General features: G+C 44.0%; 2 protein-coding genes across 3 annotated transcripts; both read left to right on the forward strand.

The window, feature by feature from the left end:
* The first annotated feature begins 6184 nt into the window (after window positions 1-6184).
* Window positions 6185-84388, forward strand: LOC147443465 (uncharacterized). Of its 2 annotated transcripts, none has more exons than XM_086529301.1 (4): window positions 6185-6618; window positions 74503-83798; window positions 83888-84079; window positions 84164-84388. In XM_086529301.1, the coding sequence occupies exon 2, from the start codon at window positions 74529-74531 to the stop codon at window positions 75120-75122; it is 594 nt and encodes a 197-aa protein (XP_086385427.1). In that variant the 5' UTR covers window positions 6185-6618; window positions 74503-74528; the 3' UTR covers window positions 75123-83798; window positions 83888-84079; window positions 84164-84388. The 2 variants fall into 2 exon arrangements, with proteins under 2 accessions (XP_086385427.1, XP_086385428.1); XM_086529302.1 differs by lacking the exon at window positions 6185-6618 and having other exon boundaries at window positions 75134-82715; window positions 82801-83798.
* LOC147443466 (secreted RxLR effector protein 78-like) lies at window positions 9691-10197 on the forward strand. The gene has a single exon (XM_086529507.1). The coding sequence runs from the start codon at window positions 9691-9693 to the stop codon at window positions 10195-10197; it is 507 nt and encodes a 168-aa protein (XP_086385633.1).
* Window positions 84389-144179: the final 59791 nt, after the last annotated feature.

Here is a 144179-nt window from a genome sequence, read left to right on the forward strand (position 1 = left end):
GTCAAGCTCAAGTATGCCTTACTCTGTCTGCACACGGAATGGTCGTCAAGTCCTTTACCTCAAGTTCTAGTAGCAGAACCAACTCAAAAGATATGGAGATACTTCATCAATTGTCCAAAGAAGTCAACTGGAAGCCAGCCATGTAATCTTATTGAATGCATAACCAAAAACTATGCTGACTTAACATAATCTAGAAACCAAAACCTTGTACCATGCAACCTGCTACAACAAATAAATGGTACTTTTCAAATCTGTAATTGGCACTTTAGTAGCCCCCGGGGATCAAACGGGAAAACTAATCATTTGCCCCATTGTGAGCATTCCTTTAGTAATTTGAACCATCCTCCAGAATCATGGGGAAAATACAATAATTTCCAATCATTACAGCATAAACATACATTAGCCCACAATTCTTCATACAAACCGCCTGGATCATATGGCTCATAAGTCAATTTCCCAGGACCATGCTTATATATGTCACCTCCTGGCTCAAAAGCTAGCTCAAAATCCCCTACATCATAGGGTAACATCAGATCCCATATAGCATCAGGTAGCACTAGATACATCCATATCCCCTGTGCAACTGGCTCATCCAATTGTCGATCATCAATCACAACTAAAAGAATTTGCAGTGCACCTTCACTCTCACTAGTATTTGAATCCCAATCATGCATATCTGGATACATCAAGTATCTGAACACAATCCTTTATCTTGTAGAGGCTCAAAATCAAGTAAAGCATCACCCAGCAACCGCATAAGCTCATCATCAGCTGCATCTAAACAAACTTGCTCATGCATGACTCTCGATTGATTGGTATCCTTAGCATCTGTATTTGAGAACCCTTCCAAAGCTTCGTCCAATAAGCACATAAGGTCAAGATCCACCGCTACATAAGATTCCTCCATCTTGCACATCTCAGACTGCTCTAAACTAAGATTTCCACATGTGACATGCATACTAAATACGTCTGTTGTAAAATGCTCTATATGTCTTTCACCCTCATCCAAATATCTTTGCAGATCGGTAGCACAAAGTTCAACATGCACATTGAAAATTTCATCTACTGCCCTGTGTGTATCATCGGCACAATGAAACCAATCATATTCAACATCAAGAGATTGCACTTCAATATGCACCCCCTCTGAATCAGCATCATCAAGTTCATGATCGTTCTGCCATATCGGTAGCTCTAGGTCACAGAGACTTGTCATAGAAGGAGTATGGACCCCTTCTGAATCATCATCATCACATTCAAGTTCAGTTTCCCACTTTGGTAGCTCGGCTTCGCAACAACTTGTCAATGAAGGAGTCTGCACCCCCTCTGAATCAACACTTTGCAGATCTTCAAGCACATAATCTTGCTTAACCAAGTCTTCAAAATCTGGTACATCCAAGTTCGATAAATCTGGTATACCAAAATCCATGGTCGTGCTGCTCTCAACAGCATCCCTACTTTGACCTATAACAACTGTATCTTTGGAAAAATCTGTACCCTTATTATCAATCAACTCTATGGTAGAATCTGTACCCAAAACATTTTGCTCTAATTCCGAGTCAGTAGCAAAAATTTCAGCTCAAACTAAATCTTCATGCATATCTACTTGCGTATGGCTGCACTCATTCACCTGCACAATTTCTTCTTGAGCTTTAGCCACTTCATTGTTTTGATTCCCTGATCTCTTTTTCTCATGTACTACATGTGTAGGTTCTTTGAAAAATTCACCCTCCGTATCCTGAAGTTGTAAAGCCTCACCCGGAAAGATATCTACTTCATACACAACATCTGCTAAACCCAGCTTTTCATACACAGCTTTAACTATGTCGTCATCATTAGCCTGTAATAAGGTAGCATCCTGTACAATAAACTCATCATCATAGCTTCTAACTTTGATCGTACTTGTCCTCGAACATCTGTGTAGTCTGGTAGACTTGAACTCTATTCTTGATAGCTTTCATATTTCTCATAACTTACTTGCACAATAGCTTCTTTGAAATACTCCCAGTCGTCGTTGCAGGCTTTGGTAGCCTCTTGAATCTGCTCCTTCAAATCTGAACTCACTAAATGCTCATCATCAACTCTTCTGGTATCCCTCTTACCTTGTTCTCCAGCTCATAGCACTCTAGGTAGCCCTCTAGATCGTATCCATCAAAGAGTCGTCTCTTGTCATATATTGCATCCAAAGCTTCATCCATTTGATTTTTCTTCTTTACGATCTCCATTTCAAGCAGAGATCCTTGAACCAATAGAAGCATCTTCAAAAAATCTGGAATCGTTGCCTTATCATCAAGACCGTTTGCACTTAACTTTGCAATCATCTTCATCATCTCCTCTAAATTCTCCATCTTTACCTCCCACCCCGACTCGTTTCGCGTCAGGTTTACCTAAGATGTCGGGGGAAATGTGTTCGAAACGTGAGCTGGCTTTGAGAGGTGTGAAAGAGAGAGAACAAGAGACACTGACAGCTCTGGCAATCATCGCAATCATCAATCAATTGAATAATACCTTAAGTAGAACTTAACCCTTAGCCAAGGCGAGTTGTTGGCAACACCGTCACTCAGATCATCTGATAACTAGGAGTTTAAGCTCCCGTTTTACAAGATTAACCGGGTCGTTAACGACATAGCACTCAACAGAATATTAAATCAATTTCTAGCTGATAACGGTGATGGAAATTTTCTATCGCTTTATCTGCTTCAAATACCTCGCGGATTCTGCAAGCTTCCATTCTCCTCACCACCTCAATCATCAAGCTTCTGTAGTCATCAATTATCCTGCTTTGTGCGCTTTGCGCTGCCTTATCTACCGTTTATGAATTTTTACGTCTCCTCTAATCCACTTGCTCTGATCGCCTTTGGTGCTCCGGATCTCTTTTTCTTGAGTACCTTATCTTGCCACGCTCTGTTACCTTCTTCCCCTCTTTCCTCGCTTCACCTCATGTGCCGACAAAGAGAGTGGAAGAGAATTCCTCTTGCTTTTCTAACACGAGAGAGAGAGCCGTGCCTTGCCTAGCGAAGGAAGAGAGCGAGAAAGAGAGAAAACTTTCTCTTTGTTTCCCTTGCTTCATGCCCAGGCTCTTCCCCCTCGTTCCCTTTTGTTAGTCGAGCTTCCTTACCGTGGATGAGAGAGAGCAAGCAAGAACCTCCGAGCTTTTCTCCTTCGAGCCCTCCTTGCCTTTGCTTCTCGTTAGCTCGAGAACGAAAGAGAGAGTGCTCCTTGTCCAAGCTCGGGAGACACACAGCGAGCACCTTCTCCAAGCTGAGAGAGAGAGAGAGAGAGAGAGAGAGAGAGAGAGAGAGAGAGAGAGAGAGAGAGAGAGAGAGAGAGAGAGAGAGAGAGAGAGAGAGAGAGAGAGAGAGAGAGAGAGAGAGAGAGAGAGAGAGAGAGAGAGAGAGAGAGAGAGCTTCCCCGTTCCTCCCCAAGCTTTAAGCTACTTAGCGAAGGAAGAGAGCGAGAAAGAGAGAAAGCTTTCTCTTTGTTTCCGTTGCTTCATGCCCAGGCTCTTCCCCCTCGTTCCCTTTTGTTAGTCGAGCTTCCTTATCGTCGATGAGAGAGAGCAAGCAAGAGCCTCCAAGTTTTTCTCCTTCGAGCCCTCCTTGCCTTTGCTTCTCTTTAGCTCGAGAACGAAAGAGAGAGAGCTCCTTGTCCAAGCTCGGGAGACAGACAGCGAGCACCTTCTCCAAGATGAGAGAGAGAGAGAGAAAGAGAGAGAGAGAGAGAGAGATTCCCCGTTCCTCCCCAAGCTTTAAGCTCCCTTCTTCTCACGTTCTTCTCCAAAATCCCCTTGCTCACATGCAAACACCTCCCCTATTTTAAGCTTGCCCCCTCCCTTAGCAACGACGGCGCTGTCGTTGCTAGGGAGCATAAAACACTGCCCCTGCTGATGTGGCACCCGGATTTTCGACCAGTACCTAATGCGCCGCGAGTGGCAACAAAAGGGAGCGCACAGGCATTCTGGTCCTTTCTCGTTCCTTGGTCGGCGGCGTCCGAGCCTCACCTGGTTCGCTGCAAGCTCGTCTCTTCTCCTTGCGCTGCGCTGTTCACAGCCCGTTGCCCGCCATGCATTTTTTCCCGTTGGCTTCACACCCCATTTAAACTTAGCCCTTTAGTTTACAAAGTGGGCGGCCAACGTAAGCCTCATAGTGGCGGGCGGCCCCTTTCATTGGTTGCCCTTGGGGATTGGGCGGCCTCACCTTATGATGTTAAGGGGCGCGGCCCCTTTGCCTTGGGCGGCCATAGCTTCATAATGGAGGGCACCACATTTGACATGCATATCATGCTTTCGTAAAGGCGCCACAGTCGGTACACATATTGGGCAAAACATCACCTAGCTCAACAACTTTCTCCACAGTAGCCACCAACTAACATTATCATCGTGAGTTTTTGTTGCCCATTTCAGTGTTGCGGACATTGCCACAGCCATTTAGATGCAAGTATAAGTGATTGCTTTTGCATCTTCTCAAAATAGCTAATTTCTTGGCCCTGCCTCTGTTGGGTTTATCCCGCAATCATTGCATTCCATGAGATGACATTCCAAACACAATGCTCCTTGAGCACTTATTGGTATTTTAATAGCATTGTATTCCAAAGCAGCCTGGTTGATCCCAAAAAATCCCAAATGGCACTCCGAGTGGACTGGATTGGTATGGAACCGGCCCCGATGAATCTTTAACGGCCCATATCTTGGCAATCGTAACTCCGATCATTGATCTGAAAAGACCAACGCGCTCCACAAAGTGAGCACTTTAGGCCCGTGCATCCACTTCATCTCTGTCACCTCAGTTGCAATTGCCCAATCCGGTACGGGTCTGCAATCGACTTAAACTTCAAACTGCCTTAACTTTTGCACCGTAGCTCCAATCGACAAGCCGTAAAGACAAGCCGATAAAGCACTTCAAGCACTACAGTTTTAGATCATAATATCTCATTTATGCTCACTTCAAGCATAGTCCTTTTTAGCATCATTAAGGCATGTTTTAGCCCTTTTAGCCGCATTTGACATACATTCAACATTAAACTTGGCCTGTTATTAAGTCTTAGTCATCACTAACCATTGATCAAGTAAGCTTCAAATAAGCTTCATGTGCATTTTTCTGGCATCTTTCTTAGCATGGGAGCGAAGCTGCACGACAATGGTCTCCTCTATTTGATCGATGATTTTGGGAAGGTTCGATCTTATTGCTTATGACTGTGTATGTTTTGATGATACTCAGGCATGGTTTGTGCGTAGGGCTTACCATGTAAATTTTTTGATTAATTCAATTCTACTCACTATGGTGAGTTTTGCAAAAAAATAAAAATAGAAAATAAATTCTATAAGTATTATGCTTGATTTCTTTATTAAAGCAATTTTCAAACTCACGTGCACTATCTTTTGAAATAAGAATATCAATTTTATGTGTGCAACAACCACATTAAAAATTAATCACGTGATTTATATTTGCAACACTTCTAAGGAATTGTTTAAGCTTTTACATGTGCACAAAAAACAATTAATTTGTGCTAGTGCAAACACAAAGCTTTATTGTATATTATTAACTTAAAATGTGTGTATCAATTAGGTGGCCATAGTGATGCCTACGTGTGGCTCTTGCCAGATGGTACATGGCCCTTGCTCGACCATGTTTCATGGCTAATATTTGGAAGAGATAAGCACCTTCCCTTGTGGGCCCTCTGGTGCGTTGAAGAAAAAATAAAATAAAATGTGTGCATGCATTTTAATTTAAAAAATAAATGTATATTTAATTTTTATGGTTGTAATTTGATATTTCTTTTGTTTACAAACGTAAAACTTCTACATTCACATTGTTGTGAGAGTCCTTGAAGAAGTGACATTTCTTATGGTGAGAAATTGTTCATCCATAGAAAGTGAAAATTCTTATGTTGAAAGTGTATGTTAAAAAGCACACATTCTCATAATTCAAAAATATTTTCGCCTCGTGACAAAGGTTTATTATCATCTTCATGTTTCTCAAGTAAAGTGCAACTTGTAAATGTGTCACTTATTGTTATGCAAAATGAAAATGTTTCACAACTTGTTAAATCCGTAATTCTAATATGCAAAATTTTCATGGATGTTTTTAATCATGATAACACGTCTAAAAAAGCATAAAACCTTACCTTAGTTGCTTATAAGAGCAAGAAAGCATGAGGAGACACAACCACACGAGAAAATGGAGTAGGAGAAGCAAATTGTGTAACACAAGCACACGTATCTAGGCATTCCTATTTCTTTTGTGTGTGTATGTGTGTGTGTGTGTGTGTGAGAGAGAGAGAGAGAGAGAGAGAGAGAGAGAGGGTGTGTGTGTGGTCTCGGGGTGTCCGCGCGTGCTCCTCTGTCGCGTAGTTCTCCTACGCATTGTACGCAGCAGCAACCATCTGCAGTTTCACCAACAAGGGTGTGTGCGTGTGTTGGGATACGTGTTGTTCTGCCCCTGCGTGACTGCTCCTACGTGGACTTTTTACCCAGTGCGCCCACCTGCTCGACGCTGCTGAGGAGTGCAGTTTTGCCCAGCACGTGTGTCAATGACAGTGCGGCAAGTTTTGCACGCCAAGTTGTGGCCAATGCTATTCTGTTTGGTCCCGCTGTGCAGGACTGGCAGGGCAGAGTGTACACAGGTTAGATACTGAGTCAAGCTCCAATTCTCTGGGTAGAGTTCACCTGATGTATATTGTTGTGGGTTTTGGATGCTTCTTTCTCTGAAGTATGTAGAGAGCTTTGGTCATCTGTTATTTGCAAAGTTTTCTCCACAGTAGATTGCATAATTTTCTCGCCAGTCGGTTTTGTTTGAAGAAGGGGTTTTTTAATTTATGTTTGACTCACTGTGCATCTTTAAGCGTCGGAAAGCGATGGAACCCACGTCGGAGGCAGCTTCTGAGATCAAGGCATGCTTGTATGAGGACTTTGAGGAGGCTCGACAAGCATGGAATGGTCAGGCGCTTGCTCTTGAGGTGCGCATTCCGGTACAGGACCTCATGGACCCAGTTGTGCAGTACGCTATGAATGCAGTTATTCTGTTTTTCCCGGGGAAAATGCCTATTGCGCAAGATGTCGGCCAATGGGTCGATTTTCTCCTTAACCAACAAGCTGTCCGCGGTGTCTACTTTGGGACGCGTGGATTTTATGAAGTTTTGCTTGCAGATATGAAAGCTCGATTTTGCTTGAGATGTCTCCCCTCTTTTTTTATACGTAGATGACACATGTTTTCCTGTGGGCACTCACTAAAGACTACCATAGTCTTATTCGTCACAAATGCCCGGTGTGGGTGGAAATTGTTGATTTTTCCCGCACGTGGAGACATTTCTTGCCACTGTTGGCTGCGCAGCTTGGAAAGGTTATCTGTCCTCCAAAATTGGATGCGAATACCAATAGGTTTTGCATTCTTTGGGACACGGACAAGATTACCCCTCATGGTATTATGGTTGACTCAGGTGATCCATGGGTAGGCAATTGCCCCTTTAAACTTAAATGGGGCAAATTTGCAAATTCATGTTTTTGATGCGGCAAATTTGGTCATATGCAATCCGAATGTCCAGAGCCGGCGGTCTTGCAACCCCCTCCCTCTGCAGTTCCTTTGTCCACCTCCATCCCTACTGGAAAACCCACAAGTGAAGTCAAGCAAAGTGAAGTCTCTACTGCTAAAGTGGCTTCGAATGTGGACAAAGGAAAAGGCAAGGTACAACAATTCATTGATCTTGAGAATGGGACTACTGCTAAAAGCAAAAATGTTGGGCCTGCTGATGTCAATACATGGGTGGTGCCGAAAAAAGCACTAAAGATTCGCACGCCAATTTCTTCTCGTAATTACGTTCCTTCTATTAATGCTAACAAGAATGCATCGTTTAAGCAACTTCCATGCAATGACAATCGCACACTGATTGATGCATGGGACAAAGTGATGCACTCTTACAAAGATATACTCCTTGGTGAGGCTTCCACATCGCATGTGAACACTGTGGATATGTTTCCTGCCCTGACTCAGAGGATGAGTCCTCGTATGGATGTAGTGGATGGAGACGTGTCTATGGGCACCTACACTTGATTATGATACTTGTTGCTTTTTGTACATATGTTTTCAATGCAAAGTCATATTAAATGCATCTCATACAATGTGCGTGGGTTATGCAACCTTGACAAATGGCAGTTGACCTGGCACTATGTACATACATGTAGGCCAGACATAGTTGTATTGCAAGAGCATAATTAGCACGAGTTTGTTGGTCATTGTTCCTATTTTGCCGGATATTGGATTGTGTATGCTGGCTCGCAAGATTTCTCGGGTTTATGATGCTAGTTCGACATGAGCTTGAGCCTGTTCTGCCATACAATGATCCGCATGGTCGGTGGATGGTTGTACAGTCTTTGTTGAATGGTCGAGTTCATGAATTTGGAGGTACCTATGCATATACGGCCTCTGGGCAAAGAGCTGCTTTATGGTGAGAAATCTCGTCTCACCCATGGACCTCGAATGCATTTCTGTGTGGAGATTTCAATAATACCCCTGATTTGCTTGACAGCACCACAAGAAATTCGCATATGTTGCTTGCGGAGAAACACAAATGGGATCTTCTTGTTGCCTCTGCTTAAATGATTGATATATGGCGTTCTTTGCATCCTGATGCCTCTGGTTTTACCTTTCAGCATGCTGCTCATTCCTCTTATAGAGCACGATTGGATCGTTGGTATTTGCTGTGACATGAGGATAGATTATGCTCTGTAGCTATCGAATCATTATCCTCTTTTGCTGTCGTTGTATTTTCGACAGTCTCTTTGTGATCGGCCTCTTCACAGGAAACGTTTGTTGCATGTTAATAATGCCTATCTTACTCATGAAGCTTTTTGTCACATGATTGCAGATATTATTCCTCCGTTGCTGGCTCAAATACATATTGATTTGGATGTTGCCTAGTATCGTTTTGTCATGAGAGTACAAAGTGTGATTTCTGACTATGGTATGCAGCATATGCAGTGTATTCAAGAGAATGTCGTTGATGCGAAACAGGCTAGTCAACGATTACAACAGTTGGCTGATTGCCGCCTCTTGTCTGACTCTGAAATGACGGAGTTATGTAAAGCTAAAGTGTGTATTCAACAAAATGATAAGAGGAAGCTTGCTAAGTGGCAGACGCGTGCACGTCAAACAGGCTTTTATGGATAAAGGTTGTGCTTTGAAGAAATTTTTTAAGCATCTGCATCATTCAAGAGTCTCACAATTGATTAAAAGGGTTATGGTTCCCTCGGGTGCTTGGACCTCTTCGAAGCGGAAACTTGCTGAGGTTATGGTTTCACATTATCGTAAGGTGTTTGCTGCTCCATCTCAGCCTTCTTCGGCAGCTTGTCGAGCGTGTAAATTGTTTCTTTCTTATGTTCGTCCGATCCTGTCTTTGCAGGAGGCACAATGTCTTGAGGATTCTTTCTCTATCTCCAAATTGCATGGTGCCTTGCTTGCATTGGGCCGGTGGAGATCCCCTGGTTGGGACGGACTTACTGTGGAATTTTTCCTCTCATTTTGGGATGCTCTTAAACAACCCCTGATTTTCATGATAAATGTGGCATAGGAAAAAAAGGATCTACCAATTTCATGGAAAGAGGGCTTACTTAAGTTGTTGCCCAAGCAAGCGCTTTGCGAGCAGTTCTCTCATTGGCAGCCCATAACTTTGATGCCGGTGATATACAAGATTTTGGCTAAAATGTTGGTCCACCGCATCAAGGATTATTTGTTTACAGGACTTCATCAGGCTCAATATGGTTTCATTCCTCGTCGTCAAATCATGGACAATTTGGCCAATATTATGATTGGCATGGAGTATGCTAAGTATACGCAACAAGATGTGTTGGTCATGCAAGTTGATATTGAAAAGGCCTTTAACACTGTGCACCGGGACTTCATTGCTGCCACAATGAGATGCCTAGGATTTGGTCCTAAGTTGGCCAATGTGGTTTATTTCTTATATGATTGTAGTACGTCTTCGGGAATCCTAGACGGGGAATTGACAGAATCGTGGCCGCTTGGTTGTTCGGTTAGGCAAGGTTTCCCTATTAGTGCTTTGCTGTATGCAATTGCCTCTCATCCTTTGTTGATGTATCTTGATTACTTGACCTGTGCGCAGCGTCTTCATGGTTTACAGCTACCATCGGGTCATACTTTTATTGGGCAGGCTTATGCAGATGACTCGCTGTTTATGCCCCGCATTTAGCACAACGATGTTCAAGAGATTATGAACGCTTTGGAATTGTTTGCAATTGCGGCTGGTCTTAAAGTCAATTTCCATAAATCAAAGCTTCTGCCGCTTCGTTCTTGTGATTGGCATGCTCTGTTGTGACCGGGAGAGATTGTTCTTCCAAATGTAATTAGTAGGCATTTGGGTTATCCAATTGGATGGAATGTTACTCACACGCAGAAAGTGGATTTGGTTATGAATCGCTTGAATGTTAAATTGCATTACTCGAAGCTTTCTACTTGGCCGCTACATGTTCGCCTGCAAATTGTTTAGAGTATCCTCATGACATATGTTCAGTTCTTTTAGCCATTGTTGCATTGACCCCGTCATTGTCTTGACTCTCTCATGTCGGCCATTTTGTCTCATTTGTGGGGAACGCATGCTCACAAAAAAGGTTTGCGCATGATGTCAATGGCAAAACTTTGTACACCAAAGCGCTTGTGGGATTGCTGTGTCACTGGAGACTTCCTTCGTTGGGTATCTGCGTGTATGCGGCTACGTTTTTCCACGATGGTATTCCATAAGGGGTTTTGGGTTTTTGGTATCTTCTCGCCGGCGTTGCAGTGCTTTGCAGCCTTCTTCATGTGGGTCAGGTTTTGGGCGTACTGGAGCCTGTGGCGACAGTGTAATGGCTATATGTTCCATCGCATTCATACATATCCCCTACCTTTCTTCAAGATTTCCCTTCGGCAGTCTTTGCGGTTCGCCTTGGAAGTTGGCGATATCACGGCAGAGATACATCAGCTTTTTTATGAATACTTTTAGTTATTTTGTACAGCCGAACACTGTTGTGTTCCTTTCCTTGTACATCTTTTTGGTGGGTTTTCCTCTCTTTGAGGTTTCCCACAGATAGATAAATCAAATTGATTTACAAAAAAAAAAGGTGTGTGTGTGTGTGTGTGTGTGTGTGTGAGAGAGAGAGAGAGAGAGAGAGAGAGAGAGAGAGATTGGACCTGATAGAGCATTCCCATAGAGGTCCAAAGAGACCAGCTTTATGAGCTTCCCCATATTACCATGTACCATGACAAAGGAAGTTAGACTTTCAAGGCTCCTTTTCTCAACAAGCACATCCCCTTCTCGGCAGCCATACATGAGTAAGGCTAGGTGTCTAAATAAGTTTAAGCAGTAGAATATGTTCTTGGTGGTTAGCTTCTTGGCCTAGCAAAGCTCTGAAGTGATGCCAAGAGAGAGGTTGTTGTTGCCAATGTTAAGCTCTTGTAGAAAAGTACAATTGCCAAGCTTTGTAGGAAGCCCAGCAGCCTGCTGATTGTAAGATGGGACCAAAGTCAACATCAAGATCACAAAAGAGATCGTTGCCCAATCTTTGAGGGTGCCACCCATGGGGGATCCAGTGCACAAACAAACATCAACAGCGGAAAAAGCCCTCACATACAACACAAAGGACAAGTGCAAAAAGAATTTTGATAAGATGAGAGTTATGAGTGCAAAGCTTGCAGCAAGGCACTACATACAACATTTCAACTACATGCACCCGGAGAGATACACCAATGTCAGCAAGCTACTTGGAGTAATCTTCACATGGAAGATGAGGCAAAAATTCTTGGAACTACATCCATAAATAGCTTATCAAGGAAGCCAAATGTGCCCAAGATAAGAAGCCATCTTTATACGGCGGGGAGGTCCTCACCAAGATTGCCTATGCCGCATTAGGCATCGAACACCTGCCGCCACCACATCCAATGGAATGGTTGAAGACAATAGACAAGACAATACTTCCAAAAGAGATACAAACAAGAGAGCAAGGAAGGGCACCATCCTCTGCTGCTTCACATGCCACATCCCAAGCAGCAGCAACGTCAAAGACTTTAAGAGGACCACAAGGAAGAAGAAGTCCCTCCTACATGCCAACCCTCACAAGAGATTGATGAACAAATGGCCAGAAGACTGGCAAGAGAAGAGGCCCAACAAGCAACAAGAAAGAAGACAAGGAGGCCAGGAAGCTCTCCCACTATCCAAGGGCAAACAAAAAAGCAGAAAGCAGCTACAGAAAGGCACAAGGAGAAGCCCGGACAAGGAGGAGAATGGCATATAGCCAAAGGGAGAGGTTCTGCCAGCATCTCCATCTCTATTTGGAGTGGTGCAAGAGCTCAAGATGAAGGCTAGACAGGTAGCCAAGATTCAAAGTGTCCAGCTGTACCAGCTGCCCGAGGTTATGAAGCTCTTCTGGTATAGCTTCCCAAGGGCCCACGAGATTTTTAAAAGAACTGGAGCTTGGAACACTTTCCAACCTCGTTGGAAATTTGTCTTGTTAGCCCCATAGTTACCCGAGACGGGAACGGGAAACGGGAACGGGAGGGTCCCGAATGGGACGGGAACGGGGAGAAGGAGGGGGGGGCAGAACGGGAACGGGGCCGGAACGGTCCACCTAAAGTAAGGCTTGAATTACCTCCATTCAACTTAGTCCCAAATAAACTCCTAAACAACCCCAAAGCTGCCCGGAAATCTGCCCCCTAACTTGCCCTCGAACTGCACCAAATATGTTCCCCAAACAACCCCAAATCTGCCCCCAAAAGCCCACTTTTTTTCCCCCAAATGCCTACTTTGGCCCGTTCCGCCCCATGTTTTGCCGTTCTGGCTCGTTCCCCCCCTTCCAGAACACCGTTCTGGTTACACACCATTTTGGAACGGCGTTTCGTTCCCATCTCCGTTTCTGGAACGGGACTCGTTCGGAACGCCATTTCGGAACGTTTGGGTTGTGTTCCCCCCGTTCCCTGTTACACTGGTTAGCCCATTCTTGTCAAAAATTACCAAGCTCTTCTGGGAGAGGGCCCACGAGATTTTAAAAAGAATTGGAGCTTGGAACACTTTCCAACCTTGTTGGAAATTTGTCTTGTTAGCGCATTCTTGTCAAAGACCTAGTCTAGGAAGGAAGGAAGGCCATAGCCAAGTTGCAAGGGGATGGTCCTAGACAAGGCGTTCGGACTAATAAGGTCCAAGTTGGTGAGGCACCACAAGTGAGTCAAGGCATTGGAGAGGTAATAACCTACCTTGTTGGGAACGGGGCCCACCGGCAAGTTCTGCCCCAAGTGGAAGACGAGTGAGGAGAGAATGAAAGCGATCTACATAAAAGAAAATGTTATGTAAAAGGACACATAAAGAAGACTGCTCAAGGGCCACATACAAGATGCCATTGGAGTCGACAGGGATGCCACAAGAACGGGGTTTTTAAAAAAATTCCCGACATTTCGTGCAGTTTCTCCAAAACATTTCGGCTATTTCAGGGTTTTCGGGTTTCAGAGTGACAAAATGCGTTTTTATGTCACACTGATCTAGCCCTCTCAACACCAAATGTCGAGCAAACAAAAGGCCAAAGGTGAGATTCTATTGCTTGAGTGACCACCTTGGTAAAGATCGACGACGACGATCGAAGTACTACGAGAGTCGATGTCGACGACAAGGTACTGATGGGGTCTATGTCGACGATGACAAGGTACTAATGGGGTCTATGTCGGCGACGATGATGTCGACAACGATGAGGTACTGATGGGGTCTATGTCGACGACTAGTTCTGTGGATCTATGTTGACAACGATGACGACGACGACGAGGTATTGATGGGGTCTATGTCGACGACGAGGTACTGATGGGGTCTATGTCGACAATGAGGAGGGTCTGGCACAAGGGGTACTAGGTGTTGGGTTACTATGTCGACGACGATAATGTCCACGACGATGACACTATGGCTGCATGCCGCAATCTGCTAGCGCTGTCAATGGTAAGGGGTTTGCATGTTAGGTGCAGCGGAATGAATGTTTGCGCTTTGCTCAAGATGAGTGCTCCATAATGTGCTCAAGGTTCCTTTTTTGTTCTTATGGAAGGGAGAGCCTTCCGTTCTTAATGAGAGAGTGCTATGATCACAAACAAAGTGAATGGACATTGTGCGTGCAAGTGTATGAGTTTGAGAGATAGAGAGAGAAGAGAGATAGTACACCAGATACGTTGTAAAACCCTCCTCCGAAGGCCCCACTCTCGTCAGCGAGAGTGGTCTACTTATGATTGCACAATGTGGTACAAATGGTATGCATGAGACTGATGCAAGTCTAGGCTATGTCGGCGATGACGACGGGGACGACGACGACGACCTAAGGGCTGAAATCTACAATCTTTCTACTGCTGTCCAAAAACGCTATGGGCTGAAATCTATGACTGAGCCAAAAACGCTGATTTTGGGGCTGTTTTCTGTTGGTCTTTGCCGCTAAAAATCTGTAGGTGTAGGGCTGAAAACTGAGGTTCTTAAAGGCTGAAAATTGATGGTCTTTCGGGGCCGAATCTGCTACTTCTTTATGGCTGATCTTGCTGCGTCTTTAGGGGGCTGAATCCTCATGAAAACGCCAAGTTGCATCTGTCAAAAATCCTAGGTTGTTGGAACTCAAAAACGCTAGCTTGTCTGCTTTCTGGCGATGGATGATGATGCTGATGCAAGCGCTAGTGGCTTGGAGTTATGGCGACGACTGCTGATGCAAAATCGCCAAGGTTGAGGCTTACTTTCAAAAAACGCTGGGGTGAGGGGGAATCTGCTGCTTGGAGGGAATCCACCAAGGCTTGGTCTTGCTGAGAAGTTGCCTACTGAGCTTGGCTCCTGTTGCCTCTTCTACCATTTAGTGCTAACTTGGGTTTGCTTATATATTAACTTACCCAATTTGCCCTACTCAGTTCCCAATAATAAGGTACGTAGTATTCGGTACGTGTTCGGTAAGTATTGTACGTTGTACCGTATGGATTGGGCCATAAGGTACGTAAAATTTGTAGTATATTTTTTAAAATCCAAAAATACAAAGAATTTCAAATTTATATACAACCTATCTAGTTTAAAAACACTGCACAATACTTAAACATAGCCACAACTTTCAAAAAACACTTAAAATCACCCCACAAGTTAAGTAACCGCTAGATAACTCTGCAACACAATTAACGTACACTTCAAAGTTGAATACAAAACTTACAATCTTTCGCGAGGTAAGGACTCTAGAGTGCCTCCTTGCAGACTCCAAACACAAAGGGAGGGAGGGAGAAAGAACCTTATCGGTGGCGGCAAATCCTTCCTTGGTCTCTGTGCAGACACTGTGCAGAGACTCTATTCTACTCTCTGGTTCTCTGTTGTGATAATAACCAGTATAGGATAGGTGGACTTATTAAAGGCCTTGCCCAACCAGTCCCCGACCACGGGGAATAGGCACTGTCGGCGATTTTTATTTTTATTTTCTCGAGGTTTTTTTTTTCACTGGGTACGTACGGATACGATACGGATGTACCATACAGTATGGAACCAGACCGTACGTACGAACGGAAACAACCTTGTAATAAATAAGTGAAAAATGTCAAAAATAGGAAAAATAAGCTAAAGTCACTAGAAAATTCCCCTAACTGATTCTGATGGATCTTGATGGGAATACTTATGATCATGTTGTGTGCAACCAGAAGATATGCATCTACACTAAGTGACTGGGCATGCACGGTCTACAAATAGACTCACAAAAGTGCCAAATCACTTCTAATCTGGACTGACTGGACTGACGGAACCCTTGTTATCGAAGTAGCTTTGTCCACGGACACATAGGGTTGGATGTGTCACGTGACATCCCCTCCTTTTCAAAGTGAGGTACTGGTACCGAACTGTATGGCGTCGAGGGAGATCGCCAATAGCATCCGGAATCCTGAAAGGGACTTTTCGCCGGCCCACTCTGATGTGTGGGTCGTGCGGTACTTGAACTTCATAAATGTCTGCAAAGCTTGCTTCTTTGGGCCGCGCCGAAAGCGACACAAAGTCTGTTGTGGCTCTTTCGATGCTTCAACTTCGTCTAGTGTCCTGCTTCTTTTGTCTTCAAGAATCTCCCATGGCTGAAAATTCCTGAAACCATTTCCAACACCAACCAAGAACATACCTATTCCATGTAAAGTGAGTGGAAAAAATCTTGTCTTCCTAAAAAATTGTGCATGCAATGTAGATGAACAAATAGACGGAGTGCTAAACCGTTCATCACATACACGTAAACAATGAGATCGAATCTTTCTCTTTTGATCTAAAGCAATCAACGGTGGCAATTCACAACGGAAATGCCCATGCTTGGTGCTTATGCTTTCATGTGCTGTTTCTACGACTGTGTCATGCCAAGGAAGAGACATGGAATGTGACTTCCTTACATACATACTTTTCAGCTTGTCATGAACAATCCGCATACATTCGTGCTCATTCATGAGTGAAACGTGCTTAACGTACAATATGTTATGCCTAAGAAAAGGGATCACATAAAGACGCTGACTAAAATACAAGAAACGATCACGAATGAAACACTCGAACAATGCGTGCGTATCAATCATGCGAACACATAATACTTCCTGTGAGGGTTCTTTTGACTTAGGCTCGAGAGCCAAGATCGGTTCTTCGTGATTGATCGAATCTGCAACTAGGTTAGCTTCGCTAGAAAAAGCATCAACTAACACATCATCCTTGTGAACAATCACATCTTGATCATGCAAATCATCATGCTTGTCATTATCATCCAAATCATTATGCAAATCATTGGCATCCAAATCATCATGCTTATCATTGTCATTTAAATCATCATGCAAATCATTATCATTGAATTTATCATGCTTCTCATAATCATGCAAATCCTGTGTGTCATGCTTTGGAGAAGAAGAGACTGAGAGAGTCGTCTTTTCCCGTATCTCTTGCATCTGTGCCTGCATTTGAGAAAAGAGTCGCAACATCTCTTGCATTCTTACTTTGGTCTCGCGATCAAATCTTGCTTGATTTTCTTTTGCTTCCAAGTCGTACTGACGCTCTATGGCTGTCATTTCTTCTTCGTAGTCACGATCTATGGCTGCCATTTCTTCTTCGTAGGCCTTTCTTTCTGCTTCTCTTTCTTGGTCCAACTCCTCCATAGGAGTTAGCGCAATCCATTCCGCTTCGAGTGATGACCATCCACTAAGGTCTTGGGTTCTTGTGGGTTCTTGTGGTCTTGGGTTCTTAAGTTCACGAGGAACTTGGGTTCTTGGGGGTCTTGGTTCTTGGGGTTCTTGAGTTCTTGAGGTTCTTGCGGGTCTTGAGGTTCTTCTTTCGCTTGCAATTTGTGTTAGAGAAGGATCTTCTCTTCACCCTAGTTCTACTCCTTTCCGCGGGCGCACCCCTTGGCGGCCTTGCGCTCACACCAAGGTTGCTTTTTCCCACCTCACGTCGATTGGCCGGCCGCTAAGTGCACTGTTCACTCTCAATGAGTGAAAAGAGGCACAAGGGGAAGCTGGACAAGCCCTTCTTTACAGGGATTCCTGTCACTCTTCAAAAACACGATTAGGAATCGACACGCCCAAGTGAACTTGGGTTCGTGCGACCTCAACAAGCAAAAAAATTTCTTGTGATTCTTGTGGTTCTTTCCTTCAGTGATACAGAACACTGCCAAAGCTCTGATACCAATGTTAGGTGCAGCGGAATGAATGTTTGCGCTTTGCTCAAGATGAGTGCTCCATAATGTGCTCAAGGTTTAGGGTTTGTTCTTATGGAAGGGAGAGCCTTCCATTCTTAATGAGAGAGTGCTATGATCACCAACAAAGTGAATGGACACTGTGCGTGCAAGTGTATGAGACTGAGAGATAGAGAGAGAAGAGAGATAGTACACCAGAGACGTTGTAAAACCTTCCTCCAAAGGCCCCATTCTCGTCGACGAGAGTGGTCTACTTATGATTGCACAATGTGGTACAAATGGTATGCATGAGACTGATGCAAGTCTAGGCTATGTCGGCGATGATGACGGGGACGACAACGACGACCTAAGGGCTGAAATCTGCAATCTTTCTACTGCTGTCCAAAAACGCTATGGGCTGAAATCTATGACTGAGCCAAAAACGCTGATTTTGGGGCTGTTTTCTGTTGGTCTTTGCCGCTAAAAATCTGTAGGTGTAGGGCTGAAAACTGAGGTTCTTAAAGGCTGAAAATTGATGGTCTTTCGGGGCCGAATCTGCTACTTCTTTATGGCTGATCTTGCTGCGTCTTTAGGGGGCTGAATCCTCATGAAAACGCCAAGTTGCATCTGTCAAAAATCCTAGGTTGTTGGAACTCAAAAACGCTAGCTTGTCTGCTTTCTGGCGATGGATGATGATGCTGATGCAAGCGCTAGTGGCTTGGAGTTATGGCGACGACTGCTGATGCAAAATCGCCAAGGTTGAGGCTTACTTTCAAAAAACGCTGGGATGAGGGGGAATCTGCTGCGTGGAGGGAATCCACCAAGGCTTGGTCTTGCTGAGAAGTTGCCTACTGAGCTTGGCTCCTGTTGCCTCTTCTACCATTTAGTGCTAACTTGGGTTTGCTTATATATTAACTTACCCAATTTTCCCTACTCAGTTCCCAACAAAAGTCACTTAATAAATAAGTGAAAAATGTCAAAAATAGGGAAAATAGGCTAAAGTCTCTGAAAAATTCCCCTAACTGATTCTGATGGATCTTGATGGGAATGCTTATGATCATGCTGTGTGCAACCAGAGGATATGCATCTACACTAAGTGATTGGGCATGCACGGTCTACGAATAGACTCACAAAATTGTCAAATCACTTATAATCTAGACTGACTCGACTGACGGAACCCTTGTTATCGAAGTAGCTTGTCCACGGACACATAGGGTTGGATGTGTCACGTGACAATGCAACCACGACGAGGCTAGGTTGAGGTCTGTTGGCGCTTCACAATTGAAAACGCTGGCTGTCTAGGCTGAAAAAGTAGTTCATTGTAAGGTGCAGCGGAATGAATGTTGTTTTTTCCCAAGATTAGTGATCTATATTTGCTCAAGGTTCCTTTTAGTTCTTAGGGAAGGAGAGAGCCTTCCGTCTTTATGGAGAGTGCTATGATCACGAACAAAGTGAGTGTATATTGTGCGTACAAGTGTATGACACTAAGAGAAGGAGAGAAAAGAGATACGACACCCGAGAGGTTGTAAAACCCTCCTCCGAAGGCCCCACTCTCTCGGCGAGAGTGGTCTACTTTTGATTTCACAAAGGTGTACAATGATGATGCATGGACTGATGCAAACGGGTACTATGCCGATGACGACGAAGATGAATTTAAGGCCGAATTCGATGCTCTTCTATCTGCTGTCCACAAAGGGGTAATGGTTGAGAATCTGGACCACTTTGGGAGGATGAAAATGATTGTCTTATTGTTGATTCTATGGCTGAAAATCCCTGATTTGTCGAGGCTCATATGGATGATAAAAACACTGAGGTCTTTGCACCATCAGGCTGCATTTTTGGGGCTGATGTCGAAGGCTGAAAACGCTGTTTTGTGCAGGTGCTGACTGCGTTTTTCTTGCTGATTTCAATGCTGAAAATGCTGGAGTTCTGCTGTGCTAGAGGGCTGAATACGTTGTCCACAATGCTGAAAACTGCAAGCTTTGTTGGTGATTTCAAACGCTAGGGATTTGGAGTAGAAGATGATAGCAAAAACGCTAAGGGCTGCTTCTCTGTGGCGATAGGCTACTTGTGGAAACGCCAAGTAGAAGGGAAGATGGCGCCACAAAACGCTAGGGGCTGATGGGGGCTCACCAAGGAAGGCTTGGAGAGGATCTTGTTGAGAGAGGGAGGGAGTACCTGTTGCTTGAAATCGTGTTGTGCTCCTTGCTCATCTGCCAAAGAGTGTTAGCTTTGGGTTGCTTATATATTAACTTACCCAATTTGCCCTACTCAGTTCCCAACAAAAGTCACTTAATAAATAAGTGAAAATTGTCAAAAATAGGGAAAATAGGCTAAAGTCTCTGAAAAATTCCCCTAACTGATTCTGATGGAATCTGATGTAAATGATTATGCTTATGCTATGTGCAACCAGAGGATATGCATCTACACCAAGTGATTGGGCATGCACGGTCTACTAATAGACTCACAAAAGTATCAGATCGCTTCTAATCTAGATTGAGTGGACTTGACGGAAACCCTGTTATGGTTTTTTCCTTACCTTTTCCACGGCCACGCTTAATACCATTTTCTTCCATGTCAACCTCATTTGAATTTTTCACCTCTAACTGTGGATGAAAAGCCGATGAAAGATTCAACTTTGTGCCAAAATTTTCAAAGAGTGCGCGCCAAAAATTGGACGTGAACTTAACATCCCTATCTGAAACAATTGACTTTGGCAAACCACAGAGGGGGTACCAATGCTTAATGAACAACCATGCTACATCTTGTGCAGTAACTGTGGCCTTACAAGGTATCAACATGCAAAATTTGCTGAAACGATCAACAATTGTCAGACACTGAGTGTTCCTTGAATGCAAACTTGGCGGCAGGTTAGTCACAAAATCCATAGAAATATCTTGAAAAGGTCCATCGGGAATAGGCAGCGGAAGCAAGAGACCTTGTTGCTTACCCCAAGGAGCTTTTACTTTTTGACATATAGTGCACTGTGATACATAACGAAACACATCTTTTCGCATTTTAGGCCAATAAAAGAATCGTTCAATTTTTTCCAATGTGGTGTTCATTCCCCTGTGCCCACCCATGAGAGAGTCATCTGCATCATGCAATATGGTTGGCCTGAGAGAGGGCAACACACATAAACGTTGACGAAAATACAACAAACCATCACGAATGAGATAGTTGCTCGGCCCTTGGGAAACAAGAGCCTGCAACCAATGCTTACCAAACTCAGAATCTGCATACTGATTCTTCATGTTGTCAAAAGACTCACCCTGAATAGAAAATGTGGTTCTTGACTCAAGAGCCAAGATCTGTCCTTGGCGACTCCATGCATCTGTAACAACAGGGTTAGCTTTTCCAGGCACATACTCAATCAAACCTCCAAATTGCTCAAAAAATTGTGACCACCACGCTTGGCGATCACTCCAATGTGCACTAGGCATAGACTGGAGCCATTTGAGGGTTTGGTGATCTGTGCGAACTGTAAACTCTCTACCATACAAAAAATGCTTCCAATGCTTAAGAGAGTGAATGACACACAAAAGTTCTTTATCATAACTGAATAATTCTTTTCCGCACTATTGAGCTTCCGGCTAAGGAAAGCTACTGGGCGACCGTGCTATTGAAGCACAGCGCCTATGGCAACATTGCTCGCATCCGTCCATACCTCAAAGGGGTCATCCCAAGAGGCAAGGATGAGATACAGTGCTTCTGCCACCGCAACCTTGAGAGCTGCGAAAGTCTCAACGACTGCTTCGGGCAAGTCTACGTGCTGACGGCGAGTCTTTACCCCTCTCAACACATTAGTCATAGGTGCAACAATGCGTGTAAAATTCTCTATGTGCGAACTATATGCTTGACATAAACTAAGAAAAGAACGCACATTATAGGCAGTTTTGGGCAAATCCCAATTATGAACCTGTTCCACCTACGCGGTGTCTAGCCTCACGCCTTCTGCAGAAATAATATAACTCAGATAAGTGACAGTAGTAAGAAAAAATTTCAACTTCTTAGTTGCAATATACAACTGACACTCATCCAAACGAATTTCTACATCCTTTTCATGTTGTTCCCACAATGTAGAAAAAACGAGAATATCATCCAAAAAGATGAACACACAGACACCGACCATATCGCCGAAACGACCTACCATGAGACGATTAAATGTACCCACGACACCTGTCAATCCAAAAGGAATAACAACATACTCCCACTGCCCTCGCTCGGTGTGAAAGGTTGTCTTGAAGATGTCGCCTTTAAATACTCGTACCTGATGGTATCCGCTCTTGAGATCGACCTTGCTGAAAACCTTTGCCCCATTGAGTCGATCTACTCAATGCGAGGCATCGGAAACTTGTTCTTGATGGTCATCTTGTTTAAGGCCCTGTAATCAACACACAACCGAGATGAACCATCCTTCTTGCGAACAAACAAAATAGGAGCAGCGAAAGGACTTTCACTAGGATGTATGAATCCTCGAGCCACCAATTCCGTAAGTTGTCACTCTAACTCCTCCTCCTGCGTCTTGTTCAAACGATAGGGAGCCTTGCTGATAGGCTGTGCCCCCTCTATAAGCTCGATGCGATGGTCCTCCGGCCGCTCGGGTGGGAGACGAGGTGGAAGATCATCCTGCAAAAAGAGATGTTTAAACTTCGAAAACAACTCTGAATACTTAGCTGGAGCTTGAATGTCCTGGGAAACTGGTGCAGCATAAATGAATGCCGCTTGTGCCCCTCTTCGTAATTCACGCTTCGCCTGCACATGAGAAATGAGAGGCAAAGAATGCAAGCCCTCCTCAGCACGAATGATGAGGGAGGAGTCAGTTTTGGCATATAAAGTGAGAGTGTTAGCCTCAAAATCAATGAGAGGATTAAGCTCTCAAAACCATTTAATGCCCAAAATCATATCACATCCTAAGAGAGGATTCACAAAAGTTTTCTGCAGAAAGAATCTTGTTGAACGGTAAATATGAGGAGCAAAGCCAAAAACCTCGAGAGGAGATTTCTGACTAACCTCAAGGCGGGCTCTCTCAACAAGAGGGACTAATCACATCATGCATACTGCCTGGATCAAACAATATGATAAAACGCTGACCCTTTACACGACCATAACACTTCATAAGGGATTCATCAATGTGTGTGTCAGAGTCAGGAGAAGAGACAGGTTGGTGTGTGATAGCGCTTGTGGTTGCTGTGGGTGCCTTTTGTTCTTTAGGTGGGACTTAGGACAGGCCTTCTTAATGTGCCCCTTGACGTGACACTAAAAACATCGACCTTCTTTAGCATAAAGCACTTGTTCTTCCGCCGTGATGTATCCTCCTACAATTCCTTGTGCAACTTTTTAATCTGGGGTTAGCTTAGGTTTTGCAGGTGCTTTAGCTTTACCCTTAGATTCATTGTTAGAGTTCTTTTCCGAGGAATTAGAGGAAGAAGGGCTAGAAGAATTACCATTCTTACCATTCTTGCCATTCTGTGTGTATGGAGAATTCTGAGAGGTTCCTTGAGAAGATTTATTCTCCTTAGGCTTTCCTTTATTTTGCTTCATCTCTTGTGCGAGAGCAATCGCTACCGCTTTGTTGAGATCAATTGGATCGAGTATCTTGACATCGTACTTGATATACTCGTCCAATCCATAAAGGAATGCCTCTTTGCGCTCCGTATTTGACTTGCGTAATTGAGCACCTAGCTACAAAACATGATTAGAGAAAGACATAGCCGGCATACCATTTTGCTTGAGAGCGCGCCAATCGTCCTTCAATCTCGCTAGGTACTGCGGTGGCATAAACTGCGCCTTGAGCTTGTCTTGGAAATAAGCCTAACTAAAAGAGAGGGGCGTGGATTCGTCGGCTTCCTCTAGGTGCGCGGCTAGCTATGCCTCTTGCCATGTGTGGTACCAATTTATGGCATCACCGGCAAGGTACATAGCTGCCGTCAAAACCTTGCTATTTCCTGTCTTCTTAGTTGTCGCAAAGTAAGCATTGAATTGATGCAACCAAGAATGAATAACCGTAGCATCCATCTTACCATCATACTTACTGAAAGTCAACTTTTTTGTGACCGGGTTGTTGGAATCTGTGTCGTGGCTTGCGTCACTTGATGAACTCCCATGATCCTTAGGTGGTTCGGATTTCGAGGCAAGTACTTGTCGAACCAACTCTTAAGTTCGTAGTTCTCTTTGAGCTTCACGCTCGGCCTTCAAGGTCGCATTTCGTGCTGCCTCTTCTGCCCTTCTTTGTTGTTTTCTTTCTTTGCGTGCGTTGCGCTCGCGTTCTAAAGCAAGGCGATTTGCTTCTTTTGTAGCCATCATGTCCATCATCTGCTTGACCATTGCCTCCATAGGGTTTGGTACACTTTGTGACATAGATGGCGAAGGGGGAGAGTTGGAAAAGTCTCTTGGTGGAGAAAACTCTTCGTCGCCTCTCTCATGCTCATCACCTGTATGCGAAGTATCCATTCCGCTTCAGGTGACGACCATATACTATGATCTTTGGTTCTTAAGTTCACGAGGAACTTGGGTTCTTGAGGGTCTTGGGTTCTTGGGTTCTTGTGGTTTTCTTTCGCTTGCAAACCGTGTTGAAGAAGGATCTTCTCTTCACCCGAGTTCTACTCTTTTCCGTGGGCGTACCTCTTAGCGGCCTTGCGCTCACACCAAGGTTGCTTTTTCCCACCTCACGTCGATTGGCCGGCCGCTAAGTGCACGGTCCGCTCTCAATGAGTGAAAAGAGACACAAGGGGAGGCTGGACAAGCCCTTCTTTCTTGGGATTTCTGTCACTCTTCAACAAACACGATTAGGAATCGACACGCCCAAGCGAACTTGGGTTCATGCGACCGCAACAAGCAAAAAAAAAATCTTGTGATTCTTGTGGTTCTTTCCTTGAGTGATACAGAACACTGCCAAAGCTCTGATACCAATGTAAGGTGCAACGGAATGAATGTTGTTTTTTCTCAAGATTAGTGATCTATATTTGCTCAAGGTTCCTTTTAGTTATTAAGGAAGGAGAGAGCCTTCCGTCTTTATGGAGAGTGCTATGATCACGAACAAAGTGAGTGGATATTGTGCGTGCAAGTGTATATGACTGAGAGAAGGAGAGAAAAGAGATACGACACCTGAGAGGTTGTAAAACCCTCCTCCGAAGGCCCCACTCTCCTCGGCGAGAGTGGTCTACTTTTGATTGCACAAAGGTGTACAATGATGATGCATGGACTGATGAAAACGGGTACTATGCCGATGACGACGATGATGACTTTAAGGCTGAATTCGATGCTCTTCTATCTGCTGTCCACAAAGGGGTAATGGCTGAGAATCTGGACCACTTTGGGACGATGAAAATGATTGTCTTGCTGCTGATTCTATGGCTGAAAATCCCTGATTTGTCGAGGCTCATATAGATGATAAAAACGCTGAGGTCTTTGCACGACCAGGCTGCGTTTTTGGGGCTGATGTTGAAGGCTGAAAACGCTGTTTTGTGCAGGTGCTAACAGCGTTTTTCTTGCTGATTTCAATGCTGAAAACGCTGCAGTTCTGCTGTGCTGAGGGCTGAATACGCTGTCCACAATGCTGAAAACTGCAGGCTTTGTTGGTGATTTCAAACGCTAGGGATTTGGAGTAGAAGATGATAGCAAAAACGCTAAGGGCTGCTCCTCTGTGGTGATAGGCTACTTGTGGAAACGCCAGGTAGAAGGGAAGATGGTGCCACAAAACGCTAGGGGCTGATGGGGGCTCACCAAGGAAGGCTTGGAGAGGATCTTGTTGAGAGAGGAAGGGAGTACCTGTTGCTTGAAAGCCTGTTGTGTCACTAGCGTGTGACTACTATCTATCCTTTTTGTTGTAGGCATCCATGATTCCTTGTACACGAAACAACCAAGGAATAGCTAGCAACACATCACATCCGTCCAGTGGCATGATGTAAAATTCTTCAGCATCTACATAGGACTGGATATGTAGACGCAACTTTCCGATGATGGGTGTCACAGCCTCTGTATGGCCAGGACATGCCAAACGTGCCTCTGTTGTATACCCCATCTCTTCAGGTCTAATTCCCAACTTTGAAGTCAATTCTGGGGAAATAAAGTTGGCTTTGGCCCCTGGATCAAAGAAGATAAGCACTGTTTGATCCCTGACTTTTCCCCATGCTTTGCAAAGCTCACTTGCATCTGAATTTGGCTTATCGCCCATCATATCTGGCACTAGACCAGCCATGGGCTTCTTTCCTTTCTTGTCTTCCTTGTCTTCAGAATCAGCTGGCCTTTTCTTTGTAGGACAATTGTAAGCAATGTGGCTAGGCTGCTCACAGATAAAACATTTGTTCTCTGACCTCAGGACCTTCTTTTGCTCTTCCAACTTACGAGGAAAACGTCTTTTCCATTTCTTTGCTTGTCCTTTTTCTGATTTAACCGTAGCTTTGTCTTTCCCTGCGTTGGCTGGCTCCTGAGTCCCTTTAGGAGCCTCATTGGGAACGTGCTTCTTGGCTGAATTTTTCTTGCCTGATCCTGCCTTGACGCCAGTATTAAATTCACAATCTTCTCCCTTGAGCAAACCATTGCCAATGTTTGCTACCTTCATGAGCTACGTCAAAGTAGTGACTTTGGTCTTCGTGCAGTACTTTCTCAATCCTTTGGGTAGGCCACAACAGTATTTTTCAATCTGTTCTGTCAATGGCACAAACCTATAGGAAGTTACTGGAAGTAGAGCTTTCCAAAACTTCTGATTGTAATCATCCAGATTTCTGCAAGTGGCAGCATTAAGCTGGTGCCATTCTGTCATGACATCTGCTTCAAAGTCATCAGATAACCATGCTACTGCAAAAATCTGCTTGAAGTAAATCCATGTGGACGGAGCTTGCCCTTGAGGCAATAAAGTTGTCCACCATTGTTCCGCATTCCGTGTCAAGAAAGTGGCTGCCTTGCGGACCTTTGAAGCCTCTGTAAAGTTTCCCCCTGCATAGGCCTTGTCAAACTGCTGGAGGAATGAGAGAGCCTTCTTCTTGTCATCAAACCCTGTAAAGGTCGTGAATGTCACACCTTTGCCACCTTCTTTGTACGGAGTTGGCTTCTCCAGCGGCGTTAAGTTGTCATATGGAAGTGACTGAAACATGGGAGCACTGTTAGGATTCATCTGTGTTCCTTGGCCGCTATTAACTTGACCTGGAAATGCCATATTTGGCTTCTGATTTGTAATTCCAGCCATACCAAAATTTGCCTATGGCATCCCAAATTGGCCCTGAGTGCTCTGAAACCCTGGTTGCAGACCCATGACCCTGTACATGGGGTTAGGTATCATCGTTTGAGCACCCCCGAACACTGTTCCTGGCGTGTAAAACTGATTTCCAAGTGCATGATCAGCCATGCTCTGGAATACCGATCCACCTCCAAAATAGCCTGAGTTGAGGCTGAGTTGAGGATGGTGATGGGGCGCCACTGTCGAATCTCATCCAAGGAGCCACCCTCCTTTGGAATGAGGTAAATCAGGCCCTCACTCATGCTATCCGGCATCACTCCTGTGTGCAGAATGTATTGAAAGGCACTACAAAGATCTGGGCCAAGCAAGTCCCAGTACTCCAAGAAGAAGCTGGGAGTCAGCCCATCCTCACCTGGACAGCTACCACGAGGAAGGGCCCTAAGAGCCGTGTGCAGCTCCTCAAGCTGAAGAGGTATCTCCAGCCTCTAGCGCATCTCCTCAGTCACAAGACAAGGCATCTGTGCCCAAACCTGCTCCCTTCATGCATCCTCTCTCTGAATGGGGCTCAACCGACAGTAGCTCACGGTAAAAGTCAGTAGCAACTACACACATCCTCAGGCTCACAAGCAACGGACCCATCGGGTCTCCTCAGCTGTTTGACCTTGGCATGCGAGTGCTGAGGTCCTACTGTCTCAAAAAAAGCACCTGTCACTCTGTCACCTACCTGAGTCCACTGAGATGCCTGTCGGTGAAAGGCAAACTCATGGCGCCCCATCACCATCCTCGTCTGAGGATGGTGATGGGGCGCCACTGTCGAATCTCATCCAAGGAGCCACCCTCCTTTGGAATGAGGTAAATCAGGCCCTCACTCATGCTATCCGGCATCACTCCTGTGTGCAGAATGTATTGAAAGGCACTACAAAGATCTGGGCCAAGCAAGTCCCAGTACTCCAAGAAGAAGCTGGGAGTCAGCCCATCCTCACCTGGACAGCTACCACGAGGAAGGGCCCTAAGAGCCGTGTGCAGCTCCTCAAGCTGAAGAGGTATCTCCAGCCTCTAGCGCATCTCCTCAGTCACAAGACAAGGCATCTGTGCCCAAACCTGCTCCCTTCATGCATCCTCTCTCTGAATGGGGCTCAACCGACAGTAGCTCACGGTAAAAGTCAGTAGCAACTACACACATCCTCAGGCTCACAAGCAACGGACCCATCGGGTCTCCTCAGCTGTTTGACCTTGGCATGCGAGTGCTGAGGTCCTACTGTCTCAAAAAAAGCACCTGTCACTCTGTCACCTACCTGAGTCCACTGAGATGCCTGTCGGTGAAAGGCAAACTCATGGCGCCTCTCCTCTGTGCAAGCAAGCTCCTGTCGAGCCTGCTGTAACTGCTCCTCCAACCATGGACTATCTCGATGCTGCTCCTGCATCCTCTGTAGTGAAGCAATGCCTCGTCTGAGACGCTACTCCTCTCTCGCTGCAGCCCGTCGAGCCAAAGACTCCTGGAGAAAAAAGTGGCTAAGCTGAGCTAGGCCTAAGGCCACTCTGTCTGCCGGTAGAGCCTGGCTGTCCATGCCCTCTGTCCAAAGAGCCTCTACCCTCTCTCTGAGTGTTGTGTCCAACAAGACCCGCTCTGGGATGCGAAGCATCGTGCTCCCACTCCTCTGCCTGTCTGCCACTGTGAGGATCACTGGTGCATGGTCCGAGAAGGATGTCCCTGCCAGGATGCCCACTGATCCCCCCAAGTCACTGAAGTGGTCACTAGTGTAGAAGCGATCTATCCGCGATAGATTCACTCCTCCCACTCTGCGGTCTGATCTAGAGAAGGCAAGACTCTCTGGAGGCCTCACAAAGCCAGAATGCTGCCATGTATCCGAGACCCTCAAAGTCATACACAACCTCTCCCAAGCTGCTAACTCGACTCCATGGACAGTAGCATGGCTGCCTCCGATCCTGTCAGAGGGGTCCTCCAACATGTTGAAGTCCCCTCCTACACACCAATGGTCAACCTGTGGCAAAGACTCAACAATCTGTGACCAAAACTTTGCACGAGCACTCGCCACATTGGGCGCATAGATGTTCAAGAAGCCCCCAAGGCCACCCTGAACCTGCACAGTAATCCACTGAGCCCTGCCTGGCACAATAATCCCTCTGCCCACAATGGCCTGCTGCAATGAGTCCGCAATAGTCATACATACCCCACCCTGGATGTCTCCAGGTCCAAAAGCAACTGACCAAAAGGTATCATAACGTCCACGCAAAATCTGACCACATCGCCGAATGCGGCTCTCAGACAAATGGTGCTCCTGAAGCATAAGGAGATCAATCTCTCCTCCCACAAAGCAACGCTGAAGCTCCTGACGCAATCGGCCCCGTTGTCGCTGAAACTGGGGCCCACCTATTCCCTACACGTTCCACGAGACGATCCTCATGGGGAGCGAGAGAGAACAGATGCTGCCGCAGCAGCAAGACGGGCTATCTTCAAGGCAGGCTTGGATGGGGAGTAATCCGCATGCGAGCGTCCTCTAGATAGGCGAGCCTGTAGTGAGTGCCTGGCCCAAGCCCAAGCAGAGCGAGCCGTGCGTAAAGCAACCTCCTCTGTCCAGGAGTCCTCATGTATGTATACATAGCAAGGCAAACACTGTGTATCAGCAAAAAAGTACACCACAATGTGCCTACATCCTTCTGAGTTTGGGGGTGTCACCGCAAACTTGGCCAGTGGCCACAAAGTCTGCAGCAAATCTGTAACTCCAAGTTCTCCCATGTGATGAGAGAACTCGAGAACCTGTGTATGCAACCATCCCACCACTGAGTCGAGGGACCACTCTGTCTCGGTCCTACCACAGAGGGGAAAGGAGAAACCAACTGCTGAGTCCAAGGCCTCTGTCCCCCTAGCGGCGAGGAACAGAGCATGGACCCTGAAGCAGGCTGCCTCGTGGTCTGCTGCGGAATCGCCGAGAAAGCGAGTGAATCCGTAATCGAAGAAGTCCCAGCGGCGTCGGAGGTCAATGCTCGTCAGACCACGAGGGATAGCTGCAAGAGAAGATGTCTGAATCTGCAAAGGGGGCCGCAAGAAGGGCTGACCCTCTCTCGCTAGGCGACTCGTGGCAAAAGCGCTACCAAGAGATCTCCTAGCCTCCGGCGAGGGACCAGTCGCCTGAGTCGACTGTGGTACTGAAGCAGGAGGAGGGGGAGAAGGAGCTGGGGGGGGTGGAGGAGAAGAGAAGGGGGGCGGGGCGACAGAGATAGGGGGGCGAGGTGAGGAGTGGGTGGGAGCAAAGGGCGGGGGAGGGGATGAGGAGGAAGAGGGGAAACCTTCAGAGGGGAAATCTGAAGGTGGGGGGTTGGCGAGGGTGAAGCGGAAGAGAAGGCTGGCGAAGGGGGCTCCTCCTGCTCAAGAGGACCAAAGCGGTTCCCCGTGGGAACCCACTGCTGCTGAGTAGGCACCTGAGGGCCACTCTGAGTGCCAGGCTGTCGCTGTGGCCCCTGGCGTCGACGGCCATGGGCGTGCTGCCACCCCTCCTCCGCTGGAGCCCCAGGCTCGGAGGGTGGCTCAGAATCTGTGCGATGTGTCGCTAGCTGAGGCTGCGGCCCAAGGCTGCGGCCCAGCCTTGGCAGGCTGGGGCTGAGGCTGAGGTGCAGGTCGTGGCCTCCTCTGTGGACAAGCCTTCGCAAGGTGGCCCATCTGTCTGCAAATGAAGCACTGGTTCGGGAGACCCGAGTACTCCACACTCTGCCTTAACCAACCCCCACTCACCTGAGGCAGAAGGATGACCTTCGGGAGCATGTGGGTATCTCTGACCAAAACTTGAACTGAAGGGATGCCGGCCGCCTTGGCAGCTATTGATGCTGCCGTACGAGGTGTCTCCAAAACAGTCCCGATGGCGGAGCCAATCCTGGAGAGCAGTGGAAGGTACTCCCTCCGTAAACCCGGAAAGCAGACTGAGATGGGGATGTCTGCCTCCTCTACTAGCACATCTGAAGTCGGGTCAAAACCGTGTCGCCACTGTCGAAAGTGGGCGCGTGATGCTCGAATAGCCAGTGGACTCATAGCTATGACCTTGGAGGCCATCTCGGAAGTCTCGAACTCGATCTGGTAGTACCCCTGTCCGAGGATCTGGACATCCAAAATCTTGCCCACCTCTGCGAGAAGGCGGGCGTGGAGAAGGTCTCGCAGCTCTCCTCTGCTAAGACGGGTGCCGAGAACCTTGCAGATGACAGAAGTCGCCTGCAAGCGTTCTACCTCTGCGGCAAGGCTCGCTTGCTCTGTCGGCGAAAGAGCAAGTCGAATGGTGGGCTCAGCGGGGTCGGGCGAGGGGGCTTCAGGCGAGTCCCTCTGTGGCGGAGCTAGAGCCTCCATCTGTGTCTACTGCTGAGTCGAAGAAGCGGACGGAGAAGAACAATCTGCAGCCGAGAACGCCGAACACTTGTCCAAAGAAGAGGTGTTGCAGAGCCAGGCGCAGAAAACCCTTCGGAGATAATGCGGGCATAAAAAAAAAGGGGGGGGGGGATGGAGGGAAGGAAAAGGAGGCGAGCACGGGTATAGAAGGCTGCGCGGGGGGGGAAGGGGTGGGCGGGAGAAAACAGCCAAGGAGTGGGGGGGGCAGCGGGAGGGCTAGGGGGGAGGGCGGCGGGCAGTAGGGGGCAGGAGGTGGCGGGCCGGGCAGGGTGGGGGAAGCAGCGCAAAGGCGGGAGGAGGGAGGGGATGCAGCGCGAGGGCGAGGGGGGGGGGGCAGCGCGGGGGTGGCTGAGGGCAGCGCGAGGGTTAGAAGGAGAAGGGGGGTGAGGGGGAGCGATGGCGCAAGGGGGGGGGGGAGGGGGGAGGTGCAGCAGCAGCGAGCCTTTTTCAGCGCTGTTCATAACTCTGGACAAGCCCTTCTTTCTTGGGTTTCCTATCACTCTTCAAAAACACGATTAGGAATCGACACGCCTAAGACGACTTGGGTTACGTGCGACTGCAACAAGCAAAAAAAATTATGTGGTTCTTGTGGTTCTTTCCTTGAGTGATACAGAACACTGCCAAAGCTCTGATACCAATGTTAGGTGTAGCAGGAGTGAATGTTGAACTTTGCTCAAGATGAGTGCTCTGAGCTGTGCTCAAGAGTTCCTTTTACTTACAGAAGGGAGAGCCTGTTAGGTGTAGCGGAATGAATGTTTGCGCTTTGCTGAAGATGAGTACTCCATAGTGTGCTCAAGGTTCTTTTTTGTTCTTATGGAAGGGAGAGCCTTCCGTTCTTAATGAAAGAGTACTATGATCACAACAAAGTGAATGGACATAGCGTGCAAGTGAATGAGACTAAGAGATAGAGAGAGAAGAGTGATACGACACCAGAGACGTTGTAAAACCCTCCTCCGAAGGCCCCACTCTCGTCGGCGAGAGTGGTCTACTATTGATTGCACAAACTGGTACAATGTCGATGCATGTGACTGATGCAAGTCTAGGCTATGTCGACGATGACGACACCGACCTAAGGGCTGAAATCTGCAATCTTTTATCTACTGTCCAAAAACGCTATGGGCTGAAATCTTCTACAAGTCCAAAAACACTGATTTTGGGATTGTTTTCTGATGATCTTTGTCGCTGAAAATCTGCAGGTTTTGGGGCTGAAAATTGAGGTTCTTAAGGGCTGAAAATTGTTGGTCTTTCCGGGCTGAATCTGCTACTCTCTTAGGGGCTGAACTTGCAGGTTCTTCATGGCTGAAAAACGCTGCATGCTGAGGTCATACCTGATGAAAACGCTAGGCTAATGCATTAGGGAAAATTTGGACTCACAAAGGGGCCTTATAAGGAGTTTGACTTCCTCTCTCATATCCAAAACGGGCGTGCGGTAAAAATTTTGCAAATCAACTCTAAACTTGGCGGAGATTTGACAGTTAGAATCTACTCTTCAATCTCTTTCTTTTGATATATAGCACGCCATGAGATTCCTCATATTTTGAAAGATTCTATTTTTGATTCTCTTGTGATGTGACAACTCAAGAGAATCAAAAATAGAATCTTTCAAAATATGAGGAATCTCATGGCGTGCTATATATCATTAGAAAGAGCTTGAAGAGGAGATTCTAACTGTCAAATCTCCGCCAAGTTTAGAGTTGATTTGCAAAAATTTTACCGCACGCCCGTTCTGGACATGAGAGAGAAAGTCAAACTCCTTATAAGGCCCCTTTGTGAGTCCAAATTTTCCCAAATGTCTGTCAAAAACGCTAGGTGTTGAGCTTCTGTGGCGATGATGCTGATACAAAATGCTAGGCTTGGGCCTACTTTTGGCGATAATCTCCTTGATGAGAAAACGCTAGGGAGAGAGATGGTCTTGCTTGGAGGGAAAATCCACCAAGGTCTTGCTTGAGAAGTTGTCTGCTGAGCTTGGCTCCTATTGCCTCTTCTGCCATTTAGTGCTAACTTGGGTTTGCTTATATATCAACTTACCCAATTTTCCCTACCTACTTTTTAACAAAAGTCACTTAAAAATAATAAGTGAAAAATGTCAAAAATAGGTAAAATAGGCTAAAATCACTGAAAAATTCTCCTAACTGATTCTGATGGATTCTAATGGGAATGCTAATGATCATGCTTTATGCAACCAGAGGATATGCATCTACACTAAGTGACTGGACATGCACAGTCTACAAATAGACTCACAAAAGTGCCAGATCACTTCTAATCTAGACTGACTGGACTGACGGAACCCTTGTTATGTTGAAGCTTGTCCACGGACACACAGGGTTGGATGTGTCCATGACAGAACCTTTCGTTCCTTTAATGAGAGAGTGCAAGGGACGCAAACAAAGTGAATAGACACTGCGTGAAGGTGCATGAGACTGAGAGATAGAGAGAGAAGAGAATACGATACCGGAAAGTTGTAAAACCCTCCTTCAAGGGCCCCTCTCTGGATGGCGAGAGAGGTCTACGCTATTGATTGCACAATCTAATACAAGATGCTGATGCAATGAGTCTAAGTGCTTCTATGCCGAAGTCGACGGTGACGACGAGAACGACGATGATGGAAGATCTACTGGAAAATGTTGGTTTTACTGTCCATAAAATGTTGCCTTTGCTGTCCATAAAATGTTGAATACTGTCCTTCAAAATGCTGAATTATGGCTGTTCAAAAATGTTGGCCATGGGCTGAATTCGCTGCTTTTGCTGCGTGTAAAACGCTGGTCTGAGATACCTTTGAAAACGTTGATGGCTGGTTACAAATGCTGGCTGCTGGTGTCCCAAAACGCTAGCATGCATGAGGGGAAACGGTGATCTGTGGGCTGAAATCGTCAAGTCTCCAAGGGAATGAAAATGCTGGCTATGATGATTCTTGCTTGAGAAGTTGCCTGTTGAGCGATGCTCTTGCTGCCTCTTTTGCCAAAAAGTGCTAGCTCTGGTTTCCTTATATATTATCTTATACAAATTGCCCTACCTAGTTCCCAACAAAAGTCACTTAAAAATAATAAGTGAAAAATATCTGCTCTGGTTTTCTGCTCTGTAAAATGATCCTCATGTATCAGATTCCGATGGTAATGTTGATGATCATGCTGTGTGCAACCGGAGGATATGCATCTAATCTAATTGTCTGGACATGCACGGTTTGCGAACAGACTCACAAAAGTGTCAGATCACTTCCTAAGCTAATTGAACTGAACCCATGTCATGAAGTAGCTTGTCCACGTACACATAGGGTTAGATGTACACGTGACAGTGGATCAAACAATATGACAAAACACTGACCCTTCAAATGACCATAACACTTAATGAGAGACTTATCAATGGGAGGATCATGAGAAACTTGGGACACACTAGTGTGCTCATTTATGGCATTGACGTACACTTGATGTGCTAGCTCTATCATTACCCCTCCTTTGTACACGTTGGGTTGGGGCATACGTGGGTTGTAACCCAAAGGCCTCCAGGTAAAGCTCCAATACAACTGGTGACTCTGACAATTCATGCTCTTCCATCCACTTTGCATCCATAGGTGGATAGTTCTTGAACTTCACCAAATAGCATCTTGCAACTTGCCCCTTAATTTCTCTTTCTTTATGTACCAAAATCTGCTCAAGTACCAAGATCTCATCAAGTTCATCGACTTCCAGTTGATCCTCCTGTGGCATATCTTCTGGCACATCACCCACAAAGGGTCTTAGAAGACTCACGTGAAACGCATTATGAATCTTCCGAGTGTCAAGAAATTTCAGCCTGGCTGATCTTATCAAGCACTTGAAAAGGTCCGTAGGGAGGTAGACTTTGACTTTCACCCAAAACTTTACTTTAGACTTTAGGACACAAAGAAACTTTACAAATAAAAACCTGTAACGAGAATTGACACTTCAAACAACACGGCTTGGAAGCTAGAGCGCTACCAAGCAGACGCAGACATCTGTTGGCCCCAAAGATTGGCGTCCCTTTCGATACTTCTTTATTCTTATTAAACTTGAGAAAAACCTGTAAACTTCTACAAGTTGTCCCATTTTTATCGGGCTGAAATTCTTCTACTCTAACCCGATTTCAGTAAAATTAACCACAGTAGAAGTCTCCACGGACAAAATCCCAAGTACACGATGACTTTCCATGCACTCTAGAGCACTTTACATAACCGAGCGAGAAATTACAGCACGCTCAATTCTCTGTTTTGCGCTCCGATTCGCATGCCGATCACATCCTGTGGATAGCCCTCGAGCTCTCGCAACGGTAGGGTCACACTCCCCTTGAATTGTACAAACACCCAATGCTTTCCCGAGGCTCCCCTGGCAAATAAACGATCCGAACGCTTCCACCTAACCCTCACCAAGCTGTCCAAACCTGTCCATGGCTGTACTTTCAGGTTTTTGACCCAATTTTGCCAACATAACGGCGCAAAATCCCTGTAGGTCAAAAGTACACGACAAGGCCACTTTCCCTTGCAATATGGAAGCTTTCCAGTGAGCTGCAGGTCAATTTCAGCATGTTGTTGTAAGGTGCAGCGGAAGTGAAAGTTCAACTTTGTTCAAGATGAGTGCTCCGAACTGTGCTCAAGGTTCCTTTTACTTACGGAAGTGAGAGCCTTCCGTTCCTTTAGTGAGAGAGTGCAAACGATCACAAATAAAGTGGATAAACACTGTGAATGAAGGTGCATGAGACTGAGAGATAGAGAGAGAAGAATACGACACCAGACAAGTTGTCAAACCCTCCTCCAAAGGCCCCACTCTCTATGGCGAGAGCGGTCTACTATTGATTGCATAAATCTCTACAATGCTTTGGACTTGCCGATGATGTCGACGACGACGAGACGGACTGAAATCTGAAAACGCTAATGGCTCAAATCTGCAAATCTTTATCTTCTGAATTCTGACTCTATGTCGGTGATGATGTTGATGACGAAGATGCAACGACGACACGTTGAAAATGCAGATGCTGAAATTTGCGTTTTCCGGGCTGAAACTGCAAACACTCGCTGATCTGACCTTGCGGCGAGGATCTGCTACGAGAAGGCGAGATCTACGAGGTTCGGGACTTCTCCTGCAATGTGTCTATGCTGAAAGCTCAAAACACTGGTGTTCTTCTGGGTTCTGTCGCGGTGAATCTGCAAAACGCTAGGCTGTCATGCTGATGCAAAAAGGCTAGGGCTGAATGTTGTCCTGCTGCAAAAACGCTATGGATCTGTTGTAGTCTGCTAATGCCGGGCTGATCTGCAATGCAAAAACGCCAGGGCTGATGATGGCTGAAAAACGCTAGGCCTTGCTGTTGCAAAAACGCTAGGTTGACATGCGGGGGGGGGGTTCTTGCTGAGAAGGTGCCTACTGGATGTCTGGTCCTTGCTGCCACTTCTGCCAGAAATGCTAGCGCTAGGGTTTCTTATATACTTGCTACCCCAAATTGCCCTACCCAGTTTCCCAACAAAAGTCACTTAAAAATGATAATTGAAAATTGGCTAAAATAGGAAAAATAGGTCTATGCATTGTAAAAATGCTCCTGATGGGTTCTGATAGAAAGATGATGATCATGTGTGTGCAACTAGAGGATATGCATCTACTCTAAGTTCCTGGACATGCACGGTCTGTTGCGAACAGACTCACTAACAATGTATGCTAGTTAGCATACCCCCTGTGCTAACTAGCATACATCCTTACTCTATTGTGTATGCCAGTCAGCCTAGTATGTATGCTAGCTAGCATACATGGAAGTTATGCAAACTATCCTTATTAGCATAGCCTGTATGCTATTTAGCATACTCTATTTGTCAACTAGCATAATTTGGTATACTAACCACAACACATTCCATGCTAACACCATCTTCAATATGCTAGTTGTAGTAATAACCATTCATTCGGTTCTTCGTGATCTATCGAATCTTCCTGTGGGGGTTCTATGGACCTCGACTCGAGAGCCAAGATCGGGTCTTCGTGATTGATTGAATCTGCAATGATGTTAGCTTCACTAGAAAAAGTATCCACTAAACCATCATTCTTGTGAACGATCACTGTTTCTTTCTTCCTGCAAATCATCATGCTCGTGAAAAATCACATCTTGATCATGCAAATCATCATGCTTATTCTGATCATGCAAATCATGTAATTCCTGTGTGTCGTGCTTTGGAGAAGACAAGACTGAGAGTCTCCTTCTCCTGATTCTTTGCAATCTGTGCCTGCACATTCGAAAAGAGTCGGAGCAACTCTTGCATGTGTTGGGCTCTCTGTTCGGCCGCCAAGCGCGCTTGCTCACGCTCACGCTCAAAGGCTAACCGGCTTTCTTCGCGCTCGCGAGCCAATTCTGCTTTTCTTTCTTGGTGCTCGCGATCCATTTTTGCTTTTCTTTCTTGGTGCTCACGCTCTATAGCTACCCTTCTTTTTTCATGTTCACGTGCTGTGGCTGCCACTCTTTCTTGGTACTTACGATCAATTGCTGTCTTTCTTTCTGCTTTTCTTGCTTCGCGTTCTAACTTCCTGTCCATCATCATCTTGTCGAAAGCCTCCATAGGAGTTAGTGCAATCCTTGGCGTAGATGGGGAAGGGGGAGGGTCAGAAAAATCTCCTGGTGGGGAAAATTCTTCTTCACCACTTCCATGGTCATCACCTCCATGCGAAATATCCATTCCGCTTCGGGTAATGACCATACACTGAGATCTTTGGTTCTTAAGTTCACGAGGAACTTGGGTTCTTCTGGGTCTTGGGTTCTTCAGTCTTGAGGTTCTTAAGGTTCTCGAGTCTTGAGGTTCTTGAGATTCTTCTTTAGCTTGCAATCTGTGTTAGAGAAGGATCTTCTCTTACCCAAGCTCTTCTCTTTCTTGCGGGCGCACCCCTTGGCGGCCTTGTGCTCACACCAAGGTTGCTTTTTCCCACCTTACGTCGATTGGCCGGCCGCTAAGTGCATGGTCCGCTCTCAATGAGTGAAAAGAGAAACAAGGGGAGGCTGGACAAGCCCTTCTTTCTTGGGTTTCCTGTCACTCTTCAAAAACATGATTAGGAATTGACACGCACAAGAGGACTTGGGTTACGTGCGACCGCAACAAGCAAAAAAAAATTATGTGGTTATTTCCTTGAGTGATACAGAACACTACCAAAGCTCTGATACCAATGTAAGGTGCAACGGAAATGAATGTTGAACTTTGCTCAAGATGAGCACTCCGGGCTGTGCTCAAGGTTCCTTTTACTTATGGAAGGGAGAGCCTTCCGTTCCTTTAGTGAGAGAGTGCAAATGATCACAAACAAAGTGGATAAACAATGTGAATGAAGGTGCATGAGACTGAGAGAGAGAGAGAGAGAGAGAGAGAGAGAGAGAGAGAGAGAGAGAGAGAGAGAGAGAGAGAGAGAGAGAGAGAGAGAAGAATATGACACCAGACAAGTTGTCAAACCCTCCTCCGAAGGCCTCACTCTCTATGGCGAGAGCGGTCTATTATTGATTGCACAAATCTCTACAATGCTTTGGACTTGCAAACGACGGTGAGGATGACGACAAGACGGGCTGAAATCTAAAAACGCTAATGACTGAAATCTACAAATCTTTATTTGTTGAATTCTGACTCTATGTCGGTGATGATGTCGATGATGATGATGCAACGACGATTCGCTAAAAACGCATGACTCTATGTTGGTGACGATGTCGATGGCGACGATGCGACGACGACGCGCTGAAAATGCAGATGCTGAAATTTGCGTTTTCCAGGCTGAATCTGCAAACTATGCGGGATCTGACCGTGTGGCGAGGATCTGCTACGGAAAGGTCAGATCTACGAGGTTTGGGGGTTCTACTGCGGATGACTGCTGAAAACTGAAAACGTTGAGTCTAGGGCTGATTCCATTGCGAAAATCTGCAAAAACGCTGAGGTGCCTTGCAGATGCAAAAATGCTAGGGCTGTAAATCTTCTGCTGCGGTGAAAATCTGCTAACTGCTGTGGAAACTGCTAACACTAGGGGATCTGCTATCTTGTGGTTGTTGGGGCTGCTCTGCAATGCAAAAACGCCAAGGCTGATCTGGAACTGAAAACGCTAGCCTCTGTTGTTGAGCAAAAACGCTAGGCCTCTGTGGTGGTCCTACTGAGAAGTTGCCTGTGGAGCAAGGTGCTCCTGTTGCCTCTTCTGCCAGAAAGTGCTAACGCTGGGTTTGCTTATATACAAACTTAGCAAATTTTCCCTACCTACTTTCCAACAAAAGTCACTTAAAAATAATAAGTGAAAAATGTCGAAAATAGGAAAAATAGGTCTATGCACTGTAAAAATGCTCCTGATGGAAATCTGATGATCATGTTGTGTGCAACCAGAGGATATGCATCTAATCTATGTGTCTAGACATGCACGGTCTACGAATAGACTCACAAAAGTGCCAGATCACTTCCTATTCTAGACTGACTTGACTGAACTGAACCCTGGTCATGCTGTAGGTCCACGGACACATAGGGTTGGATGTGCCACGTGACAGTCATGCTGATGCAAAAACGCTAGGGCTGAATGTTGTCCTGCTGCAAAAACGCTATGGATCTGCTGTAGTCTGCTAATGTCGGGCTGTCGGGGGGGGGGTCTTGCTGAGAAGGTGCATGTTGGATGTCTGGTCCTTGCTGCCTCTTCTGCCAGAAATGCTAGCTCTAGGGTTTCTTATATACTTGCTGTCTCAAATTGCCCTACCCAGTTTTCCAACAAAAGTCACTTAAAAATAATAAGTGAAAACTGGCTAAAATAGGGAAAAAAGGTCTATGCACTGTAAAAATGCTCCTAATGGGTTCTCCTGGAAATCTGATGATCATATTGTGTGCAACCAGAGGATATGCATCTACTCTAAGTGCCTGGACATGCACGGTCTGCAAACAAACTCACAAAAGTGCCAGAACACTTCCTAAGCTAACAAAATTGAACCCATGTCATGAAGTAGCTTATCCACGTACACATAGGGTTAGCTGTGCACGTGACAGCTGTAATTCCCTGTTTTGTCGCTGTGAGGTGCCCAAAGCCTTGTTTAAGCATCCCACGGCTTTTGCAGGCTCCCTTGGCAATGTCCTGCAGTTTAGGTGCAAAACCCTAAACCTATAGAAAAACACAGCAGGCTGTAATTTTCTGTTTTGGATCGTTTTGGGCGGAGCGAACATGTCTACGAGTATGTCAGAGGCTCCCGCACACAATGGGAAAGTTACCTTGTAAATCGGACAAGTTTTCAAGCAAGAAAACTCTCCATTTTTGCATTTCTTCGCGATGGAACTATGCAGACCTGAAGGGGATTAGCAATTAGGTAATCCGGTTCCTGTAGAGAAGGCTCTTGCCTTGGCAAACGCACATGAAACCCCTAGAATTGTACATGGTCATCTGAGAAGAAGGAGAGAGAGAGAGAGATGCGCAAGAGAAAATCGTCGCTACATAGAGCAAGGGAGAAGGCAAGCTTTTCATTAAAGTTGTGATCACCTGCACCCACTACTCACACACATACACTGTAGCACTTATGGGAAAAACTCAACCCCCTCTCTCAAAATGGGCGCCCCCAGCTGGGATGAGCTTGGCAAGTGCACCTGGAGCCACCAAGAGCCGAGTTTGCCTCTTTTAAGTTAATTTCCTAGTACCCATCAACTTATGAGTGTAGCGAGGGACCTAAATGACTCTGAACTGAGCCTAGACACCCTTTTACTGCTCGGATTCCAGTGCCGACTGGCACGACCATCTCGTGGCGGCCTACCTTCCTGGGTGCAACTCTCGGCCGTCTGTCGTTTTACACTAGCCACACAATGTCCAGTCATTTGTGACTTCGAAAAGAGGGTCCCATAATTTAAATAAAAATCATAAAAAAGAAACCAACTAAGGTTAGCAGTTGCCACGTCCTCGTGACAGCTTGGGCCGCAAATTGTTGTTCAATGGCGGCCAACAGCCATCCACCTATCCCTTTATCCGACATGACGAGCTTACAACTCGTATCTCGGTGAGGCTAAAAAAGACCACCCTGTAGCCAGAGTTGGAGGTGTGTGTAACAGCTCAACGAACTCGGCAAGCTCTAGGGTGAGTGGAGTATAGTCCGACACAATCTCCTCATAATGAAATGGAACCAGTGTATGTGCCGTTTGGATCTCTGAGAGCCTCTCCACAAAGCAGGCTGGGATGTGGTATGCGAGAAAGGGAAAACGAGTTAAGGTGAACTCGTAATGGGGTAATTCCTCCCGCGGGCACCGGATAGTAAGATGCCAAATTTGACCACCAGTGTTAACCAAAGCCGCGCTGAGAGATGTGGACCAAGTACTCTCTTTCCAAAGGATTTGGAATATCGAGAGAGTACGTAGGTGATGGAATGTCCACAAGTAAGTCCGAAAGTGCCTGCTCAAGAACGGGTGCGAGAATGAGTATTGGTTCAGGGATTTCTGTAGGCTCTGGCTCTGGGGAATCCAGAATTACTATAATTTCTAGTTCCGGTGAATCAGATATGATGATTACCTCGCGGGCGGAAAAATGTTCTCGTTCAAGAGCCGGCAAAGGTAAAAGAGGATTCTCTGGAAGGATGTCTTCAGACAGTGCGTCTACGTACGGCAAGTACGGAATTGGCACATCGTAGGCGTCATCGTCCATGAGTGACTCGCCGCGAGTGAAACTGTGCGCAACAATGCCAGCGCTGGAGGAATTCTCTGTAAGGGTCGTACGTAGAGAAATTTCACTGGCCGCCATGAAGTTATCTTTTGGGTTAATTAATGCCAAGTCACCCAATTTTCGGACGGGCAGGCAACTTTAAAAAATTTAAGTTTCAATTAGCTTTGCAGCGTACGTTTTGAACAAGCATAATAACCCAGCAGTGCACGAATTCAGCCAGCGAAAAAAACATCAAGCACTGTCAAAAGCTGCCGAGGAGAAAATTGTTGATGGATTGCTACTCAAGAGGTGCCCATTGCTGCCCAAGGGGTACGAAGGGGAGGTGGCGGATCGCAATTCCCTTTTCCTAAAAAGGGTGCATAAACTTGTCGACACCACACACACTCATTGTTGTCCCGTTCTTTTCTTTTATAAGTAATGTATTGTTAGGTGCAGCGGAATGAATGTTGTTTTCCTCAAGATGAGTGATCCATTTACTCAAGGTTCCTTTTAGTTCTTAGCCTTCCGTTCTTAATGAATAGTGCTATGATCACGAACAAAGTGAGTGGACACTGTGCGTGCACGTGTATGAGACTGAGAGAAAGAGAGAAGGGAGATACGACACCAGAGACGTTGTAAAACCCTCCTCCGAAGGCCCCACTCTCGTCGGCGAGAGTGATCTACTTATGATTGAACAAAGCGGATGCAATGGACTAATGCAACTTGGGACTATGCCGATGACGACGACGACTTTAGGGCTGAGATCTGTGGTCTTCTAACTGCTGTCCATAAACACGCTATGGCTGAAAATCTGGGACTGTTTTCAGTGGCTGAAAATGACTGTTTTGGCTGCGTTTTTAACAGCTGAAAATGAGGTTCTTCTGCATGCGGCTAGGGCTGAACTGCTGCTGTTCTTCAAGGCTGGAAACGCTGCTGCATATGCTGCAACAAGGGCTGAAAACCAAAAACATTGGGGCTGCCTGTGGCGTTAGTAAAACGCTGGCCTCATGGGGATGATGGCGATGCAGGAACTGGAAACACTAGGCTGTAGGGTACTGTGGCGATGTTGCAAAGCTGAAAAATGCCAGGGATGGGGAGGTGCTAAGGATGTCCAAAAACGCTAGGGTTGATGGTTCTTGGGGGTTCTTGTTGAGAACAATGTTTGTTGAGCGGGAAGCTCTTGCTGCCTCTTCTGCCATTGAGTGCTAACTTGGGTTTTCTTATATATTAACTTACCCAATGTGCCCTACTCAGTTCCCAACAAAAGACACTTAATAAATAAGTGAAAATTGTCAAAAATAGGGAAATTAGGCTAAAGTCACTGAAAAAATCCCCAAACTGACTCTGATGGAATCTGATGTAAATGCTTATACTTATGGGGTGTGCAACCAGAGGATATGCATCTACACTAAGTGACTGGGCATGCACGGTCTACGAATAGACTCACAAAAGTGTCAGATCACTTCTAATCTAAACTGACTGGACTTGACGGAAACCCTGTTATGGTGTAGCTTGTTCACAGACACATAGGGTTGGATGTGTCACGTGACATCCCCTCCTTTTCAAAGTGAGGTACTGGTACCAAACTCTATGGCGTCGAGGGAGATCCCCAATAGCATCCGGAATCCTGGAAGGAACTCTTCGCCGGCCCACTCCGATGTGTAGGTCGTGCGGTACTTGAACTTCATAAAGGTCTGCAACGCTTGCTTCTTTGGGCCTCACCGAAAGCGACAATCTTTTCAATCTCCTTCCTTGCTTCAACTTCGTCTAGAGTCCTGCTTTTGTCTTCTTCAAGAATCTCCATGGCTGAAAATTCCTGAACCCACTTCCAACATAAAAACATGAACATACCCATTCCATGTAAAGTGAGTGGAACAAATAGTGTCTTCCTAAAAGACTGTGCATGCAATGTAGATGAACAAATAGACGGAGTGCCAAACCGTTTATCCAATACACGCAAAGAATGAGATCCAATCTTTCTTTCCTGATCTAAATCAATCAAATGGGAAAATTCACAATGGAAATGCCTATGCTTGGTGCTCATACTTTCATGTGTTCTTTCTGCAACTGTGTTGTGCCAAGGAAGAGACATGGAATGTGACTTCCTGACATGCATACTTTTCAGCTTTTCATGAAAAATCCGCATACAATCGTGCTCATTCATGATGGAAACGTGCTCAACGTACAATATTTCATGCCTAGGAAAAGGGATCACATAAAGACGTCGACTAAAATACAGGAAACGATCACGAATGAAACACTCGATCACTGCGTACGAATCAATCATGCGAACACATAATACTTCCTGTGAGGATTCTTTGGACCAAGGCTCGAGAGCCAAGATCGCTTCTTCGTGATTGATCGAATCCTCCTGTGGGGGTTCTTTCGACCTCGACTCGAAAGTCAAGATCGGTTCTTCGTGATTGATCGAATCTACAACGAGGTTAGCTTCGCTAGAAAAAGCATCAACTAACACATCATCCTTGTGAACAATCACAGCTTCTTCATGTAAATCATCATGCTTGTGAGAAATCACATCTTGATCATGCAAATCATCATGCTTGTCTATATCATCCAAATCATCATGCTGATCATTGGCAATCAAATCATCATGCTTATCATTGTCATTCAAATCATCACGCAAATCATTATCATTCAATTCATCATGCTTCTCATAATCATACAAATCCTGTGTATCATGCTTTGGAGAAGAAGAGACTGAGAGAGTCTCCTTTTTATGATTCTCTTGCATCTGTGCCTGAACTTGAGAAAAGAGTCGTAAGAACTCTTGCATTCTTGCTTTGTTCTCGCAATCAAATCTTGCTTCTCTTTCTTTGTTATCATGATAGAATCTTGCTTCTCTTTCTTTGTTATCGCGATCAAATTTTGCTTCTCTTGCTTTGGCTTCCAAGCGTGCTTGCTTGCTGTCACGCGCTATGGCTGCCATTCTTTCTTGGTATTTACGCTCGATGGCTGCGATTCTTTTTTCTCTTTCTAACTTCCTATCCATCACATCCTCTTGTCGAAAGCCTCCATAGGATTTAGTGCAATCCTTGTCGTAGATGGGGAAGGGGGAGGGTCGGAAAAACCTCCTGGTGGGGAAATTTCTTCTTCGCCTCTCTCATGCTGTCACGTGACACATCCCAACCCTATGTGTCCGTGGACAAGCTACACCATAGCAGGGTTTTCGTCAAGTCAAGTCAGTTTAGATTAGAAGTGATCTGGCACTTTGTGAGTCTATTCGTAGACCGTGCATGCCCAGTCACTTAGCATAGATGCATATCCCACGGTTGCACACCGCAGAAGCATAAGCATTTCCATCAGATTCCATCAGAGTCAGTTTGGGAATTTTTCAGGTGACTTAATTCCATTTTCCCTATTTTTGACATTTTTCACTTATTTTTTAAGTGACTTTTGTTGGGTAGTCAGTAGGGAAAATTCGGTAAGTTAATATATAAGCAAACCCATGTTAGCACTCCACAGATATTTATGAAAGAAACCAACAACTGGGTGCTCGCTGCTGTTGCACGCTCCTCCCCCCCTGCTGTTGCGCCATCTCTGTCTCTCACCCCCCCTCCCTCTCGCCCTCGCGCTGCCTCCAGCTCCCGCGGTGCCCCCTCGCCCTCGCGCTGCCTCTAGTCCCCGCGCCCTCGCGTTGCCCCCATTGCCCTCGCGCTGCCTCCCTAGCCCAGCCTCGCCCGCCACCATTCCCATCTACTTCCCGCTGTCCTCGTCCCCCTAGCTGCCCCGAGCCCGCCCGCTGCCCCCCATTCCCTGGCCTTTTCTCCCTCCCCTGCCCCCCCCCCGCGCAGCCTTTTAAACTTTCGCTTACAGCTTTATCCGTCCCCCCATCCCCCCCCCCCCTCCCCACCTTGTCCTCTTCGCTCCCGAAGGTCTTCTGCACCTGGCTTTGCAGCACTTCTTCTTCGGACAAGTGCTTGGCGTACTCGTTTGCAGATTTTCTTCACCGCCCGCTTCTTCGACTTAGCAGTAGACACAGATGGAGGCTCCAGCTCCGCCATAGAGGGACTCGCCTGAAGCCCCCTCGCCCGACCCCGCTGAGCCCACCATTCGACTTGCTCCTTCGCCGACAGAGCAAGCGAGCCTTGCCACAGAGGTAGAACGCTTGCAGGCGACTTTTGTCATCTGGAAGGTTCTCGGCACCCGTCCTAGCAGAGGAGAGCTGCGAGACCTTCTCCAGGCCCACCTTCTCGCAGAGGTGGGCAAGATCTTGGATGTCCAGATTCTCGGACGGGGGTACTACCAGATTGAGTTCGAGACTTCCGAGATGGCCTCCAAGGTCATAGCTATGAGTCCACTGGCCATCCGAGCATCACGCGCCCACTTTCGACAGTGGCGACATGGTTTTGACTCGACTTCGGATGTGCTAGTAGAGGAGGTAGACATCCCCATCTCAGTCTGCTTTCCGGGTTTACGGAGGGAGTACCTTCCACTTCTCTCCAGGATTGGCTCCGCCATCGGGACTGTCCTGGAGACACCTCGTACGGCAGCATCAGTAGCTACCAAGGCGGCTGGCATCCCTTCAGTTCGAGTTTTGGTCAGAGATACCCACACGCTCCCGAAGGTCATCCTTCTGCCTCAGGTGAGTGGGGGTTGGTTTAGACAGAGTGTGGAGTACTGTCTCCCAAACCAATGCTTCATTTGCAGACAGATGGGCCATCTAGCGAAGGCCTGTCCACGGAGGAGAGCACGACCCGCACCTCAGCCTCAGCCCCAGCCTGCCAAGGCTGGGCCGCAGCCACAGCCGCAGCCAGCGACAGCGCACAGATTCAGAGCCACCCTCCGAGCCTGGGGCTCCAACAGAGGAGGGGTGGCAACAGGCCAGTGGCCGTCGACGCCAGGGGCCACAGCGAAAGCCTGGCACTCAGAGTGGCCCTCAGGTGCCTACTCAGCAACAGTGGGTTCCCACGGGGAACCGCTTTGGTCCTTTTGAGCAGGAGGAGCCCCCTACGCCAGCCTCCACCTCCGCTTCACCCTCGCCAGCCGCCCCATCCTCCGATTTCCCCTTCTCCTCCTCCTCCCCTCCCCTGCCCTCTGCTCCCGCCCGCTCCCCTGTCTCTGTCACCCCACCCCGCTTCTCTTCTCCTCCCCCCCCCCCCCCCCCCCCCCCAGCTCCTCCCCCTCCTCCTGCTTCAGTACCACAGTCGAATCAGGAGACTGGTCCCTCGCCGGCGGCTAGGAGATCTCTTGGCAGCGCCTTTGCCACGAGTCGCCTAGCGAGAGAGGGTCAGCCATTCTTACGGCCCCCTCTGCAGATTCAGACATCTTCCCTTGCAGCTATCCCCCGTGGTCTGACGAGCATTGACCTCCGACGCCGCTGGGATTTCTTCGATTACGGGTTCACTCACTTTCTCGGCGATTCCGCAGTAGACCATGAGGCAGCCTGCTTCAGGGTCCACGCTCTATTCCTCGCCGCTAGGGGGACAGAGGCCTTGGACTCAGCAGTTGGTTTCTCCTTCCCCCTCTGTGGTAGGACCGAGACACAGTGGTCCCTCGACTCAGTGGTGGGATGGTTGCATACACAGGTTCTCGAGTTCTCTCACCACATGGGAGAACTTGGCGTTACAGATTTGCTGCAGACTTTGTGGCCACTGGCCAAGTTTGCGGTGACACCCCCAGACTCAGCAGGATGTAGGCACATTGTGGTGTACTTTTTTGCTGATATGCAGTGTTTGCCTTGCTAAGTATACATTCATGAGGACTCGTGGACAGAGGAGGTTGCTTTACGCACGGCTCGCTCTGCTTGGGGTTTGCGTGCAGTTGCTATTGACTTTTACCGTGAGTTACAGGCGGCTGAGCCCCAGTCAGAGAGACAGGATGCATGCAGGGAGCAGGTTTGGACACAGATGCCTTGTCTTGTGACTGAGGAGATGCGCCAGAGGCTAGAGATACCTCTTCAGCTTGAGGAGCTGCACACGGCTCTAAGGGCCCTCCCTCGTGGTAGCTGTCCAGGTGAGGATGGGCTGACTCCCAGCTTTTTCTTGGAGTACTGGGACCTGCTTGGCCCAGATCTTTGTAGTGCCTTTCAGTACATCCTGCACACAGGAGTGATGCCGGATAGCATGAGTGAGGGCCTGATTTACCTCATTCCAAAGGAGGGTGGCTCCTTGGATGAGATTCGACAGTGGCGCCCCATCACCATCCTCAACTCAGCCTACAAAATTCTTGCCAAGGCTCTGGGTTTGAGGATTCGGCCACTTTTGGAGAGCCTTATACACGGGACTCAGACAGGTTTTGTCAAGGAACGCAGTATCCTTGACAACATCTTCACATTCTGGGAGGCTTCTGTCCTGGCACGTCTCCGTGGGGAGGACCTTGTGATTCTTCTTCTCGATTTTGAGAAGGCATACGACAGAGTTGACTAGGACTTTCTAGAGGGCGCTCTATGCAAGATAGGCTTCTCAGATGCTTGGATCAGAGGAGTGTCAGCTTTGTACAAACATGCTCACAGTCAGGTGCTTTTGGCAGGAGGTAGAGGTGAGCGCTTCATGCTTACACGATCGGTCAGACAGGGTTGTCCTCTTGCCCCCTTTCTCTTTTTGTTCTATGCGAAGGCGATGAGCAGAGTTTTGGTGTCTCAGTAGGTTGGTCTGAGGGGCTTAGCACTCCCTATACGGGGAGATGAGCTTCTGGACGCTGAGTTTGCCGACGACTCAGCCTTGTACTTAGAGGGCCAGGGGGCCAATTTACACAGATGTGAGCAGGATTTGGAGACCTTCTGCTGTGCATCGGGCGCACTGATCAACTGGAGGAAGACATTGGCTGTCTCGGTTGGCAGTGCTCCTGTGCTAGATTGGATGCCAGGAGAGGGTTTCACGTGGATTCCTCCAGGGACTGCAGCTCGGTACTTGGGTTGTCAGGTTGGTTTGGACTTGTCCCCAAAGCAGCAGATTGCTCCTCTTCTCCTGTCCATCAGGAGAAAGCTGTTACATTAGAGCTTAGCACGACTTTCGTTGGCTGGTAGAGTAGTAGTTGCCAACCAGGTGTTGTTGGCGACTATGTGGTACATCACTTCTTGCTAGATCTTCTCGAGTTCTTGTATCAGCCAGGTTGAGAGGCTGATCAGGAACTTCCTTTGGTCAGGTTGCGACACTCAGATTGCCCGAGCCAAGGTGGCTTGGTCGGTCATCACACTTCCTTGTTCTCAGGGAGGGCTTGGGATCATTGATCCAACACAGCAGAGCAGAGCCCTTCTTGGGAAGTTCGTCGTTAGAGGACTCCTTCCAGGCGAGGAGCCCTGGAAGGAGTTCTCGCTGCAGAGGCTTCGTGCCAGGGTGCCTCAGTCAGGAGGCCCTTGGCAACCTTCGACCAGATGGATCTTTACATAGTTGCGCCAAGTTGGTTTGAGCAGGAGACTGGAGGACCGATTCGCTGTGAGCTTGCTTCTATCTTGGGAGCTCTTACGGCGTGGCCTAGAGCAGAGACAGTCGACGTGCACGGAGGAGCGCCTACGGCAGCCCCTCGTCTGGAACCCCATGGTTAGCACTCAGAGAGGCCACTTGGTTGGGAGTCGGCCTCATGTTTCTTGGGGTCCCATGGCAGCAGGTCCAACGCGCTCTCTAGGTGACTGGCTAGCGTTCACAAGTTTGTCAGAGGAGGTGCAGGCTGTCCAGCTACAGGGCATGAGAGGGGTGCGGAGCATGTGTCAGGACATCTCAGAGTCAGTTCCAGCTGAGTGGCTCACGCCTCTCGAGCCAGTAGCACCCCGGTGGATGGGAGCCTTCACACGACTGGAGGTTCTCATTTCAGTCAGGGCTTGCTCAGAGACTGTCCCAGCCCTGTTCTTTGAGCTTCAGGGTGGGGGACGTTTACAGCGAGTTGCAGTAGAGGCCCCGTAGGTAGCAGAGTGCTGTTTCCAGAGGATCCGAGTTGTGGGCATCTGTGGGAGGACTTGCGTCAGCGACCGTGACCCAGCAGCTCTTGAGACAGGACACTGGAGGCTATGGGCTTGGGAGAGCTGTCCACTGGCACGAGTACAGTGGGATCCGGGTGAGTGGCTATGGAGGGACCCCTTCTCTTTTGCAGACCGCCCAGGAGTCCCCTTTTTTCAATACACTGTTCGGCTTGGACGCCATATACTTGCAGCACAGAGAGAGGCCCGCCCCGTTGCAGCACGTCATTGGCAGGAGGAGGGCCTCACAGTCGAGTTCTTGGCAGCTTTTTGGCAGAGGCTGTGGGACTCCAGACAGCCGAGGCGCATCACTTTGTTCCAGTGGCTGGTTGCACACAGAGCCACAGCAGTAGGGAGCTGGCTTGTGCATAGTGGTCTCTCGGCCACATGTGCAACCTGTGACCAGTTGGTGGAGAGTCAGCGTCACTGTCTTTGGGACTGCCCTTCGGCCCAGCAGGTGTGGCTACGAGTTCTTCGGCTGATGCCTGCCCTCTCCATGGCTCGACAGTTCACTTGGGGGGCAGCGGCTTGGTCCACCCTCACGGGCCCGGCACTTCAGTTTGAGCTATCTTCCACCAGCAGGATGATAGTGATGCAGGGGGGGGCGACCTACACTCTAGCCTGCTACAGATCTTACTTCACAGGAGTGGTGCAGTGAGAGAGAGGAGTGTAGGGAGCTCATCAGCGGCCTAGCTCTCTGGTTCATCTGGCGGGCCCGCTGTTTCTGCATCTTTGAGGCTCGCCCTGTGCCACCAGCAGAGACTGTTCGTGACTTTTGGCTAGAGTTGATCCATACTCTCAGAGAACAGCTTGAGGGACTACAGGGCAGCTCCGACCGCATGCGGGAGCGCCGCGAGGCTTTCCTTCGACTCTGGCGCCCTGGGCCTTTCTACACCATAGTCCAGGGGGTGCTCAGATGCCACTATTGTCCACCTGTGTGGCTCTTCCCTCCTCCCATCTCTTGATTTAGCCTCATTGTATATATGTTGTTTTTTCTTTGGGAGAGTCTCCCCATCATGCTTGTTGTAGCCCTCTCCTACAGAGGTGGATGTAGCCCTATGGACAGTTTTCATTAACTAATAGAAGGATCTTTTTCTCGGAAAAAAACAAGTTAGCACTCCACAGCAGAAGAGGCAGCAGGAGTTTCCCGCTTAACAGGCAACTTCTCAGCAGTACCCCATCAGACCTCCCATCAGCCTCAGCAGTTTTCCATCGCCAGGAACTCTTTTTCCTCAGCGTTTTTCTCAGCCTTGCTTGATCGCAAGAACCCCTTGCATTTGGCGTTAGCAGATCAGCCCCCCAAGCCACAAGACCCTTAGCGCTTTCAACAGCAAAAACGCAGCCTTGACCAGCGTTTTTGGCAGCGTTTTCAACCTTGGATTGCTAACTTGGGTTTGCTTATATATTAACTTACCCAATTTGCCCTACTCAATTCCCAACAAAAGTCACTTACTAAATAAGTCAAAATTGTCAAAAATAGGGAAATTAGGCTAAAGTCACTGAAAAAATCCCCAAACTGACTTTGATGGAATTTGATGTAAATGCTTATGCTTATGCGGTGTGCAACCAGAGGATATGCATCTACACTAAGTGACTGGGCATGCACGGTCTACGAATAGACTCACAAAAGTGTCAGATCACCTCTAATCTAAACTGACTGGACTTGACGGAAACCCTGTTATGGTGTAGCTTGTCCACGGACACATAGGGTTGGATGTGTCACGTGACATCCCCTCCTTTTCAAAGTGAGGTACTGGTACCGAACTCTATGGCGTCGAGGGAGATCCCCAATAGCATCCGGAATCCTCGAAGGAACTCTTCGCCGGCCCACTCCGATGTGTGGGTCGTGCGGTACTTGAACTTCATAAAGGTCTGCAACGCTTGCTTCTTTGGGCCGCACCGAAAGCGACAAAATCTTTTGAATCTCCTTCCTTGCTTCAACTTCGTCTAGAGTCTTGCTTTTGTCTTCTTCAAGAATCTCCATGGCTGAAAATTCCTGAACCCACTTCCAACACAAAAACATGAACATACCCATTCCATGTAAAGTGAGTGGAACAAATAGTGTCTTCCTAAAAGACTGTGCATGCAATGTAGATGAACAAATAGACGGAGTGCCAAACTGTTCATCCAATACACACAAAGAATGAGATCCAATCTTTCTTTCCTGATCTAAATCAATCAAATGGGGAAATTCACAATGGAAATGCCTATGCTTGGTGCTCATACTTTCATGTGTTCTTTCTGCAACTGTGTTGTGCCAAGGAAGAGACATGGAATGTGACTTCCTGACATGCATACTTTTCAGCTTTTCATGAAAATCCCGCATACAATCGTGCTCATTCATGATGGAAACGTGCTCAACGTACAATATTTCATGCCTAGGAAAAGGGATCACATAAAGACTTCGACTAAAATACAGGAAACGAACACGAATGAAACACTCGATCACTGCGTACGAATCAATCATGCGAACACATAATACTTCCTCTGAGGGTTCTTTGGACCAAGGCTCGAGAGCCAAGATCGCTTCTTCGTGATTGATCGAATCGTCCTGTGGGGGTTCTTTGGACCTCGACTCGAAAGTCAAGATTGGTTCTTCGTGATTGATCGAATCTACAACGAGGTTAGCTTCGCTAGAAAAAGCATCAACTAACACATCATCCTTGTGAACAATCACAGCTTCTTCATGTACATCATCATGCTTGTGAGAAATCACATCTTGATCATGCAAATCATCATGCTTGTCTTTATCATCCAAATCATCATGCTGATCATTGGCAATCAAATCATCATGCTTATCATTGTCATTCAAATCATCACGCAAATCATTATCATTCAATTCATCATGCTTCTCATAATCATGCAAATCCTGTGAATCATGCTTTGGAGAAGAAGAGACTCAGAGAGTCTCCTTTTCCTGATTCTCTTGCATCTGTGCCTGAACTTGAGAAAAGAGTGGCAAGAACTCTTGCATTCTTGCTTTGTTCGCGCGATCAAATCTTGCTTCTCTTTCTTTGTTATCGCGATCAAATTTTGCTTCTCTTGCTTTGGCTTCCAAGCGTGCTTGCTCGCTCTCACGTGCTATGGCTGCCATTCTTTCTTGGTATTTACGCTCAATGGCTGCGATTCTTTTTTCGCTTTCTAACTTCCTGTCCATCACATCCTCTTGTCAAAAGCCTCCATAGGAGTTAGTGCAATCCTTGTCGTAGATGGGGAAGGGGGAGGGTCAGAAAAACCTCCTGGTGGGGAAATTTCTTCTTCGCCTCTCTCATGCTGTCACGTGACACATCCCAACCCTATGTGTCCATGGACAAGCTACACCATAGCAGGGTTTCAGTCAAGTCAAGTCAGTTTAGATTAGAAGTGATCTGGCACTTTGTGAGTCTATTCGTAGACCATGCATGCCCAATCACTTAGCATAGATGCATATCCCATGGTTGCACACCACAGAAGCATAAGCATTTCCATCAGATTCCATCAGATTCCATCAGAGTCAGTTTGGGAATTTTTCAAGTGACTTTATCCCATTTTCCCTATTTTTGACATTTTTCACTTATTTATTAAGTGACTTTTGTTGGGTAGTCAGTAGGGCAAATTGGGTAAGTTAATATATAAGCAAACCCAAGTTAGCACTCCACAGCAGAAGAGGCAGCAGGAGCTTCCCACTCAACAGGCAACTTCTCAGCAATACCGCATCAGACGGAGCATCAGCCTCAGCAGTTTTCCATTGCCAGGAACCCTTTTTCCTCAGCGTTTTTCTCAGCCTTGCTTGATCGCAAGAACCCCTTGCATCTGGTGTTAGCAGATCAGCCCCCCAAGCCACAAGACCCTCAGCACTTTCAACAGCAAAAACGCAGCCTTGACCAGCGTTTTTGGCAGCGTTTTCAGCCTTGGATTGCAGCCTTAACCCAGCGTTTTCAGCAGGTGATTAAGGTCATAAAACGCAGCCCCTCAAGCCAGCAACAGTCAGCATCAGCCAGCGTTTTTGAACCAGCTTCTGGCAGCGTTTTTGGATCAGCCTTGACAGCGATTTTCAGCCTTAGCAAAGGTAGCAGACCAGCCCAAAAAGGTTGTAGATGGTTTCCCATTTTCAGCCATAAAAACACAGCCCAAAACAGTCATTTTTCAGCCACCGAAACAGCCCCGAATTCAGCGATTAGAAGATCTCAGATTTCAGCCGTCAAGTCGTCGTCGTCATCGGCATAGTCCCGTTGCATCAGTCCATTGCATACGCATTGTACACCTTTGTGCAATCAAAGTAGACTACTCTCGCCGACGAGAGTGGGGCCTTGGGAGGAGGGTTTTACAACCTCTCGGTGTCGTATCTCTTCTCTCTCCTTCTCTTAGTCTCATTCACTTGCACGCACAATCCACCCACATTGTTCGTGTCATAGTACTCTCCACAAGATGGAAAGCTCTCTCTTTCCATAAGAACTAAAAGGAACTTTAAGCAATAAAGATCACTAATCCTGAGCAAAACAACATTCATTCCGCTGCACCTAACATTGGTATCAGAGCTTTGGAAGTGTTCTTCATTACTCAAGGAAAGAACCACAAGAACCACATAAATTGGTTTTTGCTTGTTGCGGTTGCACGAACCCAAGTTCGCTTGGGCGTGTAGATTCCTAATCATGTTTGTTGAAGAGTGACAGGAATCCCAAGAAAGAAGGGCTTGTCCAGTCTCCCCTTGTGTCTCTTTTCACTCATTGAGAGCGGACCGTGCACTTAGCGGCCGGCCAATCGACGTGAGGTGGAAAAAAGCAACCTTGGTGTGAGCGCAAGGCCGCCAAGGGGTGCGCCTGCAGAAAAGGGTAGAACTCGGGTGAAGAGAAGATCCTTCTCAACGCGGTTTGCAAGCAAAAGAAAGACTCCAGAACCTCAAGAACCCACGATTCTCACGAATCTAGGACCTCAAGAACCTCAAGACCCTTAAGAACCCAAGTTCCTAGTGGACTTAAGAACCAAAGACTATAGTGCATGGTCGTCACCTGAAGCGGGATGGATACTTCGCATACAGGTGATGAGCATGAGAGAGGGGACGACGAGTTTTCTCCACCAAGAGACTTTTTCAACCCTCTCCCCTCGCCATCTATGCCACCAAGTGCACCCGACCCTATGGCGGCAATGATGACGCAAATGATGGCCATGATGGTTCGACAAGCAGACAAGCGCCTTGCTTTTGAACGCGAGCGCGCTGGAAAATTACGATTATGTGTCAATCTCAAGATGGTAAATGCGGCTACAATCCGAGATAATTATCCTCTTCTAATCACAGAGCATGCGCTGGAGCGACTACCAGGAAAAGAGGCTTACAGCTTCTTAGATGGATTATCGGGCTACAATCAGGTAACTATTAAACCAAAGGACCACCAGAAGACAACTTTTGCGATTGAATGGGGTATTTTTTTCCTATAGGGTTATGCCATTTGGTTAACCAATGCCCCTGCAACTTTTCAACATTTGATGAGTCATGCGTTTCGTGAATATCTTAGAAAATTCCTTGGGATATACATGGATGACTTATGTGTGTATTCTAGAATAAGAGGCGAGCATATCTCTCATCTGAAGCTTGTCTTAAAAAAATGTCGAATGTATCGGATTTGTCTTAATCCTAAGAAGTCCATATTCATGGTAAGACAAGGAAAACTCCTAGGACACATAGTCTCAAAAAATGGCATACACTACAACAAAAAAGAGTGCCTTCGACGCACCCCGTCGAAAAATCCGTCGATATACGCGTCCCTACAAAAACGTCGCTATATGCGTCGATATACGCGTCGAAAGATAATATTATCGACGCATATTTCAACGGGCTTAGCGACACATATAGCGACGACCATAACAGAAATTTTTTTTCTTGGGCAGAGGAGAGGCAGCCTGGTCTGTGCCTTGTGAAAAGATGGACACAGCCACAGCCAGACTGCCTGTCCTCTGCCCAAGAAAGCGAGCAGCACCAAAATCAACAGTCCCGCAGAAATTTCGACAGAGTTCCCTTCGTTTTTACATAAACTTTTCAAAAAAAACCATATCATGTATACGCCTTCTACATGCTATCCATGTAGGATCTCACATGAGATTTAAGGCCAATGAAAGAAATGAAATGAACTTTGTGCAAAACCATAACGGTACCAACTTAAAACCATAACCATAACGAACTTAATTTGTGCAAAACCATAACCAAATTAAAACCATAACCGGCCATAACCATATTGATCAAAACCATAATGCAGATAACCATAACCATAAACAAAACAATAACCATAAGCATAACCAGAAAGTTAAACATAACCATAAACAAAACAATAACCATAACCATGTCTATACAAGAATAGAAGAAATAACCATGTCTATACAATGACAATGACAATAACCATAACCATAAGGAAAACAATAACTGTCTAAACAATAAGCATAACCATATATGTCTATACAAAAAAGAGACACAGAAGCGTGTCTATGTTTCACAAAGCATATATATGAAATCCACTGATGACTAGGCGTCACAATTTTCACATAGGATAAGTCACAAAATTAGTATTGATATTACTTCACATATACTTATTTAATTAAATCAACTCACACATATTAACGTCTCACCTCAATCGATCAGCGAGACTCTAAGGCCTCCCAGTCTACAGGCTCTCGTGAAGCATCAAGATTATTCAATACTTCATAGATACCTTTGCGATATCCATCTGTCTTCAAAAATCAAAGTAATAAGAATACATGATTCATCACGTTTGAAAAAACGCCATAGCTAGGATTGGATTGGAAACTCACAAACTCATAGCGAAAGGTGTCGAAGTCTCCGCTACCAAGATAAGATGTCCCCTGGTCATCTGTCGTATCTGCGCGGCCTGACGCTGCTGTCTGAACCGCGTGTCCGCTGTCCGCTCATCCTCCCTGATCTGCTGCCACGTCTCGTGTGGGATGTCCGAAGGCTTCGGCGAGCCGGTCCTGAAAGCCTGCTGAGCTGCATCTCGTCGATGTTTCATGGTGTCACGTGCAACACCCTTGATCCACCTCCTTGGAACAACCTTTGAAACCGGAGCAGGCTGGTACTCTCTCATGGTGGTCTCCACTATATAACTGACTTTGTCCTCATCCTGGTTAGGCCAAGGCGTCAGAATGCTGGTCGAAAACTGCAGCTCCACGAGCTGGCGAATCCGCTGTCTCATCTCAGTCCCGACTCTATCCATGTCAACAGAACCATCTGCCCGTACAGTATAGAGCTTGGAGGCACTAGGATCGTGTGTCCCCCAAGGTGTCCAAGGTGTGCCAAGAGGTGTGTTGAGAGGTGTGCCTGGGTAGGATGGGGGTCGTGAGCGAGGAGAGGTCAAAGCATATGTGGACCCTCCTCCACAGCAACCACCACCTCCACCTGACGATCGCTGAGATCGGCGAGTGCGCCTGTGCTGCGGAGATGAGGACGTACCCGCCTCTGCCGCACCCATAGGTGTCGAAGCGGCCGTGATGGGAGACCTTGCAGGCGTCGTACCTGTAGGCATCTCCCCCTCCATAGGCGTCCCTCCCCCCATAGGTGTCCTCCCCATAGGTGTCCCTCCCATAGGCGTCGGACCCTCGGGTGTGAAGCCTGGAGGCGTAGTACCCGTGCCTCTGGCTACCCAGTACTGAGAAGCTTCTGCCATCTGACTGGGCATCATCCGTGTGATGAAGCCCATAAATACATCTACACTCATAGAAGTGGGATCTCGAAACTGGTCTGCCATACTAAAGTCCTGTACAAAGAAAGTAAAATAAAGCATCAGAACACCTTTGTTTAAATTAACTTTAAGCTTAATTTTAATTCTTCTTCACACAAACACTTACAGGCCTAGGCCTCGACGAGTGAGGCATCATCGATAAGATCTTGCACCGTATCATCGTCTATCTCTAATTGCAGACATAACTCTACCCCAACTCGTTCTGGCAGATTGTCTTCATCCATTGCATCTTCATCTACAAGTGTCAATTCTGTCTCGTCTGCGTCATCCCTCGTTTATCTGTCAGCTTCCTCTGCCATACCTTCGTCCATCTCATCTAATGTCACAGTAGTATCTGCGTCGTCTGACCGACTTTCCTCCAGGAGCTCTTGCCCTTCAAATACTTTTTTATTTCTTGGAGCAACCTGAACCACAAACCACCATTGTCGCTCTCAAGGGTCCGGTTCAAAGACCACTTGCTCGCAATGTTCGAGGAGAGCAAACGTGTCGCTCGCATTTGTCTAAACCTTTGTAGAATCTATTTACACAAGCTTGTTTCCATCTCTGCGTATCGTTGCATTGCGACCAGAAGTAATTACCTTGAACCACTTCACATCCAACAAAAACATCTCAAACCGCCTGAAGCTGACTTTCAGGATATCTGACACCAGACCACAGTAATCCAGGTTGCTAGTGCTCTCATTCGTGTCTCTGGCACTGGCCCTACTCTTTTGCATGAAACTAACCATTACCCCACTGTCAAACCTGTTTCTTCTGCTGTCAATTTGTTGTGTTTTGAAATGCTTTCCATGCGACCATAGTGCCATGTATGTGTGATACTTCCAGTCACATCCAATAGCCAGCTCTTCCTCTTCTAGAGATATGGGTTCTCCGATCTGTCGAGCTGCTCCCAGTGTCTTGTCCAACCATGCCATTGTAGGGAATTCAGGTAGAGGAGCGAGATAGTCTGGCAAGGGTAAGCCTCTAGTCGTTCGGCTTCGCCTGAAATCGTGTTGCTCTCTATTGCGTGTCTCTTTCTCTTCTTCGTACCTTTCAAGCCATTTTTGCATCGGCTCTGAATTTAGTATACAGAACTTCATGATCTTTTCTCGCATGGCGTCGTTCATTTTCTTCGGTACCCCTTGCCCTTGCGGCTCCTCTCCCACCAGTCTTGCATCCTCCTCATCACTCCACAGTCGAGGCATTTCTGGGTCAGAAACGGATAGAAATTCGGTCGTCAAGACAAGAGACTCTTGCACCAGCTATCCTTCTGCCATGCTCCCCTCTAGACGCGCTTTTTGGTGAACAAAACCCTTAAGTGTTTTCATGAACCGCTCTAGAAAGAACATCCAACGGCTGTGGACTGTACCTGCCACTGCAACCTCATCTACTACATGGACGAGCAAGTGCATTTAGATAGTTAGGCAACTCGTGGGTAGATACTTCTCAATCATGCAAACTGCCTCAATGGAGTTAACCCTTGCGACTGTAATAGATTCCTCCCGTATCTCCTTGGAAGAGATCCACCGCACTAGCTCTGAAATCTTGTATATGCAATTCCTCACTTCCTCCTTTAAACACCCCTTGATTGCAACTGGAAGAATGAATCGCAAGAACTTATGCCAGTCGTGCGATTTCAGTCCTAACAGTTGATCGTCACGGGTGAATGCTGTCTTGAGACATTGCATATATCTTGTTGGCGTCCTGAACTCTGAAATCACCCTTTTAACTTGTCGCTCTTCGCTTTTTAGCAATACCCATGGCGCTCTTGGAAGTTTTGTTTGGCCAGCTGCATTGGTGAAAGGCCATATCTCTGGCATCTTTCCAACTGATTGCAAATCATCTCGTGAAGCTCGATTGTCTTTCATTCCCATGATTGTCTTCTAGAGGAGATCTCCCACATTCTTGAATATATGCATTGGATCTAGCAAATGGTTAATTAGTAGATCACCCCAGTACGGCAACGTATAGAGAATGGACAAACGTTTCATTCCTGGAACATGCTGCCTCTCATGTTGCTCCCATCGGCGACGCCACTCTTGTACATGCATAGGACGACATTCAACGCGACCAAGCTGACCTTCGCGCAAGTGATGGCCATCTGGAAGATAACGGTGGTGGCCTTGATAAATTGTCTTTCGAAGAGAGATAGAATAGCGCACATCCAAAGACTGCCCGCAAATTGGACATGCATTGTATCCCGAAGTTGTTAGCCTTGCATATATTAAAGCATTACCAGAAGCTTCTTCGTAGCCTGACCAATAGTCCACATAAGAAGTCCATGGATCGTTGCATGCTGTTGTCCTACTGGTTCAACCGCATCTGCTATGTCGATCCCATGCCATAACTCCTGGAGCTCGTCAACTAGTGGAGCTAGATAAACATCCTTGTTTTTTTCCTTGAACTTACCAGGTACAATCAAGCTTAATATCAAATGACTCTTCTTGATGGCAAGCCACGGCGGGAGGTTGTAATTGATAAGACACACAGACCAAGTGCTCCATGACGAGCTTCTCAAGCCAAATGGATTGACTCCATCCATTGCCATGTCCAAACACAAATTGTGTGGTTCACTCTTAAAAGTGGCCAGGTATCTTCAATGTGCCTCCAAGCCTTTGGATCAGCAGGCACCCTAAATGTTGCGGCAGTGAATCTATTCGTAGAATGCCACCGCATCAACTTTGCAATGGAACCACAACGAAACATGCTTTTTATCTTAGGAATAATAGGGAAATGCCGCAACACTTTAGCTGGCACTGTCTCGCCAACTGCATCTTGTTTGTAGCGCATTGCTCCGCACTTAGGACACGATAGACAATCTGCGAATTCATTGCAAAAAAGAATGCAATCATTTGGACATACATGAATCTTGTTGTATTCCAAGCCAACTGAGATCAATAGTTGCTTTGCATCTGGCCTGGAGGGGGGCATTTCATTGCCAACCAGGAGAAGTTGCTCCCGCAACAACCTGTTTAAGCCACATTAAATTAAAAAGCTCTCCAAGCACGTCACCGTTGCAATCGGAAAATCTCTTTTGTGAATTACGTACCTAAACAAAGCAGTGACGCTTGCATCTGACCACCCATACACTGACTGAAGATTCAAAAAGAGGCAAAGGGGTTGTGGAGTACATGCTTAAGACACGACGTAGTCCTTTGTACCGACTTCCTAGAATTGCATATGAAGCAAGTCAAAAGGTCCAAGAGCAAAATACTAAGTTCGAGGTGGATGCTTGACATCAAGAAATGGTTTGGAAGATGGGATGCATGTCACTTGGTCAAGGATACGTCGATCGACTCCCAAGTTAATGAGGCCTTCTTACAACGCCAATGTATCACGGCTTGGGAGAAATCCGGAGGTTTTCGCTTCAGCCATTACACCACACACATCGCCCCAAACTACAAATCTCTCTTCTTCTCCGAACGTGGTAACCGAACCCATCCCTACATCCTTGAGCCCATCCCATTGAGTGCGATCCGCACCATTGCTTCCATTCGTCTTAGCTCCCATTCTCTACGTTGTGAGACAGGATGTTGGGGCACTCGCGAGGAGTCTCATCGACTTTGCACCTTATGCCCTCGTCAAGTGCGAGAGAGTGAGTACCATACACTACTTGAGTGCTCAGCTTTTGACCACATTAGGTCCTCTTTTCCCCATATATTCAGCCATGAGCTCTCCCGACATACCTTCCTCTCCCAACCACGATGTGGACTCTCTATTGCGACGCTCATTTCAACCATTTTTGAGCATTGAGAGTCACTTATGACCTCCACTCACACCACGTGACATGTTCATTTGGTCCCATAGGTCATATTTGACCTCCGAGGATGATAATAGAACTATCTCTCTCTCTCTCTCTCTCTCTCTCTATAGATATATATATATATATATATATCATTCTCTATCTCTCTATTTCTCTCTCTCTCTCTGTCTACGTACCCTATCTCTCGTTCTTTCTCTCTTGATCTCGCTCTCGCTATCTCTCTTTCTTTCTCTATTTCCCTATTTTCCTATCTCTCTCTCTGTCTCGCTCTCCACTTCCCTATCTCTCTCTCTATATATATATCACTCTCTTTCTCTCTCTCTCTCTCTCTCTCTCTCTCTCTCTCTATCTCTCTCTCTCTCTATTCTCTATCTCTTTCTCTCTCTCTATTTTCTCTCTCTCTCTCTCTCTCTCTCTCTCTCTCTCTCTCTCTCTCTCTCTCTCTCTCTCTCTACTTCCCTATCTCTCTACTGATTGAACGAGCGACTGAGGTAGGGAGATCCAGACGCCCACGACTGCGGAGGACTACACAACATCGATAGAGGCTGCATCAGAGGATTCAGGTCACTTTGGCTCGACATGCACAACGCCCGGTCAGACTACTGACCATGGAGAAGATTGATGAGATCCGCAAGCGAGATGTTGGATCTCCTATGATCTACCTATCCCAGCTAGTTGTTTTAACTACTTAGTCCACACCCAGTAGTTTAGGATTCCATAATATTTTATTTTGTCATTTTGTTATCTTGTTACTCTGACTTTGTATCAGATCCACCACATTGTAACTTTCTGGTCTCATAGGTCACTTTGGCCTTTTGAAGACGTTAATATAACATTTCATTTCATTTCTCTCTTTAATTTCTCTTTCTTTAATTTTAATTTCCTACACATACATTAATTCTGTAGCAGTATTTCCGAAGTGAACAGGTTCAAGAAAAATGACTCTCATCTCCTATTTTACATACATTGTCTTCCGGCACTCGCAAGGGTTCTTCTTCTTCAATAAGGTCCACAACCATTGTGGAAAATGATCCAAAATCTCCTAAGTGTGGAGATAGCAACACAACCACCCAACCAACGACATCGGAAACCATGATCATGGCGTACTTGGTATCATTGCAAGAGACCGTAAACGAACAAGGCGAAGAGTTATGAGTACTTGCAATGGAGAATGGAACACTAAGGGTACTTGTGGTTGAGAATGAGAATCTCAAGAGGACACTTGAGATGCAAACAACACGTTTGATGCAATTTGAAGAGGAAGTCAAGGAATGCAAACGCTCTCTTGTGGACTTGAATGCTTTGAAGGAGCGGATGATCAAAGTAGAGCATGACCATGTATTGAAAGAGGAGAAATTTGACACTATGAGCCGGGATGTATGCGACATGAGAAATGTATGCACAAACAAGTCTTGGACTGATGTATGTGGTAGCAATGTGGTTTCTAATTCCTCACTCATACAAGCTATGGTTCAAACAAAGAATGTTGAGAATGTGGATGTGGAGGAGTTGAAGGAACGGAAGCGACGTTCCAAGAACATTGTTATTCGTGGAATTCCCGAAGAGAAGTTAGAGACACCTCCTTCTCTTGCAATTGTTATTGAAGATTTCTTCAAAACCCACTTTGGCATGTCCGGAGTTATGGTATATGGAGTACATAGAGTGGGGAAGCAAGGAGCTCCTCGCTCGGGAGAATGGCTAATTGTATGCACCATGCCGGATGAGACCAAGCGAAAGATTATCCTTGATAATAGTTGGATCTATTTGAGGGATACAAAATGTTTTGTATGTGAAGATCGCACTATTAAGCAACAAAATATACGTCGCAATGCATATGAGGAAAAGAATAATAAAAACAAGGAGATCTCTCATGAAGAAAATGTGTCCAAAGAGGAGGCAAGTCCCTCAAGCAAATAGGGATGCGTGACCTATGAGACCGAGTTACAATTGAAAATATGATTTTGGAATTGTAATGGATACCCATGGAATGCGGGGGTTCGCATTGATGAACTAACAAGCAAAGCCGATGTTGTACTTCTTGTTGAAACTTGGGAGCATGATACACAAAGGATTAACGGCTTGGAGGATTACAATGTACATTCATTGATGTGGTCAAAGAATCTCAAGCAACGAAGAGGACAAGGAGGGGTAGCGTGTATGGTTAAGAAAGGATTGGAAGATTTTGTATCAATTGTGAAAGATGACAAGTACAAACGTTATGTATGGCTGAAAATTATGACACCAAAAAGAGCACCCATTTTTGTAGCCGATTGTTACATTCCTCATCATGATTCTTCCTTTTATGCTTACATGGATAGAGATCAGTCATTTTTTGATTTAGAAGAAAATATTGCTTATTTCAAAGGTGAAGGTGATGTTATTGTATTTGGAGATATGAATGCTCGCACAAAAACATTGCAACATGATACTCAACAATTTGATATGCCATACATTTCAAGGGAGTTAGAGGAAGTTCACTTGTATGATCGTACTTCAATGGATGAGAAAGAGCCAGATCACTATGGAAAGTTACTTTTACACATGTGTAATAGTACGGGTATGCTCATTGTCAATGGTATATCTTTGTGGAGTGGAACCAATGGATTTACATGTAGGAGACATAATGAGGATAGTGTGATTGACTATATACTACTTTCTGAAGCCATCATGTATCGCATAAAGAGTTTTATGTTTGGTCAATGGACCCCGGAATCCGACCATCGCACCTTATGTATTGACCTCTCATGTGGAGAAGTAACTAAGCATGATAATCTCAGCCAAAGGAAAGAGAAGTTATCACTATATATGGATTTCAAACGGGCACCAATGTACATTGAAATGGTTGAGCAAAAATTATGGATGACAAAGCTTCAATATGATGCACCATTGGAAACTAAATGGGAAGCTTTCAAGAAAGCTATTTATTCTTGTGCGGAAGAATGCTTTTCTATAAAGCATCTCCATGGTATCAACAAAGATAGATCACGCAAAAGGTGGTTTGATAAAGAATGCCAAGATGCTCGAAAGTCCTTGATAAAGATTGATGCAACTATGGACAAAGACAACTATCAAAGTCATTTGCATACATACAAGGCATTGATTCAAAAGAAGAGAAGAAGATTGGAAGTAAAGCAACAAGTTTTTCAAGTCCAAGAAAAGGCACATGCATGTGGAAGATTTTGGAGAAACTTGAGGGGCAAGCGGGTTGAGAATTTTGGTAACTTGAATCTAGTGGATATGTACACACATTGTAGGCAATTATATGAGCAAGCAAATGCTGAAAAAATACCATTTTATGGTTCACTCCCATGTATGCCCTCTTTTTTTACTATTGAGGATGTATGCGGTGGGCTTGAAAAGTTGGCTACTCGCAAAGCGGGAGATCTTCAAGGTATCAAGTCGGAGATGATCAAATAGACGGGATATTTTATCCATGAGTGGATGTGTGATATGTTCAACCTTGTACTTCAACATGGTATGCCTTATGATTGGAGTACTAATTGGGTTAAGCCTTTGCATAAAAGAGGGGATGTAAACAATGTAAACAACTACCGGACTATAATGATTGGGTCTTTTATGGCAAAGTTGTTTGGGTGCATAATGGAGATGAAATTGAGTGATTGGGCTGAAGAGAATGACATGCGTGCAAAGGGACAAGCGGGTTTTCGTCGATGCCATAGCACCATTGATCATTTTGTCACTCTTCGTGTTCTCATGGAGGAAAGTCGATTGAAAGGCAAGAGATTGTATTGTTGTTTTGTGGACTTTAAGAAAGCCTTTGATATGATTCCACGTAACAATTTGTGGAGAAGGATGGAAGAACTCCAAGTGCCAAGTGAGTTTATGCTTGCGATTTCTCGAATCTATGAGAAGGTGATTTGTCAATTGCGCATGGGAAGAGAAATTTCAAAAAATTTTGTAAGCACTATTGGGGTTAAACAAGGATGTCCATTGTCACCAACTCTCTTTGGTCTATGCATTGATCAATCGGAACAAATGGTACTTGAATTTATGCAAGAAGAAGGCATTGAAGAGGTCAGTATTTGCAATGCGGTAATCATGCTTTTGTTGTATGCGGATGATGTAGTGCTTCTAGCACACACTTTAGAAGATGCACAAAAGCTTATGGTTATCCTTGAGAACTTTTGCTTGCATAGTGGGCTGATTGTAAATGAATCCAAAACAAAGGTTATGCTTGTGAAAACCAACCATAAGGAGAAGCCATGCATTGTGTACAACAATGAGACACTTGAAGTTGTTGAGAGTTTTAAGTACCTTGGCCTTGAGGTTCCATCCAATCACAAGTGGCATGAATGTGCTATGCGTCGTTTGGAAGAGGGAAAGAGAGCATATTATGCATTTGAGAACATGCGTAATGCGGGAAACATCAAGTGTTGGGTTCTCAAGAAGTATCTTTTTGATGCATTGGTGACACCGGTTCTTCTTTATGGAGTTGAAGTGTGGGGTGGGAGCATCTCAAAGTCTACTTGGAAAGAGTTTGAGAATGTACAAAAGAGTTTTCTTACAAACTTTCTCCGAGTTAAGACACAAACACCATATATGCTCCTACTTCTTGAGTCGGGATCTCTTCCAATTGAGATTATGGGCATGGAAAGGGTTGTGGAGTACATGATAAAGATGCGTCAAAACCCCTCACATCGACTTCCTACAATTGCATGGGAAGCAAGCAAAAAAGTTCAAAAGACAGATAAAAGCAAGATCTTGAGCACGGGATGGATTCAAGACATAAAGAAGTGGTTTGGGAGATGGGATGCATTACACTTGCTACATGATGCTTCAATTGACTCTCAAGTGAATGAAGCTTTTCTACAACGCCAATGTATTACGGCTTGGGAGAAATCTGGTGGGTCACGCTTCATACATTACACCACCCATATTGCCCCCAACTACAAAACCATGTTCTTCGCTGAGAGAGGAAACCGTACTCACACTTACATGCTTGAGCCTATTCCCTTGTCCGCGATATGCACTATCGCAGCCATTCGACTTAGCTCCCATTTCCTTCGATGCGAGACAGGGCATTGGGGCAATGGAGAAGAGTCAAATCGACTATGCACATTATGCTCACTGCAAGTTCGAGAGTCTGAGTACCATACACTACTAGAGTTCTCAGCTTTTGGTCACATCCGAACTTGCTTCTCTCACATTTTCAGCCATAACTTAGACCTACACACTTTCCTCTCCTGGCCACAGTGTGGGCTCTCCATTACGACTCTCATCACCACAATTTTAAAGCATCGAGAGTCACTCATCAGCCATACACATACTACATCACATGTAACTTTGGTCCCATAGGTCATATTTAACCTCCGAGGACGATAATAAAATCTATCTATCTCTCTCTCTCTCTCTAGCTTTTTAATTTCTTATTTACACACACACACACACATTTCTCTCTCTTTCTCTCTTTGATTTTCTACACACACACACACACATTTCTCTCTCTCTCTCTCTCTTTCTTTAGTTTCTTACACACACACATTTCTCTCTCTCTCTCTCTCTCTCTCTCTCTCTCTCTCTCTCTTTCCTACACACACACACACACACACTTCTCTCTCTCTCTTCTCTCTTTCCTACACCTACACACACACACATCTCTCTCTCTCTCTCTCTCTCTCTCTCTCTCTCTCTCTCTCTCTCTCTCTCTCTCTCTTTCCTACACACACACACACACACACACTTCTCTCTCTGTCTCTTTCCTACTCACACACACACACCGCTCTCTCTCTCTCTCTCTCTCTCTCTCTCTCTCTCTCTCTCTCTCTCTCTTTCCTACACACACACACACACCGCTCTCTCTCTCTTTCCTACACACACACACACGATGTATAGAGAGAGAGAGAGAGAGGTTGGGAGGGGGGAGAGTTTCATAATACCTGCGCAGCCAAGATCTGAACGCGTGCGTTGCAGGCGAAAATGGACCCTACGCGCGGGTTTTCCTTTTTTTCCCCCCAATTTTTTTGCATCGAAATGTGCGTCGATATACTCGTGGTAATGTCAGTCGATATACGCGTGGAAAAGCATGCTTTGCCACGCGTATTTTCACCTGCATATCGACGGCTATACTGACGCATATATTGACGGGATGAAAGTACGTCGATATCCGCATGGAAAGGTACGGCCGTCGATATATACTGCGTCGATATCTTGATGTTATGTTGTAGTGATATCCATTGACATGGACAAAATTGTTGTCATAGTCAAATTGCCAATACCGAGAGAAATGTGAAAGAGGTTCAATCTTTCATGGGACACTGCAAGTATTATTGCAGATTTATCTACATGTATGCAATAATAGCCCAAACTCTTTATGCATTAATTGTTGAGTTTGAATAAATGGAGGAGTGTGACAAAGCATTCTAAAAATTGAAAGAGGCATTGGTTTTTGCACCAATTCTCAAAGTATCGGATTGGAATAAGATCTTCCATGTTCATATTGATGCAAGTAACTTTGCGATTGGATGCATCCTCGCGCAACCTGGTGATGGCTACTTTCCTATATGCTATGACAATCGACAATTGAATACTGCAAGAACGAACTGTACAACAATTGATCGAGAGGCCCTAGGGATGATTTACGTAGTCAAAAAGTTTAGACACTACTTATTCGCAACCAAGTTTATGTTTATTGTAGACCACCAAGCACTTTTGTACTTGGTTAGCAAGCCATGTAATACAAGTAGGATAGTAAGATGGTTCATTATCTTACTAGAATTTGATTTTATGGTTGTAGTCAAGAAGAGAAAGATCCACCAACGTGCACATCATCTATCAATGATATCTAATGGAGAGGCCCCAATTAGCATTGATGGACAACTTGCTTGATGCCTATCTTTTTAACATTGAAATGGTCCAAGAACATCATACCTCTTTTAACTTTTGGAGGAGAAGAACCAGAGAGAAGCTTATTTGATTCAGCCAAGGAGTTTTGCACTTGTGCATAGACGTATGAGAATTCCTCATATATCACAGAAGCCCATGCTGTCGTATGTGGCTGGCACTTTGCAAAACCTCAAATGGAACAACGCCTCAAGAAAATGGGCATTTCTTGGCCAACTATGTATGGGGATATACATCAGTACATCTCCAATTGCACACAATTTCCCCATTGCAATTGCACCAAAGGCACGTAAGAAAGCCATCAAAGTTGAGTCCCAATCATATGCACTCATAGGTGGTCAACTATACAAGTGTGGGCCTGATAACAACCTTAGAATATGAGTATATCTCAGTTTTAGAACAAGCACACAAAGATACTGCAAGAGGTCATTTCTCAGCAGATACTACTACAAAATGTGTTCTTGCAACTAGGAATCAGGATCTAGTGGCCTACATTGAACCTTGACATGGAGGTTAATGTGAAATCATGTGGTGAATGTTAAAGGACAAAACCTCCTATTACAAGAGATAATATGCCACTCCAACCAATCATGGGAGCTCGTGCATTCGCCAAGTCCTGTATAGACTTTGTTGGACTGATGAATCCCCCTGCGCATCGCACACATGCTCAATATATAATAGTGGAAACATATTATTTTACTAAGTGGGAAAAAGCACAAGCCACGACAAAGGCTGATGCTAGAACCACTACAAAGTTCCTCTACGAGAATGTGTTCACAAGGTTTGGACTACCGATCTTTTGTGATCGGGTGAAGAGCCTTCCCGCTTTACCTTTGTTGCTAATTTTCAAGAAGTTATCTCAATATAAAGAGTGTCCTTGTTGATGATGTTTTGCACATTAATGGTGTAACTTTTGTTCGTCATGCTGATTATGGCAATAGCGTCCAACTACTACTTGCAAAAAGGCTCGGCATAGTAAGAAGTGTTTCCATCACCCCCTACATCTTCACTGACGTGTCAAGAAGAGTAGAAGTGATATGAGGTGCCGACCTTTTGTGGCTGATCAGGCTCATTGGTGCAAAGATGGTGTAACTAAGCTAGTCTATTTGTGTGGGTAAGTATGGATGTCAATAATGACAATAATGATCCACAGACATTTCCTTTCTATTTTGTGAGTCATATGCATGTTAATATATGTATTGATAGGAAATTATTCTATCACTAAAGGATAGCCTTGTTGTTCGGAGTTGAAAGAATTGGGGAAATCTTGCGCTCTCATCATCCTGTCATTCTACCCTTAGTAGATTATTACCACTCCTTTGATGTGTCAATATTCATCCTATTTTGATCTAGCTATGCTAAAGCTCCAAATTGTACTTATCATACTCTACTTTCAATAAATTGGAGTTGTTTGTGTAATTGTGTACTCTCTCAGTTACATTATGGCCTTCCCTAATTTTTATGGTAAGTTTGGGAACGTTGCTTCAAACTTTTTGGATAATTTGGAAATAGCATTTTTAGTGTCAGGAAGGGATGATGAGGCCACAAAACTAAGGGCCTTTCCACTAGTCTTAAGAAAAGGTGCTAAAGTATGGTATCAAACTTTGGCACGCGAAGAAAGAAGAGACTGGGAAGCCTTAAAAACGGCCTTCATCGAAGAATTTCGCCATCATGAGCCTCCAGAGGAGATATGGAGACAACTCTTAGAGCTAAACCAAACATCACCCAATGACTATTGAAGCTATGAAGGTAAGTTTTCCAACCTGTGGGAGAAGTGGTGTGCATCACTACGCGAAGGGAAAAGGGCGCCAGAGTGCTTAAAGAAGGACTGTTTCCTAGCAGGGCTTTACCCCATCCTTTGAGAAAAGTTAAAAGGTAAATTCCCAGAAATCTTTGAGAAAACTATGAATTATGCAAGGGAGAAGGATAGGAAATTAAAGTTTCAAGCTCAACTACAAGGAGGAATGGAGCCTCCACCGCTAGCTCAATCGATGGCAAGGGTAGTAGCAGGGATAGGAGCAATAGACCAAGAGTCCTCTCAACAAGAGATGCTTCAACAAATCACCAATCAGCTAGAGAGCCTGTCCATCAGTTTGGTTCAAGGTGTAAGGGCTCCCCAGCCAAGAAATGAACAAAATAGACAAAAAGGACAAAGGCAAACCCGTGAGTACGTTTGCTACAATTGTGGAGAGGTAGGTCACGACATGTATTATTTCCCTCACCCACGACGCTATCAAGGAAATGGTAATCAAAGACGACCGCCCCGCCAACAAGTCACCCCTCCTCGAGCAAGGCCGCCAAATGGACAAAATGCACATGTGGCTCTACCAATTTAAATATTGAGACCCCCTCCTCCACCACCACAAGCACCAGTAGAGATCCCTCCACTACCATTAGGTGGAAAGGATAGGGTTGTCTCTGTCATAAGTCTTGACAATGGTAAGGATAAAGGGAAAGAAAAACTGGAGGAAGCTATTTCCATGCCAATAAAGAGAGTTAAGAGACAAAGAACTGATGAAATGGAAGCTTCAAAGCCGGATAAAGGTAATGAGGGTTCCTCCCAAGTGATAGGAGACAACAAAAGGAAGTGTAGGTCAAGGAGTCACATAGGAGTAGAAGAATTTCCACTTGGGGTGGGATCCATACCCTATGACCTCATAGTAGATGTGAGTAAGCAAGGATCAAATATCTCATGGCAGCAACTCCTCCATCTTTCCCCAAAGATGCGTAGAACCTAGTCTAAGATGGTTAGCACTAGGAGGGCTAAGGCAAAGTTATTTGGGTCCAGTAGTGCAAGAGGCATGAAGGATATTATGTAAGTCATTGATGCAGAGATTAAGAGTCAGCGAGTTTCCAATGTGTATGTGGATGGTGGAGCCCAGATTTGTGTTATGACAGAGAAATTGATGCACAGGCTGGCTTTGGAAGTAAAGGAGCAGACTTCCTTACAAGCTAAGATGGCAAATAATGTAAGGGTGGCTTGTGTGGGAAAGGTTAATGGAGTGAAGGTTTCAGCTTTTGGTGTGGCACTCTCAATTGATGCTTATGTGATTCCAACTAAGGGGGAGGGCTACCCATTAATTCTTGGAAGACCTTGGCTTATGGCTATGAAGGCCAGGCAAGATTGCGAGATAGGTTCCCTTGAGTTGCACCCAAGTCATAAGGCCGATGGCAAGCAACAAAAAATTGTGTATGACATGAAGCAGGGTAGACAACAAGACATGGATATGGAGACTTCGGTGGACGAATGGAGCACAAGCAACTACTCTTCATCTGAGGGTGAGTCATCTGAGGAGGATGCCAGTTCTTTGGAGGTAATGGGTATAGTACTACAAGACCCTGAAGGAGAGGGTAGTCAAGACTCTCTAAACAAGGAGGAAGTCACAGGCCTAGAGGAGATGTTAGGTAAAGACCTACCAGAAGAAGAAAAAGGACCCTATTTGCAGGTACTAAAGAAGCATGTTAGTCTCTTCATAACTAATTATGAACACATTAAGGGAGTAACAATAACTCAACACCATATCCAATTGAAAGAAGGTGCCAAGCCAGTGGTGCAAAGGCTTAGGAGATTAGGGCTAGTGCAACAAGATGCGCTCTTAAAGGAAGTGAAAAGATTACTCAATGCAGGATTTATCTACCCAGTGGAAGATTCCAAGTGGGTGTCCCCGGTTGTGGTAACACCAAAAAAAAAGGGAAGTGGAGGGTGTGTGTTGATTACAAGCCTCTAAATGCAGCCACAAAAAGGGACCATTTTCCTTTGCCTTTCCAAGATGAGATACTAAATCAAGTGGCTGGTCATGAAAGGTACACAGTGTGTGATGGGTACTCAGGCTACTTCCAGATCATAATTGCAGATGAAGATCAAAGGAAGACTACCTTCATAACTCCCTGGGGGTGTTTTGCTTACAGAGTTATGCCTTTTGGCTTACCTAATGCCCCACTTACTTTCCAAAGGTTTATGAACTTGGTGTTTCAACCCTACTTTGGTAAATCCATACGAGTCTTCATTGATGATTTTTGCATTTACAGCTCCAGGGAAGTGCATTTTCCAAGGTTGATGAAGGCTTCACCGTCTAGACCAATTGGGTGGGCAGTTAAATAGAGACAAGTGCCATATAGGTGAGAGTAAGGTCACTCTACTAGGCCATGTTGTGTCTCAAGATGGTATTGAGGCTAAACCTAAAAATGTAAAGACATTGTTAGCCTTACCTACTCCTTCAAATGTGAAGCAGCTAGTCTCCTTCATTCAAAAGGTTCGCTACATGGGACGATTCATACATCTCCTTTCTGAGGCAATCTATTCTTTGCAGCAGCTCACTAAACACACTACATTGGCATGGAGTGAGGAGGGTGAAAGGTGCTTTCAAGAAGTTAAAACCATTTTGAGCTCATTGCCTGTCGTCCTGCAGCCCACATGAGGTGAACTATTCTATGTGAATCCTAGTGTAGGCCCAGAAGCTCTAGGAGCTTTCTTGCTGCAAAAAGACCCAGAGACGTCTCTCATGAGACCAGTTTACTTCTCTAGTAGAGTGATGATAGCTACTGAGAAGGGTTTCATCGCAACTGAGCAATTGGTGCTAGCTCTTAAGCTTGCAATGGAAAAGTTACGGGCTTACTTGCTTCCGAGACAACTTGTGGTGATCACAACTGAGGAGGTCTTTCCATATGCCCTACAACACATGGAACTGTTTCAAAGAATAGCAAAGTGGGTGGTGCAGCTTCAAGAGTTTGACTACACACTACAGGTAGAGGATTCCACCCATGCTTGTTTGGCAGACGTCCTCACACAAAGGTGTTATGATAATATCAAGAAAGAGGCACCTAGTGAGGTACCACCTATCTCGGAGCCTGAAATTCTATTAGGGACACAGTCTATATTTTGATGGAGCTTACAAGAGAACAAAAGACAAGGCATCAGCAGGTATAGTGATACTAGGTCCAGAAAAGGAGAGGATTTTTGCAAAAGGGTTTCACCTAGAACAGGTTCATTCTAATAATGAGGCAGAGTACCATGCCCTTGTTTTAGGGTTACAATGTTTTCTTTCTCAAGGCATCACAAAGCTAAACATTTCTGGTGACTCCATGTTGATTGTTAAGAAAATGGTTGGCGTATGGGCCTGTAAAAATGACAAATTGTCTATTAAGATTAGGGAAGCAAAGGCCTTGTTGAAGGGTTTTAAAGAAGTTCGCGTTCACTTTGTACCTTGAGATCAAAATCGAGAAGCAGATGCCTTAGCAGCTGAAGAACTACAAACTCTCATGGTAGGCGTTGTCCTTGTGAAAAGTCCTTTATACCAGGGAAAGGAGGAGCTGCATGATTTACTTTACTTTCTTGAGCATTGTGAAGCGCCCTTTGGTATGAGTAAAAGTGAACGTAGGTGGCTGGCAAAAAAGGCTACCAGATATAGTTTGGTAAGTGAGGACTTCTTTTGTAAGGGGAGAGATGTTGTCATGAGGAGAGTTCCCTCATCCCAAGAGATCAAGGATATTTTGTTTAGCTGTCATGAAGGTGTGTGTGGTGGCCACTTTGCACAAGAGATCACTACCAGGAAGATCTTACAAGCACGGTTTATATGGCCTAGCCTCCATCAAGATGTACAACACTGGTGCCGCACATGCGAGGTTTGCCAAAAATCCAGACCAAGGCGTCTTGCTCATGAAAATCAGCACCCAATAAAAACCTACGGGCCTTTTGAAAAATGGGGAATAGATGCAATAGGGCCACTACCTTGCACTCAATCAGGAAAGGAGTACATCATTATGGGGGTGGAGTATATGACCAGATGGGCAGAAGCTCGACCCACAAAGCGCATCACAACCAAGGACGTAAGGGTGAAAGCATGTATAGGTGGCCTGGAAAGTAATGTCAAGGACATTTCTTTTTTGCGCTTAAAGGTGGGAGTTTTAAAAGTGCTTCAAATCTCAAAAAGAATATCACTCTCCTAAGGTACGTCAATTAAGTCTCCTAACGTAACGTACCACAATTAATGAGACTAAATGTAATTTACTGCTGAACGTTGGGCCGCTTCTTTCCCGCTTCAACCTGTCTGAGCTTTCTTTGTCTCTGAGATCTCTCTTGGAGCTCTATCTAGCTCCTCTCTGTCTCTCTCTCACAGAGCTCTTGCTGAGATTTTTGTATCGCTCAGCCCCCCCCCCCTCTCTCTCTCTCTCTCTCTCTCTCTCTCTCTCTTTCTCTCTCTCTCTCTCTAAGCATGGCTCCTCTTGTGTCTGAGCTCGCTCTCATCTCTCTCTCTCTCTCTCTCTCTCTCTCTTAGCACTCTTTCTCTCTCTCTCACGAACTCTATCTCTATAGGTTCCTCTTCTACTTGATGCTTCTTGAGGTATGTAAACACTTATTAAGCTTTGTTAGTATCTTGCTAATTAGTGCAAGAAGTGCCATGTATTAATTAAAAGTATAGCATGTAGTTATGATTTGTATTGTATTTCTTGTAGAGCAATCCTTTGAAAGTACTACAACAATGGAGCACAGTGAAGAACGGTCTATCAGCTCATCGTCATTGAGTAGAGAAGCTCAACTTCAGCGCATAAACTTAATGAGGGAATATTGGGCTGCTCAGAAACGAAAGCAACGTCAGGCAACGGTCAGCTTTGTGACGGAAAGCAATACAGGGGAGATGGATGAAAGAAAGAAACGAAGGATATGTCAATCTATGGTGCAACACTTTGATACCTTAACCGTGGGAATGGATGCAAGTGGTAGAAAGGAAATATTTGATGAACTTCTTCAACATCCTTGCTTCCTTACTATACAGAGTAAATCCAAAGAGTTGGAAGCAATTATGCTGAGAAACATCCGCAACACTTTGAATCATGTGAAGGTCCCAAGATCTTCAGACGCATTTTTTGTGAAGAAATCAGCAATGATGATGTTGGTGAATGGTGGAAGCAAGGAGCAAAACACTAACACGAGCATACCGCAAGCTGCCAAAATAATGGGGATCCACAAAAGAAACTTATATTCAGCCAAACATCACTTAATAGTGTCAAGTGAATCCGATGGTTCGTTCCCTGCATCTGCGTGTCTCACATCACTCAAACTGTTAAAGACATAGTCTTTCAATTTTGGATGGATGAGACGAGGGTGTCCCCCAACAAGAAAGATGTTTGCAGTAAGAGACTAGCTAGATGTTCATATGTAAAGCATCCAATCCACCTTCTTGAGGAGCCTCAGGTAATTGATATATTTTTTTAGCACTTTTTATTGGTGCTACAACTCATATTCCTGCTACAACATTATGTTTCTATACCACTTTTTATTGGTGCTACAATTCATTACTGCCATAACATTATGTTTCTATACTTCTTTTTATTAGTGCTACAGCTTGTTTTGGTATTTTGGACCACTTTCTAGTGGTGCTGCAACATTAAAAAGTGGTGAAACATTACTATACTGGTCTCTAGCTGAATCTGAACCACTTCTAAAATTTGATCAATAGTTCTAAATGTTTTTGAAGCACTTTTACTTGTGTTTCCACACCACTTTTTAGTGTCTTTGAACCAGTTTACAATGTTTTGCAGCAGGTTTTAATGTTTAAGAAACAGTTTTTACTAGAAATGCACCAACGCTTCACCGTAAACCCTACAAAGTGTTCACCCACTAAAAAGTCTTGTTTACCCAATGCTAACAGACGTGTTTTACAAACTCGTAGGGGTGCTACAGGTGCAAACGTTTTTTGTGGTGCAACTCACTTTTTCCAAGTGATGTAGTAGCTTTTAGTCATGGTGCAGCAATTATAGTAGTGACATAGACTTTTTACTGCTGCTGCACGAATGGTGCCCACCACCTTATGATGGTAACCAAAACCATATTAGTGGAGTTTGAACACATTTTGTTAGTAAACACTTACAAGTGCTGTCACACCACAATGAAGCGGTAGACACAACACTTACAAGTATAAAAACCACTTTCACGTAGTGTCTGACCGCATTCAAGTGGTGAGAAGTCACTTTCATGTGCTAAGTCACTACGTAAGTCCATCACTCCATGCAAGTGGTGAGGCACCACTCCCAAGTGGTGTGAAACCACTTTCAAGTAGTAACTAAAACCTTATCACTGCAATCAAGCGGAAAGTTCCCGCTTTCAAGTGGTTAGACACCGCATTCAAGTGACAAGAAAACGCGTTACAGTGGTGACTCCCCACTTTGAACTAGTTTCTCACCACTCTCAAGTGGTCATCAAGTGGTGAGACACCACTTTCATGTGCAAAGTACTACGTTAGTCATCACTCCATGCAAGTGGTGAGACACCACTTTCAAGTGGCCGAACACCGCATTCCAATGACTTGAATCCGCATTCAAGTGGTAACTGCCCACTTTGAACTAGTTTCTCACCATTCTCAAGTGGTCATCAAGTGGTGAGATACCACTTTCAAGTGATAGCTTAAACCTGGTCACTGTAATCAAGCAGCAAGCTCCCGCTTTCAAGTGGCCAGACACCGCATGCAAGTGACCAGAATCAGCGTTCAAGTGGTCACTACCCACTTTGAAGTAGTTGCTCACTAATTTCAAGTGGTCATCAAGTGGTGAGACACCACTTTCATGTGCTATGTCACTCCGTAGTCCATTAGGTAGTCTTAAAGCAATGTCAAGAGCGTGTATGGCAAGCTGTAGGTCAAACGGACAGAAGAAACGTCAAATACACAAGCCGTAGGTCAGATCCGATTACGTTTTTCTATGAAAAAACACAAACGGACTTCGGAAACTGATTCTACGGTTACCGAAACCATCCGTAGTCTTTAGGCAATATCAAGAGCGCGTATGGCAAGCCGTAGGTCAAACGGACAGAAAAAACGCCAAATACACAAGTCGTAGGTCAAATCCGGATCCGAAGATAAAACGAGAACTCTTGAGACCGTTTACATGGATTGTCTGAAGAGCACGTGTGTGTGTGTGTATGTATATTGCACCCACAAATATAGGCTTTAATTTGACCAATAAAAACATGATTTATCCGATGGTCCTGATCTCCGTGCACCTCTAGACCGAGGTGTGCGGAGATCGGGTATGACTAGACAATGTGAGGTAGTTTACACTGTGGAGATAAAGAAGATGGATCCGAAGATAAGACAATACATCTTGAGACCGTTTACATGGATTGTCTGAAGAGCACGTGTGTGTGTGTACGTATGTTGCACCCACAAATATAGGCTTTAATTTGACCAATAAAGACATGATTTACCGAGTGGTCCTGATCTCTATGCACCTCTAGACCGAGGTGTGCGGAGATCGGGCATGACTAGAGAATGTGAGGTAGTTTACATTGTGGAGACGAAGAAGATGGATCCGAAGATAAGACAATCCATCTTGAGACCGTTTACATGGATTTTCTGAAGAGCACGTGTGTGTGTGTGTGTACGTATGTTGCACCCACAAATATAGGCTTTAATTTGACCAATAAGGACATGATTTACGCGGTGGTCCTGATCTCCGTGCACCTCTAGAATGAGGTGTGCGGAGATCGGGCATGACTAGAGAATCTGAGGTAGTTTACACTATTTATATATACAAGGTTAAAGAGAATCTATGCTCCTTACTGTTAATTTATTGTACGACAGACACAAATCAATTATGGACGATAGGATGGCGTGTCTTTGTGTGCGATGCAAGCACCAGATCTTTCAAAAACGAAAGATATGTGAACAACACATACGCAACAACGGTCTCTTCCCTGCAGAGCAACTACAAGATTTGCGTTTTCGATCTCATGGTCAGGATGCAGTCGATCAATCCCCACAAATAGATATTGTTCCAACTTCATCACAGAGAAGACGAATGTCAAACGAACCACCACCAATGGAATCTACCCCACCAACAGAGAATGTCACATTCCACGAAGCTGAGATGGATCAAATGTTGGATGCGTTTTTTGACATGGATTCGGTTATTGAAAACCAAGGTGGAGAAACCATCCAAGAAAACAATGTCGATCTCAGTCATCACGTCCACATCGACGACATGAGAGTGATGTTGATCCAAAAGGTGAGATGATGCAGAGACTTGCATGAACGCCGCTTTACAATTGTGCAAACATTTCAGTTCTTCGTACATCTTTGGCACTGCTTAATCTACAGTCTATTAATGGATGGTCTTGTTGGGGTATAGGCGCCTGTGCCTTGCCCGGCCGCCCAGAGTCTGGTCGCCCACTGACTTGTATACCTTATACATAGCATAAGTGTATAGGGGGCTGCTCACTCTTTGAGTCTCCCCACCCACATCGTGTGTGTGTCTCCTTCTCTCTCTCTCACTCTCCGTCTGTGGTGCTCCCCGATCCCCTTCAATTGGTATCAGAGCGTAGGTGCAGAGGGAGCGCGTGTGTGCACAGTCACGACGACAGCGGAGAGCCAGTTTCATTCCCAAAATCGCGTCCGCGCGCGCGCACTTTTAAGAGTGCAAACAGGGTTTCGACTTCGACATCGGCAAATTCAGCTTTTCGAGAGCGTTTTCACGAGGTGTCTTGACGTTTTACCCCCCTTTCGAAGACGTTTTACTCCCCTTTCGAAGCCATTCGAGCCATCAAAAACCTCATTCGAGCTACGGTTGAGGAGCTGCATTTTTCAACCCTCGTTTGGCAGTTTATGCTGCGTTTTTGGGCCGAAACGGAGGTTTTTGGCATAGCTTTCACACCCGGACTCGGATACATGTGATCCAAGAGTCTACCTTGGGGTTTTGGCACGCTCCGGACGCGCTCGTTATATCAGAATTTTAAAATTCTGAACGCTGAATTTTCTGCAGCAGCAGTTGTTTATTGTGTGTCGAGGATTCCACACATGGTTTGCTCTCAGATGTGAGAGTGATATTTGCTGCAAGTTTTCTCACAGGTGGGAGGATACGATGTATGCCTTATGTGGTTTGATGCTCAGGGAGACTAATGTGATTGCATTTTGAGCTCGGCAATGTATGCCTCGAGCATGTTTTATGGCAGTCACAGGTAGAGAGATATTTGTGTACTAGATTTGCAGGTGTTTGCAATGATGTATGCAAAGTGTGGAGATTGGTGCATGCATTTGGAGTGCGGTTTGATGTGCTTTGGTTGCTCATGGCTTTGAGCGTGCAGTCAGTTTGGTTACTGGTTTTGTGGCCGTTTTACTGACGAAACTCTGGCGAAATTTTTCCAGGAGTTTTATGCGTATCATTTATGTGATCTAGGTAGAGATTGCGGGTTGCACTCAGCATCTGTGTGCGGTGTTCTCTGTAGGTGGGAGATTTGTGCGTGTGTATGTATCGATACCGCACATTGTGGGCTTGGTGATTAGCTCACGGGTTTGACAGGCGTACAGTTATCTTGGCACACTCACAGGAGTGAGTATTGTGATGTATGCTTGTGTGGCTACGAGGTAGGTAGCCGGATTCGAGCACTAATGGCTTGAGGTTTTTCAGCAGGTTTTAGCTACAGGTTTACAAGTTACAAGCAGGTTTGAGGACTTATTTGGGCGCTGAATTTTCAGCCATTGTTTCCTCTTTGCAGGTGTCCATGTATGGCTCAGTTGTAGGCTGATCTGGGACACAGTTGTGACTTGTTTATGTAGTTGTTTAAGAGCTGAATTTTGGGGCTGTTTTGGGACTGATTTGTAGCCATATTTTACATCCATATTTGCAGACTTTTGTTGATGCGATTCGAGCCAGTTTAGGGCTGATTTGGTTGACATTTGCTACTCATTGTTGGTTGCTCTTTTGCGAGCATTATGGCTGATTTTTCATTTGACTTCCAGCATTATGGTCTGACACAATTTGATGGTGTAGATTTTGTTGCTTGGAAGGAACATATGCTTGTTGCATTGGCGGATTTGGGGCAAGATAAACCCTTGCATGGTTTATCGGCGAAGCCCAATTCTATGCATGATGATGATTGGTAGGATCTTGATGAGTTAGCCATGTGTACGATTTGTTTGCATTTGGTTGAGTCTGTTTACTGGCAGGTCTCGAGGGAGACTACAACTCATGCTTTATGGCAGAGTTTACATGCTATGTACGTGACATCCATGTGTACAAGGGAGTCTAGTCCCACTTCTATGTCCATGGGAGAGATTGGTCCCACACGCAAGTCTCGACAGCATAGAGACTTGACATGTTGGCATTGTGGACATAGAGGGCACATTAGGCATCGATGTTTCAGGCGTTTGAGACAACGGAGGCGACAGATGCGTGATGCAGATTTGGGCATGACAGATGCTAGTGAGATCAGTACGGTGGTTACTGAGTATGCTTGTGACGGCGATGTCACATTTACATCTAGCTTGTCTTCAGACGATCTTATGTCTACGAATTGCATATCGGATTGCACATTATCTTCACATTGTTGACTAGATTCAGATGCTACTTTCCATGTCACGTCGCATCGTTAGTGGTTTAGCACGTTTTCTAGTGGGAGACTTGGTTGTGTGCACATGGCTGATGGTGTTGTGTATGACATTGAGGGTGCAGGAGACGTATGTTTGTCCTTGCCCAGTGGTATGAGATTTACCCTATGTCATGTGCGTTATGTGCCAGATATGAGACGGGATTTGATCTCAGTCAGACAGTCACGGGATAGTGGATGTCGGGTATTGTTGCTTGAGCAATCTTTTGCGTTGCATTTGGGTTCGCTAGTGATTGCGAGAGGTGCTAGAGTTGGCACATGGTACCCATTGCACGTAGTACTGTTGCGAGATGGTCGAGTCTCAATCTTGTTACAGCCATGCAGAGAGCGAGAGACCCGGGCAGTCTCTTTTGCTCATGAGTTGCAGGGTGCTTTGCATGGAGTGCAGAGTAGTGAGCTCGTTGTGCACACAGTTGGGACACGACTTGAGCAGTCACACAGAGAGGTGACAGAGTCAGACATGCATGCTTTGCTAGTGACTGAGCAAAGCAGAGAGTCAGTTGTGAGAGATACTTCTATGCCGGATAGACAGGTAGAGCAGTCTTGCTCTAGTGAGTCACGATAGGAGGACGTTGTGCAAGAGTCTATGCATACGGAGTTAGAGCATGAGAGCTCTAGTAAGTCACAGCAGATTGAGTGGTCATGTTTGCAGTGGATGATTGCAGAGGAGGCTGAGACGTCAGTGATTATGCAATCATTCCTTTCTATGCTCGACAGTGAGCATGGGGATATAGTTGTGCAGGATATGTCTTCCAGCAGACACCTAGAGCAGCTAGTTTGCTCTGAGGTTGCACGACAGGTTGATGCGTCTTTTGCGGACAGTTAGGAGATGCATGTGGCTGACACGCCTTGTCAGTCAGAGATGCCTATTTCCAGGGATATATATGTTGATGCATGCTCCGTAGAGCTAGCATGGCCCACTAGCATTGCATCGGCATTCGGTGGTCTCATGTATGAGATGCTGATCTTGAGACCGGATATCGCAGCTACCGTGGGAGCATTTGTAGTTGGGGTTGTTAGTCATTTGTTGACTGATGATGGCATAGTGCACGAGGGAGATAGGTATTGCGTACATACTTGCAGTATGTGTGCGGTACGTCTGGTGGTGTATGGACTTACACGGGAGCAGGACAACCGGATGCACACGATCACAACCAGCCATTGGGCATCGGTTGAGAGCGGTTTTCTCTCGTCTTTTGTAGTCTTAGACTAGGTTCTCTTGCTTAAAGGCACAGTCTCCTTTAAGTGGGAGGTTGTTGGGGTATAGGCGTCTGTGCCTTGCCCGGCCGCCCAGAGTCTGAGCGCCCACTGACTTGTATACCTTATACATAGCATAAGTGTATAGGGGGCTGCTCACTCTTTGAGTCTCCCCACCCACATCGTGTGTGTGTCTCCTTCTCTCTCTCTCACTCTCCATCTGTGGTGCTCCCCGATCCCCTTCAGGTCTGACACGAGTGTCACAGAGCTTTTCAGATAAATGTACTGTATGCTTAGTATGGACACAAAATTCAAACCAATAATCGTGGCTTTTGATGTGGTGATGTATTGACAAGTTGCTAAACGAGCAAATTTTGTCGGAAGGCAATCACATGTCTCCCTCCCGACCTGCTGCCAAGAAGATTCTTACCAGCTTGGGCATGGATTATCATAAAATCCATGCATGACCTAAGGATTGTATACTCTTTCAAAATGAGTACTCAGATCTAGTACAGTGTCCCAAGTGTGGATCAAACAGATATAGAGAGGACACACAAGGAAAATTTGTCCCTGCAAAGGTTCTGAGACACTTTCCTATCATTCAAAGAATAAAGAGCATTTCAGGAGCAAGTCTATAACATCTTTGATGACGTGGCATACCAACACTAGATCCACGGATGATGTGATGCGCGTGCCTGCTGACTCTCGTGCATGAAAGCACATAGAAGAACAATGGCCTACATTTGCGGAGGAGCCTCGTTCACTCCATTTTGGGTTAGCAATGGATGGAGTAAACCCATTTGGATTACGCAGTTCATCATGGAGCACATGGCCTATTTGCTTGGTGATTTATAATCTTCCTCCATGGCTGGATATCAGGAAAGGGCATCTATTATTGTCACTCATTGTCCCAGGAAAGTACAAAGCAAAGAACATGGACGTCTATCTGGCACCACTTATAGAAGAGCTTCAAATATTGTTGTCAGGGATTGATGTGGTTGACATGTCCCAACCGATTGGACGGCGACATGCCCATGTGCAAGGCATTCTTATGTGGACCATGCACGATTGGCCAGGTTTTGGTGAGTGTCAGGTTAGTATCATGAAACCTTAACTTATATACAAATTTGCATCATCGCTAATTGTGCCCTGCTAATTTCTTTCTTTACTGTTTACAGGCTTGAGTTACTTTGGGAATCATGCATGTCCAAAATGTGGTCCTTGACTTGGATTTTGCTGCTCTGATTACCTAGGCAAGACAGTCTACGAAGAGCATGGTCAATTTTTGCCTGAAGGACATGAGGTACGTGGACCAAACATATGTAAACACGACATGCATCCACTAAAGGCGAGTGACTGGAAGAACATGTGGCTAAAAAGTGGAGATTTTAACCCACCCGACATCAAGAGATTGTCTATTTTTCATGAATTGTCATACTGGAGTGATTTGCTTATTAATCATCTGCTCGACCCAATGCACATTTTTAAGAATGTGGGAGAGATCATATGGAAGACCATTACAGGAAAAAGGGAGAGCAAAGCTCAGAGAGATGACCTACAGGCTGTGGGTCGAATGCTAGAGATGTGGCGACTAAAGTCCAATGGAGCGTATGCTATTCCAAAAGGTCCATGGGTTTTCAGTCGTGCTGAAGAGCAACAAGTGAAGAAGACCATATCTTCTTTCCAGACTCCTACTTTAAAGGGGTTCGTTCTTCAAAGAGCTCGTCTTGAGGGTAGCATGGCTAAAGGATGGCTTGTGCAAGAGTCTCTAGTTTTCATCAGTCAGTTCTTGGGTTTAATTGATCCAGAGATGCCCCGATTGTGGACTAATGAGACCAACGCCAAGGTTACAGGGGACGAGCCGCAAGGACAAGGCGTTGTGAGAAAGATGGATCTCATAATGCGAGAAAAGGTTATGAGATTTTGTCTACTCAACTCAGAGGCAATGTAAAAGTGGTTAGAGAATTACGAAGAGAAAAAGCAATGATGTATTACAGAACGTTTGCAGTTCAAGCGCAATCGTGCCACTAGAAACCTACCTTATCCTGACGATCTTCAGAAGCTGCCAGACTTTCCTACTGGTCGATGGTTAGATGCAACAATTTCGGAGGCAAAGCAAAAAGGAGTGTTGATTACTGAAGAAGAAGAGGAGATGTCAAGGGGTTTCGACTGGCATGTAAGTATTTCTACAACTTCTTTTTAAAAAAGCCATATGGTCTACATTGCTTTAGTAAACCCTAAACTATATGATTTATGTGCTTGTAGTATCACAAATACGGAGCTTTGTGGTCGCATGGGAGACACTTTAGAGTGCAGCGGATAGACGAATGAAGGTTGACCTTCGATAGTGCGGTTAGAGCAACCTTCGTCCAAGAAAGTCGGGCCAGTGCACATTTAGATTCTATTGGATCATCACACCTTGGGAGTGGAGGATACGACACGCTTCGCCGCGAGTTTGTAAGTATCATAAAAACGCTTTGATTAACTAAATGTATGTGTTATTTTCATATTTATTTATTGTTAAGTGTTTGGTTTTGCAAGAACTTGCAATGAGGCGTCCTCCTACACGTCGAGAGGAGAAGTATGGCTACAAGCATGGGCTTGTAGCTCTTTTGACACAGCTAGCGGAGGAGGGAGAGACCGTCGACTGAAAGGCCTTGCCTTGAGAGACAGAGTTCATAGATTTCTATTGGTAGCTAGTTTTGTGTATATTCATGATTGTATATATACCGACATTTACACTTATAGTTACATGTTTTTACTTTTTGTTATCTGTTCATGGTCGGTTAGCAGATAGATGGATTTATGTTGTGATTATATATGGATTGAGTTATGTAATGAAGTCATGAAAATTCTTCTTGCTCAAGTGTTTTTAATCAATTTATGATATGGTTTTGGATTGGTAAATGAAGTTATGGTATGACTTGTTGTAGGCGGACTTCTCCAATTGTTGGTGTAATTCAGTTTTGTTATGTTTATTGTTTAGGATTGACAAAGATTTGGTTATGCTTATGCTTATGCTTATGGTTATGGTTATTGTTTTATGCTTATGGTTAACAAAGATTTGGTTGTGCTTATTGTTTTATGCTTATGGTTGACAAAGATTTGGTTATGCTTATTGTTTAATGCTTATGGTTGACAAAGACTTGGTTATGCTTATTGTTTTATACTTATGGTTGACAAAAACTTGGTTATGCTTATTGTGTAGGGTTGACAAAGATTTGGTTGTGCTTATGGTTATGGTTATGCTTATGGTTAAGGTTATGGTTATGGTTATGGTTATGCTTATGGTTTGTAATGTTGAATAAATACTTGATCAACAGTTCTTGAATTTGCTCTTTAGCGAGAAATAGAGTGGTGGAGTGTCGTAGCTTTTGCACTCCTCTTTTGACTAGTGAGAGTTGGTTTATGTTGCTTCAGTATATGTAGCAGTAGCAACTAACTCTCTCTGCACATAAGTGGAGTGCAATTGCTTTTGCACTTCTCCTTTGGATAGAGAGTGCTGCTTTTTGCTGCTGTAGCACATGCGGCAGCATTCAGTACTTCTCTCTATCCAAAAATTGAAAAGGTGGAGTGCGGTTGCTTTTGCACTCTTCCTTTGGGCAGAGAGGGTTGGTTTCTGTTGCTGCAGTATATGTAGCAGCAATAGCCAACCCTCTTTGCCCAAAAAAAATTTGCAGGTTTTGGCGTCGGTATAGGCGCTGCTATATGCGTTTGTATAGGCGCCGGTATACGCGTCGAAAACGACCTATAATTTCCAGCGCGTATTTACACGAACATACTGACGCGTATATAATCGTCAATCCAGAGGGTACTATCGACGCATATATAATAGCTTATTTGGACGCGTATTTCAATGCTTATACCGACATTGGTGCAACAAAAGTCGGTCCGTGCTATAAAGTGTGTTATGCAGTGCAAAGGGTGCTAACACGTGCATGGTAGAGGGCTAAAGCCAGTGTTGGAGACCTTAGCAGGACAGTGGCAACGAAAATGCATGCTTAAAGTGTTTTTTTAGGCCAGGGGTCCTTCGAAGTGGGCTGATTGGGACGGCAGGTCAAAGTGTTCGGCATGAGTGCAATGTGCCCCAAAATGTGGTGTTCAAGATTCTCTAGAAGCTCGTTAAGACGGCTCCTCAAACGGAGCCCCGGTGTGCAAGATATTGCGGTTTAAAGCTGGAGTGTGTAGCAGATCCTCGATGGACAAGGTAGCTGGGGACAGGTGGCCCAGACTGATGTCAGTGCATATATGTGTAAAGCTCGAGTTACGGAGCATGCATGTCTTCTCGAATTGCGAATCAGAGCTATGGATAGAAAGTTATGTCCGTTTGAAGATTTTTCGGGGGCCGAGTCTGAGCCCACTTGACCGCATTGGAGGATGTGTCGTCTTGCATATTTTGGGCCTCGCCAAGGTTCTCGCTAATAGTGTGCGCTATGTGGAGTCAGCACGAGTCGACTACACGTCAATCGGATACTCGGTCGGTCAAATACAGCGAGATGAAGTTGGGAGCCGTGGGTAGTGAAAGGCCACAGATGATTTTTTCCATTTTGGGTTGCCTCGGATTGCCAGCCTGGAAGAGTCGAGAAGCAATGGTGATTGTGTTGAAGCAAGTTGGCGACGCAAACTTCCATCCGGGCTTTGTGGGCTTGGCAGTAGGATATTGTGATAGGAGTAAACTCAATTTTTTTCCCTTTTTTGGACGTGTTGTCCGAGGCTAGCGTGACATCGGGTGGTGGGCGAAAGCTAGAATTGGAAATTAATCGACGAAGTTCCCATACGACGTGGCTGGAAAAATCTTATTTGGAGAATTCTTGCATACGGAAGCACCGACCATGTGGGAAACAAACACATGAACCTTCTTGGTTGTAATAAATAAAAGAAGCAAAGTTTACCTTGGTTGGAGTTGAAAAAAAGAAAACGAAGGAAACTCAAAGGCTAAAAGAAAGAGGAAAGGTCGAGGGAAAACCCAAGGAGCAGTAGCGCCCAGCTTTATTTCCTAAAAAAGCATGTTAACTTTTTCTCTTTGGCCTTGAAAAAGGGGAGAGAAAGAAGGGCAGCGGGTTCGAGGTTTTGTGTGGGCCTTGGCTTTTGGAGCTGAGTGAAAAAAAGAGAAAAGGGAAGAAGGAGGAGGAGCAGGTTTCTTTTTCGAAGGTAAGGGCTTTTCTTTTGGGGGGAGAAAGAGAGAGAAAGGGGTGCTTTTGCGTGTGTTCGATGATCGAAGCCGGGGTAGAGAAGCATGGTCTGCGAAAAGGCTTGGAAGGGCACGAGCTTTGTAGAGAAGAAGCCAATGAGGGCTGCTGGAGTTTTGAGGCTTTGGAAGAAGAAAGGAGAAGAGAAGGAGGGAGGGAGAAGAAAACTCCCTCGACGGTTCTTTTGAGGGCTTTTGAGTTGCTTGTTCGTTTGGAGCCATGGAGAGCTCACGAAGAGCAGTGGCCATGGAAACCTTTAGGCCGGGCTTGAGCGGGGCTCGCCGCTTTGATCTTTAGTATGCCCCGGTTGCAGCGATGATGGTTGTACAGTGTTTGATGTCAATGAATGAAAGAAGGCCCCCATTGCAGTGAGTTTTGTGCATCGTCTAGCCCCCCTTCCCTCCTTCTCTTTTGCTCTCGTGTGTGTGCGTGCGGGCTTATTGGCAGGTGTGTGTCGCCCCGACGGAGTGTTGTAGAGAGAGAGAGAGAGAGAGAGAGAGAGAGAGAGAGAGAAGAGAGAGAGAGAGAGAGAGTGGTGTGTTTTGAGCGTGTGGGAGATCGCAAAGCTGGTGCATTGAGGTGTGCGGGTTATGTGAGTTCGTGTGCGTCTATGTGAGCGCGTGTGCGTGCGTGGTCTGGTGAAAAGAGCGAGTCGAAGGTGCTCGCAAAGTGGATTGGGGTGCACTGTGTGCTCTAGGCTATAGGAGGCATTCCGTGTTGGTGCGCTGGGCGTGCTCCCCATTCCCCCTCTCCAATGCGTATACAAGCGTTTATACCGACGCTTAATATACCGATGCGTATATAAGCGTGTTGATTCCGAGGCGGATACCAACGCGTATACTGACTTAGTTCATTTTAAAAATAAACTCAATCCCGTCGGTACACGCACCGGTATTCGCGCGACCTGTTGTAGTGATATGATGATTTCCTAGACGATGTGTTTAATATTTTAACTTCAATCTAAGATGCTCCCAGGATTTGAGCATTAGTGCTTGGTATGATGGTCTACTAGACATTGTGTTGAATATTTTAACTTCAATATATGATGCTCATGTAGTGACATGACCAATATTGGGGAGTTTGATGCTCTATCACTCATAGAAATAAATTCGTATAATTTACAATGAATTATGACTAAAATTCTTGATGGAGACTATAATTCACTTGATTTTGTGCCTTGATGATCATTCTATAGAGTTGAATGCGTCATCATGCCACCTGAAAACTTATTGTTATGGAAATCACTTATGAATATCATCTCGGAAATCGTCATCGTCATGCCATCATTGTTATGGCCATTGTCTTAAATATCATCTCAGACATCATCATCCTCATTTCATCATTACTATGGTCATTGTTATGAATATTGTCGTTGACATTATCAATCGTCATTCCATCATTGTTATGGCCATTGTTATGAACATCGTCTCGGACATCGTCATCGTCATGCCATAATTGTTGTGGCCATTGTTATGAATATCGTCTTGGACATCATCATCGTCATGCCATCATTACTATGGTGATTGCTAAGAATATCTTCTCAAAAATCATCTTGTGTCATGTATTTATGTGCACACATACATTCTTATTTTGTTATACATACATATGTGCTGATTGTCGTGACATCATTGTGATGGCCATTCTTATGAATATCATCTCGAAAATTGTCATCGTCATGCCATCATTGTTGTGTCCATTTTCTTGAAGATTTTCCGCGGACATTATCAATCGGCATGCCATCATTATGACCATTGTTATGAATACCTGCTCGGACATCATCTTGTGTCATGTATTTATGTGCACACATATATTCTTATTTTTTTATACATACATATGTGCTATGTGATCGTCATGCCATCATTATTATGGACATTGTTTTAAATACCATCTTGAACATTGGCATCCTCATGTCATCATTACTATGGTCATTGTTATGAATACTGTTGCGTACATTATCAATCGTCATGCCATCATTGTTGTGGCCATTGTCTTGAATATCGCATGGAGACCATCTCGTTATATATACATATGTACGCACATATACTCCTGTTTTGTTATACATGCATATGTGTTATCTGATCCTCATGTCATCATTGTTATGGCCATTTTCTTGAATATTGTATGGACATCATCTCATGTCATGTATTTATGTACTATCCATTGTTATGTTATAAAAACCACAGCATTGAAAACCGTCTCTTATGACATTTTGATTGTGATTATTTTCATTGACATTGCTAAGATTTTCTGGATTGTATTTCTTGAATTTATGATGTTTGCAGGTATGACCAAAACTTACAGTTTAACAAGACATTTTCTGGTGAAGACATTATAGCAGAATAAAGAAGTTTATGAAGACATTTTTGGTGAGAAAATGTTGGCATCATACACAAAGATATCTCTCTCTGGAGCCTTTTAAGGCCATTGTTGTACTTAATAGGAGTGATGTAGCTCCTCATAATCATTATTTGTAAACTCAATGATATTATTAATATAATGGTGGGTGTATATAGAGTTGTGGGTTTTTCTCTTGAGCCCCCAAGGGTTTTTTCATCCACAGTTAGGGACCCTTATTTGAGTGGGAGTGTTGAGCTCTATATAAAGCACGAGCTCCATATATAGCACCTGGGTCCCCTCTATATATAGATCATTTGTGTGAGTATTCTACACACTTTGGGGTTTGCAAATATGGAGTCCTTTCGCTCTCTCTCTCTCTCTCCCTCTCTCATCTCTCGTCTCGGCTATACTCCCTCGTCAAAAATCATGTGGGTTGGTTAGATGTCCTAAAATCCACAACGAATGCTACTAGTGTGGAGGATCAACAACAAAGAGTTTGTGAGGTGATCCATAGGGTTATTGAGCTAGAGAGACAGAACAAGGGGATCCACATACCTTCAATGGGTCTCATGAGATTCTTGGATACAGGGAAGGCTAAAGAACCAACCTTATTGCAAATGGAGTCTCCCTTGGTAAGTCCGATGGATCCTCCATATGTGGTTTCGCCAGGGGTCTCAGTGCAATCTGAGCCCACAAGTGATATCTTTAATTGCCTTTCCAAGTCTAGCTCATCTCTCCCTTGATGACACCATGCCTACCCCAATGATGGGCATGCCAAGAAACACGCCATGGACCTCATTTGTTAGTAAAGCACCGCTACTATATGGTAGCTCAATGCCTGCAACAGTATCTACAAGTGTGTACCAATCGTATACACCCATGGGTCCTCGTACTCATGTAGTTCCTACCCCTCCCATTGTTTCAACAACCTATGCTCCACAACCAAAACACCCAAGCTCTTATTTCCATGGGACTATACTGGCTAGCATTAACATGTCACATCCGACGTCTGCTATGCCTAGGACCACACATATGAACTTTGGGCCACCACATGACGCAACACCGTACCAAACGTGGAACCCAAGGGCTTCCTATGCGCCAAGCCCAATGCCAATACCTACTCCACATGTAGTCTCTGGAGCACCTCCACCCACGGTTCTTGCTCACTTAGGTGACTGGGCAATATTTGCTCAAGCTATTGGTCAATCTATTGTTGAGAATATACGTAACACGCCTGATAGAGAACCTAGAAGTAAGGTAGTACAAATAGCCAAGCTCACACAAACATTTAGTGGAGACGGGGATGTGAGAAAGCATATCGAAGTGTTTGGACAAATATACGATTCTCTAGGAGAACAATGACCTGCATAAGAGTAATGCTTCAAGCCTAACCTTAAGTGGGAAGGCTGCACTATAAGAGGTCACTTGAATTCCGGCGCCACATTACCGGCGTCACTGGCGAGCGTCGGTATATGTGTGTGTATTTATGGAGGGAGCTAAGGTTTTTTTTTAAATTTGATTTTCAAATTTTCGACGTCTTTTCCGGCACATATTTCGACGGCAGCGCGAATGCGCATACCGACTCGTCTTTCGATGATTGTACCGACGGTTGTACCGATAGCTGTACCGACAACACCTACAAAAATCAAAACCGTGGGCTTTCTCTGCGCATTTCTCTTAGTTCTTGCGCGTTTGCTCAAGCTCTCCTCTTCCCCATGTCTCACATATTTGCTGCGATACATGTCGTCGGAGGTGCTAATCTTGCTTGTGGGTTAGCGCATAACACTAAGGTAAGATTGTTTTCATGTTTACTTGTAGATTTAGGGTTTAGGGTTTAACTTTGTGTTTGTGTGTGTGGTTTTGCAAGTTCCAAGACTTTTACAACTTTCATTGCTCAAATAGGACAAATGTGAGTGCTCAAATCTTTAAATGCATATTAAGTTTATTTAAATTACTTTGTATATTAAGAAAATAAAATTTCATGCTTTAAAATTTCAATGGTTTAAAAGAAATTAGGATTTGTTATGTGAAATTTCATTTTAAATTATGCAAAAAGCTGTTTAAGTTTATGAAAAAATCTTGTTTTGAAGAAAATTTTTATTGAATTATGTCGTTTTTCAAATTATGTATTTGATGAGGTTTATGTTTTAGGTTAAGTTTAGGTTATAAGTTAAGTTAGATTAGGTTAGGTTAAGTTAAGCTACATTGTTATATTAGGTTAGGTTACGTTAGGTTAAGTTAGATTAGGTTACGTTAAGTTAAGCTACATTGTTATGTTAGGTTAGGTTAGGTTAGGTTACGTTAAGTTAAGCTACGTTGTTACGTTAGGTTATATGTTAGGTTAGGTTAGGTTATCTTATACGTTAGGTTAGATTAAGTTAAGCTACATTAGGTTAAGTTATATTAGGTAAAGTTATGTTAAGCTACGTTAAGTTAGGTTAGGTTAAGTTAATATACGTTAGGTTAGGTAAAGCTACATTAGGTTAAGTTAGGTTAAGCTACGTTCGACAATACGGCAAGCCATAGAGCCTACCCACAATGCATATTAAAAACAAGAAAATGGCGATCCGTTCGTCAATACAGCAAGCCATAAAGCTTACCCACAACACATATGCATTGTGGGAAAGCTCTATGGCTTTCCGTATTGCCAACGGATCGCCATTGTGTTGTTCATATGTCCGCGAGCTGTTTTCAAGTCCTAAAATAGCACCATGGTGAGCTGTTTGGCAATACGACAACCCATAGATCTTGCTTACAATACATATGCATTGTGGGCAAGCTTTATGCCTTGCCGTATTGCCAAACGGCTTGCCATGGTGTTGTCTATATGTTTGCGAGCGATTTTCAAGTACTAAAATTACCTCGTGCCCCTAAAAACAACACAATAGCGATCCGTTTGGCAATACGGCAAGCCAAAAAGCTTGCCCACAAGGCTTATGCATTGTGGGCAAGGTCTATGGCTTTCCATATTGCCAACGGCTCTCCATTGTGTTGTCTACATGTCTGTGAGCGATTTTCAGGCCATAAAATCGCTTTGCAACTCTAAAAACAACACAATGGTGAGCCGTTTGCCAAATTGGCAAGCCATAGAGCTTGCCCACATCGCATATGCATTGTGGGCAAGCTGTATGACTTGTCGTTTTTCTAAAAGCCTCACCATTGTGTTGTTTTTATGTTAGGCTAGGTTAGGTTAGGTTTAGGTTATATGTTAGGTGAGATTATAGGTTAGGTTAGAGCTATCGACGACATAATAGTCGAAAAAATACAAACGGACTTCGAATATGACTGGTGTACTTCTAAAATGCAAACGGACTTCGATTAGGTTAGGTAGGTTAGGTTATAGGTTAGGTAGATGTTATAAGTTAGGTATAGGTTTTACGTTAGGTTAGATTATAGGTTAGGCATAACAATTATAGGTTAGGTTAAAGCTAGCGTCAAATTAATAGTAGAAAAAATGCAATCATACTTCGAAGATGATTCCTGTACTTCTAAAAACACAAACAGACTTCGGTTAGGTTAGGTTATAGGTTAGCTAGGTAGATGTTATAAGTTAGGTTAGGTATAGGTTTTACATTAGGTTGGAGCATAGGTTAGGCATAACGTATGTTAGGTTAGAGCTAGCATCAAATTAATAGTAGAAAAAATACAATCGGACTTCAAAGATGACTCGTGTACTTCTAAAAATGCAATCAGACTTCAAAGATGACTCGTGTACTTCTAAAAATGCAATCAGACTTCAAAGATGACTGGTGTATGTTGGGTGTGCGGGGATCGGGCCTACTGGCTAGAGAATGTGAGGTTGTTAGAGCTAGTAGAAAATAGTTGAAAAAATACAATCCGACTTCAAAAGTACACACAGACTTCAAGAACTTTAATATATAGTCATTGACCAATAAAGGCGAGATTATTACCCTGTCATTCTAATCTCCATGCACCTCTAGACCGAGGTGTGCGGGGATCGGGCCTGGCTAGAGAATGTGAGGTTGTTAAACCTTGTCATGTACTTAGTAGTGTGTAGTTATAACAACTAGAGTGTTTTAATTATTTGCTGCATCATTGGTAGATAAAGTATGGACGATAGGATGATGTGTCCTTGTGCGCATTGAAAGAATCAGATCTTTTGAAAATGAAAAATCTGCAACCAACACATACACAATGACGGTCTCTTTTCGATAGAGCAAGTACAAGACCTAAGTTATCAATCTCATGGTCTAGAGATTGAAGGTCAAAGTCTGCAAGTAGATATTGCTCCAACTTCATCCCAAAGATGAAGATTTTCAATTGAGCAGCTATTGACTGATTTCTCCCAACTAATACCTGAAGCGACATTTTAAGAAGTAGAGATGGAGCAGCTGTTGGACACGTTCTTTGACATGGATTCCAACATAGAAGGAGACACCATTGAACGCAGTACTATGGACCACAACCTCAGCCATTCGTTTCATATTGACGACATGATAGCAATGATGAGGAGGGCGAGATGATGCAAAGTCTTGCACGCATGCCGCTCTACACTGGTGCAAAAATCTCAGTTCTCCATACCACATTGGCAATGCTTAATTTGCAGTCTGGGTCTGACACCTCAGACACAGAGCTTTTTAGGTAAACATATTTATCTTAAGCATGGTAAAGTAAAAATTACAGTTCATATAAAGTGATCAAAGGGTTGACTTGCTCATGTAAAGCCAGGTTGCTGAATGAGAAAATCTTGCCAGAAGGGAATCACATGCCCCCTACCCATCACATGTAGCGTCACATTGTCTGAACCTAGAGATGAGGTGTCAAATAGTGAAGCTGATGCATAGAGCGACGAAGAAGTAGGGTTCGATGATGAAGATATAGAAGTACAGATTGACATCTTTGATGCATCAGATCTCATAGAGGATGAGAGATTAACTAATGACTTTTGCTAGGAAACCTTTTGAAAATCTCTTTATATTAGTCTACAATACACTTTAGATGTTGTCATTTATGTAGCAGTTTTGTTGATTTGTTATTTGTATTGATAAAGCATTTCTTACATAAACTAACGTATTTTGTGGGTGTTGTTTGTGTATGATTAGCCATGGCCAATGAAGATGAGCCATACTCTCCTAGTTTTAGTTTTCCAGTCACTCCGGTCGGCATGTCACCCGAGCAGATGGGTTCGTTTTGGTCTCAGTTCACACCAGAGCAGATCGCGATGGCACATCACCTTTGGGATGCAGGTACCTCCAGATCTACTACGTCCGACCCTACGCCCGGGACTATTGTGGTCCCTACATTGAGCGGCCCCACACCTCAGTCTAGTGTGCCCCCTACGCCTATGACTCGTGTGTCCTCTACACCGACGGGTGGTTCATCCTCAAGATGACGTAGTTGTCGTTCCGAAGGTGGTGGTTGCTATGGTAGCAGTTCTACCGATGCATCCACACCACTGAGAGAGCGTCCACCACTCTCTTTAGTAGATAGTTCACCGATGGGCACACCACGTACACCTTGGGGATCACATAAGCATGATCCTAGCAAGGTGTACAAGAGCAGGGATGGGGCTGTTGTGGCAGATAGGGTCGGAAAGAAAATGAGACAGAGGATTCGATAGCTGTGTATGATTCAATTTGGTCAATCTGTGATGGAGACTTGGGAAAACCTCAATGCTGAGAGAAATAATTACATCGTCAACGCCATTCAGAGAGAGTACAGGCCGGTAGAGGGGTACGATCAGGTCTCGAATGCCTAGATTTTGAGTGTGGTGAGGTCCACAATGTCACACCATCGATCAGAGGCCAGAGACAGGTACAATGATGGCAGTCCCAAGCTGGCATGGTTGGATGCAGAGGAGTGGACGAGGATTGCATAAGAGACACAAGACAATCCCAATAGATTTCAACAGCAGAGAGATGCAGCCAGAGCACGTTTGGAGTCTGTTGGAGCGTCATATCTTGGGAGTGGAGGCTCGACATTAGTTTGTAAGTATTATACGTATGTTTTAAATTATTGATAATATATATGTTATTTGAAGATTTATCTAATGATTAAACCATAATTTTGGAGGAAGTTATCGTGAAGCACCTTTCGATACGCCAAGAGGAGAAGTATGGGTACAAGAATGGACTTGTGGCCCTTTTGACCCAGCTGCAGGAGGAGGGAGAGGACGTCGATTGGGAGTCATTACCATGAGGGTCTTCTCAGTCAGTGATTGTTTGCACATGTACAGTTTTGTAGTGCTTATGTTTATGGTTTATGGTATGGCACAAATGTTATGGTTAAGGTTTGACAATCAACTTAAGATTATGGTTTTTCTATGATGGTATGACAATCATCTGATGGTTATGGTTATGGTAATGGTTGTGCAAGGTTATGGTTATGGTTGTGCAAGGTTATGGTTATGGTTTTGGTTTAGGTGATGGTTATGGTTTTGCTATGATGGTATAGCAATCGTGTGATTGTTATGGTTATGGTATGGCAAACAGGTTATGTTTATGGTTTTACAGTTTTCGACTCATGTTTTAATTATGATAACAAGTTATGTCATTCTTACAATTTTGCTAATTGCCATACACTCGCTCTTTAGTGTGAGCTTGTAGGTGGAGTGCGGTTGCTTGTGCACTCTTCCTTTGGGCAGAGAGGGCTGTTTTCTTTTGCTGCAGTACATGCAGCATTAGTTCTCAGCCCTCTCTGCCCAAAAAATATTTGCAGGTTTTGGTCGTCGGTACAGGTGACGGTATCACCGTCGATAAGGGCAACAGAATGAGCATCGAAATTTAATATATTAATACCAGTGCTTATTACATTGCATATTTTGATGCCTGTTTAAAGGCCTATTTCGATGACCGCTATACCGATTGTCATACCGACGCTACGATACCGGCATCTCTTACGAGGCTTACTTCAGCGCTTTTTAGTTTAAAAATTAGCGCTATTTTGTCGGTACCTGCGCCGACTTCTGCGCGACGTCTTGTAGTGCTGGGGATTGGTATAGAACCCTAAGGGTGGAAGAAAAAACGATTTACCCTACTCTTAGGAGACTGTTCTTAAAAGAATACATACGAGAGGGAGTGCTTTGGGGTGTAGCCGCTCAACTCCAGAAAGCCCAACGAGAGGAAGGAGAGTCAGTGAGAGACTTTATTAGTCGCTTGAAGCATTTGAATTCTCATAATCCAAATGAGCGCTTCAATAATAATAAATTGCTTGATAGATTCCTTAGGGGATTACGACATGAGGATATCTACAATGGCCTAGTCATTAGAGGTATCACCACTCGAGAAGCAATCACCACCAATTCGATCCAATTGGAGTGTCTGTCAAGCCTAAATCTATTAGCTCGCAAGCATCGGGGCATCAGCCAATGACCCTAAAGCCTATTGCTAAGGAGTCAAAGATATCTGAGATGACTTTAGCAGATCTCACCAAGGCCATTTGAGAGAGCCTTAGAGACAATCGTGCTCTGCAAAACAATCATATGTATCCAAGAAGGGAGAAACAATGGTGCTCAGTATGCTATGGTCCGCATAGTACCAGTGAATGCTCTACTTTTAGAGTAAAATTCAATGGGAACTACAATGCCCGTGGGAGGTATGGTCATCAAGCTAAGGATTGCATAATATTTAAGCATGGATGGCCAATAGACCAACCTAAGCATGGACAAACACACCTCGAGTGCCTGCATTGATGACGACCCCACCTCTTGAACAAACGTCACAACACATGGTACCTAGGCCCCCGAATGTTGTTCAAACCCTTACCACCTCCAGTGCTAGGACCGCAACCACCACATCCGAGAATCACTTTCTCTGAATCAAGTGGGTTGTGAGTCATCTATTGCTTGTTTGGAAGGCTGTGAGGAAGATATAGACCCTAATATTTCCTATGGGATGGATGCACTTGAAGAAAGTCCACAATACTACATGGAGGACTATTGGAGACAAGTCAAACCTGTCTATCAAGTAGTGCTTTTATGTGGCATTTGCTCTGCATTCTTTTCTATAAATTTCCTTAGGATTGATCTTCCCATTTGGGTGTCATCCCAAGATGCTCTGATTACCCCTTTGTTTCCATGCCTTGCTCGCCTTACACCACTCTCAAACTGGGTCCGGTAAAAGGAGGTTTTGGGAATACCATGAATCTCATACCATGACCGTCCACATATGGCATTTCCATCGGAAACAAAGGTGTATTTTCTTGTCCTCCAAGGTGACTCAAAAACATCATAACATAGTTGGTGCACTCCTCCAACTCTGTCCCCAGAATTACTTTCGTAATTGGTGTAATGCTTCTCTATCTTCAAGTTAACAACATTTATCCTTACAACAATCAATGGTTGCAACCTGTGAGATAGAATCCATAGAAGCTTGTAAATTTGGAGCTTTGAGGTCCAGGACCCTAGGCTTCCTATTGATCATACCATATGTTCTCTTTCAAACAAAAATTGACTTTTGTCTTGAAAGAAATCTCACCATATTGATGCAACCTAAACTATAACTTGGAGTTGTTTGTGTCCCTGCATCATAAGACATATCAACAACCACACCAACATCCTCTTACCGTAGCAAGTAAAAGTTAATCACATCATATGGGAATGCCAAAAGTATAACCCTAGTTCCAAGGCATATTTTGTTTCCTTCAAATTAAAGCATGATTGTGCATTCTTTCCAGCTTTCACAAAGACTAAATCCATCTTGAACATAGGGCAGTCCATTACATACTGGGTCAGATGTAACTTTACAACCTATACCATCTGGTCCACCATCCACTCTTCTTTCATGTATGTCTTGAATATTTTTCATATCCCATTCTGCAAAGCCACCAATAACTTCATTGACCATACATGTAAAACCTGTAGGAAATGGCAAGTATGCCTCATTGTCAGCACATTTGCCAATTGACATTGAGAAAAATCCATCCCCAAGAAGCTCCCCGTGGCACAAGTCAGTTGGTTGTGTAGCATGCACCTTTCTAACTGCAACAATATCTTTTCCAATCATTAAGTTGACATTGTTTCCACAATGAAAGTCGTGCTACTCCATGATCCCTAAAGACATAGAGAAAGTAAAAACACATTGACTAGTGAGTTATATTCATTTGGTCAAATTTCATGTAGAGTGCATTAGAAAAAAAAATATTTTTCAACAATTTGTAGTCATAAGTATAAAGGAAATTATGCAGTAATATCACATTTCCATGTAAATTTTTCCCGTATCGCTCATTTTTTATGTGCACAAATCATGAATGATATCTACTGATAGTACATAATTTTCATCAATCAACATTCAAGTGCAAGACTATTGACAATGAAGACTTATCAAAAATCAAGTCTCACACACAAGACTATCGGCAATGAAGAAGCTATCAACAATCTATGCCCATACACACAACAATATTCATGACATTGCTCAAGCACATGGCCAAGTGATTTTTGGCCATTTGGTCAAATCTTATGTACAAAATGTATGTGCTATATGCATTGGAAAAGGATATACCAATAATATTTGCTCATACATAAAATTGTAGCTATGAGCTAGCTAAGGTCATTGCAAAGTGATTTTTGGTCATCTAGTCAAATTTTATGTACACAATGTATGTGTTATATGCATTGGTAAAGTGATTTTTGGCCATCTAGTCAAATTGTATGTACACAATGTATGTGTTATATGCATTGGTAAAGGAGTTGTCAACAATCTATGCTCATACACACTATGTGTCAATGAGTTGGCTACCACATTGCCAAGTGATTTTTTGGCCAATTGGTCAAATGGCATGTACACAATGTGCACAATACTTATTTTGGGAGAGAAGAGCTATCAACATCTATGCTCATGCACACAATTATATTCATGACGTGGGTCTAGCACATTGCCAGGTGATTATTGGCCATTTGGTCAAAAGTCTTTTATGTATTATATGCATTGGGAAGGAAGGGCTATCAACAACCCATGCTTATACACACAAGTATGCTCTTGGACTGGCTAGCACATTGCTAAGTGATTTTTTGGCCATTTGGTCAAATGTGATGTACATGACATATAAATTATATCGATTGGATCCGAAGTACTAACTAAAATGATTTTCACACATGAAATGGCCCTCATGAAGTTGTTAGCACATTGTCAAGTGAGATTTGGATGTATGACAAAATCTCATGTACTTTAATATATACATTATGTCCATGACAATGAAGAAATACCAACATTAAGTGGTCCAAAGATCTTTACATGAAATAGATTTCTTTGCAAATGGATGCATGAGTAGTGAGATTTGTCCATATGGCAATATCTTGTACTTGGGTACATAACTCACCCACACTAAGGCATATACATATGCTTAAGATATCTTAAAGGATGGATCCATGAGAAGCTATCTTAGGTCTTACATCCAAATCTCCTATACCCAAATGTCTTTAGAGTCTAGATCCTTGAGATTTGACCACATGGCAGTATCTTGCGAAACACTAGATCCATGAGGATTAAGTCTGGCCATATGCCATAACTTGTGACTCAAATATCTATTACTCAATTACACAAGAGCTTTACATAGAAATAGATTTCTTAGCAAATGGATGCATGAGCAGGGGGATTTGGCCAGCAAGATTTTCTCATTCAGCAACATGGCTTTACATGAGCAAGTCAACCCTTTGATCACTTTACATGAACTGTAATTTTCACTTTACCATGCTTAAGATAAATATGTTTACCTAAAAAGCTCTGTGTCTGAGGCGTCAAACCCAGACTGCAAATTAAGCATTGCCAATGCGGTACGGAGAACTAAGATTTTTGCACCAGTGTAGAGCGGCATGCGTGCAAGGCTTTGCATCATCTCGCCCTCCTCATCATTGCTATCATGCCGTCGATATGAAAGGGATGCCTGAGGTTGGTCCATAGTACTGCGTTCAATGGTGTCTCCTTCTATGTTGGAATCCATGTCAAAGAACGTGTCCAACATCTGCTCCATCTCTACTTCTTAAAATGTGGCTTCAGGTATTAGTTGGGAGGAATCAGTCAATAGCTGCTCAATTGAAAATCTTCATCTCTGGGATGAAGTTGGAGCAATATCTACTTGCGGACTTTGATCTTCAATCTCTAGACCATGAGATTGATAACTTAGGTCTTGTACTTGCTCTATCGGAAAGAGACCGTCATTGTGTATGTGTTGGTTGCAGATTTTTCATTTTCAAAAGATCTGATACTTTCAATGCGCACAAGGACACATCATCCTATCGTCCATACTGTATCTACCAATGATGCAACAAATAATTAAAACACTCTAGTTGTTATAACTACACACTACTAAGTACATGACAAGCTTTAACAATAGCACCTTCTCTAGCCAGGCCCGATCCTCGCACACCTCGGTCTAGAGGTGCACGGAGATTAGGACCACAGGGTAATAATCTCATCTTTATTGGTCAATGACTATATATTAAAGTTCTTGAAGTCTGTGTGTACTTTCGAAGTCGGATTGTATATTTTCAACTATTTTCTGCTAGCTCTAACAACCTCACATTCTCTAGCCAGCAGGCCCGATCCCCGCACACCTAACATACACGAGTCATCTTTGAAGTCCAATTTCATTTTTTCTACTATTAATTTGTTGCTAGCTTTAACCTAACATACGTTATGCCTAACCTATGCTCTAACCTAACGTAAAACCTATACCTAACTTAACTTATAACATCTACCTAGCTAACCTATAACCTAACCTAACCGAAGTCTGTTTGTGTTTTTAGAAGTACAGGAATCATCTTCGAAGTCTCATTGCATTTTTTCTACTATTAATTTGACGCTAGCTCTAACCTAACCTATAATTGTTACGCCTAACCTATAATCTAACCTAACGTAAAACCTATACCTAACTTATAACATCTACCTAACCTAACCTAAGTCCGTTTGTGTTTTAGAAGTACACCAGTCATATTCGAAGTCCGTTTGTATTTTTTCAACTATTATGTCGTCGATAGCTCTAACCTAACCTATAATCTCACCTAACATATAACCTAAACCTAACCTAACCTAGCCTAACATAAAAACAACACAATGGTGAGGATTTTAGCAAAACGACAAGCCATACAGCTTGCCCACAATGCATATACGATGTGGGCAAGCTCTATGGCTTGCCAATTTGGCAAACGGCTCACCATTGTGTTGTTTTTAGAGTTGCAAAGCGATTTTATGGCCTGAAAACCGCTCACAGACATGTAGACAACACAATGGAGAGCCGTTGGCAATATGGAAAGCCACGGAGCTTGCCCACAATGCATAAGCCTTGTGGGAAAGCTTTATGGCTTGCCGTATTGCCAAACGGATCGCCATTGTGTTGTTTTTAGGGGTACGAGGTAATTTTAGCACTTGAAAATCGCTCGCAAACATATAGACAAGACCATGGCAAGCCGTTTGGCAATACGGCAAGGCATAAAGCTTGCCCACAATGCATATGTATTGTAAGCAAGATCTATGGGTTGTCGTATTGCCAAACAGCTCGCCATGGTGCTATTTTAGGACTTGAAAACAGCTCGCGGACATATGAACAACACAATGGCGATCCGTTGGCAATACGGAAAGCCATAGAGCTTTCCCACAATGCATATGTGTTGTGGGTAAGCTTTATGGCTTGCTGTATTGACGAACGGATCGCCATCTTGTTTTTTTTAATATGCATTGTGGGTAGGCTCTATGGCTTGCCGTATTGTCGAACGTAGCTTAACCTAACTTAACCTAATGTAGCTTTACCTAACCTAACGTATATTAACTTAACCTAACCTAACTTAACGTAGCTTAACATAACCTTACCTAATATAACTTAACCTAACGTAGCTTAACTTAATCTAACCTAACGTATAAGATAGCCTAACCTAACCTAACATATAACCTAACATAACAACGTAGCTTAACTGAACGTAATCTAACCTAACCTAATCTAACATAACAACGTAGCTTAACTTAACGTAACCTAACCTAATCTAACTTAACTTATAACCTAAATTTAACCTAAAACATAAACCTCATCAAATACATAATTTGAAAAACGACATAATTCAATAAAAATTTTCTTCAAAACAAGATTTTTTCATAAACTTAAACAGCTTTTTGCATAATTTAAAATGAAATTTCATATAACAAATCCTAATTTCTTTTAAAGCATTGAAATTTTAAAGCATGAAATTTTATTTTCTTAATATACAAAGTAATTTAAATAAACTTAATATGCATTTAAAGATTTGAGCACTCACATTTGTCCTATTTGAGCAATGAAAGTTGTTGTAAAAGTCTTGGAACCTGCAAAACCACACACTCAAACACAAAGTTAAACCCTAAACCCTAAATCTACAAGTCAACATGAAAACAATCTTACCTTAGTGTTATGCGCTAACCCACAAGCAAGATTAACACCTCCGACGGCATGTATCGCAGCAGATCTGTGAGAGATGGGGAAGAGGAGAGCTTGAGCAAACGCGCAAGAACTAAGAGAAATGCGCAGAGAAAGCCCACGGTTTTGATTTTTGTAGGTGTTGTCGGTATAGCTATCGGTACATCCGTCGGTACAATCATCGAAAGACGAGTCGGTATGCGCATTCGCGCTGCCGTCGAAATACGTGCCGGAAAAGGAGTCGAAAATTTGAAAATCAGATTTTTAAAAAAACCTTAGCTCCCTCCATAAATACACACACATATACCGACGCTCGCCAGTGACGCCGGTAATGTGGCGCCGGAATTCAAGTGACTTCTTATAGTGCAGCCTTCCCACTTAAGGTTAGACTTGAAGCATTACTCTTATGCAGGTCATTGTTCTCCTAGAGAATCGTATATTTGTCCAAACACTTCGATATGCTTTCTCACATCCCCGTGTCCACTAAATGTTTATGTGAGCTTGGATATTTGTACTACCTTACTTCTAGGTTCTCTATCAGGCGTGTTATGCATATTCTCAACAATAGATTGACCAATAGCTTGAGCAAATATTGCCAAGTCACCTAAGTGAGCAAGAACCGTGGGTGGAGGTGCTCCAGAGACTACATGTGGAGTAGGTATTGGCATTGGGCTTGGCGCATAGGAAGCCCTTGGGTTCCGCGTTTGGTACGGTGTTGCGTCATGTGGTGGCCCAAAGTTCATATGTGTGGTCCTAGGCATAGCAGATGTTGGATGTGACATGTTAATGCTAGCCGGTATAGTCCCATGGAAATAAGAGCTTGGGTATTTTGGTTGTGGAGCATAGGTTGTTGAAACAATGGGAGGGGTAGGAACTACATGAGTACGAGGACCCATGGGTGTATACGATTGGTACACACTTGTAGATACTATTGCAGGCATTGAGCTACCATATAGTAGCGATGCTTTACTAACAAATGAGATCCATGGCGTGTTTTTTGGCTTGCCCATCATTGGGGTAGGCATGGTAGCCGTGGTGTCATCAAGGGAAAGATGAGCTAGACTTGGAAAGGCAATTAAAGCTATCACTTGTGGGCTCAGATTGCACTGAGACCCTTGGCGAAACCACATATGGAGGATCCATCGGACTTACCAAGGGAGACTCCATTTGCAATAAGGTTGGTTGTTTAGCCTTCCCTGTATCCAAGAATCTCATGAGACCCATTGAAGGTATGTGGATCCCCTTGTTCTGTCTCTCTAGTTCAATAACCCTATGGATCACCTCACAAACTCTTTGTTGTTGATCCTCCACCCTAGTAGCATCCGTTGTGGATTTTAGGACATCTAACCAACCCACATGATTTTTGACGAGGGAGTATAGCCGAGACGAGAGATGAGAGAGGGAGAGAGAGGGACAGGACTCCATATTTGCAAACCCCAAAGTGTGTAGAATACTCACACAAATGATCTATATATAGAGGGGACCCAGGTGCTATATATGGAGCTCGTGCTATATATAGAGCTCAACACCCCCACTCAAATAAGGGTCCCTAACTGTGGATGAAAAAACCCTTGGGGGCTCAAGGGAAAAACCCACAGCTCTATATACACCCACCATTATATTAATAATATCATTGAGTTTACAAATAATGTTTATGAGGAGCTACATCACTCCTATTAAGTACAATAATGGCCTTAAAAGGCTCAAGAGAGAGATATCTTTGTGTATGATGCCAACATTTGCTCACCAAAAATGTCTTCATAAACTTCTTTATTCTGCCATAATGTCTTCACCAGAAAATGTCTTGTTAAACTTTAAGTTTTGGTCATACATGCAAACATCATAAATTCAAGAAATACAATCCAGAAAATCTTAGCAATGTCAATGAAAATAATCACAGTCAAAATGTCATAAGAGACGGTTTTCAATGCTGTGGTTTTTATAACATAACAATGGATAGTACATAAATACATGACATGAGATGATGTCCATACAATATTCAAGAAAATGGCCATAACAATGATGACATGAGGATCAGATAACACATATGCATGTATAACAAAACAGGAGTATATGTGCGTACATATGTATATATAACGAGATGGTCTCCATGCGATATTCAAGACAATGGCCACAACAATGATGGCATAACGATTGATAATGTACGCAACAATATTCATAACAATGACCATAGTAATGATGACATGAGGATGCCAATGTTCGAGATGGTATTTAAGACAATGTCCATAATAATGATGGCATGATGATCACATAGCACATATGTATGTATAAAAAAATAAGAATATATGTGTGCACATAAATACATGACACAAGATGATGTCCGAGCAGGTATTCATAACAACGGTCATAATGATGGCATGCCGATTGATAATGTCTGCGGAAAATCTTCAAGAAAATGGCCACAACAATGATGGCATGACGATGACAATTTTCGAGATGATATTCATAAGAATGGCCATCACAATGATGTCACGACAATCAGATAGCACATAGGTATGTATAACAAAATAAGAATGTATGTGTGCACATAAATACATGACACAAGATGATTTTTGAGAAGATATTCTTAGCAATCCCCATAGTAATGATGGCATGACGATGAGGATGTCCAAGACGATATTCATAACAATGGCCACAACAATTATGGCGTGACGATGAGGATGTCCGAGACGATATTCATAACAATGGCCATAACAATGGCCATAACAATGATGAAATGACGATTGATAATGTCCACGAAAATATTCATAACAATGACCATAGTAATGATGAAATGAGGATGATGATGTTTGAGATGATATTTAAGACAATGGCCATAACAATGATGGCATGACGATGACGATTTTCGAGATGATATTCATAAGTGATTTCCATAACAATAAGTTTTCAGGTGGCATGATGACGCATTCAACTCTATAGAATAATCATCAAGGCACAAAATCAAGTGAATTATAGTCTCCATCAAGAATTTTAGTCATAATTCATTGTAAATTATATGAATTTATTTCTACGAGTGATAGAGCATCAAACTCTCCAATATTAATATTGGTCATGTCACTACCTGAGCATCATATATTGAAGTAAAAATATTCAACACAATGTCTAGTAGACCATCATACCAAGCACTAATGCTCAAATCCTTGGAGCATCATAGATTGAAGTTAAAATATTAAACACATCGTCTAGAAAATCATCATATCACTACAACACGTCGCGCGAATACCGGTGCGTGTATCGACGGGATTGAGTTTATTTTTAAAATGAACTAAGTCGGTATACGTGTTGGTATCCACCTCGGAATCAACACGCTTATATACGCATCGGTATATTAAGCGTCGGTATAAACGCTTGTATACACGTTGGAGAGGGGGAATGGGGAGCACGCCCAACGCGCCAACACGAAGTGCCTCCTATAGCCCAGGGCACACACTGCACCCCAATCCACTTTGCGAGCACTTTCGACTCGCTCTTTTCACCAGACCACGCACGCACACGTGCTCACATAGACGCACACGAACTCACACAACCCGCACACCTCAATGCACCAGCTTTCCGATCTGCCACATGCTCAAAACACACCACACTCTCTCTCTCTCTCTCTCTCTCTCTCTCTCTCTCTCTCTCTCAGTGCAGCCGTTTTTTGACCTAGTAGACAGTAGTCCACTCTTTTGATCATAACTTCTTCATCCGAACTCCGATTTGGGTGATCTATAGCCTCAATCGAAGAGCACGAAGTTCTCTACGCATTGATGTAAAGACAAAAATTTTCAGAGTTATGGAAGGCGTTTCTGTAGCAGCATTTCCGAAGTGAACAGGTTCAATAAAATTGATTCTCATCTCCTATTTTACATACAATGTCTTCCGGCACTCGCAAGGGTTCTTCTTCTTCAACAAGGTCCACAACCATTGTGGAAAATGATCCAAAATCTTCTAAGTATGGAGATATCAACACAACCACCCAACCAACGACATCGGAAACTATGATCATGGCGTACTTGGTATCATTGCAAGAGACCGTAAACAAACAAGGCGAAGACTTACGAGCACTTGCAATGGAGAATGGCACACTAAGGGTACTTGTGGTTGAGAATGAGAATCTCAAGAGGACACTTGAGATGCAAACAACACGTTTGATGCAACTTGAAGAGGAAGTCAAGGAATGTAAACGCTCTCTTGTGGACTTGAATGCTTTGAAGGAGCGGATGAGCAAAGTAGAGCATGACCATGTATTGAAAGAGGAGAAATTTGACACTATGAGCCGGGATGTATGCGACATGAAAAATGTATGCACAAACAAGTCTTTGGCTGATGTATGTGGTAGCAATGTGGTTTCTAATTCCTCACTCATGCAAGCTATGGTTCAAATAAAGAATGTTGAGAATGTGGATGTGGAGGAGTTGAAGGAACGGGAGCGACGTTCCAAGACCATTGTTATTCGTGGAATTCCCGAAGAGAAGTTAGAGACACCTCCTTCTCTTGCCATTGTTATTGAAGATTTCTTCAAAACCCACTTTGGCATGTCCGGAGTTATGGTATATGGAGCACATAGAGTAGGGAAGCAAGGAGCTCCTCGCTCGGGAGAACGGCCAATTGTATGCACCATGCCGGATGAGACCAAGCGAAAGATTATCCTTGATAATAGTTGGATCTATTTGAGGGATACAAAATGTTTTGTATGTGAAGATCGCACTATTAAGCAACAAAATATGCGTCGCAAGGCATATGAGGAAAAGAATAATAAAAACAAGGAGATCTCATATGAAGAAAATGTGCCCAAGGAGGAGGCAAGTCTCTCAAGCAAATAGGGATGCGTGACCTATGAGACCGAGTTACAATTGAAAATATGCTTTTGGAATTGTAATGGATATCCATGGAATGCGGGGGTTGGCATTGATAAACTAACAAGCAAAGCCGATGTTGTACTTCTTGTTGAAACTTGGGAGCATGATACACAAAGGATTAACGGCTTGGAGGATTACAATGTACATTCATTGATGTGGTCAAAGAATCTCAAGCAACGAAGAGGACAAGGAGGGTTAGCATGTATGGTTAAGAAAGGATTGGAAGATTTTGTATCAATTGTGAAAGATGACAAGTACAAACGTTATGTATGGCTGAAAATTATGACACCAAAAAGAGCACCCATTTTTGTAGCCGGTTGCTACATTCCTCATCATGATTCTCCCTTTTATGCTTGCATGGATAGAGATCAACCATTTTCTGATTTGGAAGAGGACATTGCTTATTTCAAAGGTGAAGGTGATGTTATTGTATTTGGGGATATGAATGCTCGCACAAAAACATTGCAACATGATACTCAACAATTTGATATGCCATACATTTCAAGGGAGTTGGAGGAAGTTCACTTGTATGATCGTACTTCAATGGATGAGAAAGAGCCGGATCACTATGGAAAGTTACTTTTACACATGTGTAATAGCACGGGTATGCTCATTGCCAATGGTGTATCTTTGTGGAGTGGAACCAATGGATTTACATGTAGAAGACATAATGGGGATAGTGTGATTGACTATATGCTACTCTCTGAAGCCATCATGTATCGCATAAAGAGTTTTATGTTTGGTCAATGGACCCCGGAATCCGACCATCGCACCTTATGTATTGACCTTTCATGTGGAGAAGCAACTAAGCATGATAATCTCAACCAAAGGAAAGAGAAGTTATCACTATGTATGGATTTCAAACGGGAACCAATGTACATTGAAATGGTTTAGCAAAAATTATGGATGACAAAGCTTCAATGTGATGCACCATTGGAAACTAAATGGGAAGCTTTCAAGAAAGCTATTTGTTCTTGTGCGGAAGAATGCTTTGCCATAAAGCATCTCCATGGTATCCACAAAGATAGATCACGCAAAAGGTGGTTTGATAAAGAATGTCAAGATGCTCGAAAGTCCTTGATAAAGCTTGATGCAACTATGGACAAAGACAACTATCAAAGTCATTTGCGTACATACAAGGCATTGATTCAAAAGAAGAGAAGAAGATGGGAAGTAAAGCAACAAGAATTTCAAGTTCAAGAAAAGGCACATGCATGTGGAAGATTTTGGAGAAACTTGAGAGGCAAGCGGGTTGAGAATTTTGGTAACTTGAGTCTAGTGGATATGTACACACATTGTAGGCAATTATATGAGCAAGAAAATACTGAAAAAATGCCATTTTATGGCTCACTCCCATGTATGCCGTCTTTTTTTACTATTGAGGATGTATGCGGTGGGCTTGACAAGTTGGCCACTCGCAAAGCGGGAGATCTTCAAGGTATCAAGCCGGAGATGATCAAATGGACGGGAGATTTTACCCATGAGTGGATGTGTGATATGTTCAACCTTGCACTTCAACATGGTATGCCTTATGATTGGAGTACTAATTGGGTTAAGCCTTTGCATAAAGGAGGGGATGTAAAGAATGTAAGCAACTACCGGACTATAATGATTGGGTCTCTTATAGCAAAGTTGTTTGGGTGCATAATGGAGATGAAATTGAGTGATTGGGCTGAAGAGAATGACAAGCGTGCAAAGGGACAAGCGGGTTTTCGTCGATGCCATAGCACCATTGATTATCTTGTCACTCTTCGTGTTCTCATGGAGGAAAGTCGGTTGAAAGGCAAGCGATTGTATTGTTGTTTTGTGGACTTTAAGAAAGCCTTTGATATGATTCCACGTAACAATTTGTGGAGAAGGATGGAAGAACTCCAAGTGCCAAGTGAGTTTATGCTTGCGGTTTCTCGAATCTATGAGAAGGTGATTTGTCAATTGCGCATGGGAAGAGAAATTTCAGAAATTTTTGTAAGCACTATTGGGGTTAAACAAGGATGTCCATTGTCACCAACTCTCTTTGGTCTATGTATCGATCAATTGGAACAAATGGTACTTGACTTTATGCAAGAAGAAGGCATTGAAGAGGTCACTATTTGCAATGCGGTAATCATGCTTTTGTTGTATGCGGATGATGTAGTGCTTCTAGCACACACTTTAGAAGATGCACAAAAGCTTATGGTTGTCCTTGAGAACTTTTGCTTGCATAGTGGGCTGATTGTAAATGAATCCAAAACAAAGGTTATGCTTGTGAAAACCAACCATAAGGAGAAGCCATGCATTGTGTACAACAACGAGACACTTGAAGTTGTTGAGAGCTTTAAGTACCTTGGCCTTGAGGTTCCATCCAATCACAAGTGGCATGAATGTGCTATGCGTCGTTTGGAAGCGGGAAAGAGAGCATATTATGCATTTGAGAACATGTGTAATGCGGGAAACATCAAGTGTTGGGTTCTCAAGAAGTATCTTTTTGATGCATTGGTGACACCGGTTCTTCTTTATGGAGTTGAAGTGTGGGGCGGGAGCATCTCAAAGTCCACTTGGAAAGAGTTTGAGAATGTCCAAAAGCGTTTTCTTACAAACTTTCTCCAAGTTAAGACACAAACACCATATATGCTCTTACTTCTTGAGTCGGGATCTCTTCCAATTGAGGTTATGGGCATGGAAAGGGTTGTGGAGTACATGATAAAGATGCGTCAAAACCCCTCACATCGACTTCCTACAATTGCATGGGAAGCAAGCAAAAAAGTTCAAAAGACGCATAAAAGCAAGATCTTGAGCACGGGATGGATGCAAGACATAAAGAAGTGGTTTGGGAGATGGGATGCATTACACTTGCTACATGATGCTTCAATTGACTCTCAAGTGAATGAAGCTTTTCTACAACGCCAATGTATTACGGCTTGGGAGAAATCCGGTGGGTCACGCTTCATACATTACACCACCTATATTGCCCCCAACTACAAAACCATGTTCTTCGCTGAGAGAGGAAACCGTACTCACACTTACATGCTTGAGCCTATTCCCTTGTCCGCGATACGCACTATCGCAGCAATTCGGCTTAGCTCCCATTTCCTTCGATGCGAGATAGGGCGTTGGGGCAATGGAGAAGAGTCAAATCGATTGTGCACATTATGCTCACTGCAAGTTCGAGAGTCTGAGTACCACACACTACTAGAGTGCTCAGCTTTTGATCACATCCGAACTTGCTTCTCTCACATTTTCAGCCATAACTTAGACCTACACACTTTCCTCTCCCAGCCAAAGTGTGGGCTCTCCATTGCGACTCTCATCACTACAATTTTGGAGCATCGAGAGTCACTCATCAGCCATACACATACTACATCACATGTAACTTTGGTCCCATAGGTCATATTTGACCTCCAAGGACGATAATAAAATCTATCTATCTATCTATCTATCTCTCTCTCTCTCTCTCTCTCTCTCTCTCTCTCTCTCTCTCTCTCTCTCTCTGCAACACTCCGTCAGGGTGGCGCACACACTTGCCAATAAGCCCATACGCACACACACGAGAGCAGAAGAGAAGGGGGGAAGGGGGGCTAGACGACGCACAAAATTCACTGCAATGGGGGCCTTCTTTCATTCATTGGCACGAAACACTGTACAACCATCATCGTTGCAACCGGGGCACACTCAAGATCAAAGAGGCGAGCCCCTCTAAAACCCGGCCTAAAGGTTTCCATGGCCACTGCTCTTCGTGAGCTCTCCATGGCTCCAAACGAACAAGCAGCTCAAAAGCCCTCAAATGAACCGTCCAGGGAGTTTTCTTCTCCCTCCCTCCTTCTCTTCTCCTTTCTTCTTCCAAAGCCTTGAAACTCCAGCAACCCTCGCTGGCTTCTTCTCTACAAAGCTCGTGCCCTTCCAAGCCTTTTCGCAGACCATGCTTCTCTACCCCGGCTTCGATCACCAAACGTACGAAAAAGCACCCCTTTCTCTCTCTTTCTCCCCCCAAAAGAAAAGACCTTCCCTTCGAAAAAGAAACCTGCTCCTCCTCCTTCTTCCCTTTTCTCTTTTTTTCACTCAGCTCCAAAGCCAAGGCCCACACAAAACCTCGAACTCGCTGCCCTTCTTTCTCTCCCCCTTTTTCAAGGCCAAAGAAAAAAAGTTAACATGCTTTTTTAGGCAATAAAGCCGGGAGCTACTGCTCCTTGGGTTTTCCCTCTACCTTTCCTCTTTCTTTTAGCCTTTGAGTTTCCTTCCTTTTCTTTTTTAGCCTTTGAGTTTCCTTCCTTTTCTTTTTTTCAACTCCAGCCAAGGCAAACTTTGCTTCTTTTATTTATCACAACCAAGAAGGTTCATGTGTTTGTTTCCCACACGGTCGGTGCTTTCATATGCACGAATTCTCCAAATAAGATTTTTCCAACCACGTCGCATGGGAACTTCGCCGAATAATTTCCAATTCTAGCTTTCGCCCACTACCCGATGTCATGCTAGCCTCGGACAACACATCCAAAAAAGGGAAAAAAATTGAGTTTACCCCTGCCACAATATCCTACTGCCAACCCCGCAAAGCCTGGATGGAAGTTTGCATCGCCAACTTGCTTCAACACAATCACCATTGCTTCTCAACTCTTCCAAGCTAGCAATCTGAGGCAACCCAAAACAGAAAAAAACATCTGTGGCCTTTCACTACCCACCGCTCCCAACTTCATCTCGCTGTATTTGACCGACCGAGTATCCGATTGACGTGCAGTCGACTCGTGCTGACTCCACATAGCGCACACTATTACCGAGAACCTTGGCGAGGCCCAAAATATGCAAGACGACACATCCTCCAATGCGGTCAAGTGGGCTCAGACTCTCAGCCCCCGAAAAATCTTGAAACGGCCATAACTTTCTATCCATAGCTCTGATTCGCAATCTGAGAAGACATGCATGCTCCGTAGCTCGAGCTTTACACATATATGCACTGACATCAGTCTGGGCCACCTGTCCCCAGCTACCTTGTCCGTGGAGGATCTGCTACACACTCCAGCTTTAAACCGCAATATCTTGCACACCGGGGCCCTGTTTGAGGAGCCGTCTGGACGAGCTTCTAGAGCATCTTGAACACCACATTTCGGGGCACATTGCACTCATCTCGAACACTTTGACCCGCCGTCCCAATCAGCCTACTTTGAAGGACCCCTGGCCTAAAAAAACACTTTAAGCATGCATTTTCGTTGCCACTGTCCTGCTGAGGTCTCCCACACTGGCTTTAGCCCTCTACCATGCACGTGTTAGCACCCTTTGCACTGCATAACACACTTTATAGCACGGACCGACTTTGGCTGCACCAACGTCGGTATAAGCGTTGAAATACGCGTCCAAATAAGCTATTATATACGCGTCGATAGTACCCTATGAATTGACGATTATATACGCGTCAGTATGTTCGTGTAAATACGCGCTGGAAATTATAGGTCGTTTTCGACGCGTATACCGGTGCCTATACAAACGCATATAGCAGCGCCTATACGAACGCCAAAACCTGCAAATTTTTTTTGGGCAAAGAGGGTTGGCTATTGCTGGTGCATATACTGCAGCAACAGAAACCAACCCTCTCTGCCCAAAGGAAGAGTGCAAAAGCAAACACACTCCACCTTTTCAATTTTTGGATAGAGAGAAGTATTGAATGCTGCCTCATGTGCTACAGCAGCAAAAAGCAGCACTCTCTATCCAAAGGAGAAGTGCAAAAGCAATTGTACTCCACTTATGTGCAGAGAGAGTTAGTTGCTACTGCTACATATACTGAAGCAGCATAAACCAACTCTTACTACTCAAAAGAGGAGTGCAAAAGCTACAACACTCCCCCACTCTGTTTCTCGCTAAAGAGCAAATTCAAGAACTGTTGATCAAGTACTTATTCAACATTACAAACCATAAGCATAACCATAAGCATAAGCATAACCATAACCATAACCTTAACCATAACTATAAGCATAACCAAATCTTTGTCAACCCTACACAATAAGCATAACCAAGTTTTTATCAACCATAAGTATAAAACAATAAGCATAACCAAGTCTTTGTCAACCATAAGCATAAAACAATAAGCACAACCAAATCTTTGTTAACCATAAGCATAAAACAATAACCATAACCATAACCATAAGCATAAGCATAACCAAATCTTTGTCAATCCTAAACAATAAGCATAACAAAACTGAATTGCACCAACAATCGGGGAAGTCCGTCTACAACAAGTCATACCATAACTTCATTTACCAATCCAAAACCATATCATAAATTGATTACAAACACTTGAGCAAGAAGAATTTTCATGACTTCATTACATAACTCAATCCATATATAATCACAACATAAATCCATCTATCTGCTAACCGACCATGAACAGATAACAAAAAGTAAAAACATGTAACTATAAGTGTAAATATCGGTATATATACAATCATGAATATACACAAAACTAGCTACCAATAAAAATCTATGAACTCTGTCTCTCAAGGCAAGGCCTTCCAGTCGACGGTCTCTCCCTCCTCCGCTAGCTATGTCAAAAGAGCTACAAAGCCCATGCTTGTAGCCATACTTCTCCTCTCGACGTGTAGGAGGACCCCTCATTGCAAGTTCTTGCAAAACCAAACACTTAACAATAAATAAATATGAAAATAACACATACATTTAGTTAATCAAAGCGTTTTTATGATACTTACAAACTCGTGGCGAAGCGTGTCGTATCCTCCACTCCCAAGGTGTGATGATCCAACAGAATTTTAACGTGCACTGGCCCGAATTTCTTGGACGAGCTTGCTCTAACCCCACTATCGAAGGTCACCCTTCGTTCGTCTATCCACTGCACTCTAAAGTGTCTCCCATGGGACCACAAAGCTCCGTATTTGTGATACTACAAGCACATAAATCGCATAGTTTAGGGTTTACTAAAGCAATGTAGACCATATGGATTTTTTAAAAAGAAGTTGTAGAAATAATTACATGCCAGTCGCAACCCCTTGACATCTCCTCTTCTTCTTCAGTAATCAACACTCCGTTTTGCTTTGCCTCCGAAATTGTTGCATCTAACCATCGACAAGTAGGAAAGTCTGGCAGCTTCTGAAGATGGTCAGGATAAGGCAGGTTTCTAGTGGCACGATTGCACTTGAACTGCAAACGTTCTGTAAAACATCGTTGCTTTTCCTCTTCATAATTCTCTAACCACTTTTGCATTGCCTCTGAGTTGAGTAGACAGAATCTCATAACCTTTTCTCGCATTCTGAGATCCATCTTTCTCACTACGTCTTGTCCTTGCGGCTCGTCCCCTGTAACCTTGGCGTTGGTCTCATTAGTCCACAATCGGGGCATCTCTGGATCAATTGAACCCAAGAACTCACTGATGAAAACTAGAGACTCTTGCACAAGCCATCCTTAAGCCATGCTACCCTCAGGACGAGCTCGTTGACAAACGAACCCCTTTAAAGTAGGAGTCTGGAAAGAGGATATGGTCTTCTTCACTTGTTGCTCTTCAGCACGACTCAAAACCCATGGACCTTTTGGAATAGCATACGCTCCATTGGACTTTAGTCGAGGCCACATCTCTGGCATTCGACCCACAGCCTGTAGGTCTTCTCTCTGAGCTTTGCTCTCCCTTTTTCGAGTAATGGTGTTCCATATGATCTCTCCCACATTCTTAAAAATGTGCATTGGGTCGAGCATATGATTAATAAGCAAATCACTCCAGTACGACAGTTCGTGAAAAATAGACAATCTCTTCATGTTGGGTGGGTTAAAATCTCCACTTTTTAGCCACATGTTCTTCCATTCACTCGCCTTTAGTGGATGCATGTTGTGTTTACATATGTTTGGTCCACGTACCTCATGTAGTCAAGGCACATTTTGGACATGAATGATTCCCAAAGTAACTCAAGCCTGCAAACAATAAAGAAAGAAATTAGCAGGGCACAATTAGCGATGATGCTAATTTGTATATAAGTTAAGGTTTCATGATACTAACCTGAACACTCACCAAAACCTGGCCAATCGTGCATGGTCCACATAAGAATGTCTTGCACATGGGCATGTCGCCGTCCAATCGGTTGGGACATGTCAACCACATCAATCCCTGACCACAATATTTGAAGCTCTTCTATAAGTGGTGCCAGATAGACGTCCATGTTCTTTGCTTTGTACTTTCTTGGGACAATGAGTGACAATAATAGATGGCCTTTCTTGATAGCCAACCATGGAGGAAGATTATAAATCACCAAGCAAATAGGCCATGTGCTCCATGATGAACTGCGTAATCCAAATGGGTTTACTCCATCCATTGCTAACCCAAAATAGAGTGAACGAGGCTCCTCCGCAAATGTAGGCCATTGTTCTTCTATGTGCTTCCATGCACGAGAGTCAGCAGCAGGCATGCGCATCACATCATCCGTGGATCTAGTGTTGGTATGCCACGTCATCAAAGATGCTATAGACTTGCTCCTGAAATGCTCTTTATTCTTTGAATGATAGGAAAGTGTCTCAGAACCTTTGCAGGGACAGATTTTCCTTGTGTGTCCTCTCTATATCTATTTGATCCACACTTGGGACACTGTACTAGATCTGCGTACTTATTTTGAAAGAGTATACAATCCTTAGGTCATGCATGGATTTTATGATAAACCATGCCCAAGCTGGTAAGAATCTTCTTGGCAGCAGGTCGGGAGGGAGACATGTGATTGCCTTCCGGCAAAATTTGCTCGTTTAGCAACTTGTCAATACATCACCACATCAAAAGCCACGATTATTGGTTTGAATTTTGTGTCCATACTAAGCATACAGTACATTTACCTGAAAAGCTCTGTGACACTCGTATCAGACCATCCATTAATAGACTGTAGATTAAGCAGTGCCAAAGATGTACGAAGAACTGAAATGTTTGCATCATTGTAAAGCGGCGTTCGTGCAAGTCTCTGCATCATCTCACCTTTTGGATCAACATCACTCTCATGTCATCGATATGGACGTGATGACTGAGGTTGATCGACATTGTTTCCTTGGATGGTTTCTCCACCTTGGTTTTCAATAACCGAATCCATGTCAAAAAACGCATCCAACATTTGATCCATCTCAGCTTCGTGGAATGTGACATTCTCTGTTGGTGGGGTAGATTCCACTGGTGGTGGTTCGTTTGACATTCGTCTTCTCTGTGATGAAGTTGGAACAATATCTATTTGTGGGGATTGATCGACTGCATCCTGACCATGAGATCAAAAACACAAATCTTGTAGTTGCTCTGCAGGGAAGAGACTGTGGTTGCGTATGTGCTGTTCACATATCTTTCGTTTTCGAAAGATCTGGTGCTTGCATTGCACACAAGGACACACCATCCTATTGTCCATAATTGATTTGTGTCTGTCGTACAATAAATTAACAGTAAGGAGCATAGATTCTCTTTAACCTTGTATATATAAATAGTGTAAATTACCTCACATTCTCTAGTCATGTCCGATCTCCGCACACCTCAGTGTAGAGGTGCACGGAGATCAGGACCACCGGGTAAATCATGTCTTTATTGGTCAAATTAAAGCCTATATTTGTGGGTACAACATACCTACACACACACATGTGCTCTTCAGAAAATCCATGTAAATGGTCTCAAGATGGATTGTCTTATCTTCGGATCCATCTTCTTCGTCTCCACAGTGTAAACTACCTCACATTCTCTAGTCATGCCCGATCTCTGCACACCTCAGTCTAGAGGTGCACAGAGATCAGGACCACCGGGTAAATCATGTCTTTATTGGTCAAATTAAAGCCTATATTTGTGGGTGCAACATACGTACACACACGCACGTGCTCTTCAGACAATCCATATAAACGGTCTCAAGATGTATTGTCTTATCTTCGGATCCATCTTCTTCATCTCCACAGTGTAAACTACCTCACATTCTCTAGTCATGCCCGATCTCCGCACACCTCGGTCTAGAGGTGCACGGAGATCAGGACCACCGGGTAAATCATGTTTTTATTGGTCAAATTAAAGCCTATATTTGTGGGTGCAATATACGTACACACACACACACACACACACACACACACACACACACACACACACACACACACACACACACACACACACACACACACACACACACACGTGCTCTTCAGACAATCCATGTAAACGGTCTCAAGAGTTCTCGTTTTATCTTCGGATCCGGATTTGACCTACGACTTGTGTATTTGGCGTTTTTTTGTCCGTTTGACCTACGGCTTGCCATACGCGCTCTTGATGTTGCCTAAAGACTACGGATGGTTTCGGTAACCATAGAATCAGTTTCCGAAGTCCGTTTGCGTTTTTTCATAGAAAAACATAATCGAATCTGACCTACGGCTTGTGTATTTGGCGTTTCTTCTGTCCGTTTGACCTACAGCTTGCCATACACGCTCTTGACATTGCTTTAAGACTACCTAATGGACTACGGATGGTTTCAGTAGGCATGGAAGTCATTTCCGAAATCCGTTTGCATTTTTCCGTAGAAAAACGCAACCGGATTTGACCTACGGCTTGTGTATTTGGTGTTAATTCAAACCCATTGACCTATGGCTTTCCATACACGCTCTTGACATTGCTTTAATACTACTTAATGTACTACGGATGGTTTCGATAGGTATAGAAGCCATTTTCGAAGTTCGTTTGCGTTTTTTCGTAGAAAAACGCAACCGGATTTGACCTACGGCTTGTGTATTTAGCATTTCTTCTATCTGTTTGACCTATAGCTTTCCATACGCACTCTTGATATTGCTTAAAGACTACCTAATCGACTACGGATGGTTTCGGTAACCGTAGAATCAGTTTCCGAAGTCCGTTTGCGTTTTATCATAAAAGAACGCAATCGAATTTGACCTACGGCTTGTGTATTTGACGTTTCTTCTGTCCGTTTGATCTACGGCTTATCATACATGCTCTTGACATTGCCTTAAAACTACTTAATGGACTACGGATGGTTTCAGTAGACGTAGAATTAGTTTTCGAAGTCCGTTTGCGTTTTTCCGGTGAAAAATGCAACCGGATTTGACCTACAGCTTGTTTATTTGGCGTTTCTTCTATCCGTTTGACCTACGGCTTGCCATATGCGCTCTTAGCATTTTCCAAAGACTACCTAATCATCTACGGATGGTATCAGTAGGCATAGAAGCCATTTCCGAAGTCCGTTTGCGTTTTTTCGTTGAAAAACGCAACCGGATTTGACCTACAGCTTGTGTATTTGACGTTTTTTTTGTCTGTTTAACCTATGGCTTGTCATACGCGGTCTTGACATTGCCTTAAGACTACTTAATGGACTATCGATGGTTTCGGTAGGCGTAGAAAGCAAATCGGATTTGACCTACGGCTTGTGTATTTGGCGTTTCTTCTATCCGTTTGACCTACGGCTTGTCATACACGCTCTTGACATTGCCTAAAGACTACCTAATGGACTACAAATGGTTTCGGTAGGCATAGAATCAATTTTCAAAGACCGTCTGTGTTTTTCCGTAGAAAAACGCAACCGAATTTGACCTACGACTTGTGTATTTGACGTTTCTTCTGCCCGTTTGACCTACGGATTGCCATACACGCTCTTGACATTGCCTTAAGACTACCTAATGGACTACGGATAGTTTCGGTAGGCATAGAAGCCATTTCCGAAGTCCGTTTATGTTTTTCCGTAGAAAAACGCAACCGGATTTGACCTACGACGTAAAAGCCGTTTATGAAGTCCGTTTGTATTTTTTCGTAGAAAAACCCAACCGGACTTCAAAAACGGCTTGTATTTTGGGCGTTTCTTCTATCCGTTTGACCTACGGCTTGTTATATGCCCCCGCCTAACCTTTTTTGAGGAGGAAGCTTGTCTCTAAGAGTAACGACGGTGCTATTGTTGCTCCCTAGAGGACTTTCATGTATAAAGGTGAGAGTTGAGCTTCGAATGTATTTTGAGCTGGTCAAATGAAGTCAAAGAAGCTCAAGAGAAGTGCCACATGTCGGCCGGTTATTAAAATTAATGCGCTCTTCCCTTCCCCTTTTCTTCGTCTATTCTACTCTCGTACTAGCCGCGGCGCCGACGGAGCCTGTGTACGCCCGGGCCGTTGGTTCTTTGCACACACACACACACACACACACACACACACACACACACACACACACACACAGAGAGAGAGAGAGAGAGAGAGAGAGAGAGAGAGAGAGAGAGAGAGAGAGAGAGAGAGAGAGATTGTGTGCGCTTTACATGCTGTCACTAAGAATGCCGAATGATGACAGTACGATGCAAACGTTTCCATTGGTCATGCAGGGCAAGCCAAAGTGTGGTTCGAAGCAATGGAAGGCGAGCCAAAGTAAATGTGGCCAACATTATGCACGAGGTTTCTGCACGACTTTCGTAAGGGAGTGTCCCGGCTCGACATGGACACCAAGTTGAAGGCTTTAAAGCAGGATGTGGGCGAAGATTTCAATGTGTTCTTGGATCATTTCGAAGCTTGTCTTTATTCTCTCTCTTTCCCTCTCTACCTCTCTTTCTCTCTCCCTCTATATCTATCTCTCTTTCTATTTATCTCTCTTTCTCTCTACCTCTTTCTTCCCTCCTTCCTTCTGCCTCTCTGTTTCTCTATTCTCTCTCTTTCCCTCCATCTCCTTCTTTACCTCTTTTTCTCTTTCCCGCGATCTATCTCTCTTTCTCTCTTTACCTCTAGCTCTCTCTCTCTATCTTTCTCTCTCTCTCTCTCTCTCTCTCTATCTTTCTCTACTCTCTCCTTCTCTCTATTTCTCTTTCTTTCTCTCTTTTCCCCTCTCCCTTTTTTTATGCTTAATTTTGTTTCTACTCTTTTTTTTAAACTACTTTTTGTTAATGTATTTAAAGTTTTTTTATTCTATTTTTGGATATACAAAACCCTAAAACTAATTAACTTTAACCCTAAAATTAATTTCAAGAAACCCTAAAATACAATTAACAATAACAAATTTGAATATAAAAATAAATAACAATAACAAATTAAAATTAAACAACAATAACAATTTGAATTTTAAAATTAAATAAAAATTTTAAATATAAAATTAAACCAAAATTAAAATTAATGTGTGTGTGTGTGAGAGAGAGAGCAATGAGATTGTGCACTCACATACACTCATATGTGTGCACAAAGCTTTCGGAGTAGCTTCCACATCTGCAAAAAAAAACACACACACACACACACACACACAAATAACCAAAAACAAGGATAATAGGCTTACCTGCAGCAAGTAGAGAAGATGTGATGGTGTTTGCTCAAGCCCGTAGTAGTCCAAAGGTGCAGATCTGGCCGCGAGTTGAGCGAAGAGAGAGAGAGAGAATGAGTTTTTGGAAACGTGCAGAAAATAAGCCCGCAGTTTCGTTTTTACCAATCGGCGTCGGTACACGCTGCTAGATACGCGTCGGTATACACTGTTGGATGCACATCGATATCTACGTCGGTATACGCGATGGAAATTGAAAATTGAATTTTTTAAAAAAATTGAGCTCCCTCGAGTATTGTCGATGCACATACCGACGCCCGCCAATGACGTCGGTAAGTCGGCGTCGATATTCAAGTGATCTCTAGTAGTGTATGAAGCACTAATATTAAAATCCATGGGTATACTATTCCATGGGATCAAAGTGAGTTGGTATAAAACTCTCTTGAATGAATTCAGTGATAAAATATAACACAAAGTCTACTTAAAAACATAAGCCTCACGTACGTCATAAGAGCTCTAAGAACATAACCCGGCCCAACAATTTTGTCCACATGATTTGTAAGGGCCTATTTAGTCAATCTAGTTCTACAATGTCAATCAAAGATATAATGAAAGAAAATCTATGGTTTACAAATTCATAAAGTCGAGCTAGAAATATAAGCCTCAAATAGGACACAAGAGCCTTAAGAATGCAACCCCTACAATTTTTTGTCTACGTGATTTTCAAGGACATGTTCAATCAAAACTCAATCTATAATTTCAATCAAAATATAATGAAAGAACCTATATGATTTGCCTACAGTCACCATCAAGATCAACTTACTCGTTGAATAAACCAGATATGACATTCCTCATCACCATGGATGTCAAAGCCACGGAAACTAGAGGTTACTCTCGTGAGAGTAGAGACCAACTTACTCAATAAACCATGGGCTAACATCACCTAAACAAACAGTGACATCGTGCAAACATTATCTTTGATTATCCATGCTCACAATGCTACCACCATAGAGCATGCATCACATCACTCAAAGACCACACTGGTCAATGTCCTAGATACCTATGGGTCTCTAATCTTCTATTGATTCCAATTGCAATTTGCATCTTAGTCTCCATCAAGACCTTAGACATAAACTATCCACAATGATGTCTTTAGCCATCACATCCAGGCTGTGACCTAATGAGTCAAGGACCTTACATGAAAGAGCGTATACTTGAGTGTCTGCATGTAAATAATGTAACAAAAATTGAAACTCATGAAACGGAGCAAATTTCTAGGACCTTGTCCATAAGACAAAACTCTAAAATCCATACCTCAGCAAGGTCCTTCGTGGTTTCTGTTTTTTTTTTTTTGGGTGTCTGCATGTCTTGTAAGCTGCTAATAAAAGACTTGTCAGCTCAGCTAATAATTTCAGAAGGTCTTGCAAGCCGCTAATATAATCAGGCAAAGGTCAAGATGTGAGAAAATTATGCTTATTGAGAAAGACTCTAAGTAATACCATAGCGCACGGCATAATATCATAATATCTAGGTGGTCATGCATGCTCGTTGTTCTGAAAATTTAAAAATGAAAATAGCATGTAAAATAAAAAGTAACAAGGTAAAAATATAATTGTTTCAGGATGATTGAGGCTGGTTGTTGTAGTCGTCGTGGGCCGCAAAGATGCAGCATTAAACCAGTGTGTTGAGTTCAGATTTGAAGTTCTTACAACCATGAATGTTGTCTGCAATCAGGACTTGAGATCGATACAATCGGCACAGTTGCACACGGGATTCAAACCGGAGATAACTCTTGTGTCCTTAGTTGCCTACCTTTGAGAATCCTTGAAGTAGGCAGGAACAGTGATACTGCATTCTTCACTGTACTTCCAAGAAAATCCTCAGCAATCTCTTTCATGTTCGCAAGTCAGCAAAACACACTTACATTCAAACCAAAGATAACTCCTACGTCATTAGTTGCCTGCCTTTGAGAATCATTGAAGTCGGTAGGAATAGTGACAACCGCATTCTTCATTGTACTTCCAAGAAAAGTCTCTGCAATCTCTTTCATCTTCACAAGCACCATAGAAAAAATATCCTCAACAGCAAAGGAGTGGTGTGCTTGGCAACATACAAATGGAATCACATACCATCTTTGGTTTTGCATTGAGAGCTTGCAAGTCAAAGTTTGCTTTGACTGTGTCGCAAAGAGGTTGCAGCGCTGCAGTGTGCAGGTCTTGCAGGCCGATGATGCCCTGAAGATAGGACCAACGGCCGCTTTTTACAAGGGTCATGCTGATGATTGCTAAAGATAGGAAAGGCAATGCTTTATAGAGAGGATGTTTTTCGCTGAGAAATCTTGCAGATTAAAACACAAGCCAGGCTCTAGATTTCTAAAAATAACAGAATTGTGCTTTTAAAAAATGCTCACGCTCATACTTGGACGTTCTTGTAGGTCGCTAACAATAAACTTGTCAACTCAAGAGACCAGATGCTGACGTTCAATTTCTGTTCGACTACTGTTTAATGTTTGTAGTTTATCTGTGTGCAGACCATCGTCTATCTCTTTCTTGTTCTTAAACCTCTTCTCTCGCTTGTCCTTATCCTTAGGAACCTAGTGAGTGCTCCATTTGCTATCACGGGGCAACCAGCTTCAATTGCTCCATCCCAAACAAAAGAGTTATATGGTTTGTGTGTCTATGTGCATATAAGCCGCAAGCTTGCAATTGATAGCTTGAATTATAAACCAGGTTTGCGTAAGATTAATAAATATAGCAAACTATATTTAACACCAAGCAAAGCTAAAAGCTAGAAGCAGTCGCTTGCGTACTGAGATCCATCGCCAGGCCGTTGAAAGATTTTCTTCATCACCGTGCACCTATGTGTTTCACCTCTTCCCGCTGCTGATACTCTAAACCTCCTTACACTCTGCTGGTGCACAGAATCTATTATATATACATATATTTTTTATCTTTTTCTTAATAGGCAAGGTTGTTGGCAGCTTGTGCACACCACAAACAACTTCCAGCGACACTAGTGGTCTGACACAAACCACCTTGCCTCTGCTAAATTAAGCCTGTCTAGAGTCCTCACCTTTCCTTTTTCCATACAAAAGAGCAGCGAGCAAAACAAACAGAAAAGCATATGTTTTTGCAATAAAATAAATATAAACTCATCTTCCTTGCGATGAAGATCTTCAAGATTGTCGAGTGTGTCCATGCGACCACTGCTCTGATACCATGTTGACGAGGGAGTATAGCCGAGACGAGAGATGAGAGAGGGAGAGAGAGAGAGCGACATGACTCCATATCTGCAGACCCCAAAGTGTGTAGAATACTCACACAAATGATGTATATATAGAGAGGACCCAAGTGCTATATATGGAGCTCGTGCTATATATAGAGCTCAACAATGATAGGTGTGACCTGTGTATAGGTCGGTTAGAGTTTCCATTTGTAGTTCGTACTCCCAGTTCTCATTTAGGAACGCTCCAACTAGGCTTGAGGTGCTAGGGGTGTCCTTTGAACTAGATGCAATGTGGCTCTCTATGGGTTGACCCTTAGTGGTTGCTAATTCAGGAGCACTCGATTGCTCTCCTAGCAAAGATATTGACATAGGGTCTTTTGCTTTTAACTCTCTTCATTGCTCCGCCTTGCGTAAGCTCTCAATTTCCTTTTCCCTAGTCGCAATGATATTCTGGTCAAGTTCTTGTACTTCGGCAAGGCTTCTACCATCAGGTAATATAACCTCGGAGGAAAATAGCTCTGAAGAGTCAGGGGGTGCAATGAATGGAGTATTCATATGCACACTCTCTAAGAGCATGGGGTCTACATTGGTCATGAATGGAAAATTTACTTCCCCACCCCCCTCATTTACATCGTTAGCTCCATCTTCGGAGCGAGTGGCTCTACTAAAGATTTCCTTCCAGTGGCTAAGCACGCTCGGCCCGGACCGTGGACCCATGGCATGCATGTCTTGGCTTGAGCTATCAGGATTAGGCATTGGGTAACCCTCCATGATGTCATAGTTAGAGGAAGAGTCACTAAACCTATATGCGAGTCTTAAGTGGTACTACCCTGGGTTCCCTCCGAGGGTCCGAAACCTAAAGTAGGTGGGTATTGATAACTTGCGTAAGTCGAAATGCTTGCTAGTTGCTTGGCCTCTAGCATAGAACCAGAGAGCAGATGCATGTGCCTTTGGCACCCTACAAGCGTCAGCAAATAACCTCGAAGGCTAACCGCTTACTTTCTTAGGCGTCCGTTTTCACTCGTTTTTTGATGTTTTTAAATGTTTTTTAATGATCACTTTTTGGATTAGAGCGTGTGATAGCTCGAAACAAGCATATCGCTCAGAGGGTTGTGGTATGCTTTACATCACAGCATTCGGTTACCCGAAGCTCCGTTGGTCTCAAAAAGGTCGATGTTTACCTACGCGTGAGACTAAAATACGTAATTTTAAAGGGAGACTGAGGCCTAAGCCTGGGCCTGAGCGTGAGCTTGGGCTTGGGTCTGGGGGATATTCCCGATCCCGGTCCTACCTTTTGTGCGCTCCTTGCCGCACTGTCGAAGCAAGGGACTTGCCAATACACCGTATGCGAGCCACAAACGGCTCCAAGCACACAACAAGCCTAAACTAGCAAGCTCAAGAAAACAAAGGGTGTGTCACTCACCGCTCTACGCTCGCCTTCGTGGTGGATTCCTCGCCGCGATGAAGAAGAAGCTACAGTCGTGCCGCGCTCAACCGCTTCGCCGCCGTCGTGCCTTCGTAATGCTCGATCGCACACACACTCTCCCTCTCTCTCTCTCTCTCTCTCACACACACACACACAAGGAGGTGAAGAAGAAGAAGATGGAGATGGAGCAAGAGCACTCTTCAATTGCACAAATTAGAGAATGAGTAAAAATTAGATTTAGTTGGCTTTTATAGGAGCTCACCCCATTCACACTTGGGCGCCCATGCTTAGCCAACTAATCCCTTGAATGTCCCAGTTAAAGTACGCCTCTCATCGACGATCACTCTACCTGTCCCTATTGGTCCGACAAGCCCGGTACCTGACTCTAAATAATACAACGTTTATAGATCATAGGGTGTCCGTGTGCCGTGAGGGTTAGCATGCCCCCCTTCCTGATGTAGATTCCGTCCTCGGAAGCTATTGAGTTGAAGCTGGTTCGTCGAGGTGGAAGAGCATTTGAGATGAATGTCCTTAGCCTTCTTCAGTCACTGCAAAATCAAACAACATTGGCACAGTAATGGCATTCTCTTAAAAAGCATATGCAGTTTTAGGTAGAAAAATTGATTGGTCAAAGAATTTCAAACAATTTGTTAGCAATGAACATTAAATTTCAATGTAATCAAATGCATAAACAGATGTAAAGGTAAAAAATTAAACAAGTATGGGGTTGCTAATTTGACGGTCGAAAAGCACTAGAGATCGAATATTAATACCATGGGTAAGCTTCTTAATTTTCTGTGGTCAATTAAGTTGTTTAATCGCGAGAGCCAAGTATTCATGTTCGAGGGCTGACTAGAGGCTATACCTAGAAGACTTTGTAGTTAAGCTACCATAAAAGGAATTTCTCATGAAATCATCGCCTGACTGATTACTTTTTCTTTGACCCCCCAAAGTCTTTTCACATTGATTCAATTATGAAGTGTGTGCTTATTTTGTATGCCTTGGGTTTTTTGCTTTTCAAGGAAAAGCGCCCACACTGGGAACCTTTAGGGCTCTAGTACCATAGGCTATACATGTGAGTGAAGTACTAAATCAAGCTGAGATTTCTCTTCCAGCTTAAAATTTTATATTGTGGCACTTTGATTTTTTGCTTGTTCATTTTCAGCATTTTAATTTTGTAACTTCGGGGGGTCATATAACACTGTTACCCTCCCCAGGCTCATCACATTAGTAAACTCCCTTTATAATACTTAAGCTAAAGGTCGATAGGGTTAAGCCCACTAGAAAGCCCTAGTACATTTCATACAATGCTGCCTAAATCGGATTAAGAACCTAAGTAACCATTGCTTATTAGGAAGTCATTCCCCATGGTATTAAGAGAAGATTTCTAATACCTAGCTTGGTCAAACTAGCTTAGTCGGACTGCTTGATTTTTAAACCTAGACAAGTGATTATGACAAAACATTACATTGAATTAAATGTTTGATACTAAGCAAATGCGCTGAATATTATGCTACCAATCACAATCAAGCAGACAATCATAGATGCAAAAAGATAACGGCAATGCTAATGGATAAGAAACACCTGTTTGTGTCGATGGTCGCGCTTGATTTGAAGTGTGAACGAGAGAAAGGTTCCATGAAGGTCCAAATCCTATCAATAGCAACACTCTCCTGTACACACTAGGAAACAAAAGGAATACCTCCAGGAGGCACATTAGTAGGAAAAGAGATCTTTGCTAATCACTCAACTCTAAAATAGAAACACTCTATCGTACTAATCTTACCTTACCCTCCATCACTCAAGTGATGAGGATCAAAGGTGTTTTATGGCATAGGTTTCTGTTTCACTGTACCAGATGTGACATGTGTAGGTCTGAGTCAATGTTTTGACTTTTAATGTGCATACTCGTTTGCTAATTGCTCTTGCTCCTTTTTTTTTTTTTTTGTGAGTATAAAGCTTTATATGTACATTCCCTAAGATCGGAGATTAAGAGGTCAGGGAAAAAGGTTGAGAGGGAAACAAATGAATGATGACTGTCAGCAAACACTCCCCCCTTCCTTGGGTAGATCATACCGTTTGAAATGAGCTTGCCACCCTTTGAAACCAATTGTTCCAGTTGGTAATAGGTGAGGATTTTTGCCAGTAGTTTTCTATTACCCTAGGTGCCTCGTCAAGCTGCAAGGGTGGTAAGGTACTCTCCCAAGATCGAACTTGAAGTGGTTCATCAGGTGATTCTTGAACACTGGGAGGTGTGGATTCTTTTGTAGCTTCATGGAGGTCCACTACTATAGATGGAGGCTGTGTAGAAGCTTTTACCTCTATGGATGTATTACATGAGGATCTAGAAGCTTCATGGGACTCCCCCCTTCCTGAGCTAGGTGGAACAAATCGTTCTTTCTTTGGTACCCAAACTAGCTCGGGAGCAGGTGTGTAGCATTCTGTGATTTTTTCCTTTCCACGATCATTGATTCGTTTTGGAGCTACGGGATTGGGCTCACTTGGGTCAGGTGATAGGTAAGAGCACAATCTACGTTTTGGCACCCAGATTTGATCATTTCCTTGATAGTAGCCTTGGGCTTCCAATAGTTGTTTAGGGATCCATCGCAACATTTTCTTACTTTTCTTGGAGCGAGTGGTACGTTTCTTACAAGGCTTCTGTTTTTTAGCACTAGCTATGGTCACTAAAGAAGCTTTAGGGACCCACTTGTATGTTTTCTTTGTTACCTTAGGATGAGTCTTGTCGGAAGCGATACGCATTGCTTGTAGCATATTTAAGGGTATAGGCATTTCATCCCCCTCAGGTGTTACCCAGGTCGTCCCCCTATTTACCCAAGTGTCTATGGTTGATGCTAGGTGGACCCAATCCACATTGTCTGATTCCGTCATACCCGGTAACACATCCATGTAAGGAGAATCTTGGCCAATGTCTGTATCCTTCTTACAAGTGTAACAATATTGTGGTGGGGCCGAGTGAACTGTGGTGTCAAAGCGATGATCAATAATGGTTTTACTCCCTAAGGGGTGTACCTTACCAGTCACCAAATCCACTCTAAGGACAGAGTCTTGGAATTGCAAATAGACATGATTTTTAGACCAATCGTGAACCATTTGTGCTTCCCTCATGAATGGTCGTCCTAAAATCATTTCATATGACATAAGGTATTTAGAGAAATCCATTACAATGAACGTATGTCGTACCTTGTGTCCTAAAACTTTGATCTTAAGATCCTTGAGCATCCCCATAGGTTTGGCTATGGTACCATTTGCCATCTTTACCACAATGTTAGTAACACTGAGGCGGGGTTTTCCCATGGATTCCCAACAATCTTTTGTAACGATGCTAACTCCCGCACCACCATCAAGAATTCCCTTTATAGTTAATCCTTTGGTAGTGATGGGTAGGGTCGCATTAGACTCGTCGCCTTCAAAATACTGCCCTAATTCGTTAATGGGTACCTCGATCACAGACTCGTGTCCATCTAAGTCAAGTGATTGCACATGATTTTCCTCATCAATCATAATCGAGTCAGGCCTATTTGGTTGCGCAAACTGCGGTAATCCCGTTCGTAGCTCTCCGTTAAGGAATGCTCGAAGTGCAAGGAATAACTCACGATCTCCATACAGCTTTGCTATGATCGTGGTTCGGACCTCAGAAGACATGAAGTCCACTAGTTTGGCAACATTCATTGGTGTTTTGCAGGGTGTAGGTCCTTGACTAGGAACTGGTGAGGATGGAGTCTCATATTCCTCAATGGGATCAGGTATTCCTTCGTTAAATATCCTTTCCAACAAGAAGGGTGTATGCTCACTTTCTGATGTCCCGTCCTCACTCCCTTCTTGGATGATACTAGATATGGCTAACGGTCTATGGTTCATGTGGGGTGGATGAACTTGCGTGGGAAACACTGTGTCATGAATTTTGACCTGCATGGGTTCTGGTTCTAGTTTCCTTTGAGTCTCCTCCACTAAACCTCTTAGATGTTTCACATGCTCAATCTCGTCTACTGGGTTTGGGTACGTCCCAATCTTCTTTTTACGATTCTTCCCTTTTTGCCCCTGCGGTTTATCTTGGGGGTCTTGGATTGGATTTGGAAACACTTGTGGTGTTTTCAGAGGCTCTTTATGGTTTTCTCTTATTCGGTTTTCATTTGGTTTCATGTTACGGTTTTCTTTGTCGGTCTTTCCCTTTGTGGTATTGGTTCTAGTCTCCATTGTCTCGACTGAATCTGAATCATCCTCGAGGTCATTCATATACACGGGGTCATCTCCTGTTCCTATGTTTGTTGTGGAACTTGTCTTTGAATTTTCCGTATTCTGCGACTTCTTCCTTCGTGTCTTCTTTTTCTTTGCTTGGATAACTGACGCGGTATCTCTCTCTTCGAGGATATGGCCTGGCCCTTGAAGCATGGACCGTGTAATCGCATAAGCGGGTGCGACGGGTGGTATTGGCGATGTCACACTAGCAATTTCGACCAAATTTAGGGGTGTGATTTTAGGCGCATTTGGGTTATAGGGGCATTGGGCAATCAAGTGATCTATGCCACAACGATTACATGTGAGTATTGGCATTGCAGACGTGCTCCCTTGATTCATTTGCATCTGTGCAGCATTCTTTTGCAGCCTAATAGGGCACTCCGCTACTCGATGTGGTCCACCACACTCGTAGCATTGAAGAGGTGGCCTCCTAGCCTGGGTGTTGATATTTTGACCTCTGGATGCGAGAGCAGCAGCTTGATAAACCGGCTTGACTTGTCCCCAACAATCTTCCATGTAGTATATAGGACATTCTTCCAATGTATCAAGTCCGTAGGCAATACTAGTGTCTATTTCCTCCTCACAACCATCTGCATAAGCATTAGATGGCTCGCAACCCACTTGGTTCATAGGGGCGACTCTTGGATGTGGGGGCTGCGGTCCTAGCACAGGAGGTGGTAGCGGTGTAGCTTGTACAACATTTTGGGATCTAGGGACCATGTGTTGCGGTAGTTGCTCAACAGGTGGAGCAGGCATCAATACAGGAGCTCGAGCCGCATCCGTCCAGGCTACAGGTGGTCTATTTGCCATCATACGTTTGATCATTAAACAATCCTTAGCTTGGTGACCATACCTACCACATGCGTTGCAAGTTCCATTAAATTTTACTCTAAACGTAAGGCACTCACTAGTGCTATGTGGACCTAAGCAAATGGAACACCATTGTTGCTCCCTTCTTGGATACATGTGACTATTTTGAGGGGGTCGATTATCCTTAAGAGACTCTTGGATTGACTTGGTGAGGTCTGTCAAGAATGTCTCAAATACCTTTGGCTCATTGGCAATGGGCTTTGCAGTCATGGGTTCATACTCAATGGCTTGTGAGCTAGTGGATCTCGTGTCAGTAGACACCCTCATGCCTGCTATCATCAAGTTGTCCTCTAATTGGATTGCATTGGCAGTGACATCTTCCCAGGTTGTGATACCTCTAATCACTAGTCCATTATAGATTCCTTCATTCCTCAACCCTCGAATGAACCGATCAAGCAGTTGGTTATTGTTGAAGCGCTCATTTACAGGGCAACGAGAGTTTAAGTGCTTTAGACGACTAATGAAGTCCCTTACTGACTCTCCTTCCTTACGTTCGGCCTTCTGTAGCTGAGATGCTATACCCCAAAGCACACCTTCTCGTATGTACTCCTTTAGAAACAACCTTCGAAGGGTAGGGTAGATTGTTTTCTCGTCCACCCTTAGGGTCCTATACCAATCTCCAGCCTTCCCACTTAATGTCAAGCTTAAGGCATTGCACTTATGTAGTTCGTTGCGTTCCCCTAAGGAATCACATACTTGTTCAAACAATTCAATGTGTTTCCTAGCATCTTCGTCCCCATTGAATTTTTGCGTGAGTTTGGCAATTTGTACTGCCTTACTTCTAGGCTCTCTATCAGATGCATGACGCATATTTTCTGCGATAGATCGACCTATGGTTTGAGCAAACGCTGCCAAGTCACCTATGTGAGGAGGTAGGGCCGGTGGAGGTACTCTTGGAATCATATGTGGGAGAGGAACGGATACCGGTCTTGGCATATGTATAGATGATGCAGGATATGGAACATAACCGGGCATAGGTCCACTCGGATAAGAGCTAGGGAGCGGCACTCGAGGAGCATAAGCAAGTGGTACAATTGGAGGTGTGGGGGCCATGTGTGCATAAGGGGCTAGAGGCACATATGGTCGAGGCCCCATATTAGGTACTACAACACTAGGTAGTGGCACTGCGCTAACCGTAGATGTCATCGGTACATTCTCTGTCAGGCTTATCCCTGGAGTGAGCACTGGGTTTTCCTTAATAGAGGGTTGAGCCAAGTTAGGGAAGCTAAAGTTTTCGCTCGGAGGCTCAGATTGCATAGAGACCCCAGGTGAAATGACGTAAGATGGGTCCATGGGGCTCATTAGAGGAGTCTCCATTTGTGATAGAGTAGGCTGTTGAGCCTTGCTCGTATCCAGAAATCTCATGGGGCCAGTTGAGAGTATATTTACCCCTCGGTTTTGCCTTTCTAATTGAATAATGCCATGGATAACATTACAGATCATTTTTTGTTGATCTTCGATGCTCGTGGCACTAGAGGTGGATTGTACAATCTCTATCCATCCTACATGGTAGGCGTGGCCAGAGTGTAGATCCGTCAACACCTCAGTGTGGAGGTCGTATGTCCAATGATCATTAATGAACAATCCTTCTAGAGTCGACGTGTTAATGGTTTCTTGTGAGGTAGAAGCAATGTTGCTCCCCGTGGTTTTACTTGTCACCAACGGTACTCTAGAGGGAACTTCTGAAGGAGGTAGCTCAATAGGGCCTTCTTGGTAAGAAGTTGGCAGGATATCCACATGGACACTCTTTGGGGGTGTGGGGTCCACGTGCGATGTGAAAGGAGATTCCACTTCCCCACCCCCTTCGTGTGCTTCATTTGCATCAGGTTCCAAGCGAGTAGCTCTACCTAATGTTTCCATGAAACGGCTAAACATACTAGTACTAGGCTGTGGAGCTTTGGTAGGTGCATGGCCTTCTCTCTCAGTGTTTTGGGTAGGGTATGCTTCCATGATTTCTGAGTCGGAGGAGGAATCACTAGCGGCTATTTTAGGGTCTTGGGTGGTGCTACCTTGTGTCCCCGTTGAGGGTCTAGATCCTATCGTGGATGGGTAATGGGTGTCCGTATGAACACAGGCACCCTCAATATGCTCGTGTTCTAGCACCCGCCCAGAGCGTAAGTGCATGTGCTTTTGATACCCTAAGGTGTCAAAAAGGTGCTCTAGGAGGCCTTGTGACTAGTTTTTAGCGTGTTTTTTGTTTGTTTTTTTGCTAGATTTTTTAGAGCGTGTCGTGGAATGGGCCGTGTGATAGCTCGAAATGAGCGTATCGGTCAGAGGGTCGTGCCGTGCTTTACAGCCCTCCGTTTGGTCACTCTATGCCCTCGGAATCCCTAAAACTGTCAATTTCCAGTAGGGAACTAGGCCCAAACTAGAAAGTCTAAGGGTGCAAGTGGGAAGAGAAAGGAGGAGAGTGGAGGACTTGTCCCACATGCTCTCATTCTCTCTTGAGGAAGTAGGATATATATATAAGAGTGAGTCTAGTATATATCATAAAACTGAGGACTGAGGCCTGGGCCTGGGCTTGGGTCCCGATCCCGATCTATCTTTTATACAAACCAACCCGTCCGTTTTAAGAGTCACGTTTTTTATTTTCGAAAAATTTCGCCGCCCGCTCACTTGCGTTTTTATTTTTTGATTTATTTTCCTTTAATATTTTTTTTTCCAAAACAAAAATTTTTGGTTTTTTTTTTAAAATGCAGAAATACAGAAATTGAAAACGCAGAAATTGAAAATGCAGAAATGCAGAAAATTGAAAAAACGCAGAATTGCAGAAATTGAAAAAACACAGAAATGCAGAAAATTGCAGAAATTGAAAACGCAGAAATTAAAAATTGCAGAAATTGAAAACGCCGAACTTGAAAATGCAGAAATTGCAGAAATTGAAAAAACGCAGACAATAACAGAAATTGAAACTTGATAGCAAATGCAGAAAACGCAAAAAACAGAAATCTCCACACACTCCTTCGCTGCCTTTCCTATGATAGAAATTGCACCACAAGGAAGCGTAAAGTGTTAACTGATCTTAGTGTAAGGCATATCCCCGGCAGCGGCGCCAAAAATGTGCGCTCCTTGCCGCACTGTCGAAGCAAGGGACTTGCCAATACACCGTATGCGAGCCACAAACGGCTCCAAGCACACAACAAGCCTAAACTAGCAAGCTCAACAAAACAAAGGGTGTGTCACTCACCGCTCTACGCTCGCCTTCGTGGTGGATTCCTCGCCGCGATGAAGAAGAAGCTGCAGTCGTGCCGCGCTCAATCGCTTCGCCGCCGTCGTGCCTTCGTAATGCTCGATCGCACACACACTCTCCCTCTCTCTCTCTCTCTCACACACACACACAAGGAGGTGAAGAAGAAGAAGATGGAGATGGAGCAAGAGCACTCTTCAATTGCACAAATGAGAGAATGAGTAAAAATTAGGTTTAGTTGGCTTTTATAGGAGCTCACCCCATTCACACTTGGGCGCCCATGCTTAACCAACTAATCCCTTGAATGTCCCAGTTAAAGTGCGCCTCTCATCGACGATCACTCTACCTTTCCCTATTGGTCCGACAAGCCCGGTACCTGACTCTAAATAATACAACGTTTATAGATCATAGGGTGTCCGTGTGCCGTGAGGGTTAACACCTTTAAAATTTTTTATTTTTTTTATTTTTTTGGGGATAAGATCGTCGCGGCCACGATGTGCGCGTGAGCACACACACACCTAGCCTACCTACTTATAGGTAATACAGCTACTGTTACACACTAACACACTACTACAGTAACTCATTAGCTAACAAATCTACTTATTTTACTTTACACAAAACTAACATTATGGATCTACTACCTTAATTCTAACACCTTATCACAGAGAAAACACAGTACCTTTCAACACCTTATTAACAAAACAATACATAGCAGCAAAACAAACTCCTTCTCAGCACACCTTCCTTATCTACCTTTCCTACATTTAAAAATGCACCAGAGAGTAGCATAGAGTGCTACTCGAGCTTAATGCGTGGCATTTCCCCAGCAGCGGCGCCAAAAATGTGCGCGTCTGTCGCATGTGTCAATGCAAGGGACTTGCCAATACATTGTGTGCGAGCCACAAATGGCTCCAAACACACAACTAGACTAATCTAGCAAGCTCAAGAGAGCAAGGGTGTGTCACGCACCGCCCTACTCTCGCCTTCGTGGAGGATTCCTCGCCGCGAAGAAGAAGGAGCTACTGTCGTGGCGCGCTCAACCACCTCGCCGCCGCTGTGCCATCGTTGCAATGCTCGATTGCTGTCTCTCTCTCTCTCTCTCATGCATACACACACAGACAAGGAGATGATGAAGAAGAAGATGGACATGGAGCAAGAGCACTCTTCAATTGCACAAATGAGAGAATGAATGATTTTTAGGTTTAGGTGACTTTTATATGAGCTCGCCCCATTCACACTTGGGCGCCCATGCTCATCGGCAATCACTCTTACCCTTTTCCTATTGGACCGACAAGCCCGGCCCATGACTACTAGAAGTGGGCGCCAGTGGTTAACACTATGGGACAACTTGGTTTATTACAATAAATATATAGAGTGGCATACCGGAGAGTTACTCCATGAGGTGTAGTCCACTATTGGTTGTATGGGTAGCCAATGACAATGAATGGAGTAAACAGTTGCCCAAAGAAGTTCTACAATTTTGGAGTATTGGAATTTAATGAAGTAATGTTGTATGTTGAGTTTTTTTTTAGGAAGGATTATCTTGGTGCCGATTTTTAGGAAGGATTATCTTGGTGCCGATTTTTATTGTTTGAAGGGTTATCTTAACGAACTTGTGATGAGAACAGTAAAAATAATTTTGTGTGTATGAACGACCAAGTGGTAGTAATTAGGAAACAAGATAGAAGTGTGAGTGTGGGGGTGAAAATTTGGGACTAGCTCAGGTTGCCATGTCAAGGATGGGTGGTTTTGATTAGTCAAGAAACTCTCCGCTCCCTCTTGTTAGGAGAAGCAAATTTAGAGACTCATTGTGCCAGAGTCAAGAAGTCCCAAATATATGTGCCTCTGAAAGCTATGGGAAAAAAGGTATGTGGTTTTCTCTCTTTTGGAAGGTGAGAATTAGGTGTTGGGTTTTTCAAGCCCTTTGGTGCCCGTGGGAAATTTCTCTTAGAGCATGCAGGTGAACTGCGCTTCATTTAGAAGTTTGCATGGCAAGGTTCCTATAAGTAAGGCTATTTTTACAAAGTTAATACAAGAAAATACATAGCGTTTTTATTTTGATTGTTGACTCTCTCTCTCTCTCTCTCTCTCTCTCTCTCTCTCTCTCTCTCTCTCTACCTCCTCCTTGCTCTGCACCTGCACGCCATGGATTCTTTTCCTCGATGGAACCCTCCCTTGCTCCAGGACTTTCAATTGGTAGCAGAGCCCAGGCACTCTAGGCAGGCAAATTTGCATGCATATCAAAACGCTCTCTCTCAAGTAGCTCCTGGGCGGGCAAGGCGCAGACCCGGGTGAGCTCTATCATAGGCAAAAGACAACATCTAAAGACGTAGGACCTATTGACAGCGAGTGAAGAAAGCACTCTGCACTAAGCATCTTGAAACGTCATGCATGAGGTGGTCGGAAAGCACAACCTCCTACGTTCACATTCTGAAACGCTTGATCTTCTCATTGTGTCGCAACACGCTGCACAGCTACTTCGGTGAACCTCTTAAAACATTGCTAGAGAGCAAGAATGTAGTGCAAGCTTTAAAAGGTGTTGTGGGCATTTTGAAACACCATCCAGAGCAGCTAGTAAGTATTTTTTCAAAGCACGATCAATGGTGGTGGCAATAATCCTTTATAGCACTCTAACACGCTATTGCAATAAAGCTTATAAGCAGCAAGTGTATATTGAAATGCCCACTGTCTAGATAGTCGACATCGACAATACTTGGCAACGACATAGACAAAGTAGTCACAAGAAGATGGTCAATACACATATACAAATCGATTCAAGGTATTTTTGACCACTTGAAGGTGATAACTTGAAGGACCCAAATGCTTTGAATATCATGGGTATTTTGCATATCAATTTAAACACAACACCTCTCTCGGACATGTATGCCATATACGTCAATTTAGTGGTTCTTCTTGTTAATCGAATACAACTAGCAATGAAGCTACTGAGGACTCTTCCAATTGTTTGCCAACACATGAAGGCCTGCTTCAAGATTGTGGTACAAGATTTGACAAACTATTTTTATCAGTTTAGCGTCATAGATTTGTTATAGACACTGCCACACATGAGTGGTAAGACCTCCCAAACAGTTTTTTCTCAAGTCCTATTTTTTGTCACACTTATTATGAGGTTACTGGGTACACTTTAAACCAAAGGTTTGGCAGTGAAGCAAAAACTCCACTAGTTGGTAGTTTAATATTAGCACTAGGTTATGGGTGTACCAAAACCCTTAGTTGTGAGAGAACCTAAATCTCACGGTTGACGAGTACACCAAAAACTCTTGATATCATGAGAGTGGTGTATCTAGTTCGGGCTTGAGGGGGGGATTGTTGGGTTTATTCAAGCCCTTTGGTGCTCGTAGAAATTTTCTCTTAGAGCATGCAGGTAAACTCCGTTTTTTTAAGAAGTTTGCATGGCAAGGTTCCTATATGTAAAGATCTTTTTACAAAGATAACACAAGAAAATACATAGCTTTTTATTTTCTCAACTCTCTCTCTCTCTCTCTCTCTCTCGCTCGTTACCTCCTCCTTGCTCTGCACCTGCATGCCATAGCTTCTTCTCCTCGATGGCACCCTCCCTAGATCCAATACTTTCATTAAGGAGGTATAAAATTCTTGTGTAAGTTCATGCTTTCCTTGCGAGCTAGGGCTAGGAACCATCTACAATGGTTAAGACTCAAGCTACTTGGTGACGAGAGGCCATCCATTGGAAATCGATTCTTTCTTGACTATGTTTTCTCAAGCGATTAGGGCCTAGCGACCTGTCAAGTACCCTCCAATTGCCAAAAGGTTATGGTAATGGGATGGGGACCTCGCATTATAATTGGCAAGGTTACATCACCATGGACTTTGGGTTGTTTTGTTCACCCAGGTTGCCCAGTTAGTGCATTGTTCTATGCTATTGTGACCCATCAATTACTTTTATATTTGGATAAACTTCTAGATGTGTTTCTTTGTGTGGGTTGCAAATACCGAGAAGTGACTCCTTCTTAACGGAAGCATATGCTGATGACTCTTTCTTTATGCTCAGGAGCAATCCGATGGTCCTTTGTTATTTAATGGATACATTGTCTCAATTTGTGATTGACATTGTCTTCTTTGGTCGGGTCAAAATGTTATGCCTGATGAAGTTGTCAGACATTTGGGTTACTCAATAGATTGTCACATGTCTATGAGGCAACAAGTTCAGTGGGTCATGGATAGGGTCATGGATAAGCTTTGATCAAAATTGTGTTGCTGGAAATGGTCTATGTGGCCTCTTCATGTTAGATTGAGAATTGTTCAATCTATTGTTATGGCATATATCCAGTTCTATCTCCCACTTGTATCTTAAACTAAAGCGGCCATCCTCGCTATCATGTCGTAGGCCATGGAACTACTATGGAAAATGCATTCAAGGAAGGCCTTACAATTACTTAAAGTAGCTTTGGTTTGTACACCAAAAATTCATGGGGGATTGAATATCCTCAACATCCATTATCATGTACTTGCAAGAAAAGCCACTTTGTTGCTTACGTTCTTTGAACAGTCCCAACCATGGGTGCATATATTAGCTGCCATGTGTACCTCCATGAAAACAAAAGCTTATGGAGAGTGGATTACGGATCAACGAGGTTGTAATGGGAAGATTTGAAGGTAAAATTAATGGTTGCCCATTTTTTACTATGCTGATTTGTGATTGGAAAGAAGTTATTTCACAAACACATTGGTCTCCAAGACCTCCAGCCTTTGGGAACTATTTATCCAAAGAAAGTGTATATTGGTCTATTGTTTTTTTGCAACCATTGGCGGTTTTGGAACCCATAAAGGCATATAAATTGATGAAAATGGGTATCAAACACATAGAGGATGTGCTTGATGCAAATGGTCATGTCATGTCATTCACTATTGCATGGAGGACATTTCCTCTTGGTATGCATCACTGGTCAATTTGGAGTAAAATACAAAATTTATTGATTCCATTTGAACCGATTCCATCTCACAATGTAAACGATTGAAAGATGCATGGTAACTCTTTGGGATGTCACCCTTTCTTCTTGGATACGGGATCTCACCCTTTCTTCTTGGCATCAATAACATCAAAAAGAATCTATCGTGCTATCTTACCTGCTCCTTGGATATGAGATCATAGAAATACACTTTGGAGGGTAATAAAATCTCTCAAATGGTGAAAATCCACGCTTCAAAAACTTTGGAAGAGTAAACTGCCTCTCAAGCAACATTTTTGTCTATGGAGATGTCTTGTTGGAACTCTATCAATAGGCACCTATCTATTGCAAAAAGGCATAGCATCGCCTCATTGTATGAGATGCTCACATACCATCAAAACAACTCCCCTAAACCCTAAACCATCGCATACCCTACATTTTTGCTAGAGTTTCTAGCACAAATGCAAGGCTTGTGTGTTCCACTCATCATCGCTACTCATCATCCATAACTCAGAATCAACATCAACATCAAGCATTGTACGTCATTCAAGTGCAATCAAGAAGAAAATACCACTCTGGCAACAGAGTTGGGGGGCCCTTGGAGGGAGGTTTGGGACCCCATCCAATGTCGTCTCTCTTATCTCTTTCTCTCACTCTATTCCTTCACTCACGAGTCCCTTTCTCTCACATACAGTACATAACTATATTCTCTAGTAAGAACCCCTTGTGTTTGTGCGAAGTGCTACTCTTGAGCCAAAATCCTATTTATTATTCCGCTGCACCTTACATTGGTATCAGAGCTTAGGTTGTGCTTCATCTACATAACTCAAGGAAACACAAGGTTCTCTAAGTTTTTTTTCCCTTGTGTTTTTTTTGTTTTGTTTTGAGTGACAGGTAGCCCAAAAAATGAGGGTGTCGCACTCATCTGCATTTTGGAAGAGCGGCTTGAAAACGCAAAAAAGGAGGGCCAGCCAAGTACCTCCCCATCACCTCTTAGTTGAGCTCATTGTGAGCGACCTTGCCACATTGATAAGGCTTCTCACGGTGAGGTGGGGAAAAACAACCTTGGTGTGAGCACAAGGCCTCCAACGGGGTGCACCCACAGGAGCAGGAAGTGGGTAAAGAGAAAAAACCTTCCAAACCAGAAAATTAAGCAAGAAGAACCTGAAGTTTTAGCCCCAAACTTGCAAATTTCAGCGTACTAATGCTGAAATATCAGCAGTACCCTCAATACTAACAATACCACAGTACCCACACTGCATGGTCATTACCCAAAGTGGAATGGATACTTTTCATGAAGGTGAAGAGCAAAGAATCAGAGGAGAGATGATTCCACCGATTGAGTTGTTGCCAGAACCATCCCCAGTATTCTCATCTACGCCTCACATCACAATCTCCCCCATGGAGTCTTTTGTGTAGTCCATGATGGAGATGATCCTACAACAAGATTCTTGGCAAATGACCTTTGACAGAGAACGAGAGGCTCAATGGACCACCACTAAGGAGAAATGATTGGCTTTGGAGGCTGAGTGAAGGCCAAAGCTCACGAGCCAACCTTGACTCCTGACAAAAAGGCTGCCAAGGGTATATTTTGGGGGTGGTTAAATGTGGAGGAAAGGGAATCATACAGTAAGGAGGAAAGGTGTTTTAAGTGTCACACTAAGGGGTACATGAAAAGAGCACGCTTGGTAGCTACTCTAGTCCCACTAATGTCACTTGGTGGTTTCGATGTCGGTATGTCACTTTGTATCACCCACGAGTGTCTCAATGTTCCTATCACTGTTCAAAGAAAAACCTTTCGTTGTCAGTTTGATGTAGTACCACTTACTAGCTGTGACATGATTTTAGACCTTAGGTGGTTTTGTCACCACGCTCCCATCATGGATTGGTTTGCTCTAGCACTCACAATTTCACCTAAAGGTATTGATCCCGTGGTTATTCACGGCGAGGTGGACATTCCTTCCTTGCCTTTAGTCTCTCATGTGCAGGCTAAGTGCAAGCTTTGACAAAGAGCTCAAGGAGCACTTATATATGCCAGCGCAGTGGAACAAGCCTATGCCATTCCAGCGAAGTATGTAGCATTATTTTAGAAGTACTTACATTTGTTTTTGAGGGATGATTTACCGTCGATCCCTCCACTTGAACGTCCGGAGGATCATCGCATTGATCTTAGGGGGTCTTAGGGATGGATCACAGCCATTAGCAAGGCTCCGTATCAATTGAACAAGGCCCAAGCGAAGGAGTTGCAGCCGCAGTTTGATGAACTGGTCAATAAGGGGTTCATTCACCCCTGCGTAAGTCTCTTTGTAGCTCCTATTTTATTTGTCAGCAAGAAAGATGGGCTGTCTTGTTTGTGTGTAGATTACAGGGCATTAAATAAGATGATGGTCAAGAATAAGTTTTTGATGCCCCGCATCAAATAGCTCAATGCGGCTAAGGTTTTTAGCAAAGTCGATGTGAAGACGGGGTACCATCAGGTACACGTTGTCCATGGCACAAGTGCTACACAAGAAAGAGAAGAGCCAGTGTGAACATGAATTGACAAAGTCTAAAATGGGTTGTCATTGCATGATGTAGGTAGACTGGGGTCCACCATTTGATCAGACCTCCTCAACTGTGGCTTTAAATAAAAGAGAAAATAGGGACAAAAATTTCAGCTCATAAGCTATGACCCCCATTTTATATACTTTTTCTAACTCAGATTGAAACCTTGTATAAAAAAATCAGCAAAATAGGGTATCTTTCTGGTAGAAAAAGTCTTCTTGTGGTCCCCTTAGCTTAGACTTCCGCTTGATTCCAATGGACACCTCATGCATTTTGAAAGAATGACATTGCTCCTGGACAAAGGTTTGTAAGAATCCTCTTAATAATTTATTAAAATGAGTGCATCTTTGAAAATCATGCAAGCTAGTGTCCCACTAGGATTTGATTTCTTCTTTGTAGCTATTAAAAAGAAATATAAGAAAAATATGAAAAATACATAGAATATATCCATATTGGAAGTTACCCTAGATATAGGATCTGACTAGGGTGTGAGATGATAATGAAATAGTAGAAAGAAAGAACCAATGTTTTTTGCCCCAAGTTAAAGAGACGGAGCTATTGACGTTGTTGTGCATATTTTGAGAACCCTGTTTTTGGTAAAAATTGTACTTAAGGGCTTGAGATAGAATTTCATGAGAGTATTTGGACATGTTCTTTTGGGATTTTATGATTGCTTTAGAAAGCACATGTACATGCAAGGCAAGTCACTAGCATAGCGCCAGTTGTCGAGCTACTATAAGTGCCCGTGAGTGAGTTTTTGGAAGTGAAACTTGTATATAACTAAAAATCATGTACAAAATTACAAAATTTAATCCAAACTCCAAAATTTTTCAGGTTTTAGCTCGTTGTGCCTTCTTTATGGTTTTTGATGTAGTTTTTTGCCTCGCATTGCCTACTCTACGTGTAGTCGTGTCAGGACAACTCTCTGTTCGCATCAATTTTGCATTTATTGGCATGTAGATTCGCCTTTTTTCATCTTCAAATTTCTTTCCATTCATTTTTTAAGCTTTCTCTCAAGATTTAAAGTGCCCCAATTGGAGTTGTGCTCTTCAAGTTATGACTAGTTCTCTGCAGGGTTATGTCTATGGCAACCTAGTGGCAAATTGTGTGCAGGCAGATTGGGAGGGCATCTATCTATGAATTGTGGAATTGATGTTGAAAGTGTGGGTTTGTCACGTTCAATTATGAAAGGGGAGGCCCTTGTCTTCATATGCATTGGTCGGCGTGTGCTGGAAATCCGTGCTTTGACAAGATTTTTCTCCTATGTGCTATGGTCCTTTGGGTGTGCGTGTGCTAGTAAATTCCCAAGGGAGCATAAGCCTTTTGATTGGGGTTTACTAAGAGTTTTTTTGGTATAATTTTTTGTGCGGAAGTCTAAGTTTGAACGCTCTTGGGCTATATAGCTATAAACGTGTCCCACTTTTCCTCGTGCCCAACAACTCTTTTTCCCATAGTACTTTCTAATGGTAAAGTAAGAATGTGCTACCCTTGACATAAATAATAGGATGAGATTAAAAAAAAACATAGTATACTTAGATATGTGAAGCACACAAAGTGCACTCGGTGGCCTCTACACCAAGGTACTACTTGGATACGTCATGGTGAGGGGGTATTGAAGGGGCACCACCTAGCGTTTTATGCGGCTAGGACGCGACCAAGAGATAGTAGAGTTGACGCTCTATGGTTGAGAATGACATCTTTATGGAAGAGAATCACCTTGAGCATATGGAAGGAGTTGTGCTTACATATACCTTCAACCAACCTTAAAGGAGAGAGAGAGAGAGAGAGAGAGAGAGAGAGGAAGAGAGCCACCAACAAGGATCCAAGGAATGAATTATTGCAGTGAGAGGTTTGAAGGGGTGCCTATTTCCAAAACCTCTCTTGGCTAATCGTACGAATGGTTGCAATTATGCATGCGGAGCAAATATACGTATGAGGGTGACGGAGAGAGGAAGGAGAAGGGAGAAAGGAGAGAGAAGAGAAAGTGGGGAATAAATGTGCTTGAATGATGGATGTGGGAGAAGGATGAAACACGTATAACTAGAATTGTCTTGATCAAGCCTTAACAAAACTTGCTACACTCACCCACACCAATGTAAATGCATTCATCACAACAAAATAAAAACTTGAGCATTAATCATTCATTAAGGGGAAATAAAATGGAAAACCTTCCCACCTCCACCAAGGGAGTGATTACACACATAAAGTATCCACCCAAATCAAACATGCTAGCTACAATCATGGGAATGTAAACACTATCACCCTGCCAAATTGATGGTAACCTAGAGGTGCACAAAGAGCTTAATTAGGGCATGGTATAATGGAGAGGGACTCAAGTGTGTTTGGTCTCAGATGGGGGGCTCTTTATATAGCCTCTCCCACCCCATTACAATTAGTGAAAATTACAATTAAGGGCTTGAATTGGGGGACAACTTGGGATGCCCTGGGAGCCGCCACCTTGACCTTCTTGATGCCTTCACCTTGAAGTTTCACCTTGCCACTTGAGAGGTTGATTCTTGTTCATTATTTATAGCAATTCACCTTCTTCTTTGGAGGTTGTGGAATGACTGACTAGCACCTATCTCACAAATTGTGGTGAAAAGGAGAGAGGAATGGGCCATACTTAGAGGGATAGATACATGTGTGTGAGGATGAATGAGAATTGGGTGGAGAGGGGTGAAGCTATGGAGTTTTTTTAAGGTTTTTTGTGGTTGATTTTGATGGAATTAGGTAGAGGTTATAGTAGAGAATAGAAATCCATAATGGATCCTCAATATATGTAGGATTTTAGTGATAGCGTGTGTAATTAACTAGTGCATACACACACTAGTAAGAGGAGGAAGATGAAGTGCAGCCATGGAAGCTTGAGAGGGCTGATTAGGAGTGGAAAATGATAGAATTTCGAATAATGTTAAGTGTGTGTGTGAGCAAGAAGGTGTCTATGGTGAAAGGGGGAAAGACTAGGTGATGAATATGACAAAAAAAAAAGACTTTTTTCACCACAAATGGCTCCAATATGGGCCCCCACTTGCTTTGCCCAAATTTTGTTAATAGAGGCCAAGGGGAGGGCGTGGAGGGTGGTCTTGGGTGACCTTTTGGGGGTGGGGGAATCATTTACCTCAAGAAAATGGAGAAAAATGAAGAAAATTGGCTTGGCATTTCCCTCTTTTCCTTATGAGCCAAAAGTGAGGTGACCCACCATGCATGATGCTCC

Source organism: Adiantum capillus-veneris, chromosome 14 (assembly GCF_014529385.1).
Source record: "Adiantum capillus-veneris isolate H3 chromosome 14, ASM1452938v2, whole genome shotgun sequence".
Classification (NCBI taxonomy): domain Eukaryota; kingdom Viridiplantae; phylum Streptophyta; class Polypodiopsida; order Polypodiales; family Pteridaceae; genus Adiantum; species Adiantum capillus-veneris.

Excerpts from the sequence above, each read along its gene's own strand:
- LOC147443466 (XM_086529507.1), top strand. The coding sequence starts at position 9,691 with ATGTTGGTCCACCGCATCAAGGATTATTTGTTTACAGGACTTCATCAG.
- LOC147443465 (XM_086529301.1), top strand. The coding sequence starts at position 74,529 with ATGGAGCACAGTGAAGAACGGTCTATCAGCTCATCGTCATTGAGTAGA.